The following is a 144179-nucleotide window of genomic DNA, read 5'->3' as shown; positions in this document are numbered from 1 at the left end:
CTGGGACTGTACATGGGGATTCTAACCCTGGGAATGTACATGGGGTTCAAACCCTGGAACGGTACATGGGGATTCCAAACCTGGGACTGTACATGGGTATTCCAACCCTGGGACTGTACTTGGAGATTCCATCCGTGGGACTGTACATGGGGATTCCAACCCTGGGACTCTTCATGGGGATTCCAGCCCTGGGACTGTACATGGGGAATCCCACCCTGGGACTGTACAAGGGGATACCAACCCTGGGACTGTACATGGGGATTCTAACCCTGGGAATATACATGAGGTTCAAACCCTGGGACTGTACATGGGGATTCCAACCCTGCGAATGTACATGGGGATTCTCACCCTGGGACTGTACATGGGGATTCCAAATCTAGGACTGTACCTTGGGATTCTAAGCCTGGGACTGTACATGGGGATTCCAGCCCTGGGACTGTGCATGGGGATTCCAACCCTGGGACTGTACATGGGGATTCCCACCCTGGGACTGTACATGGAGTTTCCATCCCTGGGACTGTACATGGGGATTCCAACCCTGGGAATGTACATGGGGATTCCAGCCCTGGGACTGTACATGGGGATTCTAACCATGGGAATGTACATGGGGTTCAAACCCTGGAACAGTACATGGGGATTCCAACCCTGGGACTGTACATGGGTATTCCAACCCGGGGACTGTACTTGGAGATTCCATCCGTGGGACTGTACATGGGGATTCCAACCCTGGGACTGTTCATGGGTATTCCAGCCCTGGGACTGTACATGGGGAATCCAACCCTGGGACTGTGCATGGGTATTCTAACCCTTGGACTGTGCATTGGGATTCCATCCCTGGGACAGTACATGGGGATTCCAACCCTGGGATTGTGCATGGGGATGCCAAACCTTGTACTGTACATGGGGATACAACTTAATGGACTGTACATTGTGATTCCAACCCTGGGGCTGTACATGGGATTTCTAACCCTGGGATTGTACATGTGGATTCTAAACCTGGGACTGTACAAGGGAATTCCAACCCTGGGACTGTACATGGGGATTCTAGCCCTGGGACTGTGCATGGGGATTCCAACCCTGGGACTGGACATGGGGATTCCCACCCTGGGACTGTACATGGGGTTTCCATCCCTGGGACTGTACATGGGGATTCCAACCCTGGGAATGTACATGGGGATTCCAGCCCTGGGACTGTACATGGGGATTCTAACCATGGGAATGTACATGGGGTTCAAACCCTGGAACAGTACATGGGGATTCCAACCCTGGGACTGTACATGGGTATTCCAACCCGGGGACTGTACTTGGAGATTCCATCCGTGGGACTGTACATGGGGATTCCAACCCTGGGACTGTTCATGGGTATTCCAGCCCTGGGACTGTACATGGGGAATCCAACCCTAGGAATGTACAAGGGGATACCAACCCTGGGACTGTACATGGGGATTCTAACCCTGGGAATATACATGGGGTTCAAACCCTGGGACTGTACATGGGGATTCCAAACCTGGGAATGGACATGGGGATTCTAATCCTGGGACTGTACATGGGGATTCCAAACCTAGGACTGTACCTGGGGATTCTAAACCTGGGACTGTACATTGTGATTTCAGCCCTGGGACTGTGCATGGGGATTCCAACCCTGGGACTGTACATGGGGATTCCCACCCTGGGACTGTACATGGAGATTCCATCCCTGGGACTGTACATGGAGATTCCAACCCTGGGACTATACATGGGGATTCCAGCCCTGGGACTGTTCATGGGGATTCCAACACTGGGACTGTACATGGGGATACAAATTAACAGACTGTACATGGCGATTCCAAACCCAGGGCTGCACATGGGGATTCAAACCCTGGGATTGTACATGCAGATTCCAGCCCTTGGACTGTACATGGGGGTACCAACCCTGGTACTGTACATGGAGATTCCATCCCTGGGACAGTACATGAGGATTCCAACCCTGTGACTGTACATGGGGATTCAAACCCTGGGACTGTACATTGGGTATCTAACCCTGCGACTGTACAGGTGTATTTCAACCCCGGTACTGTACATGGGGTTTACAACCCTTGGACTGTACATGGGAATTACAGACCTGGGACTGTAATTGGGGATTCTAACCCTGGGACTGTACAAGGGGATTCCAAAACTCGGACTGTACATGGGCATTCTAACCCTGGGACTGCACATGGGGATTACAACACTAGACCTGTACATGGGGATTCCAACCCTGGGACTGTACATGGAGATTCCATCCCTGGTACTGTACATGGGGATTCCAACCTTGGGACTGTACAAAGGGATTCCAGCCCTGGAACTGTAAATGGAGATTCCATCCCTGGGACTGTATATAGGGATTCCAGCCCTGGAAATGTACATGGAGATTGCATCCCTGGGACTGTACATGGGGATTCCAAACCTGGGACTGTACATGGGGATTCCAACCCTGGGACTGTACATGGGGATTCCAGCCCTGGGACTGTGCATGGGTATTCCAACCCTGGGACAGTACATGGGGATTCCAGCCCTGGGACTGTGCATTGGGATTCCGTCCCTGGGACAGTACATGGGGATTCCAAACCTGTGACTGTGCATGGGGATTCCAAACATGGTACTGTACATGGGGATACAACTTAATGGACTGTACATTGTGATTCCAACCCTGGGGCTGCACCTGGGATTTCTAACCCTGGGACTGTACATGGGGATTCCAAACCTAGGACTGTGCCTGGGGATTCTATGCCTGGGACTGTACATGGGGATTCCAGCCCCGGGACTGTGCATGGGGATTCCAACCCTGGGACTGTACATGGGGATTCCCACCCTGGGACTGTACATGGGGATTCCAAACCAAGGACTGTGCCTGGGGATTCTAAGCCTGGGACTGTACATGGGGATTCCAGCACTGGGACTGTGCATGGGGATTCCAACCCTGGGACTGTACATGGGGATTCCCACCCTGGGACTGCACATGGAGTTTCCATCCCTGGGACTGTACATGGGGATTCGAACCCTGGGACTGTACATGGCGATTCCAAACCTGGGGCTGCACATGGGGATTCTAATCCTGGGATTGTACATGGGTTTTCCAGCCCCTGGAATGTACATGCCGATTCCATTCCTAGGAGTGTACATGGGGATTCCAACCCTGGGACTGTACATGCAGATTCCAGTCCTTGGACTGTACATGGGGATACCAACCCTGGTACAGGACATGGAGATTCCATCCCTGGGACAGTACATGAGGATTCCAACCCTGGGACTGTGCATGGGGATTCCAACCATGGGACAGTACATAGATATTCCATTCCTGGGATAGTACATGGGGATTCCCACCCTGGGATTGTGCATGAGGATTCCAAACTTGGGACTGTACATGTGGATATAAATTAATGGACTCTACATTGTGATTCCAACCCTGTGACTATACATGGGGATTCCAACCCTGGGACTGTACATGGGGATTCAAACCCTGGGACTGTACATTGGGACTCTAACCCTGCGACTGTACAGGGGGATTTCAAACCTGGTACTGTACGTGGGGTTTACAACCCTGGGACTGTACATGGGAATTACAGACCTGGGACTTTAATTGGGGATTCTAACCCTGGGACTGTACATGGGGATTACAACACTTGCCCTGTACATGGGGATTCCAACCCTGGGACTGTACATGGAGATTCCATCCCTGGGACTGTACATGGAGATTTTATCCCTGGGACTGTACATTGGGATTCAAAACCTGGGGCTGTACATAGGTATTCCAACCATGGGAATGAACATAGGGATTTCAACCCTGGGACTGTACATGGTGATCACAACCCTGGAGCTGTTCATAGGGATTCCAGCCCTGGGACAGTACATGGGGATTCCAACCCTGGGACTGTACATGGGGATTCCAACCCTGGGACTGTACATGGGGATTCCAGCCCTGGGACTGTGCATGGGGATTCCAACCCTGGGACTGTACATGGAGATGCCATCCCTGGGACAGTACATGGGGATTCCAACCCTGGAACTGTACATGGGGATTCCAACTCTGGAACTGTACATGGGGAGTCCAACCCTGGGACAGTACATGGGGATTCCAACCCTGGGACTGTACATTGTGATTCCAAACCTGGGGCTGCACATGGGGATTCAAACCCTGGGATTGTACATGGCGCTCCAACCCTGGGACTGTACATGGAGATTCCATCCCTGGGACTGTCCATGGGGATTCCAACCCTGGGACTGTACATGGAGATTCCAACCCTGCGACTGTACATGGGGATTCTAACCCTGAGAATGTACATAGGGTTGAAACACTTGGAATGTATATGGGGATTGCAACCCTGGGACTGTACATGGGGATTCCAACCCTGGGACTGTACATGGAGATTCCATCACTGGGACTGTTCATGTGGATTTCAACCCTGGGACTGTACATGGGGATTCCAACCCTGTGACTGTACATGGGGATAAAAATTAAAGGACTGTACATGGCGATTCCAACATTGGGACTGTACATGGGGATTCCAGTACTGGGACTGTGCATGGGGATTCCAACCCTTGGACTGTGCATTGGGATTCCATCCCTGGGACAGTACATGGGGATTCCAAACCTGGGACTGTGCATGGGGATTCCAACCCTGGGACTGTACATGGAGATTTCATCCCTGGGTCAGTACATGGGGATTCTAACCGTGGGATTGTACATGGGGATTCTAAATCTGGGACTGTACAAGGGGATTCCAACCCTGGGAGTGTACATGGGGATTCCAAACCTTGGATTGTACATGGGGATACAACTTAATGGGCTGTACATTGTGATTCCAACCCTGGGGCTCTACATGGGGATTCTAAACCTGGGATTGTACATGGGGATTCTAAACCTAGGACTGCACAAGGGGATTTCAAGCCTGGGACTGTACATGGGAATTCTAACCCTGGCAATGTACATGGAGATTCCAACCCTGGGACTGGACATGAGGATTCTAACCCTGGGAATATACATGGTGTTCAAACCCTGGGACTGTACATGGGGATTCCAACCCTGGGACTTTACATGGCGATTCCAACCCTGGGACTGGACATGGGGAATCCAACCCTGGGGCTGTACAAGGGGATACCAACACTGGGAATGTACATGGTGATTCTAACCCTGGGAATATACATGGGGATTCCAACCCTGGGAATGTACATGGGGATTCTAACCCTGGGACTGTACGTGGGGATTCCAAACCTAGGACTGTACCTGGGAATTCTTAGGCTGGGACTGTACATGGGGATTCCAGCCCTGGGACTGTGCATGGGGATTCCAACCCTGGGACTGTACATGGGGATTCCCACCCTGGGACTGTACATGGAGATTCCATCCCTGGGACTGTACATGGGGATTGCAACCCTGGGAATGTACATGGGGATTCCAACACTGGGACTGTACATGGGGATTCCAACACTGGGACTGTACATGGGGATACAAATTAACAGACTGTACATGGCGATTCTAAACCTAGGGCTGCACATGGGGATTCTAAACCTGGGATTGTACATTGGTGTTCCAGCCCTTGGAATATACATGCCTATTCCAGTCCGAGGAGTGTACATGGGGATTCCAACCCTGGGACTGTACATTAGGTATCTAACCCTGCAACTGTACAGGGGGATTTCAACCCTGGTACTGTACATGGGGTTTACAACCCTGGGACTGTACATGGGAATTACAGACCTGCGACTGTACTTGGGGATTCTAACCCTGGGACTGTACACGGGGATTCCAAAACTCGGACTGTACATGGGGATTCTAACCCTGGGACTGTACATGGGGATTACAACACTAGACCTGTACATTGGGATTCCAACCGTGGGACTGTACATGGGGATTCCATCCCTGGGACTGTACATGGGGATTCCAAACCGGGGACTGTACAAAGGGATTCCAGCCCTGGAACTGTAAATGGAGATTCCATCCCTGTGACTGTACATTAGGATTCAAAACATGGGGCTGCACATAGGGATTCCAACCCTGGGAATGTACATAGGGATTTCAACCCTGGGACTGTAGGGGATTACAACCCTGGAGCTGTACATGGGTATTCCAGCCCTGGTACAGGACATGGTGATTCCAGCCCTGGGACTGGGCATGGGGATTCCAACCCTAGGACTGTGCATTGGGATTCCATCCCTGGAAAAGTACATGAGGATTCCAACACTGGGGCTGTGCATGGGGATTCCAACCCTGGAACTGTACATGGGGATTCCAAACCTGGGACTGTACATGGGGATACAACTTAACGGACTGTACATTGTGATTCCAAACCTGGGGCTCTACATGGGGATTCTAACCCTGGGATTGTACATGGAGATTCCAAACCTGGGACTGTACATGGGGATTCTAACCCTGGGAATATACATGGTGTTCAAAACCTGGGACTTTACATGGGGATTCCAACCCTGGGACTTTACATGGCGATTCCAACCCTGGGACTCTACATGGAGAGTCCATCCCTGGGACTGTAGATAGGGATCCCAACCCTGGGATGTACACGGGGATTCAAGCCCTGGGAATGTAAATGTGGATTCCATCCCTGGGACTGCACTAGTAGATACCAACACTGGGAGTGTACATGGGGATTTAACCCTGGGGCTGTACATGGGGATTCCTACCCTGGGACTGTACATGGGGATTCCAGCCCTGGAAATGTACATGGAGATTCCATCCCTGGGACTGCACATGAGATTCCAAACCTGGGACTGTACATGGAGATTCCATCCCTGGGGCTGTACATGGAGATTCCAACCTTTGAATGTACATGAGGATTCTAACCCTGAGAACGTACATGGGGTTGAAACCCTTGGAATGTACATGGGGATTCCAACCCTGGGACTGTACATGGGGATTCAAACACTGGGATTGTACATGGCGTTCCAACCCTGGGACTGTACATGGAGATTCCATCCCTGGGACTGTACATGGAGATTCCAAACCTGCGACTGTACATAGGGATTCTAACCCTGAGAATGTACATGGGGATTCCAACCCTGGGACTGTGCATGGGGATTCCAACCATGGGACTGTACATAGAGATTCCATCCCTGGGACAGTACATGGGAATTCCAACCCTGGGATTGTGCATGGGGATTCCAACCCTGGGACTGTACAGGTGGACACAAATTAATGGACTGTACATTGTTATTCCTACCCTGGGACTGTACATTGGGATTCCAACGCTGGGACTGTACATGGGGATTGCAACCCTGGGGCTGTACATTGGGTATCTAATCCTGCGACTGTACAAGGGGATTTCAACCCTGGTACTGTACATGGTGTTTCCAGCCCTGGGATGGTACATGGGAAGTACAGACCTGGGAATGTACTTGGGGATTCTAACCCTACGACTGTATTTGGGGATTCTAACCCTGGGATTGTACAAGGGGATTCCAACACTGGGAATGTGCATGGGGATTCTATGCCTGGGACTGTACATGGGGACTACAACACTAGACCTGTACATGGGGATTCCAACCCTGGGACAGTACATGGAGATTCCATCCCTGGGACTGTACATGGGGATTCCAACACTGGGACTGTACAATGGGATTCCAGCCCTGGAACTGTACATGGAGATTCCATCCCTGGGACTGCACATTGGGATTCAAAGCCAGGGGTTGCACATAGGGATTCCAACCCTGGGAATGTACATAGGGATTTCAACCCTGGGACTGTACAGGGGGGTTACAACCCTGGAGCTGTACATGTGGATTCCAGCCCTGGGACTTAACATGGAGATTCCATCCCTGGAACTGTACATGGGGATTCCAACCCAGGGACTGTACATGGGGATTCCAACCTGGGACAGTACATGGGGATTCCAAACCTGGGACTGTACATTGTGATTCCAAACCTGGGGCTGCACATGGGGATTCGAACCCTGGGATTGTATATGGCGTTCCAACCCTGGGACTACGTGGAGATTCCATCCCTGGGACTGTACATGGGGATTCCAACCCTGGGACTGTACATGGAGATTCCAACCCTGCGACTGTACATGGGGATTCTAACCCTGAGAATGTACATGGGTTGAAACCCTGGGAATGCACCTGGGGATTCCAACCCTGGGACTGTACATGGAGATTCCAAACCTGGGACTGTATATGGGGATTCCAACCCTGGGAATGTACATGGGGATAAAAATTAAGGGACTGTCGGTGGCGATTCCAAACCTGCGGCTGTACATGTGGATTCTAGCCCTGGGACTGTACATGCTAATTCCAACATTGGTACTGTACATGGGAAGTACAGACCTGGGACTGTACTTGGGGATTCTAACCCTGCGACTGTATTTGTGGATTCTAACCCTGGGACTGTACAAGGAGATTCCAACACTGGGAATGTACATTGGGATTCTAACCCTGGGACTGTACATGGGGATTACAACACTAGACCTGTACATGGGGATTCCAACCCTGGGACTGTACATGGAGATTCCATCCCTGGGACTGCACATGGGGATTCCAACACTGGGACTGCACAAAGGGATTCCAGCCCTGGAACTGTACATGGAGATTCCATCCCTGGAACTGTACATGGGGATTCCAACCCTGGGACTGTACATGGGGATTCCAACCTGGGACTGTACATGGGGATTCCTGCCCTGGGACTGTTCATGTGGATTCCAAACCTGGGACTGTACATGGGGATTCCAACCCTGGGACTGTACATGGGGATAAAAATTAATGGACTGTACATGGCGATGCCAAACCTAGGGCTGTACATGGGAATTCCAACCCTGGGATTGTACATGGGGATTCCAACACTGGGACAGTACTTGGGGATTCCAGCCTTGGGACTGGGCATGGGGATTCCAACCCTAGGACTGTGCATTGGGATTCCATCCCTGGGACAGTACATGGGGATTCCAACACTGGGCCTGTGCATGGGGATTCCAACCCTGGGACTAAACATGGAGATTCCATCCCTGGTCCAGTACATGGGGATTCCAACCCTGGAACTGTACATGGGGATTCCAAACCTGGGGCTGTACATGGGGATACAACTTACGGACTGTACATTGTGATTCCAAACCTGGGGCTCTAAATGGGGTTTCTAACCCTGGGAATGCACATGGAGATTCCAACCCTGGGACTGTACATGGGGATTCTAACCCTGGGAATATACATGGAGATTCCAACCCTGGGACTGTACATGAGGATTCTAACCCTGGGAACATACATGGTGTTCAAAACCAGCGACTGTACATGGGGATTCCAACCCTGGGAATTTTCATGGCGATTCCAACCCTGGGACTGTACATGGAGAGTCCATCCCTGGGACTGTAAATAGGGATCCCAACCCTGGGATGTACGTGGGGATTCCAGCCCTGGGAATGTAAATGTGGATTCTATCCCTGGGACTGCACTAGTAGATACCAACACTGGGAGTGTACATGGGGATTTCAACCCTGGGGCTGTACATGGGGATTCCAACCCTGGGACTGTACATGGGGATTCCAACCTTAGGACTGTACATGGGGATTCTAACCCTGGGACTGTACATGGGGATTCCAACCCTGGGCCTGCACATAGCGATTCCAGCCCTGGAAATGTACATGGAGATTCCATCCCTGCGACTGCACATGGGATTCCAAACCTGGGACTGTACATGGAGATTCCATCCCTGGGGCTGTACATGGAGATTCCAACCCTGGGAATGTACATGGGGTTTCCAGCCCTGGGACTGTACATGGGGAATCCAACCCTGGGACTGTACATGGGGATTCCCACCCTGCGACTGCACATGGAGATTCCATCCCTGGGACTGTACATGGGGATTCCAACCCTGGAAATGTACATGGGGATTCCAGCCCTGGGAATGTACCTGGGGATTCCAGCCCTGGGACTGTACATGGGGATTCCAACCCTAGGACTGAACATGGGGATACAAATTAACAGACTGTGCATGGCAATTCCAAACCTGGGGCTCTACATGGGGATTCTAACCCTGGGATTGTACATGGGTGTTCCAGCCCTGGGAATGTACATGCCGATTCCAGTCCTAGGAGTTTACATGGGGATTCCAACCCTGGGACTGTACATGCAGATTCCAGCCCTTGGAATGTGCATGGGGATTCCAACCCTGCGACTGTGCATGGGGATTCCAACCATGGGACTGTACATAGAGATTCCATCCCTGGGACAGTACATCGGAATTCCAACCCTGGGATTGTGCATGGGGATTCCAACCCTGGGACTGTACAGGTGGACACAAATTAATGGACTGTACATTGTTATTCCAACCCTGGGACTGTACATGGGGATTCCAACGCTGGGACTGTACATGGGGATAGCAACCCTGGGGCTGTACATTGGGTATCTAACCCTGCGACTGTACAGGGGGATTTCAACCCCGGTACTGTACATGGTGTTTCCAGCTCTGGGACTGTACATGGGATGTACAGACCTGGGACTGTACTTGGGGATTCTAACCCTGCGACTGTATTTGGGGATTCTAACCCTGGGACTGTACAAGGGGATTCCAACACTGGGAATGTACATGGGGAATCTAACCCTGGGACTGTACATGGGGATTACAACCCTGGGACTGGACATGGAGATTCCATCCCTGGGACTGTACATAGGTATTCCAACACTGGGAATGTACAAAGGGATTCCATCCCTGGGACTGCACATTGGGATTCAAAACCTGGGGCTGCACATAGGGATTCCAACCCTGGGAATGTACATAGGGATTACAACCCTGGGACTGTACATGGGGATTACAACCCTGGAGCTGTACATGGGGATTCCAGCCCTGGGACTGTACATGGAGATTCCATCCCTGGAACTGTACATGGAGATTCCAACCCTGGGACTGTACATGGGGATTCCAACCTGTGACAGTACATGGGGATTTCAACCTTGGGACTGTACATGGGGATTACAACCCTGGAGCTGTACATGGGGATTCCAGCCCTGGGACTGTACATGGAGATTCCATCCCTGGAACTGTGCAAGGGAATTCCAACCCTGGGACTGTACATGGAGATGCCATCCCTGGGACAGTACATGGGGATGCCAACCCTGGAACTGTACATGTGGATTCCAACCCAGGGACTGTACATGGGGATGCACCTTAACGGACTGTACATTGTAATTCCAACCTTGGGGTTGCACATGTGGATTCGAAACATGGGATTGTACATGGGGTTCAAACCCTGGGAATGTACATGGGGATTCCAACCCTGGGACTGTACATGGATATTCCAACCCTGGGACTGTACATGGAGATTCCATCCCTGAGACTGTACATGGGGATTCCAACCCTGGGACTGTATATGGGGATTCCAGCCCTGTGACTGTTCATAGGGATTCCAACCCTGGGCCTGTACATGGGGATTCAAACTCTGGGACTGTACACGGGGATACAAATTAACGGACTGTACATGGCGATTCCAAACCTGGGGCTGTACATTTGGATTCTAACCCTGGGACTGTACATGGTGATTCCAACATTGGGACTGTACATGGTGATTCCAACATTGGGACTGTACTTGGGGATTCTAACCCTGCAACTGTATTTGGGGATTCTAACCCTGGGAATGTACAAGGAGATTCCAACACTGGGAATGTACATTGGGATTCTAACCCTGGGACTGTACATGGGGATTACAACACTAGACCTGTACATGGGGATTCCAACCCTGGGACTGTACTTGGAGATTCCATCCCTGGGACTGTACATGCGGATTCCAACACTGGGACTGCGCAAAGGGATTCCAGCCCTGGAACTGTACATGGAGATTCCATCCCTGGGACTGTACATGGGGATTCCAACATTGAGACTGCACAAAGGGATTCCAGCCCTGGAATTGTACATGGAGATTCCATCCCTGGGACTGCACATTGGGATTCAAAGCCTGGGGCTGCACATAGGTATTCCAACACTGGGAATGCACATAGGGATTTCAACCCTGGGACTGTACATGGGGATTACAACCCTGAAGCTGTACATGGGGATTCCAACCCTGGGACTGTACATGGGGATTCCAACCTGGGACTGTACATGGGGATTCCCGCCCTGGGACTGTACATGGGGATTCCAAACCTGGGACTGTACATGGGGATTCCAACACTGGGACTGTACATGGGGATAAAAATTAATGGACTGTACATGGCGATTCCAAACCTGGGGCTGTACATGGGGATTCTAACCCTGGGACTGTACATGGTGATTCCAAAATTGGGACTGTACATGGGGATTCCAGTACTGGGACTGTGCATGGGGATTCCAACCCTTGGACTGTGCATTGGGATTCCATCCCTGGGACAGTACATGGTGATTCCAAACCTGGGACTGTGCATGGGGATTCCAACCCTGGGACTGTACATGGAGATTTCATCCCTGGGTCAGTACATGGGGATTCCAACCCTGGAACTGTAAATGGGGATTCCAAACCTGGGACTTTGCACGGGGATTCCAACCCTGGGACTGTACATGGAGATTTCATCCCTGGGTCAGTACATGGGGATTCCAACCCTGGAACTGTAAATGGGGATTCCAAACCTGGGACTGTGCATGGGGATTCCAACCCTGGGACTGTACATGGAGATTTCATCCCTGGGGCTCCACATGGGAATTCTAACCCTGGGATTGTACATGGGGATTCTAAATCTGGGACTGTACAAGGGGATTCCAACCCTGGGACTGTACATGGGGATTCTAACCATGGGATTGTACATGGGGTTCAAACCCTGGGACTGTATATGGGGATTCCAACCCTGGGATTGTACATGGGGATTCCAACACTGGGACAGTACATGGGGATTCCAGCCCTGGGATTGGGCATGGGGATTCCAACCCTAGGACTGTGCATTGGGATTCCATCCCTGGGACAGTACATGGGGATTCCAACACTGGGCCTGTACATGGGGATTCCAAACCTGGGAATATACATGCTGTTCAAACCCTGGGACTGTACATGGGGATTCTAACCCTGGGAATGTACATGGAGATTCCAACCCTGGGACTGTACATGGGGATTCTTACCCTCGGAATATACATGGTGTTCAAAACCAGGGACTGTACATGGGGATTCCAACCCTGGGACTTTACATGGCGATTCCAACCCTGGGACTGTACATGGAGAGTCCATCCCTGGGACTGTAAATAGCGATCCCAACCCTGGTATGTACATGGGGATTCCAGCCCTGGGAATGTAAATGTGGATTCTATCCCTGGGACTGCACTAGTAGATACCAACACTGGGAGTGTACATGGGGATTTCATCCCTGGGGCTGTGCATGGGGATTCCTACCCTGGGACTGTACATGGGGATTCCAACCTTAGGACTGTACCTGGGGATTCTAACCCTGGGACTGTCCATGGGGATTCCAACCCTGGGCCTGTACATAGCGATTCCAGCCCTGGAAATGTACATGGAGATTCCATCCCTGCGACTGCACATGGGATTCCAAACCTGGGACTGTACATGGAGATTCCATCCCTGGGGCTGTACATGGAGATTCCAACCCTGGAAATGTACATGAGGTTTCCAGCCCTGGGAATGTACATAGGGAATCCAACCCTGGGACTGTACATGGGGATTCCCACCCTGCGACTGCACATGGAGATTCCATCCCTGGGACTGTACATGGGGATTCCAACCCTGGATATGTAAATGGGGATTGCAGCCCTGGGACTGTACATGGCGATTCCAGCCCTGGGACTGTACATAGGGATTCTACCCTGGGGCTCAACATGGGGATTCTAACCCTGGGATTGTACATGGGTGTTCCAGCCCTGGGAATGTACATGCCGATTCCAGTCCTAGGAGTTTACATGGGGATTCCAACCCTGGGACTGTACATGCAGATTCCAGCCCTTGGAATGTACATGGGGATTCCCAACCCTGGGACTGTGCATGGGGATTCCAACCCTGGGACTGTACAGGTAGACACAAATTAACGGACTGTACATTGTTATTCCATCCCTGGGACTGTACATGGGGATTCCAACGCTGGGACTGCACATGGGGATAGCAACCCTGGGGCTGTACATTGGGTATCTAACCCTGCGACTGTACAGGGGGATTTCAACCCCGGTCCTGTACATGGTCTTTCCAGCTCTGGGACTGTACATGGGAAGTACAGACCTGGGACTGTACTTGGGGATTCTAACCCTGCGACTGTATTTGGGGATCCTAACCCTGGGACTGTACAAGGGGATTCCAACACTGGGAATGTACATGGGGAATCTAACCTTGGGACTGTACATGGGGATTACAACACTAGACCTGTACATGGGGGTTCCAACCCTGGGACTGGACATGGAGATTCCATCCCTGTGACTGTACAAGGGTATTCCAACACTGGGACTGTACAAAGGGATTCCAGCCCTGGAACTGTACATGGAGATTCCATCCCTGGGACTGCACATTGGGATTCAAAACCTGGGGCTGCACATAGGGATTCCAACCCTGGGAATGTACATAGGGATTACAACCCTGGGACTGTTCATGGGGATTACAACCCTGGGACTGTACATGGGGATTCCAACCTGTGAAAGTACATGGGGATTTCAACCCTGAGACTGTCCATGGGGATTACAACCCTGGAGCTGTACATGGGGATTCCAGCCCTGGGACTGTACATGGAGATTCCATCCCTGGAACTGTGCAAGGGAATTCCAACCCTGGGACTGTACATGGAGATGCCATCCCTGGGACAGTACATGGGGATTCCAACCCTGGAACTGTACATGGGGATTCCAACCCAGGGACTGTACATGGGGATACACCTTAACGGACTGTACATTGTAATTCCAACCTTGGGGTTGCACATGTGGATTCGAAACCTGGGATTGTACATGGGGTTCAATCCCTGGGAATGTACATGGGGATTCCAACCCTGGGACTGTACATGGGTATTCCAACCCTGGCACTGTACATAGAGATTCCATCCCTGAGACTGTACATGGGGATTCCAACCCTGGGACTGTATATGGGGATTCCAGCCCTGGGACTGTTCATAGGCATTCCAACCCTGGGTCTGTACATGGGGATTCAAACTCTGGGACTGTACATGGTGATACAAATTAACGGACTGTACATGGTGATTCCAAACCTGTGGCTGTACATGGGGATTCCAAAACTGGCACTGTACATAAGGATTCTACCCTGGGACTGAACATGGAAATTCCAACCCTCGCACTGTACATGGGGATTCCAAAACAGGCACTGTACATAGGGATTCTAACCCTGGGAATGTACATGGGGATTGCAACCCTGGACTGCAAAATGGGTTCCAAAACCTGAGAATGTAGAAGGGGATTCCAGCCCTCGGACTACATTGGGATTTCAACCCTGGGAGTGTACAAGGGGATTCTAATCCTGGGACTGTACATGGAGATTCCATCCCTGGGACTATACATGGGGATTTCAAAACTGGGAGTGTACATGGGGATTCTAACCCTGGGACTGTAAAAGGGGATTCTAACCCTGGGACTGTACATGGGGAGTCCAACCCTGGGACTGCAAATTGGGTTGCAAACCCTGAGACTGTACATGGGGATTCCAACCCTGGGATGGTAAAGGGGAATTCTAACCCTGCGAATGTACATGGAGATTCCAACCCTGGGAATGTACATGGGGATGCGAACCCTGGGACTTTACATGGATATTCCAACCCGGGACTGTACATGCGGATTCCATCGCTGGGACTCTACAGGGGTATTCTAAACCTGGGACTGTACATGGGGATTACACCCCTTGGGCTGTACACGGGGATTCCAACCCTGGGACTGTACATGGGGATTCCAACACTGGGACCATACATGGGGATTCCAACCCTGGGACTGTACATAGGGATTTCAACCCTGGGACTGTACATGGGGATTCCAACTCTGGGACTGTACATTGGGATTCCAGCCATGGAAATGTACATGGAGGTTCCATCCCTGGGACTGTACATGGGCATTCCAAACCTGGGCCTGTACATGGAGATTCCATCCCTGGGACTGTACATGGGGATTCCAACCCAGAGACTGTACATGTGGATTCCAACCCTGAGACTGTACATGTGGATTCCAGCCCTGGGACTGTGCAGGGGATTCCGTCCCTGGGACAGTCCATGGGGATTCCAACCCTGGAACTGTACATGGGGATTCCAACCGTGGGACTGTACATGGAGATTCAATCCCTTCGACTGTATATGGGGATTCCAACCCTGGGACTGTACATGGGGATTCCAGCCCTGGGAATGTACATGCGGAGGCCAAACCTGGGACTGTACAAAGGGGTTCCAAACCTGGGACTGTAGATGGGGATTCTAACCCTGGGAATGCACATGGGTTTCAAACCGTGGGAATGTACATGGGGATTCCAACCCTGGGACTGTACATGGGGATTCCAAACCTGGGACTGAAAATTGAGATTCCATCCCTGGGTCTGTACATGGGGATTCCAACCCTGCGACTGTACATGGGGATTCCAACCCTGGGACTGTACATGGGGTTACAAATTAATGGACTGTACATGGCGACTCCAAACCTGAGGCTGTACATGGGGATTCTAACCCTGGGATTGTACATGGGTATTCCAGCCCTGGGAATGTATATGGGGATTCTAACCTGGGACTGAACATGGAAATTCCAATCCTGGCACTGTACATGAGGATTCAAATCCTGGGAATGTACATGGGAATTCCAAACCTGGAACTGTACATGGGGATACCAAAACTGAGACTGTACATGGGTATTTCAACCCTAGGACTGTACATTGGTATTCTGACCCTGGGATGATAAATGGAGATTCCAACCCTGGGAATGCACATGGAGTTTCCAACCCTGAGACTGAACATGGGGATTTCAACCCTGGGAGTGAACATGGGGATTCCGACCCTGGGACTGTACATGGGGTTGCCAACCCTGGGACTGTACATGGGGACTCCAACACTGGGACTGCAAATGGGGTTGCAAACTCTGGGACTGTACATGGAAATTCTAACCCAGGGACTGTGCATGGATATTCCAACCCGGGACTGTACATGCAGATTCCATTGCTGGGACTGTACAGGGGTATTCTAACCCTGCGACTGTACATGGTGATTCCTACCTTGGGACAGTCAATGGGGATTCAAACCCTGGGAATGGACATGGAGGTTCCATCCCATGGAATGTACTTGTGGATTCCACCCTGGGAATATACATGGGGATTCTAACCCTGGGACTGTACATGGAGATTCCATCCCTGGGACTGTACATGGGGATTCCAACACTGGGACCATACATGGGGATTCCAACCCTGGGACTGTACATAGGGTTTTCAACCCTGGGACTGTACATGGGGATTCCAACCCTGGGACTGTACATTGGGATTCCAGCCATGGAAATGTACATGGAGGTTCCATCCCTGGGACTGTACATGGGCATTCCAAACCTGGGCCTGTACATGGAGATTCCATCCCTGGGACTGTACATGGGGAATCCAACCCTGAGACTGTACATGTGGACTCCAGCCCTGGGACTGTGCAGGGGATTCCATCCCTGGGACAGTCCATGGGGATTCCAACCGTGGGACTGTACATGGGGATACAACTTAATGGGCTGTACATTGTGATTCCAACCCTGGGACTGTACATGGGGATTCTAACCCTGGGATTGTACATGAGGATTCTAACCCTGAGAATGTACATGGGGATTCCAAACCTGGGACTGTACATGGGGATTCCAGCCCTGGGAATGTACATGGGGAGGCCAAACCTGGGACTGTACAAAGGGATTCCAAACCTGGGAATGTAGATGGGGATTCTAACCCTGGGAATTCACATGGGGTTCAAACCGTGGGATTGTACATGGGGATTCCAACCCTGGGACTGTACATGGGGATTCCAAACCTGGGACTGAATATTGAGATTCCATCCCTGGGTCTGTACATGGGGATTCCAACCCTGCGACTGTACATGGGGATTCCAACCCTGGGACTGTACATGGGGTTACAAATTATCGGACTGTACATGGCGACTCCAAACCTGGGGCTGTACATGGGGCTTCTAACCCTGGGATTGTACATGGGTATTCCAGCCCTGGGAATGTATATGGGGATTCTAACCTGGGACTGAACATGGAAATTCCAATCCTGGCACTGTACATGGGGATTCAAATCCTGGGAATGTACATGGGAATTCCAAACCTGGGACTGTACATGGGTATTTCAACCCTGGGACTGTACATTGGTATTCTGACCCTGGGATGGTAAATGGAGATTCCAACCCTGGGACTGTACATGGAGTTTCCAACCCTGAGACTGAACATGGGGATTTCAACCCTGGGAGTGAACATGGGGATTCCGACCCTGGGACTGTACATGGGGTTGCCAACCCTGGGACTGTACATGGGGATTCCAACACTGGGACTGCAAATGTGGTTGCAAACTGTGGGACTGTACATGGGAATTCTAACCCAGGGACTGTACATGGATATTCCAACCCGGGACTGCACATGCAGATTCCATTGCTGGGACTGTACAGGGGTATTCTAACCCTGCGACTGTACATGGTGATTCCTGCCCTGGGACAGTCAATGGGGATTCAATCCCTGGGAATGGACATGGAGGTTCCATCCCATGGAATGTACTTGTGGATTCCACCCTGGGAATACACATGGGGATTCTAACCCTGGGACTGTACATGGAGATTCCATCCCTGGGACTGTACATGGGGATTCCAACCCTGGGACTGAACATTGGGATTTCAACCCTGGGAGTGTACATGGGGATTCAAATCCTGGGACTGTACATGCAGATTCCAACCCTGGGACTATACATGGGCATTTCAACCCTGGGAGTATACATGGGGATTCTAATCCTGGCACTGTACATCGGGATTCTAACCCTGGGAATGTACATGGGGATTCCAACACTGGGACTATACATGGAGATTCCAACCCGGGACTGTACATGCGGATTCCCTCGCTGGGATGTACAGGGGTATTCTAACCCTGGGACTGTACATGGTGATTCCAGCCCTGGGACTGTCAATGGGGATTCTAACACTGGGACTGTATATGGGGATTCCAACCCTGGGACTGTACATGGGGATACAAATCAACGGACTGTACATTGTTATTCCAAACCTGGGGCTGTACATGGGGATTCTAACCCTGGTATTGTACATGGGGTTTCTAACCCTGGGACTGTAAAAGGGTATTCCAACCCTGGGACTGAATATGGGGATTCTAACCCTGGGAATGTACATGGGGTTCAAACCCTGGGACTGTACATGGGGATTACAACCCTGGGACTGCACACGGGGATTCCAACCCTGGGACTGTACATGGGGATTCCAACACTGGGACTATACATGGGGATTCCAACTCTGGGACTGTACATAGGGATTTCAACCCTGGGACTGTACATGGGGCTTACAACCACTGGAGCTGTACTTGGGGATTCCAGCCCTGGGAATGTACATGGAGATTCCATCCCTGGGACTGTACATGGGGATTCCATCCCTGGTACTGTACATGGAGATTCCATCCCTGGGACTGTACATGGGGATTCTAACCCTTGGACTGGACATGGAGATTCCATCCCATGGCCTGTACTTGTGGATTCCACCCTGGGAATGTACATGGGGATTCTAAACCTGGGACTGTACATGGGGATTCCAACCCTGAGAATGTACATGGGGATTCCAACCCTGGGACTGCACATGGAGATTCAATCCCTGCCTCTGTATATGGGGATTCCAGCCCTGGGACTGTACATGGGGAGGCCAAACCAGGGACTGTACAAGGGGATTCCAACCTGGGACTGTAGATGGGGATTCTAACCCTGGTACTGTACATGGGGATTCCAACCCTGGGACTGCAAATGCGGTTGCAAACCCTGGGACTGTACATAGGGCTTCCAACCCTGGGAATGTACATGGAGATTCCAACCCTGGGAATGTACATGGGGATTCCAACCCTGGGACTACACATGGAGATTCCAAACCGGGACTGTACATGTGGATTCCATCGCTGGGAATGTACAGGTGTATTCTAACCCTGGGACTGTACATGGTGATTCCAGCCCTGGGACTGTCAATGGGGATTCTAACACTGGGACTCTACATGGGGATTCCAACCCTGGGACTGTACATGGGGATACAAATCAACGGACTGTACATTGTGATTCCAAACCTGGGGCTGTACATGTGGATTCTAACCCTGGGATTGTACATGAGGATTCTAACCCTGGGACTGTACAAGGTTATTCCAACCCTGGGACTGTACATGGGGATTCCAAAACTGGCACTGTACATGGGGATTCTACCCTGGGACTGAACATGGAATTTCCAATCATGGCACTGCACATGGGGATTCAAATCCTGGGACTGTACATGGGAATTCCAAACCTGGGACTGTACATGGGGATTCCAACCGTGGGATTGTACATTGGTATTCTGGCCTGGGACGAAAAATGGAGATTGCAACCCTGGGACTGTACAAGGAGTTTCCAACCCTGAGACTGAACATGGAGATTTCAACCCTGGGAGTGTACATGGGGATTCCAACCCTGGGACTGTACATGGGGATGCTAACCCTGGGACGGTACATGGGGATTCCGAAACAGGGACTGGGCATTGGGATTTCAACCCTGGGGCTGTACATGGGGATTCTAATCATGGGCTGTACATGGACATTCCAACTGTCGAAGTCTCGACTTCCGAGTAAGACTCTTTAGACACAAATTATCGTCAAAGGAAGACTTTATTATTTCTTGTATACAAGGGAAGCGGACATGTAGACAATGGCTACGCTGACCACTTCTAAGATCACAGGCAAAAGGTAACATATTTATAGTTAAAGCAAGCCTTCAGAATCATATGATCGAAGTCTGAGATCATAAATAGTAACAAGAAAAATATAGTGTTAGTCAAACAGTAATGAAGGATAAAAAAGGACTGGAACAAAAGGAATGCCTACAGATGGGGTTATCCAATCTATAAGTTCTGTTATTCTCTGACTCCCCATCCTGGTTTATACATGACTCAAGGACTCTCTTCATCTAGCTATGAGAAAGAGATAAGGAGGCTAGCAGTATGTACCTTTGAAGGTCTTTGTTCTAATTAACAGTTGAGGTCATATTGTTAATTCGAGAGTTCTGCTTTTTCAGCAGAACTAGCAATTACTAATCTATGGAAGCCATTTTGTGTTTTCTATTCTGTACTTTGTGAAGCCATTTTGTAATATAAAAGTACACTTCCTCCCAGCCCTGGGACTATACATGGGGATTTCAACCCTGGGCGTGTACATGGGGATTCTAATCCTGGGACTGTACAAGGGAATACTAACCCTGGGACTGTACATGGGGATTTTAATCCTGGGACTGTACAAGGGGATACTAACCCTGGGACTGTACATGGGGATTCTAACCCTGGGACTGCAAATGGGGTTGCAAACTCTGGGACTGTACATGGGAATTCTAACCCTGGGACTGTACATGTGGATTCCATCGTTGGGACTGTACCGGGGTATTCTAACCCTGGGACTGTACATGGTGATTCCAGCCCTGGGACTTTCAATAGGGATTCTAACCCTGGGACTGGACATGGAGGTTCCATCCCATGGACTGTACTTGTGGATTCCACCCTGGGAATGTACATGGGGATTCTAACCCTGGGACTGTACATGGGGATTCTAAACCTGGGACTGTACATGGGGATTCCACCCCTGGGACTGTACATGGGGACACAAAATAACGGACTGTACATTGTGATTCCAACCCTGCGGCTGTACATGGGGATTCTAACCCTGGGTTTGTACATGGGGATTCTAACCCTGGGACTGTACAAGGGGATTCCAACCCTGGGACCATATATGGGGATTCCAACCCTGGGAATGTACCTGGGGTTCAAACACTGGGAATGTACATGGGGATTCCAACCCTGGGACTGTACATGGGGATTCCAACCCTGGGACTGTACATGGGGATTCCAACCCTGGGACTGTACATGGAGATTCCATCCCTGGGACTGTACATGGGGATTCCAACCCTGAGAGTGTACATGGGGATTCCAACCCTGTGACTGAACATGGGGATTCCAACCCTGGGACTGTACATGGGGATTCCAACCCTCGGACTGTACATTGGGGTTTCAAATTCTGGGACTGTACATGGGGATTGCAAACCTGGGACTGGACATGGGTATTTCAACCCTGAGACTGTACATTGGTATTCTGACCCTGGGATAATAAATGGAGATTACAAACCTGGGACTCTACATGGAGTTTCCAACCCTGGGACTGAACATGGGGATTTGAACCCTGGGAGTGTACATGGGGATTCCAACCCAGGGACTATACATGGGGATTTCAACAGTGGGAGAATACATTGGTATTCTAATCCTGGGGCTGTACATGGGGATTCTAACCCTGGGACTGTACAAGGGGATAATAACCCTGGGAATGTACATGGGGATTTCAACCCTGGGACTGTACAAGATGATTCTAGCCCTCGGACTGTAAATGGGGATTCTAACCCTGGGACTGTGCATGGGGATTCCAACCCTGGGACTGCACATGGGCATTCCAACCCTGGGACTGGACATTGGGATTTCAACCCTGGGAGTGTACATGGGGATTCTAATCCTGACACTGTACATGGGGATTCTAACCCTGGGACTGTACAAGGGGATTCTAACCCTGGGACTGTACATGGGGAGTCCAACCCTGGGACTGCAAATGGGGTTGCAAACCCTGGGACTGTACATGGGGATTCCAACCCTGGGAAAGTACATGGAGATTCCAACCCGGGACTGTACATGCGGATTCCATCGCTGGGAATTTACAGGGGTATTCTAATCCTGGGACTGTACATTGTGATTCCAAACCTGGGGCTGTACATGGGGATTCTAACCCTGGGATTGTACATGGGGATTCTAACCCTGGGACTGTACAAGGGGATTCTAACCCTTGGACTGTACATGGTTAGTCCAACCCTTTGACTGCAAATGGGGTTGCAAACCCTGGGACTGTACATGGGCATTCCAACCCTGGGAATGTACATGGAGATTCCAAACCTGGGAATGTACATGGGGATTCCAACCCTGGAACTACACATGGGGATTCCAAACCTGGGACTGTACATAGGGATTTCAACCCTGGGACTGTACATGGGGCTTACAACCCTAGAGCTGTACATGGGGATTCCAGCCCTGGGACTGTACGTGGAAATTCCATCTCTGGGACTGTACATGGGGATTCCAAGCCTGGTACTGTACATGGAGATCCCATCCCTGGCGCTGTAGATGGGGATTCCAAACCTGGGACTCTACATGTGGATTCAAGCCCTGGGACTGTGCATGGGGATTCCAACCATGAGACTGTACATGTAGATTCCATCCCTGGGACAATACATGGGGATTCCAACCTTGGAACTGTACATGGGGATTCCAACCCTGGGACTGTACATGGGGATACAACTTAACGGTCTGCACATTGTGATTCGAACCCTTAGAATGTATATGGGGATTCCAACCCCGGGACTGTACAAGGAGTTTGCAACCCTGAGACTGAATATGGGGATTTCAACCCTGGGACTGTACATGGCGATGCCAAAACTGGGACGGAACATGGGGATTCCAACACAGGGACTGGGCATTGGGATTCCAACCCTGTGAGTTTACATGGTAATTCTAATTATGGGGCTTTACATGGAGATTCCAACCCTGGGACTATACATGGGGATTTCAACCCTGGGAGTGTACATGGGGATTCTAATCGTGGGACTGTACATGGGGATTCTAACCCTGGGACTGTACATGGTGATTCCAACCCTGGGACTGCAAATGGGGTTGCAATCTCTGGGACTGTACATGGGAATTCTAACCCTGGGACTGTACATGGTGATTCCAGTCCTGGGACAGTCAATGGGGATTCTAACCCTTGGACTGGACATGGAGATTCCATCCCATGGCCTGTACTTGTGGATTCCACCCTGGGAATGTACATGGGGATTCTAAACCTGGGACTGTACATGGGGATTCTTAACCTGGGACTGTACATGGGGATTCAAAACCCGGGGCTGCACATAGGGATTCCAACCCTGGGAATGTACATAGGGATTTCAACCCTGGGACTGTAAATGGGGATTACAACCCTGGAGCTGTACATGGGGATTCCAGCCCTGGGACTGTACATGGAGATTGCATCCCTGGAACTGTACATGGGGATTCCAAACCTGGAACTGTACATGGGGATTCCAACCTGGGACAGTACATGGGGATTCGAAACCTGGGACTGTACATTGTGATTACAACCCTGGGGCTGCACATGGGGATTCGAACCCTGGGATTGTACATGGCGTTCCAAACCTGGGACTGTACATGGAGATTCCTTCCCTGGGACTGTACATGGGGATTCCAAAGCTGGGACTGTACATGGAGATTCCAACCCTGCGACTGTACATGGGGATTCTAACCCTGAGAATGTACATGGGGTTGAAACCCTGGGAATGTACATGGGGTTTCCAACCCTGGGACTGTACATGGGGATTCCAACCCTGGGACTGTACCTGGAGATTCCATCACTGGGACTGTACATGGGGATTCCAACCCTGGGATTGTACATGGGGATTCCCGCCCTGGGACTGTTCATGTGGATTCCAAACCTGAGACTGTACATGGGGATTCCAACCCTGGGAATGTACATGGGGATAAAAATTAATGGACTGTACATGGCGATTCCAAACCTGGGGCTGTACATGGGGATTCTTACCCTGGGACTGTACATGGTGATTCCAACATTGGGAGTGTACACGAGGATTCCAGTACTGGGACTGTGCATGGGGATTCCAACCCTTGGACTGTGCATTGGGATTCCATCCCTCGAACAGTACATGGGGATTCCAACCCTGGGACTGTGCATGGGGATTCCAACCCTGGGACTGTACATGGAGATTTCATCCCTGGGTCAGTACATGGGGATTCCAACCCTGGAACTGTACATGGGGATTCCAAACCAGGGACTGTACATTGGGATACAACTTAACAGACTGTACATTGTGATTCCAACCCTGGGGCTCTACATGGGTATTCTAAACCTGGGATTGTACATGGGGATTCTAAATCTGGGACTGTACAAGGGGATTCCAAACCTGGGACTGTACATGGGGATTCTAACCATGGGATTGTACATGGGGTTCAAACCCTGCGACTGTACATGGGGATTCCAACCCTGGGACTATACATGGGGATTCCAACCCTGGGACTGTACTTGGGGATTCCAGCCCTGGGGCTGGGCATGGGGATTCCAACCCTAGGACTGTGCATTGGGATTCCATCCCTGGGACTGCACATGGGGATTCCAACACTGGGCCTGTACATGGGGATTCCAACCCTGGGACTGTATATAGGTATTCCATCCCTGGGCCAGTACATGGGGATTCCAACCCTGGAACTGTACATGGGGATTCCAAACCTGGGACTGTACATGGGGATACAACTTAACGGACTGTACATTGTGATTCCAACCCTGGGACTGTACATGGGGATTCTAACCCTGGGAATATATATGGTGTTCAAACCCTGGGACTGTACATGGGGATTCTAACCCTGGGAATGTACATGGAGAGCCCAACCCTGGGACTGTACATGGGGATTCTAACCCTGGGAATATACATTGTGTTCAAAACCTGGGACTGAACATGGGGATTCCAACCCTGGGACTTTACATGGCGATTCCAACCCTGGGACTCTACATGGAGCGTACATCCCTGGGACTGTAAATAGGGATCCCAACCCTGGGATGTACATGGGGATTCCAACCCTGGGAATGTTAATTTGGATTCTATCCCTGGGACTGCACTAGTAGATACCAACACTGGGAGTGTACATGGGGATTCTAATCCTGGGACTGTACAAGGGGATTCTAACCCTGGGACTGTACATGGGGAGTCCTACCCTGAGACTGCAAATGGGGTTGCAAAACTTGGGACTGTACATGGGGATTCCAACCCTGGGAATGTACATGGAGATTCCAACCCTGGGAATGTACATGGGGATTCCAACACTGGGACTATACATGGAGATTCCAACCCGGGACTGTACATGTGGATTCCCTCGCTGGGATGTACAGGGGTATTCTAACCCTGGGACTGTACATGGTGATTCCAGCCCTGGGACTTTCAATGGGGATTCTAACACTGGTACTGTACATGGGGATTCCAACCCTGGGACTGTACATGGAGATTCCATCCCTGGGACTCTACATGGGTAGTCCAACACTGGGACTGCAAATGCGGTTGGAAACCCTGGGACTGTACATAGGGATTCCAACCCTGGGAATGTACATGGAGATTCCAACCCTGGGAATGTGCATGGGGATTCCAACCCTGGGACTACACATGGAGATTCCAATCCGGGACTGTACATGTGGATTCCATCGCTGGGAATATACAGGTGTATTCCAACCCTGGGACTGGACATGGTGATTCCAGCCCTGGGACTGTCAATGGGGATTCTAACACTGGGACTCTACATGGGGATTCCAACCCTGGGACTGCACATGGGGATACAAATCAACGGACTGTACATTGTGATTCCAAACCTGGGGCTGTACATGGGGATTCTAACCCTGGGATTGTGCATGGGGATTCTACCCCTGGGACTGTACAAGGTTATTCCAACCCTGGGACTGTACATGGGGATTCCAAAACTGGCACTGTACATGGGGATTCTACCCTGGGACTGAACATGGAAATTCCAATCATGGCACTGCACATTGGGATTCAAATCCTGGGACTGTACATGGGAATTCCAACCCTGGGACTGTACATGGGGATTACAACCCTGGGATTGTACATGAGGATTCTAACACTGAGAATGTACATGGGAATTCCAACCCTGGGACTGCACATGGAGATTCAATCCCTGTGACTGTACATGGGGATTCCAGCCCTGGGACTGTACGTGGGGAGGCCAAACCAGGGACTGTACAAGGGGATTCCAACCTGGGACTGTAGATGGGGATTCTAACCCTGGGACTGTACATGGGGATTCCAACCCTGGGACTGTACATGGAGATTCCATCCATGGGACTATACATGGGGAGTCCAACCCTGGGACTGCAAATTGGGTTGCAAACCCTGGGGCTGTACATAGGGATTCCAACCCTGGGAATGTACATGGAGATTCCAACCCTGGGAATGTATATGGGGATTCCAACCCTGGGACTACACATGGAGATTCCAACCCGGGACTGTACATGTGGATTCCATCGCTGGGAATGTACAGGTGTATTCTAACCCTGGGACTGTACATGGTGATTCCATCCCTGGGACTGTCAATGGGGATTCCAGCACTGGGACTCTACATGGGGATTCCAACCCTGGGACTGAACATGGAAATTCCAATCCTGGCACTGCACATGGGGATTCAAATCCTGGGACTGTACATGGGAATTCCAAACCTGGGACTGTAATTGGGGATTCCAACCCTGAGACTTTAAATGATTATTTCAACCGTGGGACTGTACATTGGTATTCTGACCTGGGACAAAAAATGGAAATTTCCAACCCTGGGACTGTACAAGGAGTTTCCAAACCTGAGACTGAACATGGAGATTTCAACCCTGGGAGTGTACATGGGGATTCCAACCCTGGGACTGTACATGGGGATGCCAACCCTGGGACGGTACATGGGGATTCCAAAACAGGGACTGGGCATTGGGATTTCAACCCTGGGGCTGTACATGGGGATTTTAATTATGGGCTGTACATGGACATTCCAACTGTCGAAGTCTTGACTTCCGAGTAAGACTCTTTAAACACAAAGTATCGTCAAAGGAAGACTTTATTATTTCTTGTATACAAGGGAAGCGGACATGTAGACAATGGCTACGCTGACCACTTCTAAGATCACAGGCAAAAGGTGACATATTTATAGTTAAAGCAAGCCTTCAGAATCACATGATCGAAGTCTGAGATCATAATTAGTAACAAGCAAAGTATAGTGTTAGTCAAACAGTAATCAAGGATAAAAAAGGACTGGAACAAAAGGAATGCCTACAGATGGGGTTATCCAATCTATAAGTTCTGTTATTCTCTGACTCCCCATCCTTGTTTATACATGACTCAAGGACTCTCTTCATCTAGCTATGAGAAAGAGATAGGGAGGCTAGCAGTATGTACCTTTGAAGGTCTTTGTTCTAATTAACAGTTGAGGTCATAATGTTAATTCGAGAGTTCTGCTTTTTCAGCAGAACTAGCAATTACTAATCTATGGAAGCCATTTTGTGATTTATATTCTGTATTTTGTGAAGCCATTTTGTAATATAAAAGTACACTTCCTCACAGCCCTGGGACTATACATGGGGATTTCAACCCTGGGCGTGTACATGGGGATTCTAATCCTGGGACTGTACAAGGGGATACTAACCCTGGGACTGTACATGGGGATTCTAACCCTGGGACTGCAAATGGTGTTGCAAACGCTGGGACTGTTCATGGGAATTCTAACCCTGGGACTGTACATGTGGATTCCATCGTTGGGACTGTACCGGGGTATTCTAACCCTGGGACTGTACATGGTGATTCCAGCCCTGGGACTTGCAATAGGGATTCTAACCCTGGGACTGGACATGGAGGTTCCATCCCATGGACTGTACTTGTGGATTCCACCCTGGGAATGTACATGGGTATTCTAACCCTGGGACTGTACATGGGGATTCTAAACCTGGGACTGTACATGGGGATTCCACCCCTGGGACTGTACATGGGGACACAAAATAACGGACTGTACATTGTGATTCCAACCCTGCGGCTGTACATGGGGATTCTAACCCTGGGTTTGTACATGGGGATTCTAACCCTGGGACTGTACAAGGGGATTCCAACCCTGGGACCGTATATGGGGATTCCAACCCTGGGAATGTACCTGGGGTTCAAACACTGGGAATGTACATGGGAATTCCAACCCTGGGACTGTACATGGGGATTCCAACCCTGGGACTGTACATGGGGATTCCAACCCTGGGACTGTACATGGAGATTCCATCCCTGGGACTGTACATGGGGATTCCAACCCTGAGAGTGTACATGGGGATTCCAACCCTGCGACTGAACATGGGGATTCCAACCCTGGGACTGTACATGGGGATTCCAACCCTCGGACTGTACATGGGGATTCAAATCCTGGGACTGTACATGGGGATTGCAAACCTGGGATTGGACATGGGTATTTCAACCCTGAGACTGTACATTGGTATTCTGACCCTGGGATAATAAATGGAGATTACAATCCTGGGACTCTACATGGAGTTTCCAACCCTGGGACTGTACATGGGGATTTGAACCCTGGGAGTGTACATGGGGAATCCAACCCGGGGACTATACATGGGGATTTCAACACTGGGAGTGTACATTGGGATTCTAATCCTGGGGCTGTACATGGGGATTCTAACCCTGGGACTGTAAAAGGGGATAATAACCCTGGGAATGTACATGGGGATTCCAACCCTGGGACTGCAAATGGGGTTCCAAACCCTGGGACTGTACAAGATGATTCCAGCCCTCGGACTGTAAATGGGGATTCTAACCCTGGGACTGTGCATGGGGATTCCAACCCTGGGACTGCACATGGGGTTTCCAACCCTGGAACTGGACATTGGGATTTCAACCCTGGGAGTGTACATGGGGATTCAAATCCTGGGACTGTACATGGAGATTCCAACCCTGGGACTGTACATGGGGATTTCAACCCTGGGAGTGTACATGGGGATTCTAATCCTGGCACTGTACATGGGGATTCTAACCCTGGGACTGTACAAGGGGATTCTAACCCTGGGACTGTACATGGGGAGTCCAACCCTGGGACTGCAAATGGGGTTGCAAACCCTGGGACTGTACATGGGGATTCCAACCCTGGGAAAGTACATGGAGATTCCAACCCGGGACTGTACATGCGGATTGCATCGCTGGGAATTTACAGGGGTATTCTAATCCTGGGACTGTACATTGTGATTCCAAACCTGGGGCTGTACATGGGGATTCTAACCCTGGGATTGTACATGGGGATTCTAACCCTGGGACTGTACAAGGGGATTCTAACCCTTGAACTGTACATGGGGAGTCCAACCCTTTGACTGCAAATGGGGTTGCAAACCCTGGTACTGTACATGGGCATTCCAACCCTGGGAATGTACATGGAGATTCCAACCCTGGGAATGTACATGGGCTTCCAATCCTGGAACTACACATGGGGATTCCAAACCTGGGACTGTACATAGGGATTTCAACCCTGGGACTGTACATGGGGCTTACAACTCTAGAGCTGTACATGGGGATTCCAGCCCTGGGACTGTAAAGGAAATTCCATCTCTGGGACTGTACATGGGGATTCCAAACCTGGTACTGTACATGGAGATCCCATCCCTGGCGCTGTAGATGGGGATTCCAAACCTGGGACTCTACATGTTGATTCCAGCCCTGGGACTGTGCATGGGGATTCCAACCCTGAGACTGTACATGGAGATTCCATCCCTGTGACAGTACATGGGGATTCCAACCTTGGAACTGTACATGGGGATTCCAACCCTGGGACTGTACATGGGGATACAACTTAACGGCCTGCACATTGTGATTCGAACCCTGGGACTGTACATGGGGATTCCAGCCCTGAGAATGTATATGGGGATTCCAACCCTGGGACTGTACAAGGAGTTTGCAACCCTGAGACTGAATATGGGGTTTTCAACCCTGGGAGTGTACATGGCGATGCCAACCCTGGGAAGGTACATGGGGATTCCAACACAGGGACTGGGCATTGGGATTCCAACCCTGTGAGTTTACATGGGGATTCTAATTATGGGGCTTTACATGGAGATTCCAACCCTGGGACTATACATGGGGATTTCAACCCTGGGAGTGTACATGGGGATTCTAATCCTGGGACTGTACATGGGGTAGCAAACTCTGGGACTGTACATGGGAATTCTAACCCTGGGACTGTACATGCGGATTCCATCGCTGGGACTGTACCGGGGTATTCTAACCCTGGGACTGTACATGGTGATTCCAGCCCTGGGACAGTCAATGGGGATTCTAACCCTTGGACTGGACATGGAGATTCCATCCCATGGCCTGTACTTGTGGATTCCACCCTGGGAATGTACATGGGGATTCTAAACCTGGGACTGTACATGGGGATTCTTAACCTGGGACCGTACATGGGGATTCAAAATCTGGGGCTGCACATAGGGATTCCAACACTGGGAATGTACATAGGGATTTCAACCCTGGGACTGTAAATGGGGATTACAACCCTGAAGCTGTACATGGGGATTCCAGCCCTGGGACTGTACATGGAGATTGCTTCCCTGGAACTGTACATGGGGATTCCAACCCTGGGACTGTACATGGGGATTCCAACCTGGGACAGTACATGGGGATTCCAAACCTGGGACTGTACATTGTGATTACAACCCTGGGGCTGCACATGGGGATTCAAACCCTGGGATTGTACATGGCGTTCCAAACCTGGGACTGTACATGGTGATTCCAACCCTGCGACTGTACATGGGGATTCTAACCCTGAGAATGTACATGGGGTTGAAACTCTGGGAATGTACATGGGGTTTCCAACCCTGGGACTGTACATGGGGATTCCAACCCTGGGACTGTACTTGGAGATTCCATCACTGGGACTGGACATGGGGATTCCAACCCTGGGACTGTACATGGGGATTCCCGCCCTGGGACTGTTCATGTGGATTCCAAACCTGGGACTGTACATGGGGATTCCAACCCTGGGAATGTACATGGGGATAAAAATTAATGGACTGTACATGGCGATTCCAAACCTGGGGCTGTACATGGGGATTGTAACCCTGGGACTGTACATGGTGGTTCCAACATTGGGACTGTACACGAGGATTCCAGTCCTGGGACTGTGCATGGGGATTCCAACCATTGGACTGTGCATTGGGATTCCATCCCTGGGACACTACATGGGGTTTCCAACCCTGGGACTGTGCATGGGGATTCCAACCCTGGGCCTGTACATGGAGATTTCATCCCTGGGTCAGTACATGGGGATTCCAACCCTGGAACTGTACATGGGGATTCCAAACCAGGGACTGTACATGGGGATACAACTTAACAGACTGTACATTGTGATTCCAACCCTGGGGGTCTACATGGGAATTCTAACCCTGGAATTGTACATGGGGATTCTAAATCTGGGACTGTACAAGGGGATTCCAACCCTGGAACTCCATATGGGGATTCTAACCCTGGGAATGTCCATATGGTTCAAACCCTGTGACTGTACATGGGGATTCCAACCCTGGGACCGTACATGGGGATTCCAACACTGGGACTATACATGGGGATTCCAACCCTGGGACTGTACATAGGGATTTCAACCCTGGGAATGTACATGGGGATTCCAACCCTGGGACTGTACATTGCTATTCCAGCCATGGAAATGTACATGGAGGTTCCATCCCTGGGACTGTAAATGGGGATTCCAAACCTGGGCCTGTACATGGAGATTCCAACCCTGGGACTGTACATGGGGTTTCCAACCCTAAGACTGTACATGTGGATTCCAGCCCTGGGACTGTGCATGGGGATTCCATCCCTGGGACAGTCCATGGGGATTCCAACCCTGGGACTGTTCATGTGGATTCCAAACCTGGGACTGTACATGGGGATTCTAACCCTGGGATTGTACATGAGGATTCTAACCCTGAGAATGTACATGGGAATTCCCGCCCTGGGACTGTTCATGTGGATTCCAAACCTGGGACTGTACATGGGGATTCCAACCCTGGGAATGTACATGGGGATAAAAGTTAATGGACAGTACATGGTGATTCCAAACCTGGGGCAGTACATGGGGATTCTAACCCTGGGACTGTACATGGTGATTCCAACATTGGGACTGTACACGAGGATTCCAACCCTTGGACTGTGCATTGGGATTCCATCCCTGGGACAGTGCATGGGGATTCCAACCCTGGGACTGTGCATGGGTATTCCAACCCTGGGACTGTACATGGAGATTCCATCCCTGAGACTGTACATGGGGATTGCAACCCTGGGACTGTATATGGGGATTCCAGCCCTGGGACTGTTCATGGGGATTCCAACCCTGGGTCTGTACATGGGGATTCAAACTCTGGGACTGTACATGGGAATACAAATTAACGGACTGTACATGGCGATTCCAAACCTGGGGCTGTACATGGGGATTCTAACCCTCGGATTGTACATGGGTATTCCAGCACTGGGAATGTATAAGGGGATTCCAGCCCTGGGACTGTACATGGGGATTCCAAACCTGGGACTGTACATGTGGATTCCAAAACAGGCACTGTACATAGGGATTCTAACCCTGGGAATGTACATGGGGATTGCAACCCTGGGACTACATTGGGATTTCAACCCTGGGAGTGTACATGGGGATTCTAATCCTGGGAATGTACATGCAGATTCCATCACTGGGACTGTACAGGGGTATTCTAACCCTAGGACTGTACATGGTGATTCCAGCCCTGGGACTGTCAATGGGGATTCTAACCCTGGGACTGTACAAGGGGATTCCAACCCTGGAACTGTATATGGGGATTCTAACCCTGGGAATGTCCATATGGTTCAAACCCTGTGACTGTACATGGGGATTCCAACCCTGGGACTGTACATGGGGATTCCAACACTGGGACTATACATGGGGATTCCAACCCTGGGACTGTACATAGGGATTTCAACCCTGGGACTGTACATGGGGATTCCATCCCTGGGACTGTACATTGTGATTCCAACCCTGGGACTGTACATTGGTATTCCAGCCATGGAAATGTACATGGAGGTTCCATCCCTGGGACTGTAAATGGGGATTCCAAACCTGGGCCTGTACATGGAGATTCCAACCCTGGGACTGTACATGGGGTTTCCAACCCTGAGACTGTGCATGTGGATTCCAGCCCTGGGACTGTACATGGGGATTCAAACCCTGGGACTGTTCATGTGGATTCCAAACCTGGGACTGTACATGGGGATACAACTTAACGGGCTGTACATTGTGATTCCAACCCTGGGACTGTACATGTGGATTCTAACCCTGGGATTGTACATGGAGATTCAATCCCTTCAACTGTACATGGGGATTCTAACCCTGAGAATGTACATGGGGTTGAAACCCTGGGAATGTACATGGGGTTTCCAACCCTGGGACTGTAAATGGGGATTCCAACCCTGGGACTGTACATGGGAATTCCCACCCTGGGACTGTTCATGTGGATTCCAAACCTTGGACTGTACATGGGGATTCCAACCCTGGGAATGTACATGGGGATAAAAGTTAATGGACTGTACATCGCGATTCCAAACCTGGGGCTGTACATGGGGATTCTAACCCTGGGACTGTACATGGTGATTCCAACATTGGGACTGTACACGAGGATTCCAGTACTGGGACTGTGCATGGGGATTCCAACCCTTGGACTGTGCATTGGGATTCCATCCCTGGGACAGTACATGGGGATTCCAACCCTGGGACTGTGCATGGGGATTCCAACCCTGGGACTGTACATGGAGATTTCATCCCTGGGTCAGTACATATAGGTTCCAACCCTGGAACTGTACATGGGGATTCCAAACCAGGGACTGTACATGGGGATACAACTTAACAGACTGTACATTGTGATTCCAACCCTGGGGCTCTACATGGGAATTCTAACCCTGGGATTGTACATGGGGATTCTAAATCTGGGACTGTACATGGGGTCTCCAACCCTGGGAATGTACATGGGGATTCTAACCATGGGATTGTACATGGGGTTCAAACCCTGGGACTGTACATGGGGATTCCAAACCTGGGACTGTACATGGGGATTCCAACACTGGGCCTGTACATGGGGATTCCAACCCTGGGACTGTACATGGGGATTCCAACCCTGGGAATGTACATGGGGATTCCATCCCTGGGCCAATACATGGGGATTCCAAACCTGGAACTGTACATGGGATTTCCAACCCTGGGACTGTACATGGGGATTCTAACCCTGGGAATATACATGGTGTTCAAACCCTGGGACTGTACATGGGGATTCTAGCCCTGGGAATGTACATGGAGATTCCAACCCTGGGACTGTACATGGGGATTCTAACCCTGGGAATATACATGGTGTTCAAAACCTGGGACTGTACATGGGGATTCCAACCCTGGGACTGTACATGAGGATTCTAACCCAGGGACTGTACCTCGGGATTGCAGCCCTGGGACTGTACATGGGGATTCCAACCCTGGGACTGTACATGCGGATTCCCACCCTGGGACTGCACATGGGGATTCTAATGCTCGGACTGTTCATGGGGATTCTAAACCTGGGACTGTACATGGATTTGTTAAATGTAAATCATGTTTAACTAACTTTATCTACTTTTTGATGATGTAACAGAGGGGGTTGATGAGGACAATGCGGTTGACGTAGACTTGCCAGCAAAGTTGAAGCCCATGGATTAAAAGAGACAGCGGCACCATGAATTCAAAATTGGCTTAAAGGCAGGAAACAGAGTAGTGGTGAACGGTTGTTTTTTGGACTGGAGGAAGGTTTAGAGTGGTGTACCCAAGGGATCGGTTCTAGGACTGCTGCTTTTCTTGATATATATGAATGACTTGGACATGGGTGTACAAGGCACAATTTCAAAATTTGCAGATGACACAGAACTTGGAAGTATAGTGAACAGTGAGGAGAGTGATAGACTTCAGGAGGACAGACACAGGCTGGTGAAATGGGCAGACTCGTGGCAGATGAAATTTAATGTAGAAAAGTGAAAAGTAATACATTTAGGTAGAAAGAATAAAGAGAGGAAATATAAACTAAATAGTACAATTCTAAAAGGGTGCATGAACAGACACCTTGGGGTATGTGTGCACAAATTGTTGAAGGTGGCAGGGCAGGTTGTGAAAGCAGTTAAAAAAGCTTACGAGATCCTGGGCTTTATGGATCGAGGTATAGAGTACAAAAGTGTAGAAATTATGATGAACCTGTATAAAACTTTGAAGTATTGTGTCCAATTCTGGGCACTGCACTTTAGGAAGGGTGAAGGCCTTAGGGAGGGTGCAGAAAAGATTTACGAGAATGGTTCCAGGGATGAGGTACTTCAGTTACGTGGATAGTCTGGAGAAGCTGGGGTTGTTCTCCTTAGAGCAGAGAAGAATGAGAGGAGATTTGATAGAGGTGTTCAAAATCATGAGGGGTCTGGACAGAGGTAAAAGGGCAGGTGTTGCAACTCCTGCGCTTGCACGGGAAGATGCCATGGAAAGGGGAGGGGGTGTTGGGGGAGATTGAATAATGGACCAGGGTTTCGCGGAGCAGTCCCTTTGGAATGCTGGAAGGGGAGGGGAAGATGTGTTTGGTGGTGGGATCATGCTGGAGGTGGCGGAGGATGATCCATTGGCTGTGGAGGCTGGTGGGGTGAAAGGCGAGGACAAGGGGAACACTATCGTGGTTCTGGGAGGAAGAGGAAGGGGTGAGAGCAGAATTGCAGGAGATGGAATGGACACGGCCGAGAGCCCTGTCAACCACAGTAGAGGGGAATCCTCGGTTGAGGTAAAAGGAAGACATATCGGAAGCACTAGTATGGAAATTCCCTTCTGTTCTTTGCTCCCCTCCCCCCTTTCCCTACCTCTGCACCTGCTTAAAATCTGTTATATCTCTAACATTTCCCAGTTCTGACGAAAGGTCACCGAGCTGAAATGTTAACTCTGTTTCTCTCTCCACACATGCTGCCTGACCTGCTGAGTATTTCCAGCATTTTCTGTTTTTATTTATTATGAGTGCAACCTCCTGCATGTTGCATTAGGGTTTTACCAGTTTGACTTCTTCACATCAGCGACACATAATCACCCTGTGACATCATCACCAAGACAATGCAGCGTCGTCAGTGTCACTCGGTGGCCATGGCAACATCAGTGTGACCTCTGACCCTCAGCCACTCGGAGTGCTCGATGTGACCTCATCAGAATGTCCTGACATTGGACCTGGTGTTGGGGGCCGGGGACGCTGCACAGGCGGTGTGGCATCGCCCGCCCGTTATACACCCTGCCCGATATTCCACTCCATGGACTTTCACACAACTGAATACTGGGCGTGTCGGATAACGGGTGGAGAACGTGATTCTGCCTGTTTTACCCCCCCCCCCCCCCCCCAATGTCCAATTTCATATCATTAATGGAAGGAAATCCCGTTATTGCGATAAACACTCTGCTCAATCCCTGTAGTGCTGGAGTAAAAAACACATCACCACGTTTAAAGAGTAAAGGCCCTGAATATGGGGGAATCAGCAGGTCCTGGTAGTATGTGTCCAAAAATACTGGAACAGGTTGGAGAGGAAACAGTGAAGGTAATAGTCAAGAAATAGAAGATTGTGGAAACAGAAATAGTGCGAAATTTACTGGAGAGCAGCAAGTGTTTCATTCCTTTCCAAACAAGGGAAATAATAAGTCAGAGAAATTACAGATTTATTAACCTCACGTCAGGTCCAGGTACAGTTTCATTTTTAACATCACTTGTACCAATCATCACACACTGGAGGTTTATATCAGGAGCTTGTGTGTGATGGTGAGGTGATCACTGGACAATAAAGTGCAGAGACTGGTGGGTGGCTGCTCATTATCCTCGGTGTGATTTAATCCCCTTTCCCACTGAATACTGTGGACAGACAGGCTCACCTTGGTAACGGGATGGTCAGTGTGACATCACTTTCTAAACAACAGCCCACAAGACAATGGGTTATCAATAAATGTTAAAGGGATTCAACGCTCGGAAGTTACACTGTGAATAAAGGAAATAAAATGCTGATCAATAATGACTGAAGATAATGATTTCTCTGAGTGGAATGTGCTTGCATACATTAAGAATGATGAGCTTTGTACACACACAGCAAACACTTTGTGGGGCTCTTTTCAGTAGTTGCTCTGAACCCGCTGAGAGCTGGTGCACCCGGTGGGCATTAGGACCCTGCGGCCGCCCATCCGGCGGTACTGTGAGGTCACGGTTCCAGGCTCTGTCTCATCCAATCAGTGGGTTCCGCCAAAGCTCAATAGAAAATACTGCCGCAAAAACAATCCTGACCATTCACAAACTGGGAGCAATCGGCACAGCACAACACAAGTGTGAATGAGTAAACTTTAACACACAGAGTTTGTCACTAATTAGTGCAAAGTGCAGGGCACTATTGCTCACCTTCAGTCCTGTCCCTCAATCCCAGCTCATCTCTGGGGGATTGTTACAAGGTTCACCCCGTCCTTTCAACACAGATGTTACCCACATAATCCCACATCAATTAGACATTGCACATAGCTTCTGATAGTTATCAACAAGACTATTATTAACAGGGGCTTTAATCTACATATAGACTGGGCAAACCAAATTTGCAGTGATCGTGTGGAGGACGAATTCATGGAATGTATGCAAGATAGTTTTCTTGATCAGTAGGTTAAAGGAACCAACTAGGGAACAGGCTAGTTTAGATCTAGTATTGTGCAATGAGAAAGGGTTAATTAATAACCTTGTAGTAAAGAAGCCTATCTAATATGATAGAATTTTATATTGAGTTTGAAAGTCAGTGATCGAGTTAAATCCGAAACTAGGGTCTTAAATCTAAACAAAGCAAACAGTGTAGGTATAAGGGGCGAGTTGGCTACGGTAGATTGGGAAACTACATTAAAAGGTATGATGGTAGACAAGCAATGGCTAGCATTTAAAGAATTAATACACAATTTACAACAAATATACATTCCATTAAGGCACAAAAACCCCACAGGAAAAGTGGTCCAACCGTGGCTAACAATCGAAGTTAAAGGTAGTATTATTCATGGAAGAAGATGTAAAAAGCTTCCCGGAAATAGTGGAGAACCAAGGCTCTAGCGAAAATGAGGAACTGAAAGAAATTAGTATGAGTAAAAAAAAAGTACTGGAGAAATTAATGGGACTGAAAGCAGATAAATCCCCATGACCTGTTGGCTTACATCCTAGGGTTTTGAAAGAGGTGGCTATAGAGATAGTGGATGCATTGGTTGTCATTTTCCAAAATTCCATACATTCTGGAATGGCTCCCGCGGATTGGAAAGTAGCAAATGTAACCTCAATGTTTAAGAAAGGAGGGAGAAAACGGGGAACGACAGACCAGTTAGCCTGACATCAGTCGTAGGGAAAATGCTAGAATCTATTATTAAGGACGTGCTAACACAGCACTTAGGAAATAATAATAGGATTGGGCAGAGTCAACATGGATTTATGAAAGGGAAATCGTGTTTGACAAATCTGTTGAGTTTTTTGAGGTTGTAACTAGCAGAATAGATAAGGGGAAACCAGTGGATATGATGTATTTGGATATTCAGAAGGCATTCGATAAGGTGCCACACAAGAGGTTATTAACAAAATGAGGGCTCACGGGATTGGGGTAATATAGTAGCATGGATTGAGGATTGGTTAACGGACAGAAAACAGAGTGTAGGAATAAACGGGTCATTTTTGGGTTGGCAGGCTGTAACTAGTGGGGTACCACAAGGATCAGTGCTTGGGCCTCAGCTATTCACAATCTATATCAATGATTTGGATGAGGGGACCAAATGTAATATATCCAAGTTTGCTGATGATACAAAGCTGGGTGGGAATGTAAGTTGTGAGGAGAATGCAAGGAGGCTTCAAGGGGATATAGACAGGCTAAGTGAGTGGGCAAGGACATGGCAAATGGAATATAATGTGGAGAACTGTGTTCAGGGGGACCTGGGTGTTGTACACGAATCACAAAGTTAATATGCAGGTACAGCAAGCAATTCGGAAAGGAAATTGTATGTTGACCTTTATTACAACAGGATTTATGTATAAGAGTAAAGACGTCTTACTGCAATTATATAGGGCCCCGGTGAGGCCACACCTGGTCTCTTTACCTAAGGAAGAATATACTTGCCATAGAGGGAGTGCAACGAAGGTTCACCAGACTGTTTCCTGGGATGGGGAGATTGTCCTATGAAGAGAGATCGAGTAGACTCGGCCTATATTCTCTAGAGTTTAGAAGAATGAGGGGTGATCTCATAAAAAATCTTACAGGCTTGACAGGGTAGATGTTGGAAGGATGTTTCCCCTGGCTGGGGAGTCCAGAACCAGGGGTCAGTCTCAGAATAAGGGGTCGGCCATTTAGGTCTGAGATGAGGAGAAATTTCTTCACTCAGAGGGTGGTGAATCTTTGGAATTCTCTACCCCAGAGGGCTGTGGAGGCTCAGTTGTTGAGTATATTCAAGACAGAGATCGATAGATTTTTGAATATTAAGGGAATCAAGGGATATGGTGATAGTACAGGAAAGTGGAGTTGAGGTAGAAGATCAGCCATGATCTTATTGAATGGTGGAGCAGGCTCGAGGATCCAAATGGCCTACTCCTGCTCATGTTATCATGCAAGACTAAACGTATGCTTCCAAACAAAAATGATTGCTTCCTCCCACCCATGCAATTATATATCTTTATTTACATGAATATCAATTTTTCTAAAGATCTAACAAAGACAGAATCTAGGGCAGTAATAACCGAGTCAGGGCCAAGTGTAATATAAACAGAGACAGGGTCCAGTGTAATATAAACAGAGGCAGGATCTAGTGTAATATAAACAGAGACAGGGTCTAGTGTAATATAAACAGAGACAGGGTCCAGTGTAATATAAACAGAGACAGGGTCCAGTGTAATATAAACAGAGACAGGGTCTAGTGTAATATAAACAGAGACAGGGTCTAGTGTAATATAAACAGAGACAGGGTCTAGTGTAATATAAACAGAGACAGGGTCCAGTGTAATATAAACAGAGACAGGGTCTAGTGTAATATAAACAGAGACAGGGTCTAGTGTAATATAAACAGAGACAGGGTCTAGTGTAATATAAACAGAGACAGGGTCTAGTGTAATATAAACAGAGACAGGGTCTAGTGTAATATAAACAGAGACAGGGTCTAGTGTAATATAAACAGGGACAGGGTCGAGTGTAATATAAACAGAGACAGGGTCCAGTGTAATATAAACAGAGACAGGGTCTAGTGTAATATAAACAGAGACAGGGTCTAGTGTAATATAAACAGAGAGATGTTCTAGTGTAATATAAACAGAGACAGGGCCTAGTGTAATATAAACAGAGACAGGGTCTAGGGTAATATAAACAGAGACAGGGTCTAGTGTAATATAACTGGTTCAGGAATAAAAACAGAAAATGCTGGAGATACTCAGCAGGTCAGGCAGCCTCTGAAGGGAGAGAAACAGAGTTAACGTTTCAGGTCGATGACCTTTCGCCAGAACTGGAAAAAGTTAGAGATGTAACAGATTTTAAGCAAGTGCAGGGGCAGAGAAAGGGGGGAGGGGAGGAAAGAACAAAAGGGAAGGTCTGTGATAGGGTGGAAGGCAGGCGAGATTAAATAACAAAAGGGAGGATGGTGCAAGGCAAAAGGAGATGGTAATGGGACAAGTAAAGAAACAAAAGATGAGTCTAGAAGAGGTTTAAATGGGAATGGCAGAATCACCAGCAGCTGCGGTCTGGAAAAAATAGGGACCGAGGTTACAGTCTGAAATTGTTGAACTCGATGTTGAGCCCAGAAGGCTGTAAAGTCTCTAATTGAAAGATGAGGAACTGTTCCACAAGCTTACGCTGAGCTTCTCTGGAACAGTGGAGGAGGCGGAGGACAGAGAGATCAGTGTGGGAGTGGAGCGGAGAATTAAACTGACAGGCGACCAGAAGCTCAGGGTCACGCTTACGGCATGAATGGAGGTGTTCCGCAAAGCGGTCATCCAATCTGCGTTTGGTCGCCCCAATGTAGAGGAGACCGCATCGTGAGCAGTGAATACAGTATACTAGATTGCAAGAAGTACAAGTAAATCGCTGTTTCACCTGGAAGTGTTTGGGGCCCTGGACAGTGGGAAGGGAGGAGGTAAAAGGGCAGGTGTTGCATCTCCTGCGCTTGCACAGGAAGGTGTCTTGGGAAGGGGATGGGGTGCTGGGGTTGATGAGGAGTGGACCAGGGTGTTGTGGAGGGAGTGATCCCTTCGTAGTGCTGAAATGGGAGGGGAAGGGAAGATGTGTTTGGTGGTGGATCATACTGGAGGTGGCGGAGGAAGATCCGTTGAATGTGGAGGCTGGTGAGGTGAAAGATGAGGACAAGGGGAACCCTATCGTGGTTCTGGGAGGGAGAGGGGAAGGGGTGAGAGCAGAAGTGTGGGAAATTGAACAGACACGGTCAAGGACTCCTCTCCAACCCCCTTCACCCCAACTCCTCTTTCACCCCTACTCTCCAACCCCCCTCACCCCAACACCTCTTTCACCCCTACTCTCCAACCCCCCTCACCTCAGCTCCTCTTTCACCCCTACTCTTCAATCCCTCTCGAAGGTACGAGAACTGAAATAATCTCGAGTTAGAAAGGAGAAAAGGCCCAAAAATGGAGCAGTCGGTAACAGGACATCAATTAGTCTCCTCTTATCTTGGAGACATCAAATATCGACACACTGTGTTATTTGAAATATCACAATATTAATAACCCCTATAACTGGCTGGAGTTTAACATCAGCAGAAACAAACCCCAACTTTCAGAATGAACATGGTTCAGTCCTGGATACAGCAATAACAGCAGAATCCAACCCCTGCCGTCATGCTCGCTGGTGTCTCAGCAGGTGGGATGACTGAGTGAATCCCTTCCCACACTCAGCAGGTGAATGGTCTCTCCCCAGTGTGAACCCGCTGGTGAGTTAGAAGGTTGGACGAATGAGAGAATCCCTTTCCACACTCAGAGCAGGTGAATGGTCTCTCCCCAGTGTGAACTCGCTGGTGTGTCAGAAGGCTGGATGACTGAGTAAATCCCTTCCCACACTCGGAGCAGGTGAACGGCCTCTCCCCAGTGTGAACTCGATGGTGTGTCAGCAGGTGGGATGAACGCTTGAACCTCATCCCACAGTGAGAGCAGGTGAATGGCCTCTCCCCAGTGTGAACTCGCTGGTGTCTCACCAGGTCTGATGACTGAGTGAATCCCTTCCCACACTCAGAACAGGTGAATGGTCTCTCCCCAGTGTGAACTCGCTGGTGTGTCAGAAGGTTGGATGAACACTTGAACCTCATCCCGCAGTGAGAGCAGGTGAACGGCCAATCCCCAGTGTGAAATTGCTGGTGTTTCACCAGGTCGGATGACTGAGTGAATCCCTTCCCACACTCAGAGCAGGTGAATGGTCTCTCCCCAGTGTGAACTCGCTGGTGTCTCACCAGGTCGGATGAATGAGTGAATCCCTTCCCACACTCAGAGCAGGTGAATGGTCTCTCCCCAGTGTGAACTCGTTGGTGTGTCAGAAGGTTCGATGACCGAGTAAATAACTTCCCACACTCAGAGCAGGTGAACGGCCTCTCCCCAGTGTGAACTCGCTGGTGTGTCAGCAGGTGGGATGAACACTTGAACCTCATCCCGCAGTGAGAGCAGGTGAACGGCCTCTCCCCGGTGTGACTGCGTCGATGAATTTCCAGCTGGGATGGGTAATTGAATCCCTTCCCACAGTCCCCACATTTCCACGGTTTCTCCATGGGAGCCCTTGTGTCTCTCCAGGTTGGACGATCTGTTGAAGCCTCATCCACACACAGAACACTTGTACGGTTTCTCCCCACTGTGAATGGTGCAATGTTTTTTCAGGCTTTGTAACTGGTTAAACTCTTTCCACAGTAAGTGCACTGGAACACTCTCACTCGGGTGTGTGTGTCTCGGTGCTTTTCCAGTCACACTGATGTTTGAAATCTTTTCCCACAGACAGAACAGACAAACATTTCTCCTTCCACATTCAAAGGCTGATGATGTTCAGGTCCTGAGGGATCGAGTGACTCTGTCAGATCTTGATGTAATGTTTGGTTTGAGTTTCCGGTCTGGAAATCCTCCCCTTCTAATACCCTGTAACAGGAGTTTACATAACTCGTCACTAAGTACTGGATAGAAATTCAGAACAAACAATTCTAGTTTCTATGGAACATTCTTTCCTCTCTTTTGCCTCCAAATCCCCATCCCACACATTGTCCCTCCTCCCTGTGCTAAAATCCAAACACATCACACGTCTCAAGATAGTTTCTCCTCCGCTCCCAATTCTCACCACCAACTCTGGCTGGGTTCAGTTCTACACTCACTGATTCCCCTCCCTCTCCTCCCCCGAAGGTGCTGACTCTGGCTGTGTTCAGTTCTACACTCACTGGTTCCCCTCCCTCTCCACCACTGAAGGTGCTGACTCTGGCTGTGTTCAGTTCTACACTCACTGGTTCCCCTCCCTCTCCACCACTGAAGGTGCTGACTCTGGCTGGGTTCAGTTCTACACTCACTGGTTCCCCTCCCTCTCCAACCCTGAAGGTGCCGACTCTGGCTGGGTTCAGTTCTACACTCACTGGTTCCCCTCCCTCTCCTCCCCTGAAGGTGCTGACTCTGGCTGGGTTCAGTTCTACACTCACTGGTTCCCCTCCCTCTCCTCCCCTGAAGGTGCTGACTCTGGCTGGGTTCAGTTCTACACTCACTGGTTCCCCTCCCTCTCCTCCCCTGAAGGTGCTGACTCTGGCTGTGTTCAGTTCTACACTCACTGGTTCCCCTCCCTCTCCACCACTGAAGGTGCTGACTCTGGCTGGGTTCAGTTCTACACGCACTGGTTCCCTTCCCTCTCCAACCCTGAAGGTGCCGACTCTGGCTGGGTTCAGTTCTACACTCACTGGTTCCCTTCCCTCTCCTCCCCTGAAGGTGCTGACTCTGGCTGGGTTCAGTTCTACACTCACTGGTTCCCCTCCCTCTCTTCCCCTGAAGGTGCTGACTCTGGCTGGGTTCAGTTCTACACTCACTGGATCCCCTCCCTCTCTTCCCCTGAAGGTGCTGACTCTGGCTGGGTTCAGTTCTACAGTCACTGGATCCTCTCCTTCTCCTCCCCTGAAGATGCTGACTCTGGCTGGGTTCAGTTCTACCCTCACTGGTTCCCCTCGCTCTCCTCCCCTGAAGGTGTTGACTCAGGCTGGGTTCAGTTCCACAATCACTGGTTCCCATCCCTCTCCTCCCCTGAAGGTGCTGACTCTGGCTGGGTTCCGTTCTACACTCACTGGTTCCCCTCCCGCTCCTCCCCTGAAGGTGCTGACTCTGGCTGGGTTCAGTTCTACAGTCACTGGTTCCGCTCCCTCTCCTCCCCTGAAGGTGCTAACTCTGGCTGGGTTCAGTTCGACACGCACAGGTTCCCTTCCTCTCCTCCACTGAAAGTGCTGACTCTGGCTGGGTTCAGTTCTACACGCACTGGTTCCCTTCCCTCTCCTCCCCTGAAGGTGCTGACTCTGGCTGGGTTCAGTTCTACACTCACTGGTTCCCCTCCCTCCCCTCCCTTGAACGTGCTGACTCTGGATGGGTTCAGTTCTACACTCACTGGATCCCCTCCCTATCCTCCCCTGAAGGTGCTGACTCTGGCTGGGTTCACTTCTACACTCACTGGTTCCCCTCCCTCTCCTCCCCTGAAGGTGCTGACGATGACTGGGTTCAGTTCCACACTCACTGGTTCCCCTCCCTCCCCTCCCGTGAAGGTGCTGACTCTGGCCGGGTTCAGTTCTACAGTCACTGGTTCCCCTCCCTCCCCTCCCCTGAAGGTGCTGACTCTGGCTGGTTCAGCTCTACACTCACTGGTTCCTCTTCCTCTCCTCCCCTGAAGGTGCTGACTCTGGGTGGGTTCAGTTCTACAATCACTGGTTCCCCTCCCTCTCCTCTTCTAAACGTGCTGACTGTGGCTGGGTTCAGTTCTACAATCACTGGTTCCCCTCCCTCTCCTCCACAGAAGGTGCTGACTCTGACTGGGTTCAGTTCTACAGTCACTGGTTCCCCTCCCTCTCTTCCCCTGAAGATGCTGACTCTGGCTGGGTTCCGTTCTACACTCACTGGATCCCCTCCCTCTCTTCCCCTGAAGGTGCTGACTCTGGCTGGGTTCAGTTCTACACGCACTGGTTCCCCTGCCGCTCCTCCCCTGAAGGTGCTGACTCTGGCTGGGTTCAGTTCTACAGTCACTGGTTCTGCTCCCTCTCCTCCCCTGAAGGTGCTGACTCTGGCTGGGTTCAGTTCTATACTCACTGGTTCCCCTCGCTCTCCTCCCCTGAAGGTGCTGACTCAGGCTGGGTTCAGTTCCACACTCACTGGTTCCCTTCCCTCTCCTCCCCTGAAGGTGCTGACTCTGGCTGGGTTCAGTTCTACACTCACTGGATCCCCTCCCTCTCCTCCCCTGAAGATGCTGACTCTGGCTGGGTTCAGTTCTACACTCACTGGATCCCCTCCCTCTCTTCCCCTGAGGTGCTGACTCTGGCTGGGTTCAGTTCTACACTCACTGGATCCCCTCCCTCGCCTACCCTGAAGGTGCTGACTCTGGCTGGGTTCAGTTCTACACTCACTGGATCCCCTCCCTCTCCTCGCCTGAAGGTGCTGACTCTGGCTGGGTTCAGTTCTACAGTCACTGGTTCCCCTCTCTCTGCTTCCCTGAAGGTGCTGACTCTGGCTGGGTTCAGTTCTACACTCACTGGTTCCCCTCCCTCTCCTCCCCTGAAGGTGCTGACTCTGGCTGGGTTCAGTTCTACACTCAGTGGATCCCCTCCCTCTCCTCCCCTGAAGGTGCTGACTCTGGCTGGGTTCAGTTATACACTCACTGGATCCCCTCCCTCTCCTCCCCTGAAGGTGCTGACTCTGGCTGGGTTCAGTTCTACACGCACTGGTTCACTTCCCTCTCCTTCCCTGAAGGTGCTGACTCTGGCCGGGTTCAGTTCTGCACTCACTGGTTCCCCTCCCTCTCCTCCCCTGAAGGTGCTGACTCTGGCTGGGTTTAGTTCTACACGCACTGGTTCCCCTCCCTCTCTTCCCCTGAAGGTGCTGACTCTGGCTGAGTTCAGTTCTACACTCACTGGTTCTGCACTCTCTCCTCCCCTGAAGATGCTGACTCAGGCTGGGTTGAGTTCTACACTCACTGGTTCCCCTACCTCTCCTCCCCTGAAGGTGCTGACTCTGGCTGGGTTCAGGTCTACACTCACTGGTCCCCCTCCGTCTCCTCCCCTGAAGGTGCTGACTCTGGCTGGGTTCAGTTCTACACTCACTGGATCCCCTCCCTCTCCTCCCCTGAAGGTGCTGACTCTGGCTGGGTTCAGTTCTACACTCACTGGATCCCCTCCCTCTCCTCCCCTGAAGGTGCTGACTCTGGCTGGGTTCAGTTCTACAATGACTGGTTCCCCTCCCTGTCTTCCCCTGAAGGTGCTGACTCTGGACGGGTTCAGTTCTGCACTCACTGGTTCCCCTCCCTCTCCTCCCCTGAAGGTGCTGACTCTGGCTGGGTTCAGTTCTACACTCACTGGTTCCCCTCCCTCTCCTCCCCTGAAGGTGCTGACTCTGGCTGGGATCAGTTCTACACTCACTGGTTGGTTTCCCTCTCCTCCCCTGAAGGTGCTGACTCTGGCTGGGTTCAGTTCTACACTCACTGGTTCCTCTCCCTCTCCTCCCCTGAAGGAGCTGACTCTGGCTGGGTTCACTTCTACACTCACTGGTTCCCCTCCCTCTGCTCCCCTGAAGGTGCTGACTCTGGATGGGTTCAGTTCTACACACACTGGATCCCCTCCCTCTCCTCCCCTGAAGGTGTTCACTCTGGCTGGGTTCAGTTCTACACTCACTGGTTCCCCTCCCTCCCCTCCCCTGAAGGTGTTGACTCTGGCTGGGTTCAGTTCTACACGCACTGGTTCACCTCCCGCTCCTCCCCTGAAGGTGCTGACTCTGGCTGGGTTCAGTTCTACAGTCACTGGTTCCGCTCCCTCTCCTCCCCTGAAGGTGCTGACTCTGGCTGGGTTCAGTTCTACACTCACTGGTTCCCCTCCCTCTCCTCCCCTGAATGTGCTGACTGTGGCTGGGTTCAGTTCTACACTCACTGGTTCCCCTCCCTCTCCTCCCCTGAAGGTGCTGACTCTGGCTCGGTTCACTTCTACACTCACTGGTTCCCCTCCCTCTGCTCCCCTGAAGGTGCTGACTATGACTGGGTTCAGTTCCACACACACTGGTTCCCCTCCCTCCCCTCCCCTGAAGGTGCTGACTCTGGATGGGTTCAGTTCTACACATACTGGATCCCCTCCCTCGCCTCCCCTGAAGGTGTTCACTCTGGCTGGGTTCAGTTCTAAACTCACTGGTTCCCCTCCCTCTCCTCCCTTGAATCTGCTGACTGTGGCTGGGTTCAGTTCTACACGCACTGGTTCACCTCCCGCTCCTCCCCTGAAGGTGCTGACTCTGGATGGGTTCAGTTCTACAGTCACTGGTTCCGCTCCCTCTCCTCCCCTGAAGCTGCTGACTCTGGCTGGGTTCAGTTCTACACTCACTGGTTCCCCTCCCTCTCCTCCCCTGAATGTGCTGACTGTGGCTGGGTTCAGTTCTACACGCACTGGTTCCCCTCCCGCTCCTCCCCTGAAGGTGCTGACTCTGGCTGGGTTCAGTTCCACAGTCACTGGTTCCGCTCCCTCTCCTCCCCTGAAGGTGCTGACTCTGGCTGGGTTGAGTTCTACACTCACTGCTTCCCCTCCCTCTCCTCCCCTGAAGGTGCTGACTCTGGCTGGGTTCAGTTCCACAGTCACTGGTTCCGCTCCCTCTCCTCCCCTGAAGGTGCTGACTCTGGCTGGGTTGAGTTCTACACTCACTGCTTCCCCTCCCTCTCCTCCCCTGAAGGTGCTGACTCTGGCTGGGTTCAGTTCGACACTCACTGGTTCCCCTCCCTCTCCTCCCCTGAAGCTGCTGACTCTGGCTGGGTTCAGTTCTACACTCACTGGTTCCCCTCCCTCTCCTCCCCTGAAGGTGCTGACTCTGGCTGGGATCAGTTCTACACTCACTGGTTGGTTTCCCTCTCCTCCCCTGAAGGTGCTGACTCTGGCTGGGTTCAGTTCTACACTCACTGGTTCCCCTCCCTCTCCTCCCCTGAAGGTGCTGACTCTGGCTGGGTTCAGTTCTACACTCACTGCTTCCCCTCCCTCTCCTCCCCTGAAGGTGCTGACTCTGGCTGGGTTCAGTTCTACACTCACTGGTTCCCCTCCCTCTCCTCCCCTGAAGCTGCTGACTCTGGCTGGGTTCAGTTCTACACTCACTGGTTCCCCTCCCTCTCCTCCCCTGAAGCTGCTGACTCTGGCTGGGATCAGTTCGACACTCACTGGTTGGTTTCCCTCTCCTCCCCTGAAGGAGCTGACTCTGGCCGGGTTCAGTTCCACACTCACTGGATCCCCTCCCTCTCCTCCACTGAAGGTGCTGACTCTGGCCGGGTTCAGTTCTACACTCTCTGGATCCCCTCCCTCTCCTCCCCTGAAGGTGCTGACTCTGGCTGGGTTCAGTTCTACACTCATTGGATCCCCTCCCTCTCCTCCACTGAAGGTGCGAACTCTGGCTGGGTTCAGTTCTACACTCACTGGATCCCTTCCCTCTCTTCCCCTGAAGGTGCTGACTCTGGCTGAGTTCAGTTCTACACTCACTGGTTGCGCACTCTCTCCTCCCCTGAAGATGCTGACTCAGGCTGGGTTGAGTTCTACACTCACTGGATTCCCTCCCTCTCCTGCCCTGAAGGTGCTGACTCTGGATGGGTTCAGTTCTACACTCACTGGATCCCCTCCCTCGCCTACCCTGAAGGTGCTGACTCTGGCTGGGTTCAGTTCTACACTCACTGGTTCCTCTCCCTCTCCTCCCCTGAAGGAGCTGACTCTGGCCGGGTTCAGTTCTACACTCACTGGATCCCCTCCCTCTCCTCCCCTGAAGGTGCTGACTCTGGCTGGGTTCAGTTGTACACTCACTGGATCCCCTCCCTCTCCTCCCCTGAAGGTGCTGACTCTGGCTGGGTTCAGTTCTGCACGCACTGGTTCCCTTCCGACTCCTCCCCTGAAGGTGCCGACTCTGGCTGGGTTCAGTTCTACACTCACTGGTTCCCTTCCCACTCCTCCCCTGAAGGTGCCGACTCTGGCTGGGTTCAGTTCTACACTCACTGGTTCACTTCCCTCTCCTCCCCTGAAGGTGCTGACTCTGGCCGGGTTCAGTTCTACACTCACTGGTTCCCCTCCCTCTCCTCCCCTGAAGGTGCTGACTCTGGCCGGGTTCAGTTCTACACTCACTGGATCCCCTCGCTCTCCTCCCATGAAGGTGCTGACTCAGGCTGGGTTCAGTTCCACACTCACTGGTTCCGCACTCTCTCCTCCCCTGAAGATGCTGACTCAGGCTGGGTTGAGTTCCACACTCACTGGTTCCCCTCCCTCTCCTCCCCTGAAGGTGCTGACTCTGGATGGGTTCAGTTCTACACTCACTGGATCCCCTCCCTCGCCTACCCTGAAGGTGCTGACTCTGGCTGGGTTCAGTTCTACACTCACTGGATCCCCTCCCTCTCCTCCCCTGAAGGTGCTGACTCTGGCTGGGTTCAGTTCTTCAATCACTGGTTCCCCTCCCTCTCCTCCCCTGAAGGTAATGACTCTGGCTGGGTTCAGTTCTACACTCACTGGATCCCCTCCCTCTCCTCCCCTGAAGGTGCTGACTCTGGCTGGGTTCAGTTCTTCAATCACTGGTTCCCCTCCCTCTCCTCCCCTGAAGGTGCTGATTCTGGCTGGGTTCAGTTCTACACTTACTGGTTCCCCTCCCTCTCTTCCACTGAAGGTGCTGACTCTGGCTGGGTTCAGTTCTACACTCACTGGTTCCCTTCCCTCTCCTCCCGTGAAGGTGCTGACTCTGACTGGGTTCAGTTCTACACTCACTGGTTCCCCTCCCTCTCTTCCCCTGAAGGTGCTGACTGTGGCTGGGTTCAGTTCTACACTCACTGGCTCCCCTCCCTCCCTCCCCTGAAGGCGCTGACTCTGGCAGGGTTCAGTTCTACACTCACTGGTTCCCCTCCCTCCCCTGAAGGTGCTGACTCTGGCTGGGTTCAGTTCTACACTCACTGGTTCCCCTCCCTCCCCTCCTCTGAAGCTGCTGACTGTGGCCGGGTTCAGATCTACACTCACTGGTTCCCCTCCCTCTCCTCCCCTGAAGGTGCTGACTCTGGCTGGGTTCAGTTTTAAACTCACTGGATCCCCTGCCTCTCTTCCCCTGAAGGTGCTGACTCTGGCTGGGTTCAGTTCTACACTCACTGGTTCCCCTCCCTCCCCTGAAGGTGCTGACTCTGGCTGGGTTCAGTTCTACACTCACTGGTTCCCCTCCCTCTCCTCCCCTGAAGATGCTGTCTGTGGCCGGGTTCAGTTCTACACTCACTGGTTCCCCTCCCTCTCCTCCCCTGAAGGTGCTGACTGTGGCTGGTTTCAGTTCCACACTCACTGGTTCCCTTCCCTCTCCTCCCCTGAAGGTGCTGACTCTGGCTGGGTTCAGTTCTAACCTCACTGGTTCCCCTCCCTCCCCCTCCCCTGAAGGTGCTGACTCTGGCTGGTTTCAGTTCTACACTCACTGGTTCCCCTCCCTCCCCCTCCCCTGAAGGTGCTGACTCTGGCTGGGTTCAGTTCTACACGCACTGGTTAGCTTCCCTCTCCTCCACTGAAGGTGCTGTCTGTGGCTGGGTTCAGTTCTACACTCACTGGATCTCCTCCCTCTCCTCCCCTGAAGGTGCTGACTCGGACTGGGTTCAGTTCTGCACTCACTGGTTCCCCTCCCCTGAAGGTGCTGACTCTGGCTGGGTTCAGTTCTACACTCACTGGTTCCCCTCCCTCTCTTCCCCTGAAGGTGCTGACTCTGGCTGGGTTCAGTTCTGCACTCACTGGTTCCCCTCCCTCTCTTCCCCTGAAGGTGCTGACTGTGGCTGGGTTCAGTTCTACACTCACTGGCTCCCCTCCCTCTGCTCCCCTGAAGGTGCTGACTCTGGCTGGGTTCAGTTCTACACTCACTGGATCCCCTCCCTCTCCTCCCCTGAAGCTGCTGACTCAGGCTGGGTTCAGTTCTACACTCACTGGTTCCCCTCCCTCTCCTCCCCTGAAGGTGCTGACTCTGAATGGGTTCAGTTCTACACTCACTGGATCCCCTCCCTCTCCTCCCCTGAAGGTGTTGACTCTGGCTGGGTTCAGTTCTACACTCACTGGTTCTCTTCCTCTCCTCCCCTGAAGGTGCTGACTCTGGCTGGGTTCAGTTCTGCACTCACTGGTTCCCCTCCCTCTCCTCCCATGAAGGTGTTGACTCTGGGTGGGTTCAGTTCTACACTCACTGGTTCTCTTCCTCTCCTCCCCTGAAGGTGCTGTCTGTGGCCGGGTTCAGTTCCACACTCACTGAATCCCCTCCTTCTCCTCCCCTGAAGGTGCTGACTCTGGCTGGGTTCAGTTCTACACTCATTGGATCCCCTCCCTCTCCTCCCCTGAAGGTGCTGACTCTGGCTCGGTTCACTTCTACACTCACTGGTTCCCCTCCCTCTGCTCCCCTGAAGGTGCTGACTGTGGCTGGGTTCAGTTCTACACTCACTGGTTCCCCTCCCTCTCCTCCCCTGAAGGTGCTGACTCTGGCTCGGTTCACTTCTACACTCACTGGTTCCCCTCCCTCTGCTCCCCTGAAGGTGCTGACTATGACTGGGTTCAGTTCCACACACACTGGTTCCCCTCCCTCTCCTCCCCTGAAGGTGCTGACTCTGGCAGGGTTCAGTTCTACACTCACTGGTTCCCCTCCCTCCCCTGAAGGTGCTGACTCTGGCTGGGTTCAGTTCTACACTCACTGGTTCCCCTCCCTCTCTTCCCCTGAAGGTGCTGACTGTGGCTGGGTTCAGTTCTACACTCACTGGTTCCCCTCCCTCTCTTCCCCTGAAGGTGCTGACTGTGGCTGGGTTCAGTTCTACACTCACTGGTTCCCCTCCCTCTCTTCCCCTGAAGGTGCTGACTGTGGCTGGGTTCAGTTCTACACTCACTGGCTCCCCTCCCTCTGCTCCCCTGAAGGTGCTGACTCTGGCAGGGTTCAGTTCTACACTCACTGGTTCCCCTCCCTCCCCTGAAGGTGCTGACTCTGGCTGGGTTCAGTTCTACACTCACTGGTTCCCTTCCCTCTCCTCCCGTGAAGGTGCTGACTCTGACTGGGTTCAGTTCTACACTCACTGGTTCCCCTCCCTCTCCTCCCGTGAAGGTGCTGACTCTGGCTGGGTTCAGTTCTACACTCACTGGTTCCCCTCCCTCTCTTCCCCTGAAGGTGCTGACTGTGGCTGGGTTCAGTTCTACACTCACTGGCTCCCCTCCCTCTCTTCCCCTGAAGGTGCTGACTGTGGCTGGGTTCAGTTCTACACTCACTGGCTCTCCTCCCTCTCCTCCCCTGAAGGTGCTGACTCGGACTGGGTTCAGTTCTGCACTCACTGGTTCCCCTCCCCTGAAGGTGCTGACTCTGGCTGGGTTCAGTTCTACACTCACTGGTTCCCCTCCCTCTCTTCCCCTGAAGGTGCTGACTCTGGCTGGGTTCAGTTCTGCACTCACTGGTTCCCCTCCCTCTCTTCCCCTGAAGGTGCTGACTGTGGCTGGGTTCAGTTCTACACTCACTGGCTCCCCTCCCTCTGCTCCCCTGAAGGTGCTGACTCTGGCTGGGTTCAGTTCTACACTCACTGGATCCCCTCCCTCTCCTCCCCTGAAGCTGCTGACTCTGGCTGGGTTCAGTTCTACACTCACTGGTTCCCCTCCCTCTCCTCCCCTGAAGGTGCTGACTCTGAATGGGTTCAGTTCTACACTCACTGGTTCCCCTCCCTCTCTTCCCCTGAAGGTGCTGACTCTGGCTGGGTTCAGTTCTACACTCACTGGTTCCCTTCCCTCTCCTCCCCTGAAGGTGCTGACTCTGACTGGGTTCAGTTCTAACTCACTGGTTCCCCTCCCTCTCTTCCCCTGAAGGTGCTGACTCTGGCTGGGTTCAGTTCTACACTCACTGGTTCCCCTCCCTCTCCTCCCCTGAAGGTGCTGACTCTGGCTGGGTTCAGTTCCACACTCACTGGTTCCCTTCCCTCTCCTCCCCTGAAGGTGCTGACTCTGGCTGGGTTCAGTTCGATACTCACTGGATCCCCACCCTCTCCTCCCCTGAAGGTGCTGACTCTGGCTGGGTTCAGTTCTACACTCACTGGATCCCCTCCCTCTCTTCCCCTGAAGGTGCTGACTCTGGTTGGGTTCAGTTCTACACTCCCTGGTTCCCCTCCCTCTCCTCCCCTGAAGGTGCTGACTCTGGCTGGGTTCAGTTCTAACTCACTGGTTCCCCACCCTCTCCTCCCCTAAAGGTGCTGACTCTGGCTGGGTTCAGTTCTAACCTCACTGGTTCCCCTCCCTCCCCTCCCCTGAAGGTGCTGTCTGTGGCCGGGTTCAGTTCTATACTCACTGATTCCCCTCCCCCTCCTCCCCTGAAGGTGCTGACTCTGGCTGGGTTCAGTTCTACACTCACTGATTCCCCTCCCCCTCCTCCCCTGAAGGTGCTGACTCTGGCTGGGTTCAGTTCTACACTCACTGGTTCCCCTCCCTCCCCTGAAGGTGCTGACTCTGGCTGGGTTCAGTTCGACACTCACTGGTTACCTTCCCTCTCCTCCCCTGAAGGTGCTGTCTGTGGCCGGGTTCAGTTCTACACTCACTGGTTCGCTTCCCTCTCCTCCCCTGAAGGTGCTGTCTGTGGCCGGGTTCAGTTCTACACTCACTGAATCCCCTCCCTCCCCTCCCCTGAAGGTGCTGATTCTGGCTGGGTTCAGTTTTAAACTCACTGGATCCCCTGCCTCTCCTCCCCTGAAGGTGCTGACTCTGGCTGGGTTCAGTTCTACACTCACTGGTTCCCCTCCCTCTCCTCCCCTGAAGATGCTGTCTGTGGCCGGGTTCAGTTCTACACTCACTGGTTCCCCTCCCTCTCCTCCCCTGAAGGTGCTGACTCTGACTGGTTTCAGTTCTACACTTACTGGTTCCCTTCCCTCTCCTCCCCTGAAGGTGCTGACTCTGGCTGGGTTCAGTTCGACACTCACTGGTTCCCTTCCCTCTCCTCCCCTGAAGGTGCTGACTCTGGCTGGGTTCAGTTCGACACTCACTGGTTCCCTTCCCTCTCCTCCCCTGAAGGTGTTGACTCTGGCTGGGTTCAGTTCTACACTCCCTGGTTCCCCTCCCTCTCCTCCCCTGAAGGTGCTGACTCTGGCTGGGTTCAGTTCTAACTCACTGGTTCCCCTCCCTCTCCTCCCCTAAAGGTGCTGACTCTGGCTGGGTTCAGTTCTACACTCACTGGTTCCCTTCCCTCTCTTCCCCTGAAGGTGCTGACTCTGGCTGGGTTCAGTTCTAACCTCACTCGTTCCCCTCCCTCCCCTCCCCTGAAGGTGCTGACTCTGGCTGTGTTCAGTTCCGCACTCACTGGATCCCCTCCCTCTCCTCCCCTGAAGGTGCTGACTCTGGCTGGGTTCAGTTCTACACGCACTGGTTCCCTTCCCTCTCCTCCCCTGAAGGTGCTGACTCTGGCTGGTTTCAGTTCTGCACTCACTGGTTCCCTTCCCTCTCCTCCCCTGAAGGTGCTGTCTGTGGCTGGGTTCAGTTCTACACGCACTGGTTCCCTTCCCTCTCCTCCCCTGAAGGTGCTGACTCTGGCTGGGTTCAGTTCTACACGCACTGGTTCCCTTCCCTCTCCTCCCCTGAAGGTGCTGACTCTGGCTGGGTTCAGTTCTACACTCACTGGTTCCCTTCCCTCTCTTCCCCTGAAGGTGCTGACTCTGACTGGGTTCAGTTCCACACTCACTGGTTCCCCTCCCTCCCCTCCCCTGAAGGTGCTGACTCTGGCTGGGTTCAGTTCTACACTCACTGGTTCCCCTCCCTCCCCTCCCCGAAGGTGCTGACTCTGGCTGGGTTCAGTTCTACACTCACTGTTTCCCTTCCCTCTCCTCCCCTGAAGGTGCTGACTCTGGCTGGGTTCAGTTCTACACGCACTGGTTCCCTTCCCTCTCCTCCCCTGAAGGTGCTGTCTGTGGCCGGGTTCAGTTCTACACTCACTGGATCTCCTCCCTCTCCTCCCCTGAAGGTGCTGACTCTGACTGGGTTCAGTTCTACACTCACTGGATCTCCTCCCTCTCCTCCCCTGAAGGTGCTGACTCGGACTGGGTTCAGTTCTACACTCACTGGTTCCCCTCCCTCTCTTCCCCTGAAGGTGCTGACTCTGACTGGGTTCAGTTCTACACTCACTGGTTCCCCTCTCTCTCCTCCCCTGAAGATGCTGTCTGTGGCCGGGTTCAGTTCTACACTCACTGGTTCCCCTCCCTCTCCTCCCCTGAAGGTGCTGACTCTGACTGGTTTCAGTTCTACACTCACTGGTTCCCCTCCCTCTCCTCCCCTGAAGGTGCTGACTCTGGGTGGTTTCAGTTCTACACTTACTGGATCCCCTCCCTCTCCTCCCCTGAAGGTGCTGACTCTGGCTGGGTTCAGTTCTACACTCACTGGTTCCCCTCCCTCTCCTCCCCTGAAGGTGCTGACTCTGGGTGGTTTCAGTTCTACACTTACTGGATCCCCTCCCTCTCCTCCCCTGAAGGTGCTGACTCTGGCTGGGTTCAGTTCTACACTCACTGGTTCCCCCCCCTCTCCTCCCCTGAAGGTGCTGACTCTGGCTCGGTTCAGTTCTAACTCACTGGTTCCCCACCCTCTCCTCCCCTAAAAGGTGCTGACTCTGGCTGGGTTCAGTTCTAACCTCACTGGTTCCCCTCCCTCCCCTCCCCTGAAGGTGCTGACTCTGGCTGTGTTCAGTTCCGCACTCACTGGATCCCCTCCCTCTCCTCCCCTGAAGGTGCTGATCTGGCTGGGTTCAGTTCTACACTCACTGGATCCCCTCCCTCGCCTACCCTGAAGGTGCTGACTCTGGCTGGGTTCAGTTCTACACTCACTGGATCCCCTCCCTCTCCTCCCCTGAAGGTGCTGACTCTGGCTGGGTTCAGTTCTTCAATCACTGGTTCCCCTCCCTCTCCTCCCCTGAAGGTAATGACTCTGGCTGGGTTCAGTTCTACACTCACTGCATCCCCTCCCTCTCCTCCCCTGAAGGTGCTGATTCTGGCTGGGTTCAGTTCTACACTCACTGGTTCCCCTCCCTCTCTTCCACTGAAGGTGCTGACTCTGGCTGGGTTCAGTTCTGCACTCACTGGTTCCCTTCCCTCTCCTCCCGTGAAGGTGCTGACTCTGACTGGGTTCAGTTCTACACTCACTGGTTCCCCTCCCTCCCTCCCCTGAAGGCGCTGACTCTGGCAGGGTTCAGTTCTACACTCACTGGTTCCCCTCCCGCCCCTGAAGGTGCTGACTCTGGCTGGGTTCAGTTCTACACTGACTGGATCCCCTCCCTCTCCTCCCCTGAAGCTGCTGACTCTGGCTGGGTTCAGTTCTTCACTCACTGGTTCCCCTCCCTCTCCTCCCCTGAAGGTGCTGACTCTGAATGGGTTCAGTTCTACACTCACTGGTTCCCCTCCCTCCCCTCCCCTGAAGGTGCTGACTCTGGCTGGGTTCAGTTCTACACTCATTGGATCCCCTGCCTCTCCTCCCCTGAAGGTGCTGACTCTGGCTGGGTTCAGTTCTACACTCACTGGTTCCCCTCCCTCCCCTGAAGGTGCTGTCTGTGGACGGGTTCAGTTCTACACTCACTGGTTCCCCTCCCTCTCCTCCCCTGAAGGTGCTGACTCTGACTGGTTTCAGTTCTACACTCACTGGTTCCCTTCCCTCTCCTCCCCTGAAGGTGCTGACTCTGGCTGGGTTCAGTTCTACACTTACTGGATCCCCTCCCTCTCTTCCCCTGAAGGTGCTGGCTCCGGCTGGGTTCAGTTCTACACTCACTGGATCCCCACCCTCTCCTCCCCTGAAGGTGCTGACTCTGGCTGGGTTCAGTTCTACACTCACTGGATCCCCTCCCTCTCTTCCCCTGAAGGTGCTGACTCTGGTTGAGTTCAGTTCTACACTCCCTGGTTCCCCTCCCTCTCCTCCCCTGAAGGTGCTGACTCTGGCTGGGTTCAGTTCTAACCTCACTGGTTCCCCTCCCTCCCCTCCCCTGAAGGTGCTGTCTGTGGCCGGGTTCAGTTCTATACTCACTGATTCCCCTCCCCCTCCTCCCCTGAAGGTGCTGACTCTGGCTGGGTTCAGTTCTACACTCACTGGTTCCCCTCCCTCCCCTGAAGGTGCTGACTCTGGCTGGGTTCAGTTCTACACTCACTGGATCCCCTCCCTCTCTCCTCCCTGAAGGTGTTGACTCTGGCTGGGTTCAGTTCTACACTCCCTGGTTCCCCTCCCTCTCTTCCCCTGAAGGTGCTGACTCTGGTTGGGTTCAGTTCGACACTCCCTGGTTCCCCTCCCTCTCCTCCCCTGAAGGTGCTGACTCTGGCTCGGTTCAGTTCTAACTCACTGGTTCCCCACCCTCTCCTCCCCTAAAAGGTGCTGACTCTGGCTGGGTTCAGTTCTAACCTCACTGGTTCCCCTCCCTCCCCTCCCCTGAAGGTGCTGACTCTGGCTGTGTTCAGTTCCGCACTCACTGGATCCCCTCCCTCTCCTCCCCTGAAGGTGCTGATCTGGCTGGGTTCAGTTCTACACTCACTGGATCCCCTCCCTCGCCTACCCTGAAGGTGCTGACTCTGGCTGGGTTCAGTTCTACACTCACTGGATCCCCTCCCTCTCCTCCCCTGAAGGTGCTGACTCTGGCTGGGTTCAGTTCTTCAATCACTGGTTCCCCTCCCTCTCCTCCCCTGAAGGTAATGACTCTGGCTGGGTTCAGTTCTACACTCACTGCATCCCCTCCCTCTCCTCCCCTGAAGGTGCTGATTCTGGCTGGGTTCAGTTCTACACTCACTGGTTCCCCTCCCTCTCTTCCACTGAAGGTGCTGACTCTGGCTGGGTTCAGTTCTGCACTCACTGGTTCCCTTCCCTCTCCTCCCGTGAAGGTGCTGACTCTGACTGGGTTCAGTTCTACACTCACTGGTTCCCCTCCCTCCCTCCCCTGAAGGCGCTGACTCTGGCAGGGTTCAGTTCTACACTCACTGGTTCCCCTCCCGCCCCTGAAGGTGCTGACTCTGGCTGGGTTCAGTTCTACACTGACTGGATCCCCTCCCTCTCCTCCCCTGAAGCTGCTGACTCTGGCTGGGTTCAGTTCTTCACTCACTGGTTCCCCTCCCTCTCCTCCCCTGAAGGTGCTGACTCTGAATGGGTTCAGTTCTACACTCACTGGTTCCCCTCCCTCCCCTCCCCTGAAGGTGCTGACTCTGGCTGGGTTCAGTTCTACACTCATTGGATCCCCTGCCTCTCCTCCCCTGAAGGTGCTGACTCTGGCTGGGTTCAGTTCTACACTCACTGGTTCCCCTCCCTCCCCTGAAGGTGCTGTCTGTGGACGGGTTCAGTTCTACACTCACTGGTTCCCCTCCCTCTCCTCCCCTGAAGGTGCTGACTCTGACTGGTTTCAGTTCTACACTCACTGGTTCCCTTCCCTCTCCTCCCCTGAAGGTGCTGACTCTGGCTGGGTTCAGTTCTACACTTACTGGATCCCCTCCCTCTCTTCCCCTGAAGGTGCTGGCTCCGGCTGGGTTCAGTTCTACACTCACTGGATCCCCACCCTCTCCTCCCCTGAAGGTGCTGACTCTGGCTGGGTTCAGTTCTACACTCCCTGGTTCCCCTCCCTCTCCTCCCCTGAAGGTGCTGACTCTGGCTGGGTTCAGTTCTAACCTCACTGGTTCCCCTCCCTCCCCTCCCCTGAAGGTGCTGTCTGTGGCCGGGTTCAGTTCTATACTCACTGATTCCCCTCCCCCTCCTCCCCTGAAGGTGCTGACTCTGGCTGGGTTCAGTTCTACACTCACTGGTTCCCCTCCCTCCCCTGAAGGTGCTGACTCTGGCTGGGTTCAGTTCTACACTCACTGGATCCCCTCCCTCTCTCCTCCCTGAAGGTGTTGACTCTGGCTGGGTTCAGTTCTACACTCCCTGGTTCCCCTCCCTCTCTTCCCCTGAAGGTGCTGACTCTGGTTGGGTTCAGTTCGACACTCCCTGGTTCCCCTCCCTCTCCTCCCCTGAAGGTGCTGACTCTGGCTCGGTTCAGTTCTAACTCACTGGTTCCCCACCCTCTCCTCCCCTAAAAGGTGCTGACTCTGGCTGGGTTCAGTTCTAACCTCACTGGTTCCCCTCCCTCCCCTCCCCTGAAGGTGCTGACTCTGGCTGTGTTCAGTTCCGCACTCACTGGATCCCCTCCCTCTCCTCCCCTGAAGGTGCTGATCTGGCTGGGTTCAGTTCTACACTCACTGGATCCCCTCCCTCGCCTACCCTGAAGGTGCTGACTCTGGCTGGGTTCAGTTCTACACTCACTGGATCCCCTCCCTCTCCTCCCCTGAAGGTGCTGACTCTGGCTGGGTTCAGTTCTTCAATCACTGGTTCCCCTCCCTCTCCTCCCCTGAAGGTAATGACTCTGGCTGGGTTCAGTTCTACACTCACTGCATCCCCTCCCTCTCCTCCCCTGAAGGTGCTGATTCTGGCTGGGTTCAGTTCTACACTCACTGGTTCCCCTCCCTCTCTTCCACTGAAGGTGCTGACTCTGGCTGGGTTCAGTTCTGCACTCACTGGTTCCCTTCCCTCTCCTCCCGTGAAGGTGCTGACTCTGACTGGGTTCAGTTCTACACTCACTGGTTCCCCTCCCTCCCTCCCCTGAAGGCGCTGACTCTGGCAGGGTTCAGTTCTACACTCACTGGTTCCCCTCCCGCCCCTGAAGGTGCTGACTCTGGCTGGGTTCAGTTCTACACTCACTGGATCCCCTCCCTCTCCTCCCCTGAAGCTGCTGACTCTGGCTGGGTTCAGTTCTTCACTCACTGGTTCCCCTCCCTCTCCTCCCCTGAAGGTGCTGACTCTGAATGGGTTCAGTTCTACACTCACTGGTTCCCCTCCCTCCCCTCCCCTGAAGGTGCTGACTCTGGCTGGGTTCAGTTCTACACTCATTGGATCCCCTGCCTCTCCTCCCCTGAAGGTGCTGACTCTGGCTGGGTTCAGTTCGACACTCACTGGATCCCCTGCCTCTCCTCCCCTGAAGGTGCTGACTCTGGCTGGGTTCAGTTCTACACTCACTGGTTCCCCTCCCTCCCCTCCCCTGAAGGTGCTGACTCTGGCTGGGTTCAGTTCTACACTCATTGGATCCCTTCCCTCTCCTCCCCTGAAGGTGCTGACTCTGGCTGGGTTCAGTTCTACACTCACTGGTTCCCCTCCCTCCCCTGAAGGTGCTGTCTGTGGACGGGTTCAGTTCTACACTCACTGGTTCCCCTCCCTCTCCTCCCCTGAAGGTGCTGACTCTGGCTGGGTTCAGTTCTACACTCACTGTTTCCCTTCCCTCTCCTCCCCTGAAGGTGCTGACTCTGGCTGGGTTCAGTTCTACACGCACTGGTTCCCTTCCCTCTCCTCCCCTGAAGGTGCTGTCTGTGGCCGGGTTCAGTTCTACACTCACTGGATCTCCTCCCTCTCCTCCCCTGAAGGTGCTGACTCGGACTGGGTTCAGTTCTACACTCACTGGTTCCCCTCCCTCCCCTCCCCTGAAGGTGCTGACTCTGGCTGGGTTCAGTTCTACACTCACTGGTTCCCCTCCCTCTCTTCCCCTGAAGGTGCTGACTCTGGCTGGGTTCAGTTCTACACTCACTGGTTCCCCTCCCTCTCCTCCCCTGAAGGTGCTGACTCGGACTGGGTTCAGTTCTACACTCACTGGTTCCCCTCCCTCCCCTCCCCTGAAGGTGCTGACTCTGGCTGGGTTCAGTTCTACACTCACTGGTTCCCCTCCCTCTCCTCCCCTGAAGGTGCTGTCTGTGGCCGGGTTCAGTTCTACACTCACTGGTTCCCCTCCCTCTCCTCCCCTGAAGGTGCTGACTCTGACTGGGTTCAGTTCTACACTCACTGGTTCCCCTCCCTCTCCTCCCCTGAAGATGCTGTCTGTGGCCGGGTTCAGTTCTACACTCACTGGTTCCCCTCCCTCTCCTCCCCTGAAGGTGCTGACTCTGACTGGTTTCAGTTCTACACTCACTGGTTCCCCTCCCTCTCCTCCCCTGAAGGTGCTGACTCTGGGTGGTTTCAGTTCTACACTTACTGGATCCCCTCCCTCTCCTCCCCTGAAGGTGCTGACTCTGGCTGGGTTCAGTTCTACACTCACTGGATCCCCTCCCTCTCCTCCCTGAAGGTGTTGACTCTGGCTGGGTTCAGTTCTACACTCCCTGGTTCCCCTCCCTCTCTTCCCCTGAAGGTGCTGACTCTGGTTGGGTTCAGTTCGACACTCCCTGGTTCCCCTCCCTCTCCTCCCCTGAAGGTGCTGACTCTGGCTCGGTTCAGTTCTAACTCACTGGTTCCCCACCCTCTCCTCCCCTAAAAGGTGCTGACTCTGGCTGGGTTCAGTTCTAACCTCACTGGTTCCCCTCCCTCCCCTCCCCTGAAGGTGCTGACTCTGGCTGTGTTCAGTTCTACACTCACTGGTTCCCCTCCCTCTCCTCCCCTGAAGGTGCTGATCTGGCTGGGTTCAGTTCTACACTCACTGGATCCCCTCCCTCGCCTACCCTGAAGGTGCTGACTCTGGCTGGGTTCAGTTCTACACTCACTGGATCCCCTCCCTCTCCTCCCCTGAAGGTGCTGACTCTGGCTGGGTTCAGTTCTTCAATCACTGGTTCCCCTCCCTCTCCTCCCCTGAAGGTAATGACTCTGGCTGGGTTCAGTTCTACACTCACTGCATCCCCTCCCTCTCCTCCCCTGAAGGTGCTGATTCTGGCTGGGTTCAGTTCTACACTCACTGGTTCCCCTCCCTCTCTTCCACTGAAGGTGCTGACTCTGGCTGGGTTCAGTTCTGCACTCACTGGTTCCCTTCCCTCTCCTCCCGTGAAGGTGCTGACTCTGACTGGGTTCAGTTCTACACTCACTGGTTCCCCTCCCTCCCTCCCCTGAAGGCGCTGACTCTGGCAGGGTTCAGTTCTACACTCACTGGTTCCCCTCCCGCCCCTGAAGGTGCTGACTCTGGCTGGGTTCAGTTCTACACTCACTGGATCCCCTCCCTCTCCTCCCCTGAAGGTGCTGACTCTGAATGGGTTCAGTTCTACACTCACTGGTTCCCCTCCCTCCCCTCCCCTGAAGGTGCTGACTCTGGCTGGGTTCAGTTCTACACTCATTGGATCCCCTGCCTCTCCTCCCCTGAAGGTGCTGACTCTGGCTGGGTTCAGTTCTACACTCATTGGATCCCCTGCCTCTCCTCCCCTGAAGGTGCTGACTCTGGCTGGGTTCAGTTCTACACTCACTGGTTCCCCTCCCTCCCCTGAAGGTGCTGTCTGTGGACGGGTTCAGTTCTACACTCACTGGTTCCCCTCCCTCTCCTCCCCTGAAGGTGCTGACTCTGGCTGGGTTCAGTTCTACACTTACTGGATCCCCTCCCTCTCTTCCCCTGAAGGTGCTGGCTCCGGCTGGGTTCAGTTCTACACTCACTGGATCCCCACCCTCTCCTCCCCTGAAGGTGCTGACTCTGGCTGGGTTCAGTTCTACACTCACTGGATCCCCTCCCTCTCTTCCCCTGAAGGTGCTGACTCTGGTTGAGTTCAGTTCTACACTCCCTGGTTCCCCTCCCTCTCCTCCCCTGAAGGTGCTGACTCTGGCTGGGTTCAGTTCTAACCTCACTGGTTCCCCTCCCTCCCCTCCCCTGAAGGTGCTGTCTGTGGCCGGGTTCAGTTCTATACTCACTGATTCCCCTCCCCCTCCTCCCCTGAAGGTGCTGACTCTGGCTGGGTTCAGTTCTACACTCACTGGTTCCCCTCCCTCCCCTGAAGGTGCTGACTCTGGCTGGGTTCAGTTCTACACTCACTGGATCCCCTCCCTCTCTCCTCCCTGAAGGTGTTGACTCTGGCTGGGTTCAGTTCTACACTCCCTGGTTCCCCTCCCTCTCTTCCCCTGAAGGTGCTGACTCTGGTTGGGTTCAGTTCGACACTCCCTGGTTCCCCTCCCTCTCCTCCCCTGAAGGTGCTGACTCTGGCTCGGTTCAGTTCTAACTCACTGGTTCCCCACCCTCTCCTCCCCTAAAAGGTGCTGACTCTGGCTGGGTTCAGTTCTAACCTCACTGGTTCCCCTCCCTCCCCTCCCCTGAAGGTGCTGACTCTGGCTGTGTTCAGTTCCGCACTCACTGGATCCCCTCCCTCTCCTCCCCTGAAGGTGCTGATCTGGCTGGGTTCAGTTCTACACTCACTGGATCCCCTCCCTCGCCTACCCTGAAGGTGCTGACTCTGGCTGGGTTCAGTTCTACACTCACTGGATCCCCTCCCTCTCCTCCCCTGAAGGTGCTGACTCTGGCTGGGTTCAGTTCTTCAATCACTGGTTCCCCTCCCTCTCCTCCCCTGAAGGTAATGACTCTGGCTGGGTTCAGTTCTACACTCACTGGTTCCCCTCCCTCTCTTCCACTGAAGGTGCTGACTCTGGCTGGGTTCAGTTCTGCACTCACTGGTTCCCTTCCCTCTCCTCCCGTGAAGGTGCTGACTCTGACTGGGTTCAGTTCTACACTCACTGGTTCCCCTCCCTCCCTCCCCTGAAGGCGCTGACTCTGGCAGGGTTCAGTTCTACACTCACTGGTTCCCCTCCCGCCCCTGAAGGTGCTGACTCTGGCTGGGTTCAGTTCTACACTCACTGGATCCCCTCCCTCTCCTCCCCTGAAGCTGCTGACTCTGGCTGGGTTCAGTTCTTCACTCACTGGTTCCCCTCCCTCTCCTCCCCTGAAGGTGCTGACTCTGAATGGGTTCAGTTCTACACTCACTGGTTCCCCTCCCTCCCCTCCCCTGAAGGTGCTGACTCTGGCTGGGTTCAGTTCTACACTCACTGGTTCCCCTCCCTCTCCTCCCCTGAAGGTGCTGACTCTGACTGGGTTCAGATCTACACTCACTGGTTCCCCTCCCTCTCCTCCCCTGAAGGTGCTGACTCTGGCTGGGTTCAGTTCTACACTCACTGGTTCCCCTCCCTCTCCTCCCCTGAAGGTGCTGACTCTGACTGGGTTCAGTTCTACACTCACTGGTTCCCCTCCCTCCCCTCCCCTGAAGGTGCTGACTCTGGCTGGGTTCAGTTCTACACTCATTGGATCCCCTGCCTCTCCTCCCCTGAAGGTGCTGACTCTGGCTGGGTTCAGTTCTACACTCACTGGTTCCCCTCCCTCCCCTGAAGGTGCTGTCTGTGGACGGGTTCAGTTCTACACTCACTGGTTCCCCTCCCTCTCCTCCCCTGAAGGTGCTGACTCTGGCTGGGTTCAGTTCTACACTTACTGGATCCCCTCCCTCTCTTCCCCTGAAGGTGCTGACTCTGGCTGGGTTCAGTTCTACACTCACTGGATCCCCTCCCTCTCTTCCCCTGAAGGTGCTGACTCTGGTTGGGTTCAGTTCTACACTCCCTGGTTCCCCTCCCTCTCCTCCCCTGAAGGTGCTGACTCTGGCTGGGTTCAGTTCTAACCTCACTGGTTCCCCTCCCTCCCCTCCCCTGAAGGTGCTGTCTGTGGCCGGGTTCAGTTCTATACTCACTGATTCCCCTCCCCCTCCTCCCCTGAAGGTGCTGACTCTGGCTGGGTTCAGTTCTACACTCACTGGTTCCCCTCCCTCCCCTGAAGGTGCTGACTCTGGCTGGGTTCAGTTCTACACTCACTGGATCCCCTCCCTCTCCTCCCCTGAAGCTGCTGACTCTGGCTGGGTTCAGTTCTGCACTCACTGGTTCTCTTCCTCTCCTCCCCTGAAGGTGCTGACTCTGGCTGGGTTCAGTTTTAAACTCACTGGATCCCCTCCCTCTCCTCCCCTGAAGGTGCTGTCTGTGGCTGGGTTCAGTTCTACACTCACTGGTTCCCTTCTCTCTCCTCCCCTGAAGGTGTTGACTCAGACTGGGTTCAGTTCTACACTCACTGGTTCCCCTCCCTCTCCTCCCCTGAAGATGCTGTCTGTGGCCGGGTTCAGTTCTACACTCACTGGTTCCCTTCCCTCTCCTCCCCTGAAGGTGCTGATTCTGGCTGGGTTCAGTTTTAAACTCACTGGATCCCCTCCCTCTGCTCCCCTGAAGGTGCTGTCTGTGGCTGGGTTCAGTTCTACACTCACTGGTTCCCTTCTCTCTCCTCCCCTGAAGATGCTGTCTGTGGCCGGGTTCAGTTCTACACTCACTGGTTCCCTTCCCTCTCCTCCCCTGAAGGTGCTGACTCTGGCTGGGTTCAGTTCTACACTCACTGGTTCCCTTCCCTCTCTTCCCCTGAAGGTGCTGACTCTGACTGGGTTCAGTTCCACACTCACTGGTTCCCCTCCCTCCCCTCCTCTGAAGGTGCTGACTGTGGCTGGGTTCAGTTCCACACTCACTGGTTCGCTTCCCTCTCCTCCCCTGAAGGTGCTGTCTGTGGCCGGGTTCAGTTCTACACTCACTGAATCCCCTCCTTCTCCTCCCCTGAAGGTGCTGACTCTGACTGGGTTCAGATCGACACTCACTGGTTCCCCTCCCTCTCCTCCCCTGAAGGTGCTGACTCCGACTGGGTTCAGTTCCACACTCACTGGTTCCCCTCCCTCCCCTGAAGGTGCTGACTCTGGCTGGGTTCAGTTCTACACTCACTGGTTCCCCTCCCTCTCTTCCCCTGAAGGTGCTGACTCCGACTGGGTTCAGTTCCACACTCACTGGTTCCCCTCCCTCCCCTGAAGGTGCTGACTCTGGCTGGGTTCAGTTCTACACTCACTGGTTCCCCTCCCTCTCCTCCCCTGAAGGTGCTGACTCTGGCTGGGTTCAGTTCTACACTTACTGGATCCCCTCCCTCTCTTCCCCTGAAGGTGCTGACTCTGGCTGGGTTCAGTTCTACACTCACTGGATCCCCGCCCTCTCCTCCCCTGAAGGTGCTGACTCTGGCTGGGTTCAGTTCTACACTCACTGGATCCCCTCCCTCTCCTCCCTGAAGGTGTGGACTCTGGCTGGGTTCAGTTCTACACTCCCTGGTTCCCCTCCCTCTCTTCCCCTGAAGGTGCTGACTCTGGTTGGGTTCAGTTCTACACTCCCTGGTTCCCCTCCCTCTCCTCCCCTGAAGGTGCTAACTCTGGCTGGGTTCAGTTCTAACTCACTGGTTCCCCACCCTCTCCTCCCCTAAAGGTGCTGACTCTGGCTGGGTTCAGTTCTAACCTCACTGGATCCCCTCCCTCCACTCCCCTGAAGGTGCTGACTCTGGATGTGTTCAGTTCCGCACTCACTGGATCCCCTCCCTCTCCTCCCCAGAAGGTGCTGACTCTGGCTGTGTTCAGTTCCGCACTCAGTGGATCCCCTCCCTCTCCTCCCCTGAAGGTGCTAACTCTGGCTGGGTTCAGTTCTACACGCACTGGTTCCCTTCCCTCTCCTCCCCTGAAGGTGCTGTCTGTGGCCGGGTTCAGTTCTACACTCACTGATTCCCCTCCCCCTCCTCCCCTGAAGGTGCTGACTCTGGCTGGGTTCAGTTCTACACTCACTGATTCCCCTCCCCCTCCTCCCCTGAAGGTGCTGACTCTGGCTGGGTTCAGTTCTACACTCACTGGTTCCCCTCCCTCCCGTGAAGGTGCTGACTCTGGCTGGGTTCAGTTCTACACTCACTGGATCCCCTCCCTCTCCTCCCCTGAAGCTGCTGACTCTGGCTGGGTTCAGTTCTACACTCACTGGTTCTCTTCCTCTCCTCCACTGAAGGTGCTGACTCTGGCTGGGTTCAGTTCCACACGCACTGGTTCCCTTCCCTCTCCTCCCCTGAAGGTGCTGACTCTGGCTGGTTTCAGTTCTACACTCACTGGTTACCTTCCCTCGCCTCCCCTGAAGGTGCTGTCTGTGGCCGGGTTCAGTTCTACACTCACTGGTTCCCCTCCCTCCCCTCCCCTGAAGGTGCTGACTGTGGCTGGGTTCAGTTCTACACTCACTGGCTCCCCTCCCTCTGCTCCCCTGAAGGTGCTGACTGTGGCTGGGTTCAGTTCTACACTCACTGGTTCCGCTCTCTCTCCTCCCCTGAAGGTGCTGACTCTGGCTGGGTTCAGTTCTACACTCACTGGTTCGCTTCCCTCTCCTCCCCTGAAGGTGCTGTCTGTGGCCGGGTTCAGTTCGACACTCACTGGTTCCCCTCCCTCTCCTCCCCTGAAGGTGCTGACTCTGACTGGTTTCAGTTCTGCACTTACTGGTTCCCTTCCCTCTCCTCCCCTGAAGGTGCTGACTCTGGCTGGGTTCAGTTCTACACTCACTGGTTCCCTTCCCTCTCCTCCCCTGAAGGTGCTGACTCTGGCTGGGTTCAGTTCTCCACTCACTGGATCCCCTCCCTCTCCTCCCTGAAGGTGTTGACTCTGGCTGGGTTCAGTTCTACACTCACTGGTTCCCTTCCCTCTCCTCCCCTGAAGGTGCTGACTCTGGCTGGGTTCAGTTCTACACTCCCTGGTTCCCCTCCCTCTCCTCCCCTGAAGGTGCTGACTCTGGTTGGGTTCAGTTCTACACTCACTGGTTCCCCTCCCTCTCCTCCCCTGAAGGTGCTGACTCTGGCTGGGTTCAGTTCTAACTCACTGGTTCCCCTCCCTCTCCTCCCCTAAAGGTGCTGACTCTGGCTGGGTTCAGTTCTACACTCACTGATTCCCCTCCCCCTCCTCCCCTGAAGGTGCTGACTCTGGCTGGGTTCAGTTCTACACTCACTGGTTCCCCTCCCTCTCCTCCCCTGAAGGTGCTGACTCTGACTGGTTTCAGTTCTACACTTACTGGTTCCCCTCCCTCTCCTCCACTGAAGGTGCTGACTCTGGCTGGGTTCAGTTCTACACGCACTGGTTCCCTTCCCTCTCCTCCCCTGAAGGTGCTGACTCTGGCTGGTTTCAGTTCTACACTCACTGGTTACCTTCCCTCTCCTCCCCTGAAGGTGCTGACTCTGGCTGGGTTCAGTTCTACACTCACTGGATCCCCTCCCTCTCCTCCCCTGAAGGTGCTGACTCTGACTGGGTTCAGTTCTACACTCACTGGCTCCCCTCCCTCCCCTGAAGGTGCTGACTCTGGCTGGGTTCAGTTCTACACTCACTGGTTCCCCTCCCTCTCTTCCCCTGAAGCTGCTGACTCTGGCTGGGTTCAGTTCTACACTCACTGGATCCCATCCCTCTCTTCCCCTGAAGGTGCTGACTCTGGCTGGGTTCAGTTCTGCACTCACTGGATCCCCTCCCTCTCCTCCCCTGAAGGTGCTGACTCTGAATGGGTTCAGTTCTACACTCACTGGTTCCCCTCCCTCCCCTCCCCTGAAGGTGCTGACTCTGGCTGGGTTCAGTTCTACACGCACTGGTTCCCCTCCCTCTCCTCCCCTGAAGGTGCTGACTCTGGCTGGGTTCAGTTCTACACTCACTGGTTCCCCTCCCTCTCTTCCACTGAAGGTGCTGACTCTGGCTGGGTTCAGTTCTACACTCACTGGTTCCCTTCCCTCTCCTCCCGTGAAGGTGCTGACTCTGACTGGGTTCAGTTCTACACTCACTGGTTCCCCTCCCTCTCTTCCCCTGAAGGTGCTGACTCTGGCTGGGTTCAGTTCTACACTCACTGGATCCCCTCCCTCTCCTCCCCTGAAGGTGCTAACTCTGGCTGGGTTCAGTTCTACACTCACTGGATCCCCTCCCTCTCCTCCCCTGAAGGTGCTGACTCTGGCTGGGTTCAGTTCTACACTCACTGGATTCCCTCCCTCTCCTCCCCTGAAGGTGCTGACTCTGGCTGGGTTCAGTTCTACACGCACTGGTTCCCTTCCCTCTCCTCCCCTGAAGGTGCTGACTCTGGCTGGTTTCAGTTCTACACTCACTGGTTCCCCTCCCTCTGCTCCCCTGAAGGTGCTGACTGTGGCTGGGTTCAGTTCTACACTCACTGGTTACCTTCCCTCTCCTCCCCTGAAGGTGCTGTCTGTGGCCGGGTTCAGTTCTACACTCACTGGCTCCCCTCCCTCTGCTCCCCTGAAGGTGCTGACTGTGGCTGGGTTCAGTTCTACACTCACTGGTTCTCTTCCTCTCTTCCCCTGAAGGTGCTGACTCTGGCTGGTTTCAGTTCTCCACTCACTGGTTCGCTTCCCTCTCCTCCCCTGAAGGTGCTGTCTGTGGCCGGGTTCAGTTCTACACTCACTGGTTCCCCTCCCTCTCCTCCCCTGAAGGTGCTGACTCTGACTGGTTTCAGTTCTACACTTACTGGTTCCCCTCCCTCTCCTCCCCTGAAGGTGCTGACTCTGACTGGTTTCAGTTCTGCACTTACTGGTTCCCTTCCCTCTCCTCCCCTGAAGGTGCTGACTCTGGCTGGGTTCAGTTCTACACTCACTGGTTCCCTTCCCTCTCCTCCCCTGAAGGTGCTGACTCTGGCTGGGTTCAGTTCTACACTCACTGGATCCCCTCCCTCTCCTCCCTGAAGGTGTTGACTCTGGCTGGGTTCAGTTCTACACTCCCTGGTTCCCCTGCCTCTCCTCCCCTGAAGGTGCTGACTCTGGTTGGGTTCAGTTCTACACTCACTGGTTCCCCTCCCTCTCCTCCCCTGAAGGTGCTGACTCTGGCTGGGTTCAGTTCTAACTCGCTGGTTCCCCTCCCTCTCCTCCCCTGAAGGTGCTGACTCTGGCTGTGTTCAGTTCCGCACTCACTGGATCCCCTCCCTCTCCTCCCCTGAAGGTGCTGACTCTGGCTGGGTTCAGATCTACACTCACTGTTTCCCTTCCCTCTCCTCCCCTGAAGGTGTTGACTCTGGCTGGGTTCAGTTCTACACTCCCTGGTTCCCCTCCCTCTCCTCCCCTGAAGGTGCTGACTCTGGCTGGGTTCAGTTCTACACTCACTGGTTCCCCTCCCTCTCCTCCCCTGAAGGTGCTGACTCTGGCTGGGTTCAGTTCTACACTCACTGGATCCCCTCCCTCTCCTCCCCTGAAGCTGCTGACTCTGGCTGGGTTCAGTTCTACACTCACTGGTTCTCTTCCTCTCCTCCACTGAAGGTGCTGACTCTGGCTGGGTTCAGTTCTACACGCACTGGTTCCCTTCCCTCTCCTCCCCTGAAGGTGCTGACTCTGGCTGGTTTCAGTTCTACACTCACTGGTTCCCCTCCCTCTCCTCCCCTGAAGGTGCTGTCTGTGGCCGGGTTCAGTTCTACACTCACTGGTTCCCCTCCCTCCCCTCCCCTGAAGGTGCTGACTCTGGCTGGGTTCAGTTCTACACTCACTGGTTCCGCTCTCTCTCCTCCCCTGAAGGTGCTGACTCTGACTGGGTTCAGTTCTACACTCACTGGTTCCCTTCTCTCTCCTCCCCTGAAGGTGTTGACTCAGACTGGGTTCAGTTCTACACTCACTGGTTCCCCTCCGTCTCCTCCCCTGAAGGTGCTGACTCTGGCTGGGTTCAGTTCTACACTCACTGGATCCCCTCCCTCTCCTCCCCTGAAGGTGCTGACTCTGGCTGGGTTCAGTTCTACACTCACTGGTTCCCCTCCCTCTCCTCCCTTGAAGGTGCTGACTCTGGCTGGGTTCAGTTCTACACTCACTGGATCACCTCCTTCTCCTCCCTTGAAGGTGCTGACTCTGGCTGGGTTCAGTTCTACACTCACTGGTTCCCCTCCCTCTCCTCCCCTCCCCTGAAGGTGCTGACTCTGGCTGGGTTCAGTTCTACACTCACTGGATCACCTCCTTCTCCTCCCTTGAAGGTGCTGACTCTGGCAGGGTTCAGTTCTACACTCACTGGATCCCCTCCCTCCCTTCCCCTGAAGGTGCTGACTCTGACTGGGTTCAGTTCTACACTCACTGGCTCCCCTCCCTCCCCTGAAGGTGCTGACTCTGGCAGGGTTCAGTTCTACTCTCACTGGTTCCCCTCCCTCCCCTGAAGGTGCTGACTCTGGCTGGGTTCAGTTCTGCACTCACTGGTTCCCCTCCCTCTCTTCCCCTGAAGCTGCTGACTCTGGCTGGGTTCAGTTCTACACTCACTGGTACCCTTCCCTCTCCTCCCCTGAAGGTGCTGTCTGTGGCCGGGTTCAGTTCTACACTCACTGGATCTCCTCCCTCTCCTCCCCTGAAGGTGCTGACTCGGACTGGGTTCAGTTCTAAACTCACTGGTTCCCCTCCCTCCCCTCCCCTGAAGGTGCTGACTCTGGCTGGGTTCAGTTCTACACTCACTGGATCTCCTCCCTCTCCTCCCCTGAAGGTGCTGACTCGGACTGGGTTCAGTTCTAAACTCACTGGTTCTCCTCCCTCTCCTCCCCTGAAGGTGCTGACTCTGGCTGGGTTCAGTTCTACACTCACTGGTTCCCCTCCCTCTCTTCCACTGAAGGTGCTGACTCTGGCTGGGTTCAGTTCTACACTCACTGGTTCCCTTCCCTCTCCTCCCGTGAAGGTGCTGACTCTGACTGGGTTCAGTTCTACACTCACTGGTTCCCCTCCCTCTCTTCCCCTGAAGGTGCTGACTCTGGCTGGGTTCAGTTGTACACTCAATGGATCCCCTCCCTCCCTTCCCCTGAAGGTGCTGACTCTGGCTGGGTTCAGTTCTACACTCACTGGATCCCCTCCCTCTCCTCCCCTGAAGGTGCTGACTCTGGCTGGGTTCAGTTCTACACTCACTGATTCCCCTCCCCCTCCTCCCCTGAAGGTGCTGACTCTGGCTGGGTTCAGTTCTACACTCACTGGTTCCCCTCCCTCCCCTGAAGGTGCTGACTCTGGCTGGGTTCAGTTCGACACTCACTGGATCCCCTCCCTCTCCTCCCCTGAAGCTGCTGACTCTGGCTGGGTTCAGTTCTACACTCACTGGTTACCTTCCCTCTCCTCCCCTGAAGGTGCTGTCTGTGGCCGGGTTCAGTTCTACACTCACTGAATCCCCTCCCTCCCCTCCCCTGAAGGTGCTGATTCTGGCTGGGTTCAGTTTTAAACTCACTGGATCCCCTGCCTCTCCTCCCCTGAAGGTGCTGACTCTGGCTGGGTTCAGTTCTACACTCACTGGTTCCCCTCCCTCTCCTCCCCTGAAGATGCTGTCTGTGGCCGGGTTCAGTTCTACACTCACTGGTTCCCTTCCCTCTCCTCCCCTGAAGGTGTTGACTCTGGCTGGGTTCAGTTCTACACTCCCTGGTTCCCCTCCCTCTCCTCCTCTGAAGGTGCTGACTCTGGCTGGGTTCAGTTCTACACTCACTGGTTCCCCTCCCTCTCCTCCCCTGAAGGTGCTGACTCTGGCTGGTTTCAGTTCTACACTCACTGGTTCCCTTCCCTCTCCTCCCCTGAAGGTGCTGACTCTGGCCGGGTTCAGTTCTACACTCACTGGTTCCCTTCCCTCTCCTCCCCTGAAGGTGCTGACTCTGGCTGGGTTCAGTTCTACACTCACTGGTTCCCTTCCCTCTCTTCCCCTGAAGGTGCTGACTCTGACTGGGTTCAGTTCCACACGCACTGGTTCCCCTCCCTCCCCTCCCCGAAGGTGCTGACTCTGGCTGGGTTCAGTTCTACACTCACTGTTTCCCTTCCCTCTCCTCCCCTGAAGGTGCTGACTCTGGCTGGGTTCAGTTCTACGCGCACTGGTTCCCTTCCCTCTCCTCCCCTGAAGGTGCTGTCTGTGGCCGGGTTCAGTTCTACACTCACTGGATCTCCTCCCTCTCCTCCCCTGAAGGTGCTGACTCGGACTGGGTTCAGTTCTACACTCACTGGTTCCCCTCCCTCCCCTCCCCTGAAGGTGCTGACTCTGGCTGGGTTCAGTTCTACACTCACTGGTACCCCTCCCTCTCTTCCCCTGAAGGTGCTGACTCTGACTGGGTTCAGTTCTACACTCACTGGTTCCCCTCCCTCTCCTCCCCTGAAGATGCTGTCTGTGGCCGGGTTCAGTTCTACACTCACTGGTTCCCTTCCCTCTCCTCCCCTGAAGGTGCTGACTCTGGCTGGGTTCAGTTCTACACTCACTGGTTCCCTTCCCTCTCCTCCCCTGAAGGTGCTGACTCCGGCTGGGTTCAGTTCTACACTCACTGGATCCCCACCCTCTCCTCCCCTGAAGGTGCTGACTCTGGCTGGGTTCAGTTCTACACTCACTGGATCCCCTCCCTCTCTTCCCCTGAAGGTGCTGACTCTGGTTGGGTTCAGTTCTACACTCCCTGGTTCCCCTCCCTCTCCTCCCCTGAAGGTGCTGACTCTGGCTGGGTTCAGTTCTAACCTCACTGGTTCCCCTCCCTCCCCTCCCCTGAAGGTGCTGTCTGTGGCCGGGTTCAGTTCTATACTCACTGATTCCCCTCCCCCTCCTCCCCTGAAGGTGCTGACTCTGGCTGGGTTCAGTTCTACACTCACTGGTTCCCCTCCCTCCCCTCCCCTGAAGGTGCTGCCTTTGGCTGGGTTCAGTTCTACACTCACTGGTTCCCCTCCCCCTCCTCCCCTGAAGCTGCTGACTCTGGCTGGGTTCAGTTCTGCACTCACTGGTTCTCTTCCTCTCCTCCACTGAAGGTGCTGACTCTGGCTGGGTTCAGTTCTACACGCACTGGTTCCCTTCCCTCTCCTCCCCTGAAGGTGCTGACTCTGGCTGGTTTCAGTTCTACACTCACTGGTTACCTTCCCTCTCCTCCCCTGAAGGTGCTGTCTGTGGCCGGGTTCAGTTCTACAGTCACTGGTTCCCCTCCCTCTCCTCCCCTGAAGGTGCTGACTCTGGCTGGTTTCAGTTCTACACTCACTGGTTCCCTTCCCTCTCCTCCCCTGAAGGAGCTGACTCTGGCTGGGTTCAGTTCTACACTCACTGGATCCCCTCCCTCTCCTTCCTGAAGGTGTTGACTCTGGCTGGGTTCAGTTCTACACTCCCTGGTTCCCCTCCCTCTCTTCCCCTGAAGGCGCTGACTCTGGTTGGGTTCAGTTCTACACTCACTGGTTCCCCTCCCTCTCCTCCCCCGAAGGTGCTGACTCTGGCTGGGTTCAGTTCTAACTCACTGGTTCCGCTCCCTCTCCTCCCCTAAAGGTGCTGACTCTGGCTGGGTTCAGTTTTAAACTCACTGGATCCCCTCCCTCTCCTCCCCTGAAGGTGCTGTCTGTGGCTGGGTTCAGTTCTACACTCACTGGTTCCCCTCCCTCTCCTCCCCTGAAGATGCTGTCTGTGGCCGGGTTCAGTTCTAACTCACTGGTTCCGCTCCCTCTCCTCCCCTAAAGGTGCTGACTCTGGCTGGGTTCAGTTTTAAACTCACTGGATCCCCTCCCTCTCCTCCCCTGAAGGTGCTGTCTGTGGCTGGGTTCAGTTCTACACTCACTGGTTCCCCTCCCTCTCCTCCCCTGAAGATGCTGTCTGTGGCCGGGTTCAGTTCTAACTCACTGGTTCCGCTCCCTCTCCTCCCCTAAAGGTGCTGACTCTGGCTGGGTTCAGTTTTAAACTCACTGGATCCCCTCCCTCTCCTCCCCTGAAGGTGCTGTCTGTGGCTGGTTTCAGTTCTACACTCACTGGTTCCCTTCCCTCTCCTCCCCTGAAGGTGCTGACTCTGGCTGGGTTCAGTTCTACACTCACTGGTTCCCTTCCCTCTCTTCCCCTGAAGGTGCTGACTCTGACTGGGTTCAGTTCCACACTCACTGGTTCCCCTCCCTCCCCTCCTCTGAAGGTGCTGACTGTGGCTGGGTTCAGTTCCACACTCACTGGTTCGCTTCCCTCTCCTCCCCTGAAGGTGCTGTCTGTGGCCGGGTTCAGTTCTACACTCACTGAATCCCCTCCTTCTCCTCCCCTGAAGGTGCTGACTCTGACTGGGTTCAGATCGACACTCACTGGTTCCCCTCCCTCTCCTCCCCTGAAGGTGCTGACTCTGGCTGGGTTCAGTTTTAAACTCACTGGATCCCCTGCCTCTCCTCCCCTGAAGGTGCTGACTCTGGTTGGGTTCAGTTCTACACTCACTGGTTCCCCTCCCTCTCTTCCCCTGAAGGTGCTGACTCCGACTGGGTTCAGTTCCACACTCACTGGTTCCCCTCCTTCCCCTGAAGGTGCTGACTCTGGCTGGGTTCAGTTCTACACTCACTGGTTCGCCTCCCTCTCCTCCCCTGAAGATGCTGTCTGTGGCCGGGTTCAGTTCTACACTCACTGGTTCCCCTCCCTCTCCTCCCCTGAAGGTGCTGACTGTGGCTGGTTTCAGTTCTACACTCACTGGTTACCTTCCCTCTCCTCCCCTGAAGGTGCTGTCTGTGGCCGGGTTCAGTTCTACACTCACTGGTTCGCTTCCCTCTCCTCCCCTGAAGGTGCTGATTCTGGCTGGGTTCAGTTTTAAACTCACTGGATCCCCTGCCTCTCCTCCCCTGAAGGTGCTGACTCTGGCTGGGTTCAGTTCTACACTCACTGGTTCCCCTCCCTCTCCTCCCCTGAAGATGCTGTCTGTGGCCGGGTTCAGTTCTACACTCACTGGTTCCCCTCCCTCTCCTCCCCTGAAGGTGCTGACTCTGACTGGTTTCAGTTCTACACTAACTGGTTCCCTTCCCTCTCCTCCCCTGAAGGTGCTGACTCTGGCTGGGTTCAGTTCGACACTCACTGGTTCCCTTCCCTCTCCTCCCCTGAAGGTGTTGACTCTGGCTGGGTTCAGTTCTACACTCACTGGATCCCCTCCCTCTCCTCCCCTGAAGGTGCTGACTCTGGCTGCGTTCAGTTCTACACTCACTGTTTCCCTTCCCTCTCCTCCCCTGAAGGTGCTGACTCTGGCTGGGTTCAGTTCTACACGCACTGGTTCCCTTCCCTCTCCTCCCCTGAAGGTGCTGATTCTGGCTGGGTTCAGTTTTAAACTCACTGGATCCCCTGCCTCTCCTCCCCTGAAGATGCTGTCTGTGGCCGGGTTCAGTTCTACACTCACTGGTTCCCCTCCCTCTCCTCCCCTGAAGGTGCTGACTCTGGCTGGTTTCAGTTCTGCACTCACTGGTTCCCTTCCCTCTCCTCCCCTGAAGGTGCTGACTCTGGCTGGGTTCAGTTCTACACTCACTGGTTCCCTTCCCTCTCTTCCCCTGAAGGTGCTGACTCTGAATGGGTTCAGTTCTACACTCATTGGTTCCCCTCACTCTCCTCCCCTGAAGGTGCTGACTCTGACTGGGTTCAGTTCCACACTCACTGGTTCCCCTCCCTCCCCTCCCCTGAAGGTGCTGACTCTGGCTGGGTTCAGTTCTACACTCACTGGTTCCCCTCCCTCCCCTCCCCGAAGGTGCTGACTCTGGCTGGGTTCAGTTCTACACTCACTGTTTCCCTTCCCTCTCCTCCCCTGAAGGTGCTGACTCTGGCTGGGTTCAGTTCTACGCGCACTGGTTCCCTTCCCTCTCCTCCCCTGAAGGTGCTGTCTGTGGCCGGGTTCAGTTCTACACTCACTGGATCTCCTCCCTCTCCTCCCCTGAAGGTGCTGACTCGGACTGGGTTCAGTTCTACACTCACTGGTACCCCTCCCTCTCTTCCCCTGAAGGTGCTGACTCTGACTGGGTTCAGTTCTACACTCACTGGTTCCCCTCCCTCTCCTCCCCTGAAGATGCTGTCTGTGGCCGGGTTCAGTTCTACACTCACTGGTTCCCCTCCCTCTCCTCCCCTGAAGGTGCTGACTCTGACTGGTTTCAGTTCTACACTCACTGGTTCCCCTCCCTCTCCTCCCCTGAAGGTGCTGACACTGGCTGGGTTCAGTTCTACACTCACTGGTTCCCTTCCCCCTCCTCCCCTGAAGGTGCTGACTCTGGCTGGGTTCAGTTCTACACTCACTGGATCCCCGCCCTCTCCTCCCCTGAAGGTGCTGACTCTGGCTGGGTTCAGTTCTACACTCACTGGATCCCCTCCCTCTCCTCCCTGAAGGTGTTGACTCTGGCTGGGTTCAGTTCTACACTCCCTGGTTCCCCTCCCTCTCTTCCCCTGAAGGTGCTGACTCTGGTTGGGTTCAGTTCGACACTCCCTGGTTCCCCTCCCTCTCCTCCCCTGAAGGTGCTGACTCTGGCTCGGTTCAGTTCTAACTCACAGGTTCCCCACCCTCTCCTCCCCTAAAAGGTGCTGACTCTGGCTGGGTTCAGTTCTAACCTCACTGGTTCCCCTCCCTCCCCTCCCCTGAAGGTGCTGACTCTGGCTGGGTTCAGTTCCGCACTCACTGGATCCCCTCCCTCTCCTCCCCTGAAGGTGCTGATCTGGCTGGGTTCAGTTCTACACTCACTGGATCCCCTCCCTCGCCTACCCTGAAGGTGCTGACTCTGGCTGGGTTCAGTTCTACACTCACTGGATCCCCTCCCTCTCCTCCCCTGAAGGTGCTGACTCTGGCTGGGTTCAGTTCTTCAATCACTGGTTCCCCTCCCTCTCCTCCCCTGAAGGTAATGACTCTGGCTGGGTTCAGTTCTACACTCACTGCATCCCCTCCCTCTCCTCCCCTGAAGGTGCTGATTCTGGCTGGGTTCAGTTCTACACTCACTGGTTCCCCTCCCTCTCTTCCACTGAAGGTGCTGACTCTGGCTGGGTTCAGTTCTGCACTCACTGGTTCCCTTCCCTCTCCTCCCGTGAAGGTGCTGACTCTGACTGGGTTCAGTTCTACACTCACTGGTTCCCCTCCCTCCCTCCCCTGAAGGCGCTGACTCTGGCAGGGTTCAGTTCTACACTCACTGGTTCCCCTCCCGCCCCTGAAGGTGCTGACTCTGGCTGGGTTCAGTTCTACACTCACTGGATCCCCTCCCTCTCCTCCCCTGAAGCTGCTGACTCTGGCTGGGTTCAGTTCTTCACTCACTGGTTCCCCTCCCTCTCCTCCCCTGAAGGTGCTGACTCTGAATGGGTTCAGTTCTACACTCACTGGTTCCCCTCCCTCCCCTCCCCTGAAGGTGCTGACTCTGACTGGGTTCAGATCTACACTCACTGGTTCCCCTCCCTCCCCTCCCCTGAAGGTGCTGACTCTGGCTGGGTTCAGTTCTACACTCATTGGATCCCCTGCCTCTCCTCCCCTGAAGGTGCTGACTCTGGCTGGGTTCAGTTCTACACTCACTGGTTCCCCTCCCTCCCCTGAAGGTGCTGTCTGTGGACGGGTTCAGTTCTACACTCACTGGTTCCCCTCCCTCTCCTCCCCTGAAGGTGCTGACTCTGACTGGTTTCAGTTCTACACTCACTGGTTCCCTTCCCTCTCCTCCCCTGAAGGTGCTGACTCTGGCTGGGTTCAGTTCTACACTTACTGGATCCCCTCCCTCTCTTCCCCTGAAGGTGCTGACTCCGGCTGGGTTCAGTTCTACACTCACTGGATCCCCACCCTCTCCTCCCCTGAAGGTGCTGACTCTGGCTGGGTTCAGTTCTACACTCACTGGATCCCCTCCCTCTCTTCCCCTGAAGGTGCTGACTCTGGTTGGGTTCAGTTCTACACTCCCTGGTTCCCCTCCCTCTCCTCCCCTGAAGGTGCTGACTCTGGCTGGGTTCAGTTCTAACCTCACTGGTTCCCCTCCCTCCCCTCCCCTGAAGGTGCTGTCTGTGGCCGGGTTCAGTTCTATACTCACTGATTCCCCTCCCCCTCCTCCCCTGAAGGTGCTGACTCTGGCTGGGTTCAGTTCTACACTCACTGGTTCCCCTCCCTCCCCTGAAGGTGCTGACTCTGGCTGGGTTCAGTTCTACACTCACTGGTTCCCCTCTCCTCCCCTGAAGCTGCTGACTCTGGCTGGGTTCAGTTCTGCACTCACTGGTTCTCTTCCTCTCCTCCACTGAAGGTGCTGACTCTGGCTGGGTTCAGTTCTACACGCACTGGTTCCCTTCCCTCTCCTCCCCTGAAGGTGCTGACTCTGGCTGGTTTCAGTTCTACACTCACTGGTTACCTTCCCTCTCCTCCCCTGAAGGTGCTGTCTGTGGCCGGGTTCAGTTCTACAGTCACTGGTTCCCCTCCCTCTCCTCCCCTGAAGGTGCTGATTCTGGCTGGGTTCAGTTTTAAACTCACTGGATCCCCTGCCTCTCCTCCCCTGAAGGTGCTGACTCTGGCTGGGTTCAGTTCTACACTCACTGGATCCCCTGCCTCTCCTCCCCTGAAGGTGCTGACTCTGGCTGGGTTCAGTTCTACACTCACTGGTTCCCCTCCCTCTCCTCCCCTGAAGGTGCTGACTCTGACTGGTTTCAGTTCTACACTTACTGGTTCCCTTCCCTCTCCTCCCCTGAAGGTGCTGACTCTGGCTGGGTTCAGTTCTACACTCACTGGATCCCCTCCCTCTCCTCCCTGAAGGTGTTGACTCTGGCTGGGTTCAGTTCTACACTCCCTGGTTCCCCTCCCTCTCTTCCCCTGAAGGTGCTGACTCTGGTTGGGTTCAGTTCTACACTCACTGGTTCCCCTCCCTCTCCTCCCCCGAAGGTGCTGACTCTGGCTGGGTTCAGTTCTAACTCACTGGTTCCGCTCCCTCTCCTCCCCTAAAGGTGCTGACTCTGGCTGGGTTCAGTTCTAACCTCACTCGTTCCCCTCCCTCCCCTCCCCTGAAGGTGCTGACTCTGGCTGGGTTCAGTTCTAACTCACTGGTTCCGCTCCCTCTCCTCCCCTAAAGGTGCTGACTCTGGCTGGGTTCAGTTTTAAACTCACTGGATCCCCTCCCTCTCCTCCCCTGAAGGTGCTGTCTGTGGCTGGGTTCAGTTCTACACTCACTGGTTCCCCTCCCTCTCCTCCCCTGAAGATGCTGTCTGTGGCCGGGTTCAGTTCTACACTCACTGGTTCCCCTCCCTCTCCTCCCCTGAAGGTGCTGACTCTGGCTGGTTTCAGTTCTACACTCACTGGTTCCCTTCCCTCTCCTCCCCTGAAGGTGCTGACTCTGGCTGGGTTCAGTTCTACACTCACTGGTTCCCTTCCCTCTCTTCCCCTGAAGGTGCTGACTCTGACTGGGTTCAGTTCCACACTCACTGGTTCCCCTCCCTCCCCTCCTCTGAAGGTGCTGACTGTGGCTGGGTTCAGTTCCACACTCACTGGTTCGCTTCCCTCTCCTCCCCTGAAGGTGCTGTCTGTGGCCGGGTTCAGTTCTACACTCACTGAATCCCCTCCTTCTCCTCCCCTGAAGGTGCTGACTCTGACTGGGTTCAGATCGACACTCACTGGTTCCCCTCCCTCTCCTCCCCTGAAGGTGCTGACTCTGGCTGGGTTCAGTTTTAAACTCACTGGATCCCCTGCCTCTCCTCCCCTGAAGGTGCTGACTCTGGCTGGGTTCAGTTCTACACTCACTGGTTCCCCTCCCTCTCTTCCCCTGAAGGTGCTGACTCTGGCTGGGTTCAGTTTTAAACTCACTGGATCCCCTGCCTCTCCTCCCCTGAAGGTGCTGACTCTGGCTGGGTTCAGTTCTACACTCACTGGTTCCCCTCCCTCTCCTCCCCTGAAGGTGCTGACTCCGACTGGGTTCAGTTCCACACTCACTGGTTCCCCTCCCTCCCCTGAAGGTGCTGAGTCTGGCTGGGTTCAGTTCTACACTCACTGGTTCCCCTCCCTCTCCTCCCCTGAAGGTGCTGACTGTGGCTGGTTTCAGTTCTACACTCACTGGTTCCCTTCCCCCTCCTCCCCTGAAGGTGCTGACTCTGGCTGGGTTCAGTTCTACACTTACTGGATCCCCTCCCTCTCTTCCCCTGAAGGTGCTGACTCTGGCTGGGTTCAGTTCTACACTCACTGGATCCCCGCCCTCTCCTCCCCTGAAGGTGCTGACTCTGGCTGGGTTCAGTTCTACACTCACTGGATCCCCTCCCTCTCCTCCCTGAAGGTGTTGACTCTGGCTGGGTTCAGTTCTACACTCCCTGGTTCCCCTCCCTCTCTTCCCCTGAAGGTGCTGACTCTGGTTGGGTTCAGTTCTACACTCCCTGGTTCCCCTCCCTCTCCTCCCCTGAAGGTGCTAACTCTGGCTGGGTTCAGTTCTAACTCACTGGTTCCCCACCCTCTCCTCCCCTAAAGGTGCTGACTCTGGCTGGGTTCAGTTCTAACCTCACTGGTTCCCCTCCCTCCCCTCCCCTGAAGGTGCTGACTCTGGATGTGTTCAGTTCCGCACTCACTGGATCCCCTCCCTCTCCTCCCCAGAAGGTGCTGACTCTGGCTGTGTTCAGTTCCGCACTCAGTGGATCCCTTCCCTCTCCTCCCCTGAAGGTGCTAACTCTGGCTGGGTTCAGTTCTACACGCACTGGTTCCCTTCCCTCTCCTCCCCTGAAGGTGCTGTCTGTGGCCGGGTTCAGTTCTACACTCACTGATTCCCCTCCCCCTCCTCCCCTGAAGGTGCTGACTCTGGCTGGGTTCAGTTCTACACTCACTGGTTCCCCTCCCTCCCGTGAAGGTGCTGACTCTGGCTGGGTTCAGTTCTACACTCACTGGATCCCCTCCCTCTCCTCCCCTGAAGCTGCTGACTCTGGCTGGGTTCAGTTCTACACTCACTGGTTCTCTTCCTCTCCTCCACTGAAGGTGCTGACTCTGGCTGGGTTCAGTTCCACACGCACTGGTTCCCTTCCCTCTCCTCCCCTGAAGGTGCTGACTCTGGCTGGTTTCAGTTCTACACTCACTGGTTACCTTCCCTCGCCTCCCCTGAAGGTGCTGTCTGTGGCCGGGTTCAGTTCTACACTCACTGGTTACCCTCCCTCCCCTCCCCTGAAGGTGCTGACTGTGGCTGGGTTCAGTTCTACTCTCACTGGCTCCCCTCCCTCTGCTCCCCTGAAGGTGCTGACTGTGGCTGGGTTCAGTTCTACACTCACTGGTTCCGCTCTCTCTCCTCCCCTGAAGGTACTGACTCTGGCTGGGTTCAGTTCTACACTCACTGGTTCGGTTCCCTCTCCTCCCCTGAAGGTGCTGTCTGTGGCCGGGTTCAGTTCGACACTCACTGGTTCCCCTCCCTCTCCTCCCCTGAAGGTGCTGACTCTGACTGGTTTCAGTTCTACACTTACTGGTTCCCCTCCCTCTCCTCCCCTGAAGGTGCTGACTCTGGTTGGGTTCAGTTCTACACTCACTGGTTCCCCTCCCTCTCCTCCCCTGAAGGTGCTGACTCTGGCTGGGTTCAGTTCTAACTCACTGGTTCCCCTCCCTCTCCTCCCCTAAAGGTGCTGACTCTGGCTGGGTTCAGTTCTACACTCACCGATTCCCCTCCCCCTCCTCCCCTGAAGGTGCTGACTCTGGCTGGGTTCAGTTCTACACTCACTGGTTCCCCTCCCTCTCCTCCCCTGAAGGTGCTGACTCTGACTGGTTTCAGTTCTACACTTACTGGTTCCCCTCCCTCTCCTCCACTGAAGGTGCTGACTCTGGCTGGGTTCAGTTCTACACGCACTGGTTCCCTTCCCTCTCCTCCCCTGAAGGTGCTGACTCTGGCTGGTTTCAGTTCTACACTCACTGGTTACCTTCCCTCTCCTCCCCTGAAGGTGCTGTCTGTGGCCGGGTTCAGTTCTACACTCACTGGTTCCCCTCCCTCCCCTCCCCTGAAGGTGCTGACTGTGGCTGGGTTCAGTTCTACACTCACTGGTTCTGCTCTCTCTCCTCCCCTGAAGGTGCTGACTCTGGCTGGGTTCAGTTCTACACTCACTGGTTCTCTTCCTCTCCTCCCCTGAAGGTGCTGACTCTGGCTGGTTTCAATTCTCCACTCACTGGTTCGCTTCCCTCTCCTCCCCTGAAGGTGCTGTCTGTGGCCGGGTTCAGTTCCACACTCACTGAATCCCCTCCCTCCCCTGAAGGTGCTGATTCTGGCTGGGTTCAGTTCTACACTCACTGGTTCCCCTCCCTCTCCTCCCCTGAAGGTGCTGACTCTGACTGGTTTCAGTTCAACACTTACTGGTTCCCCTCTCTCTCCTCCCCTGAAGGTGCCGACTCTGGCTGGGTTCAGTTCTACACTCACTGGTTCCCTTCCCTCTCCTCCCCTGAAGGTGCTGACTCTGGCTGGGTTCAGTTCTACACTCACTGGATCCCCTCCCTCTCCTCCCCTGAAGGTGCTGACTCTGGCTGTGTTCAGTTCCGCACTCACTGGATCCCCTCCCTCTCCTCCCCTGAAGGTGCTGACTCTGGCTGGGTTCAGTTCTACACTCACTGTTTCCCTTCCCTCTCCTCCACTGAAGGTGCTGACTCTGGCTGGGTTCAGTTCTACACGCACTGGTTCCCTTCCCTCTCCTCCCCTGAAGGTGCTGATTCTGGCTGGGTTCAGTTTTAAACTCACTGGATCCCCTGCCTCTCCTCCCCTGAAGGTGCTGTCTGTGGCCGGGTTCAGTTCGACACTCACTGGTTCCCCTCCCTCTCTTCACCTGAAGGTGCTGACTCTGACTGGGTTCAGTTCTACACTCACTGGTTCCCTTCTCTCTCCTCCCCTGAAGGTGTTGACTCAGACTGGGTTCAGTTCTACACTCACTGGTTCCCCTCCCTCTCCTCCCCTGAAGGTGCTGACTCTGGCTGGTTTCAGTTCTACACTCACTGGTTCCCTTCCCTCTCCTCCCCTGAAGGTGCTGACTCTGGCTGGGTTCAGTTCTACACTCACTGGATCCCCTCCCTCTCCTCCCCTGAAGGTGCTGACTCTGGCTGGGTTCAGTTCCACACTCACTGGTTCCCCTCCCTCTCCTCCCTTGAAGGTGCTGACTCTGGCTGGGTTCAGTTCTACACTCACTGGATCACCTCCTTCTCCTCCCTTGAAGGTGCTGACTCTGGCTGGGTTCAGTTCTACACTCACTGGATCCCCTCCCTCTCCTCCCCTGAAGGTGCTGACTCTGACTGGGTTCAGTTCTACACTCACTGGCTCCCCTCCCTCCCCTGAAGGTGCTGACTCTGGCTGGGTTCAGTTCTACACTCACTGGTTCCCCTCCCTCTCTTCCCCTGAAGCTGCTGACTCTGGCTGGGTTCAGTTCTACACTCACTGGATCCCCTCCCTCTCTTCCCCTGAAGGTGCTGACTCTGGCTGGGTTCAGTTCTGCACTCACTGGATCCCCTCCCTCTCCTCCCCTGAAGGTGCTGACTCTGAATGGGTTCAGTTCTACACTCACTGGTTCCCCTCCCTCCCCTCCCCTGAAGGTGCTGACTCTGGCTGGGTTCAGTTCTACACGCACTGGTTCCCCTCCCTCTCCTCCCCTGAAGGTGCTGACTCTGGCTGGGTTCAGTTCTACACTCACTGGTTCCCCTCCCTCTCTTCCACTGAAGGTGCTGACTCTGGCTGGGTTCAGTTCTACACTCACTGGTTCCCTTCCCTCTCCTCCCGTGAAGGTGCTGACTCTGACTGGGTTCAGTTCTACACTCACTGGTTCCCCTCCCTCTCTTCCCCTGAAGGTGCTGACTCTGGCTGGGTTCAGTTCTACACTCAATGGATCCCCTCCCTCCCTTCCCCTGAAAGTGCTGACTCTGGCTGGGTTCAGTTCTACACTCACTGGATCCCCTCCCTCTCCTCCCCTGAAGGTGCTGACTCTGGCTGGGTTCAGTTCTACACTCACTGGATCCCCTCCCTCTCCTCCCCTGAAGGTGCTGACTCTGGCTGGGTTCAGTTCTACACTCACTGGATTCCCTCCCTCTCCTCCCCTGAAGGTGCTGACTCTGGCTGGGTTCAGTTCTGCACTCACTGGTTCTCTTCCTCTCCTCCACTGAAGGTGCTGACTCTGGCTGGGTTCAGTTCTACACGCACTGGTTCCCTTCCCTCTCCTCCCCTGAAGGTGCTGACTCTGGCTGGTTTCAGTTCTACACTCACTGGTTACCTTCCCTCTCCTCCCCTGAAGGTGCTGTCTGTGGCCGGGTTCAGTTCTACACTCACTGGCTCCCCTCCCTCTGCTCCCCTGAAGGTGCTGACTGTGGCTGGGTTCAGTTCTACACTCACTGGTTCCGCTCTCTCTCCTCCCCTGAAGGTGCTGACTCTGGCTGGGTTCAGTTCTACACTCACTGGTTCTCTTCCTCTCCTCCCCTGAAGGTGCTGACTCTGACTGGTTTCAGTTCTGCACTTACTGGTTCCCTTCCCTCTCCTCCCCTGAAGGTGCTGACTCTGGCTGGGTTCAGTTCTACACTCACTGGTTCCCTTCCCTCTCCTCCCCTGAAGGTGCTGACTCTGGCTGGGTTCAGTTCTACACTCACTGGATCCCCTCCCTCTCCTCCCTGAAGGTGTTGACTCTGGCTGGGTTCAGTTCTACACTCCCTGGTTCCCCTCCCTCTCTTCCCCTGAAGGTGCTGACTCTGGTTGGGTTCAGTTCTACACTCCCTGGTTCCCCTCCCTCTCCTCCCCTGAAGGTGCTAACTCTGGCTGGGTTCAGTTCTAACTCACTGGTTCCCCACCCTCTCCTCCCCTAAAGGTGCTGACTCTGGCTGGGTTCAGTTCTAACCTCACTGGTTCCCCTCCCTCCCCTCCCCTGAAGGTGCTGACTCTGGATGTGTTCAGTTCCGCACTCACTGGATCCCCTCCCTCTCCTCCCCAGAAGGTGCTGACTCTGGCTGTGTTCAGTTCCGCACTCAGTGGATCCCTTCCCTCTCCTCCCCTGAAGGTGCTAACTCTGGCTGGGTTCAGTTCTACACGCACTGGTTCCCTTCCCTCTCCTCCCCTGAAGGTGCTGTCTGTGGCCGGGTTCAGTTCTACACTCACTGATTCCCCTCCCCCTCCTCCCCTGAAGGTGCTGACTCTGGCTGGGTTCAGTTCTACACTCACTGGTTCCCCTCCCTCCCGTGAAGGTGCTGACTCTGGCTGGGTTCAGTTCTACACTCACTGGATCCCCTCCCTCTCCTCCCCTGAAGCTGCTGACTCTGGCTGGGTTCAGTTCTACACTCACTGGTTCTCTTCCTCTCCTCCACTGAAGGTGCTGACTCTGGCTGGGTTCAGTTCCACACGCACTGGTTCCCTTCCCTCTCCTCCCCTGAAGGTGCTGACTCTGGCTGGTTTCAGTTCTACACTCACTGGTTACCTTCCCTCGCCTCCCCTGAAGGTGCTGTCTGTGGCCGGGTTCAGTTCTACACTCACTGGTTACCCTCCCTCCCCTCCCCTGAAGGTGCTGACTGTGGCTGGGTTCAGTTCTACTCTCACTGGCTCCCCTCCCTCTGCTCCCCTGAAGGTGCTGACTGTGGCTGGGTTCAGTTCTACACTCACTGGTTCCGCTCTCTCTCCTCCCCTGAAGGTACTGACTCTGGCTGGGTTCAGTTCTACACTCACTGGTTCGGTTCCCTCTCCTCCCCTGAAGGTGCTGTCTGTGGCCGGGTTCAGTTCGACACTCACTGGTTCCCCTCCCTCTCCTCCCCTGAAGGTGCTGACTCTGACTGGTTTCAGTTCTACACTTACTGGTTCCCCTCCCTCTCCTCCCCTGAAGGTGCTGACTCTGGTTGGGTTCAGTTCTACACTCACTGGTTCCCCTCCCTCTCCTCCCCTGAAGGTGCTGACTCTGGCTGGGTTCAGTTCTAACTCACTGGTTCCCCTCCCTCTCCTCCCCTAAAGGTGCTGACTCTGGCTGGGTTCAGTTCTACACTCACCGATTCCCCTCCCCCTCCTCCCCTGAAGGTGCTGACTCTGGCTGGGTTCAGTTCTACACTCACTGGTTCCCCTCCCTCTCCTCCCCTGAAGGTGCTGACTCTGACTGGTTTCAGTTCTACACTTACTGGTTCCCCTCCCTCTCCTCCACTGAAGGTGCTGACTCTGGCTGGGTTCAGTTCTACACGCACTGGTTCCCTTCCCTCTCCTCCCCTGAAGGTGCTGACTCTGGCTGGTTTCAGTTCTACACTCACTGGTTACCTTCCCTCTCCTCCCCTGAAGGTGCTGTCTGTGGCCGGGTTCAGTTCTACACTCACTGGTTCCCCTCCCTCCCCTCCCCTGAAGGTGCTGACTGTGGCTGGGTTCAGTTCTGCACTCACTGGTTCCGCTCTCTCTCCTCCCCTGAAGGTGCTGACTCTGGCTGGGTTCAGTTCTACACTCACTGGTTCTCTTCCTCTCCTCCCCTGAAGGTGCTGACTCTGGCTGGTTTCAATTCTCCACTCACTGGTTCGCTTCCCTCTCCTCCCCTGAAGGTGCTGTCTGTGGCCGGGTTCAGTTCCACACTCACTGAATCCCCTCCCTCCCCTGAAGGTGCTGATTCTGGCTGGGTTCAGTTCTACACTCACTGGTTCCCCTCCCTCTCCTCCCCTGAAGGTGCTGACTCTGACTGGTTTCAGTTCAACACTTACTGGTTCCCCTCTCTCTCCTCCCCTGAAGGTGCCGACTCTGGCTGGGTTCAGTTCTACACTCACTGGTTCCCTTCCCTCTCCTCCCCTGAAGGTGCTGACTCTGGCTGGGTTCAGTTCTACACTCACTGGATCCCCTCCCTCTCCTCCCTGAAGGTGTTGACTCTGGCTGGGTTCAGTTCTACACTCCCTGGTTCCCCCCCCTCTCTTCCCCTGAAGGTGCTGACTCTGGCTGGGTTCAGTTCTAACTCACTGGTTCCCCTCCCTCTCCTCCCCTAAAGGTGCTGACTCTGGCTGGGTTCAGTTCTAACCTCACTCGTTCCCCTCCCTCCCCTCCCCTGAAGGTGCTGACTCTGGCTGTGTTCAGTTCCGCACTCACTGGATCCCCTCCCTCTCCTCCCCTGAAGGTGCTGACTCTGGCTGGGTTCAGTTCTACACTCACTGTTTCCCTTCCCTCTCCTCCACTGAAGGTGCTGACTCTGGCTGGGTTCAGTTCTACACGCACTGGTTCCCTTCCCTCTCCTCCCCTGAAGGTGCTGATTCTGGCTGGGTTCAGTTTTAAACTCACTGGATCCCCTGCCTCTCCTCCCCTGAAGGTGCTGTCTGTGGCCGGGTTCAGTTCGACACTCACTGGTTCCCCTCCCTCTCTTCCCCTGAAGGTGCTGACTCTGACTGGGTTCAGTTCTACACTCACTGGTTCCCTTCTCTCTCCTCCCCTGAAGGTGTTGACTCAGACTGGGTTCAGTTCTACACTCACTGGTTCCCCTCCCTCTCCTCCCCTGAAGGTGCTGACTCTGGCTGGTTTCAGTTCTACACTCACTGGTTCCCTTCCCTCTCCTCCCCTGAAGGTGCTGACTCTGGCTGGGTTCAGTTCTACACTCACTGGATCCCCTCCCTCTCCTCCCCTGAAGGTGCTGACTCTGGCTGGGTTCAGTTCCACACTCACTGGTTCCCCTCCCTCTCCTCCCTTGAAGGTGCTGACTCTGGCTGGGTTCAGTTCTACACTCACTGGATCACCTCCTTCTCCTCCCTTGAAGGTGCTGACTCTGGCTGGGTTCAGTTCTACACTCACTGGATCCCCTCCCTCTCCTCCCCTGAAGGTGCTGACTCTGGCTGGGTTCAGTTCTACACTCACTGGTTCCCCTCCCTCTCTTCCCCTGAAGCTGCTGACTCTGGCTGGGTTCAGTTCTACACTCACTGGATCCCCTCCCTCTCTTCCCCTGAAGGTGCTGACTCTGGCTGGGTTCAGTTCTGCACTCACTGGATCCCCTCCCTCTCCTCCCCTGAAGGTGCTGACTCTGAATGGGTTCAGTTCTACACTCACTGGTTCCCCTCCCTCCCCTCCCCTGAAGGTGCTGACTCTGGCTGGGTTCAGTTCTACACTCACTGGTTCCCCTCCCTCTCTTCCACTGAAGGTGCTGACTCTGGCTGGGTTCAGTTCTACACTCACTGGTTCCCTTCCCTCTCCTCCCGTGAAGGTGCTGACTCTGACTGGGTTCAGTTCTACACTCACTGGTTCCCCTCCCTCTCTTCCCCTGAAGGTGCTGACTCTGGCTGGGTTCAGTTCTACACTCAATGGATCCCCTCCCTCCCTTCCCCTGAAGGTGCTGACTCTGGCTGGGTTCAGTTCTACACTCACTGGATCCCCTCCCTCTCCTCCCCTGAAGGTGCTGACTCTGGCTGGGTTCAGATCTACACTCACTGTTTCCCCTCCCTCTCCTCCCCTGAAGGTGCTGACTCTGGCTGGGTTCAGTTCTACACTCCCTGGTTCCCCTCCCTCTCCTCCCCTGAAGGTGCTGACTCTGGCTGGGTTCAGTTCTACACTCACTGGTTCCCTTCTCTCTCCTCCCCTGAAGGTGTTGACTCAGACTGGGTTCAGTTCTACACTCACTGGTTCCCCTCCCTCTCCTCCCCTGAAGGTGCTGACTCTGGCTGGGTTCAGTTCTACACTCACTGGTTCCCTTCTCTCTCCTCCCCTGAAGGTGTTGACTCAGACTGGGTTCAGTTCTACACTCACTGGATCCCCTCCCTCTCCTCCCCTGAAGGTGCTGACTCTGGCTGGGTTCAGTTCTACACTCACTGGTTCCCCTCCCTCTCCTCCCCTCCCCTGAAGGTGCTGACTCTGGCAGGGTTCAGTTCTACACTCACTGGATCCCCTCCCTCCCTTCCCCTGAAGGTGCTGACTCTGGCTGGGTTCAGTTCTACACTCACTGGCTCCCCTCCCTCCCCTGAAGGTGCTGACTCTGACTGGGTTCAGTTCTACACTCACTGGCTCCCCTCCCTCCCCTGAAGGTGCTGACTCTGACTGGGTTCAGTTCTACACTCACTGGTTCCCCTCCCTCCCCTCCCCTGAAGGTGCTGACTCTGGCTGGGTTCAGTTCTACACTCACTGGTTCCCCTCCCTCTCTTCCCCTGAAGCTGCTGACTCTGGCTGGGTTCAGTTCTACACTCACTGGTACCCTTCCCTCTCCTCCCCTGAAGGTGCTGTCTGTGGCCGGGTTCAGTTCTACACTCACTGGATCTCCTCCCTCTCCTCCCCTGAAGGTGCTGACTCTGGCTGGGTTCAGTTCTACACTCACTGGTTCCCCTCCCTCTCTTCCACTGAAGGTGCTGACTCTGGCTGGGTTCAGTTCTACACTCACTGGTTCCCTTCCCTCTCCTCCCGTGAAGGTGCTGACTCTGGCTGGGTTCAGTTCTACACTCAATGGATCCCCTCCCTCCCTTCCCCTGAAGGTGCTGACTCTGGCTGGGTTCAGTTCTACACTCACTGGATCCCCTCCCTCTCCTCCTCTGAAGGTGCTGACTCTGGCTGGGTTCAGTTCTACACTCACTGGTTCCCCTCCCTCTCCTCCCCTCCCCTGAAGGTGCTGACTCTGACTGGGTTCAGTTCTACACTCACTGGTTCCCCTCCCTCTCTTCCACTGAAGGTGCTGACTCTGGCTGGGTTCAGTTCTACACTCACTGATTCCCCTCCCCCTACTCCCCTGAAGGTGCTGACTCTGGCTGGGTTCAGTTCTACACTCACTGGTTCCCCTCCCTCTCCTCCCCTGAAGGTGCTGACTCTGACTGGTTTCAGTTCTACACTTACTGGTTACCTTCCCTCTCCTCCCCTGAAGGTGCTGACTCTGGCTGGGTTCAGTTCTACACTCACTGGTTACCTTCCCTCTCCTCCACTGAAGGTGCTGACTCTGGCTGGGTTCAGTTCTACACGCACTGGTTCCCTTCCCTCTCCTCCCCTGAAGGTGCTGACTCTGGCTGGTTTCAGTTCTACACTCACTGGTTACCTTCCCTCTCCTCCCCTGAAGGTGCTGTCTGTGGCCGGGTTCAGTTCTACACTCACTGGTTCCCCTCCCTCCCCTCCCCTGAAGGTGCTGACTGTGGCTGGGTTCAGTTCTACACTCACTGGTTCCGCTCTCTCTCCTCCCCTGAAGGTGCTGACTCTGGCTGGTTTCAGTTCTACACTCACTGGTTCGCTTCCCTCTCCTCCCCTGAAGGTGCTGTCTGTGGCCGGGTTCAGTTCCACACTCACTGAATCCCCTCCCTCCCCTGAAGGTGCTGATTCTGGCTGGGTTCAGTTCTACACTCACTGGTTCCCCTCCCTCTCCTCCCCTGAAGGTGCTGATTCTGACTGGTTTCAGTTCTACACTTACTGGTTCCCTTCCCTCTCCTCTCCTGAAGGTGCTGACTCTGGCTGGGTTCAGTTCTACACTCACTGGTTCCCTTCCCTCTCCTCCCCTGAAGGTGCTGACTCTGGCTGGGTTCAGTTCTACACTCACTGGTTCCCTTCCCTCTCCTCCCCTGAAGGTGCTGACTCTGGCTGGGTTCAGTTCTACACTCACTGGATCCCCTCCCTCTCCTCCCTGAAGGTGTTGACTCTGGCTGGGTTCAGTTCTACACTCACTGGTTCCCCTCCCTCTCCTCCCCTGAAGGTGCTGACTCTGGCTGGGTTCAGTTCTAACTCACTGGTTCCCCTCCCTCTCCTCCCCTAAAGGTGCTGACTCTGGCTGGGTTCAGTTCTAACTCACTGGTTCCCCTCCCTCTCCTCCCCTGAAGGTGCTGACTCTGGCTGGGTTCAGTTCTAACTCACTGGTTCCCCTCCCTCTCCTCCCCTGAAGGTGCTGACTCTGGCTGGGTTCAGTTCTAACTCACTGGTTCCCCTCCCTCTCCTCCCCTAAAGGTGCTGACTCTGGCTGGGTTCAGTTCTAACTCACTGGTTCCCCTCCCTCTCCTCCCCTAAAGGTGCTGACTCTGGCTGGGTTCAGTTCTAACCTCACTCGTTCCCCTCCCTCCCCTCCCCTGAAGGTGCTGACTCTGGCTGTGTTCAGTTCCGCACTCACTGGATCCCCTCCCTCTCCTCCCCTGAAGGTGCTGACTCTGGCTGGGTTCAGTTCTACACGCACTGGTTCCCTTCCCTCTCCTCCCCTGAAGGTGCTGATTCTGGCTGGGTTCAGTTTTAAACTCACTGGATCCCCTGCCTCTCCTCCCCTGAAGGTGCTGTCTGTGGCCGGGTTCAGTTCGACACTCACTGGTTCCCCTCCCTCTCTTCCCCTGAAGGTGCTGACTCTGACTGGGTTCAGTTCTACACTCACTGGTTCCCTTCTCTCTCCTCCCCTGAAGGTGTTGACTCAGACTGGGTTCAGTTCTACACTCACTGGTTCCCCTCCCTCTCCTCCCCTGAAGGTGCTGACTCTGGCTGGTTTCAGTTCTACACTCACTGGTTCCCTTCCCTCTCCTCCCCTGAAGGTGCTGACTCTGGCTGGGTTCAGTTCTACACTCACTGGATCCCCTCCCTCTCCTCCCCTGAAGGTGCTGACTCTGGCTGGGTTCAGTTCCACACTCACTGGTTCCCCTCCCTCTCCTCCCTTGAAGGTGCTGACTCTGGCTGGGTTCAGTTCTACACTCACTGGATCACCTCCTTCTCCTCCCTTGAAGGTGCTGACTCTGGCTGGGTTCAGTTCTACACTCACTGGATCCCCTCCCTCTCCTCCCCTGAAGGTGCTGACTCTGGCTGGGTTCAGTTCTACACTCACTGGCTCCCCTCCCTCCCCTGAAGGTGCCGACTCTGGCTGGGTTCAGTTCTACACTCACTGGATCCCCTCCCTCTCCTCCCCTGAAGCTGCTGACTCTGGCTGGGTTCAGTTCTACACTCACTGGTTCTCTTCCTCTCCTCCCCTGAAGGTGCTGACTCTGGCTGGGTTCAGTTCTACACTCACTGGATCCCCTCCCTCTCCTCCCCTGAAGGTGCTGACTCTGGCTGGGTTCAGTTCTACACGCACTGGTTCCCTTCCCTCTCCTCCCCTGAAGGTGCTGACTCTGGCTGGGTTCAGTTCTACACGCACTGGTACCCTTCCCTCTCCTCCCCTGAAGGTGCTGTCTGTGGCCGGGTTCAGTTCTACACTCACTGGATCTCCTCCCTCTCCTCCCCTGAAGGTGCTGACTCGGACTGGGTTCAGTTCTAAACTCACTGGTTCCCCTCCCTCCCCTCCCCTGAAGGTGCTGACTCTGGCTGGGTTCAGTTCTACTCTCACTGGTTCCCCTCCCTCCCCTGAAGGTGCTGACTCTGGCTGGGTTCAGTTCTACACTCACTGGTTCCCCTCCCTCTCTTCCCCTGAAGCTGCTGACTCTGGCTGGGTTCAGTTCTACACTCACTGGATCCCCTCCCTCTCTTCCCCTGAAGGTGCTGACTCTGGCTGGGTTCAGTTCTACACTCACTGGATCCCCTCCCTCTCCTCCCCTGAAGGTGCTGACTCTGAATGGGTTCAGTTCTACACTCACTGGTTCCCCTCCCTCCCCTCCCCTGTAGGTGCTGACTCTGGCTGGGTTCAGTTCTACACGCACTGGTTCTCCTCCCTCTCCTCCCCTGAAGGTGCTGACTCGGACTGGGTTCAGTTCTAAACTCACTGGTTCCCCTCCCTCCCCTCCCCTGAAGGTGCTGACTCTGGCTGGGTTCAGTTCTACACTCACTGGTTCCCCTCCCTCTCCTCCCCTGAAGGTGCTGACTCTGGCTGGGTTCAGTTCTACACTCACTGGTTCCCCTCCCTCTCCTCCCCTGAAGGTGCTGACTCTGGCTGGGTTCAGTTCTACACTCACTGGTTCCCCTCCCTCTCTTCCACTGAAGGTGCTGACTCTGGCTGGGTTCAGTTCTACACTCACTGGTTCCCTTCCCTCTCCTCCCGTGAAGGTGCTGACTCTGACTGGGTTCAGTTCTACACTCACTGGTTCCCCTCCCTCTCTTCCCCTGAAGGTGCTGACTCTGGCTGGGTTCAGTTCTACACTCACTGGTTCCCCTCCCTCTCTTCCACTGAAGGTGCTGACTCTGGCTGGGTTCAGTTCTACACTCACTGGTTCCCCTCCCTCCCCTCCCCTGAAGGTGCTGACTCTGGCTGGGTTCAGTTCTACACTCACTGGTTCCCCTCCCTCTCCTCCCCTGAAGGTGCTGACTCTGGCTGGGTTCAGTTCTACACTCACTGGATCCCCTCCCTCTCCTCCCCTGAAGGTGCTGACTCTGGCTGGGTTCAGTTCCACACTCACTGGTTCCCCTCCCTCTCCTCCCTTGAAGGTGCTGACTCTGGCTGGGTTCAGTTCTACACTCACTGGATCACCTCCTTCTCCTCCCTTGAAGGTGCTGACTCTGGCTGGGTTCAGTTCTACACTCACTGGATCCCCTCCCTCTCCTCCCCTGAAGGTGCTGACTCTGACTGGGTTCAGTTCTACACTCACTGGCTCCCCTCCCTCCCCTGAAGGTGCTGACTCTGGCTGGGTTCAGTTCTACACTCACTGGATCCCCTCCCTCTCCTCCCCTGAAGCTGCTGACTCTGGCTGGGTTCAGTTCTACACTCACTGGTTCTCTTCCTCTCCTCCACTGAAGGTGCTGACTCTGGCTGGGTTCAGTTCTACACGCACTGGTTCCCTTCCCTCTCCTCCCCTGAAGGTGCTGACTCTGGCTGGGTTCAGTTCTACACGCACTGGTACCCTTCCCTCTCCTCCCCTGAAGGTGCTGTCTGTGGCCGGGTTCAGTTCTACACTCACTGGTTCCCTTCCCTCTCCTCCCCTGAAGGTGCTGACTCTGGCTGGGTTCAGTTCTACACGCACTGGTACCCTTCCCTCTCCTCCCCTGAAGGTGCTGACTCTGGCTGGGTTCAGTTCTACACTCACTGGTTCCCCTCCCTCTCCTCCCCTGAAGGTGCTGACTCGGACTGGGTTCAGTTCTAAACTCACTGGTTCCCCTCCCTCTCTTCCCCTGAAGGTGCTGACTCTGGCTGTGTTCAGTTCTACACTCAATGGATCCCCTCCCTCCCTTCCCCTGAAGGTGCTGACTCTGGCTGGGTTCAGTTCTACACTCACTGGATCCCCTCCCTCTCCTCCCCTGAAGGTGCTGACTCTGGCTGGGTTCAGTTCTACACTCACTGGATCCCCTCCCTCTCCTCCCCTGAAGGTGCTGACTCTGGCTGGGTTCAGTTCTACACTCCCTGGTTCCCCTCCCTCTCCTCCCCTGAAGGTGCTGACTCTGGCTGGGTTCAGTTCTACACTCACTGGTTCCCCTCCCTCTCTTCCACTGAAGGTGCTGACTCTGGCTGGGTTCAGTTCTACACTCACTGGTTCCCTTCCCTCTCCTCCCGTGAAGGTGCTGACTCTGACTGGGTTCAGTTCTACACTCACTGGTTCTCTTCCTCTCCTCCACTGAAGGTGCTGACTCTGGCTGGGTTCAGTTCTACACTCACTGGATCCCCTCCCTCTCCTCCCCTGAAGCTGCTGACTCTGGCTGGGTTCAGTTCTACACTCACTGGTTCTCTTCCTCTCCTCCACTGAAGGTGCTGACTCTGGCTGGGTTCAGTTCTACACGCACTGGTTCCCTTCCCTCTCCTCCCCTGAAGGTGCTGACTCTGGCTGGGTTCAGTTCTACACGCACTGGTACCCTTCCCTCTCCTCCCCTGAAGGTGCTGTCTGTGGCCGGGTTCAGTTCTACACTCACTGGATCTCCTCCCTCTCCTCCCCTGAAGGTGCTGACTTGGACTGGGTTCAGTTCTAAACTCACTGGTTCCCCTCCCTCCCCTGAAGGTGCTGACTCTGGCTGGGTTCAGTTCTACTCTCACTGGTTCCCCTCCCTCCCCTGAAGGTGCTGACTCTGGCTGGGTTCAGTTCTACTCTCACTGGTTCCCCTCCCTCTCCTCCCCTGAAGGTGCTGACTCGGACTGGGTTCAGTTCTAAACTCACTGGTTCCCCTCCCTCCCCTCCCCTGAAGGTGCTGACTCTGGCTGGGTTCAGTTCTACACTCACTGGTTCCCCTCCCTCTCCTCCCCTGAAGGTGCTGACTCTGGCTGGGTTCAGTTCTACACTCACTGGTTCCCCTCCCTCTCCTCCCCTGAAGGTGCTGACTCTGGCTGGGTTCAGTTCTACACTCACTGGTTCCCTTCCCTCTCCTCCCGTGAAGGTGCTGACTCTGACTGGGTTCAGTTCTACACTCACTGGTTCCCCTCCCTCTCTTCCCCTGAAGGTGCTGACTCTGGCTGGGTTCAGTTCTACACTCAATGGATCCCCTCCCTCCCTTCCCCTTAAGGTGCTGACTCTGGCTGGGTTCAGTTCTACACTCACTGGATCCCCTCCCTCTCCTCCCCTGAAGGTGCTGACTCTGGCTGGGTTCAGTTCTACACTCACTGGTTCCCCTCCCTCTCCTCCCCTGAAGGTGCTGACTCTGGCTGGGTTCAGTTCTACACTCACTGGTTCCCCTCCCTCTCCTCCCCTGAAGGTGCTGACTCTGGCTGGGTTCAGTTCTACACTCACTGGTTCCCTTCCCTCTCCTCCCGTGAAGGTGCTGACTCTGACTGGGTTCAGTTCTACACTCACTGGTTCCCCTCCCTCTCTTCCCCTGAAGGTGCTGACTCTGGCTGGGTTCAGTTCTACACTCAATGGATCCCCTCCCTCCCTTCCCCTGAAGGTGCTGACTCTGGCTGGGTTCAGTTCTACACTCACTGGATCCCCTCCCTCTCCTCCCCTGAAGGTGCTGACTCTGGCTGGGTTCAGTTCTACACTCACTGGATCCCCTCCCTCTCCTCCCCTGAAGGTGCTGACTCTGGCTGGGTTCAGTTCTACACTCACTGAATTCCCTCCCTCTCCTCCCCTGAAGGTGCTGACTCTGGCTGGGTTCAGTTCTACACTCCCTGGATCCCCTCCCTCTCCTCCCCTGAAGGTGCTGTCTCTGGCTGGGTTCAGTTCTACAGTCACTGGTTCCCCTCTCTCTCCTCTCCCCTGAAGGTGCTGACTCTGGCTGGATTCAGTTCTACACTCACGGGATCTCCTCCCTCTCTTCCCCTGAAGGTGCTGGCTGTGGCTGGGTTCAGTTCTACACTCACTGGTTCCCCTCCCTCCCCTCCCCTGAAGGTGCTGACTCTGGCTGGGTTCAGTTCTACACTCACTGGTTCCCCTCCCTCTCCTCCCCTGAAGGTGTTGACTCTGGCTGGGTTCAGTTCTACACTCACTGGTTCCCCTCCCTCTCCTCCCCTGAAGGTGCTGACTCTGGCTGGGTTCAGTTCTACACTCACTGGTTCCCCTCCCTCTCTTCCACTGAAGGTGCTGACTCTGGCTGGGTTCAGTTCTACACTCACTGGTTCCCTTCCCTCTCCTCCCGTGAAGGTGCTGACTCTGACTGGGTTCAGTTCTACACTCACTGGCTCCCCTCCCTCCCCTGAAGGTGCTGACTCTGGCTGGGTTCAGTTCTACACTCACTGGATCCCCTCCCTCTCCTCCCCTGAAGCTGCTGACTCTGGCTGGGTTCAGTTCTACACTCACTGGTTCTCTTCCTCTCCTCCACTGAAGGTGCTGACTCTGGCTGGGTTCAGTTCTACACGCACTGGTTCCATTCCCTCTCCTCCCCTGAAGGTGCTGACTCTGGCTGGGTTCAGTTCTACACGCACTGGTACCCTTCCCTCTCCTCCCCTGAAGGTGCTGTCTGTGGCCGGGTTCAGTTCTACACTCACTGGATCTCCTCCCTCTCCTCCCCTGAAGGTGCTGACTCTGACTGGGTTCAGTTCTACTCTCACTGGTTCCCCTCCCTCCCCTGAAGGTGCTGACTCTGGCTGGGTTCAGTTCTACTCTCACTGGTTCCCCTCCCTCCCCTGAAGGTGCTGACTCTGGCTGGGTTCAGTTCTACTCTCACTGGTTCCCCTCCCTCTCCTCCCCTGAAGGTGCTGACTCGGACTGGGTTCAGTTCTAAACTCACTGGTTCCCCTCCCTCCCCTCCCCTGAAGGTGCTGACTGTGGCTGGGTTCAGTTCTACACTCACTGGTTCCCCTCCCTCTCCTCCCCTGAAGGTGCTGACTCTGGCTGGGTTCAGTTCTACACTCACTGGTTCCCCTCCCTCTCCTCCCCTGAAGGTGCTGACTCTGGCTGGGTTCAGTTCTACACTCACTGGTTCCCCTCCCTCTCCTCCCCTGAAGGTGCTGACTCTGGCTGGGTTCAGTTCTACACTCACTGGTTCCCTTCCCTCTCCTCCCGTGAAGGTGCTGACTCTGACTGGGTTCAGTTCTACACTCACTGGTTCCCCTCCCTCTCTTCCCCTGAAGGTGCTGACTCTGGCTGGGTTCAGTTCTACACTCAATGGATCCCCTCCCTCCCTTCCCCTGAAGGTGCTGACTCTGGCTGGGTTCAGTTCTACACTCACTGGATCCCCTCCCTCTCCTCCCCTGAAGGTGCTGACTCTGGCTGGGTTCAGTTCTACACTCACTGGATCCCCTCCCTCTCCTCCCCTGAAGGTGCTGACTCTGGCTGGGTTCAGTTCTACACTCACTGAATTCCCTCCCTCTCCTCCCCTGAAGGTGCTGACTCTGGCTGGGTTCAGTTCTACACTCCCTGGATCCCCTCCCTCTCCTCCCCTGAAGGTGCTGACTCTGGCTGGATTCAGTTCTACACTCACGGGATCTCCTCCCTCTCTTCCCCTGAAGGTGCTGGCTGTGGCTGGGTTCAGTTCTACACTCACTGGTTCCCCTCCCTCTCCTCCCCTGAACGTGCTGACTCTGTCTGGGTTCAGTTCTACACTCACTGGTTCCCCTCCCTCTCTTCCCCTGAAGCTGCTGACTCTGGCTGGGTTCAGTTCTACACTCACTGGATCCCCTCCCTCTCTTCCCCTGAAGGTGCTGACTCTGGCTGGGTTCAGTTCGACACTCACTGGATCCCCTCCCTCTCCTCCCCTGAAGGTGCTGACTCTGGCTGGGTTCAGTTCTACACTCACTGGTTCCCCTCCCTCTCCTCACCTGAAGGTGCTGACTCTGAATGGGTTCAGTTCTACACTCACTGGTTCCCCCCCCTCTCCTCCCCTGAAGGTGCTGACTCTGGATGGGTTCAGTTCTACACGCACTGGTTCCCTTCCCTCTCCTCCCCTGAAGGTGCTGTCTGTGGCCGGGTTCAGTTCTACACTCACTGAATCCCCTCCTTCTCCTCCCCTGAAGGTGCTGATGCTGGCTGGGTTCAGTTCTACACTCACTGGATCCCCTCCCTCCCCTTCCCTGAAGGTGCTGACTCTGGCTGGGTTCAGTTCTACACTCACTGCTTCCACTCCCTCCCGTGAAGGTGCTGACTCTGGCTGGGTTCAGTTCTGCACTCACTGGTTCCCTTCTCTCTCCTCCCCTGAAGGTGCTGACTCTGGCTGGGTTCAGTTCTACACTCACTGGTTCCCCTTCCTGTCCTCCCCTGAAGGTGCTGACTCTGGCCGGGTTCAGTTCTACACTCATTGGTTCCCCTCCCTCTCCTCCCCAGAAGATGCTGTCTGTGGCCGGGTTCAGTTCTACACTCACTGACTCCCCTCCCTCTCATCCTCTGAAGGTGCTGACTCTGGCTGGGTTCAGTTCGACACTCACTGGTTCCCCTCCCTCTCCTCCCTTGAAGGTGCTGACTCTGGCTGGGTTCAGTTCTACACTCACTGGATCCCCTCCCTCTCCTCCCCTGAAGGTGCTGACTCTGAATGGGTTCAGTTCTACACTCACTGGTTCCCCTCCCTCTCCTCCCCTGAAGGTGCTGACTCTGAATGGGTTCAGTTCTACACTCACTGGATCCCCTCCCTCCCCTCCCCTGAAGGTGCTGACTCTGGCTGGGTTCAGTTCTACACGCACTGGTACCCTTCCCTCTCCTCCCCTGAAGGTGCTGTCTGTGGCCGGGTTCAGTTCTACAGTCACTGGTTCCCCTCACTCTCCTCCCCTGAAGGTGCTGACTCGGACTGGGTTCAGTTCTAAACTCACTGGTTCCCCTCCCTCCCCTCCCCTGAAGGTGCTGACTCTGGCTGGGTTCAGTTCTACACTCACTGGTTCCCCTCCCTCTCCTCCCCTGAAGGTGCTGACTCTGGCTGGGTTCAGTTCTACACTCACTGGTTCCCCTCCCTCTCTTCCACTGAAGGTGCTGACTCTGGCTGGGTTCAGTTCTACACTCACTGGTTCCCTTCCCTCTCCTCCCGTGAAGGTGCTGACTCTGACTGGGTTCAGTTCTACACTCACTGGTTCCCCTCCCTCTCTTCCCCTGAAGGTGCTGACTCTGGCTGGGTTCAGTTCTACACTCAATGGATCCCCTCCCTCCCTTCCCCTGAAGGTGCTGACTCTGGCTGGGTTCAGTTCTACACTCACTGGATCCCCTCCCTCTCCTCCCCTGAAGGTGCTGACTCTGGCTGGGTTCAGTTCTACACTCACTGGATCCCCTCCCCTCTCCTCCCCTGAAGGTGCTGACTCTGGCTGGGTTCAGTTCTACACTCACTGAATTCCCTCCCTCTCCTCCCCTGAAGGTGCTGACTCTGGCTGGGTTCAGTTCTACACTCCCTGGATCCCCTCCCTCTCCTCCCCTGAAGGTGCTGTCTCTGGCTGGGTTCAGTTCTACAGTCACTGGTTCCCCTCTCTCTCCCCTCCCCTGAAGGTGCTGACTCTGGCTGGATTCAGTTCTACACTCACGGGATCTCCTCCCTCTCTTCCCCTGAAGGTGCTGGCTGTGGCTGGTTCAGTTCTACACTCACTGTTCCCCTCCCTCTCCTCCCCTGAACGTGCTGACTCTGGCTGGGTTCAGTTCTACACTCACTGGTTCCCCTCCCTCTCTTCCCCTGAAGCTGCTGACTCTGGCTGGGTTCAGTTCTACACTCACTGGATCCCCTCCCTCTCTTCCCCTGAAGGTGCTGACTCTGGCTGGGTTCAGTTCGACACTCACTGGATCCCCTCCCTCTCCTCCCCTGAAGGTGCTGACTCTGGCTGGGTTCAGTTCTACACTCACTGGTTCCCCTCCCTCTCCTCACCTGAAGGTGCTGACTCTGAATGGGTTCAGTTCTACACTCACTGGTTCCCCCCCCCTCTCCTCCCCTGAAGGTGCTGACTCTGGATGGGTTCAGTTCTACACGCACTGGTTCCCTTCCCTCTCCTCCCCTGAAGGTGCTGTCTGTGGCCGGGTTCAGTTCTACACTCACTGAATCCCCTCCTTCTCCTCCCCTGAAGGTGCTGACTCTGGCTGGGTTCAGTTCTACACTCACTGGATCCCCTCCCTCCCCTTCCCTGAAGGTGCTGACTCTGACTGGGTTCAGATCTACACTCACTGGTTCCCCTCCCTCCCCTCCCCTGAAGGTGCTGACTCTGGCTGGGTTCAGTTCTACACTCACTGGATCCCCTCCCTCCCCTTCCCTGAAGGTGCTGACTCTGGCTGGGTTCAGTTCTACACTCACTGGTTCCCTTCTCTCTCCTCCCCTGAAGGTGCTGACTCTGGCCGGGTTCAGTTCTACACTCATTGGTTCCCCTCCCTCTCCTCCCCAGAAGATGCTGTCTGTGGCCGGGTTCAGTTCTACACTCACTGACTCCCCTCCCTCTCATCCTCTGAAGGTGCTGACTCTGGCTGGGTTCAGTTCGACACTCACTGGTTCCCCTCCCTCTCCTCCCTTGAAGGTGCTGACTCTGGCTGGGTTCAGTTCTACACTCACTGGATCCCCTCCCTCTCCTCCCCTGAAGGTGCTGACTCTGACTGGGTTCAGTTCGACACTCACTGGTTCCCCTCCCTCTCTTCCCCTGAAGGTGCTGACTGTGGCTGGGTTCAGTTCTACACTCACTGGTTCCGCTCCCTCTCTTCCCCTGAAGGTGCTGACTCTGGCTGGGTTCAGTTCTACACTCACTGGATCCCCTCCTTCTCCTCCCTTGAAGGTGCTGACTCTGGCTGGGTTCAGTTCTACACTCACAGGTTCCCCTCCCTCTCTTCCCCTGAAGGTGCTGACTCTGGCTGGGTTCAGTTCTACACTCACTGGATCCCCTCCCTCTCCTCCCCTGAAGGTGCTGACTCTGGCAGGGTTCAGTTCTACACTCACTGGATCCCCTCCCTCTCCTCCCCTGAAGGTGCCGACTCTGGCTGGGTTCAGTTCTACACTCACTTGTTCCCTCCCTCTCCTCCCCTGAAGGTGCTGACTCTGACTGGGTTCAGTTCTACACTCACTGGCTCCCCTCCCTCCCCTGAAGGTGCTGACTCTGGCTGGGTTCAGTTCTGCACTCACTGGTTCCCCTCCCTCCCCTGAAGGTGCTGACTCTGGCTGGGTTCAGTTCTACACTCACTTGTTCCCCTCCCTCTGCTCCCCTGAAGGTGCTGACTCTGGCAGGGTTCAGTTCTGCACTCACTGGTTCCCCTCCCTCTCTTCCCCTGAAGCTGCTGACTCTGGCTGGGTTCAGTTCTACACTCACTGGATCCCCTCCCTCTCTTCCCCTGAAGTTGCTGACTCTGGCTGGGTTCAGTTCTACACTCACTGGTTCCCCTCCCTCCCCTGAAGGTGCTGACTCTGGAGAACTGAACCCAGCCAGAGTCAGCACATTCAGGGGAGGAGAGGGAGGGGAACCAGTGAGTGTAGAACTGAACCCAGCTAGAGTCAGCACCTTCAAGGGAGGACAGGGAGGGGAACCAGTGAGTGTAGAACTGAACCCAGCCAGAGTCAGCACCTTCAGAGGATGAGAGAGAAGGGAACCAGTGAGTGTAGAACTGAACCCAGCCAGAGTCAGCACCTTCAGGGGAGGGAGGGGAACCAGTGAGTGTAGAACTGAACCCAGTCAGAGTCAGCACCTTCAGGGGAGGAGAGGGAGGGGATCCAGTGAGTGTAGAACTGAACCCAGCCAGAGTCAGCACCTTCAGGGGAAGAGAGGGAGGGGAACCAGTGAGTGGCTGGGTTCAGTTCTACACTCACTGGTTCCGCTCCCTCTCTTCCCCTGAAGGTGCTGACTGTGGCTGGGTTCAGTTCTACACTCACTGGTTCCGCTCCCTCTCCTCCCCTGAAGGTGCTGACTCTGACTGGGTTCAGTTCTGCACTCACTGGTTCTGCGCTCTCTCCTCCCCTGAAGGTGCTGACTCTGACTGGGTTCAGTTCTGCACTCACTGGTTCCCCTCCCTCTCTTCCCCTGAAGGTGCTGACTGTGGCTGGGTTCAGTTCTACACTCACTGGTTCCGCTCCCTACCCTCCCCTGAAGGTGCTGACTCTGGCTAGGTTCAGTTCTACACTCACTGGTTCCCCTCCCTCTCTTCCCCTGAAGGTGCTGACTCTGGCTGGGTTCAGTTCTACACTCACTGGATCCCCTCCCTCCCTTCCCCTGAAGGTGCTGACTCTGGCTGGGTTCAGTTCTACTCTCACTGGATCCCCTCCCTCTCCTCCCCTGAAGGTGTTGCCTCTGGCTGGGTTCAGTTCGACACTCACTGGATCCCCTCCTTCTCCTCCCTTGAAGGTGCTGACTCTGGCTGGGTTCAGTTCTACACTCACTGGTTCCCCCCCCTCTCTTCCCCTGAAGGTGCTGACTCTGGCTGGGTTCAGTTCTAAACTCACTGGTTCCCCTCCCTCCCCTGAAGGTGCTGACTGTGGCTGGGTTCAGTTCTACACTCACTGGTTCCCCTCCCTCTCCTCCCCTGAAGGTGCTGACTCTGAATGGGTTCAGCTCCACACTCACTGGTTCCCCTCCCTCTCCTCCCCTGAAGGTGCTGACTCTGGCTGGGTTCAGTTCTACACGCACTGGTTCCCTTCCCTCTCCTCCCCTGAAGGTGCTGTCTCTGGCCGGGTTCAGTTCTACACTCACTGAATCCCCTCCCTCTCCTCCCCTGAAGGTGCTGACTCTGGCTGGGTTCAGATCTACACTCACTGGTTCCCCTCCCTCCCCCCCCCTGAAGGTGCTGACTCTGGCTGGGTTCAGTTCTACACTCACTGGATCCCCTCCCTCCCCTCCCCTGAAGGTGCTGATTCTGGCTGGGTTCAGTTTTAAACTCACTGGATCCCCTCCCTCTCCTCCCCTGAAGGTGCTGACTCTGGCTGGGTTCAGTTCTACACTCACTGGTTCCTGTCCCTCTCTTCCCCTGAAGGTGCTGACTCTGACTGGGTTCAGTTCTGCACTCACTGGTTCCCCTCCCTCCCCTGAAGGTGCTGACTCTGGCTGGGTTCAGTTCAACACTCACTGGTTCCCCTTCCTGTCCTCCCCTAAAGGTGCTGACTCTGGCTGGGTTCAGTTCGCCATTCACTGGATCCCCTCCCTCTCCTCCCCTGAAGGTGCTGACTCTGGCTGGGTTCAGTTCTACACTCACTGGTTCCCCTCCCTCTCCTCCCTTGAAGGTGCTGACTCTGGCTGGGTTCAGTTCTACACTCACTGGACCCCCTCCCTCTCCTCCCCTGAAGGTGCTGACTCTGACTGGGTTCAGTTCTACACTCACTGGTTCTGCGCTCTCTCCTCCCCTGAAGGTGCTGACTCTGACTGGGTTCAGTTCTACACTCACTGGTTCCCCTCCCTCTCTTCCCCTGAAGGTGCTGCCTGTGGCTGGGTTCAGTTCTACACTCACTGGTTCCGCTCCCTCTCTTCCCCTGAAGGTGCTGACTGTGGCTGGGTTCAGTTCTACACTCACTGGTTCCGCTCCCTCTCCTCCCCTGAAGGTGCTGACTCTGACTGGGTTCAGTTCTGCACTCACTGGTTCTGCGCTCTCTCCTCCCCTGAAGGTGCTGACTCTGACTGGGTTCAGTTCTACACTCACTGGATCCCCTCCCTCTCCTCCCCTGAAGGTGCTGACTCTGGCTGGGTTCAGTTCTACACTCACTGGTTCCCCTCCCTCTCTTCCCCTGAAGGTGCTGACTGTGGCTGGGTTCAGTTCCACACTCACTGGATCCCCTCCTTCTCCTCCCTTGAAGGTGCTGACTCTGGCTGGGTTCAGTTCTACACTCACTGGTTCCCCCCCCTCTCTTCCCCTGAAGGTGCTGACTCTGGCTGGGTTCAGTTCTACACTCACTGGCTCCCCTCCCTCCCCTGAAGGTGCTGACTCTGGCTGGGTTCAGTTCTACACTCACTGGTTCCCCTCCCTCTCCTCCCCTGAAGGTGCTGACTCTGAATGGGTTCAGCTCTACACTCACTGGTTCCCCTCCCTCTCCTCCCCTGAAGGTGCTGACTCTGGCTGGGTTCAGTTCTACACGCACTGGTTCCCTTCCCTCTCCTCCCCTGAAGGTGCTGTCTCTGGCCGGGTTCAGTTCTACACTCACTGAATCCCCTCCTTCTCCTCCCCTGAAGGTGCTGACTCTGACTGGGTTCAGATCTACTCTCACTGGTTCCCCTCCCTCCCCCCCCCTGAAGGTGCTGACTCTGGCTGGGTTCAGTTCTACACTCACTGGTTCCCCCCCCTCTCCTCCCCTGAAGGTGCTGATTCTGGCTGGGTTCAGTTTTAAACTCACTGGATCCCCTCCCTCTCCTCCCCTGAAGGTGCTGACTCTGGCTGGGTTCAGTTCTACACTCACTGGTTCCCTTCTCTCTCCTCCCCTGAAGGTGCTGACTCTGGCTGGGTTCAGTTCAACACTCACTGGTTCCCCTCCCTCCCCTGAAGGTGCTGACTCTGGCTGGGTTCAGTTCTACACTCACTGGTTCCCCTCCCTCCCCTGAAGGTGCTGACTCTGGCTGGGTTCAGTTCTACACTCACTGGTTCCCTTCTCTCCCCTCCACTAAAGGTGCTGACTCTGGCCGGGTTCAGTTCTGCACTCACTGGTTCCCCTCCCTCTCCTCCCCTGAAGATGCTGTCTGTGGCCGGGTTCAGTTCCACACTCACTGAATCCCCTCCCTCTCCTCCTCTGAAGGTGCTGACTCTGGCTGGGTTCAGTTCTACATTCACTGGTTCCCCTCCCTCTCCTCCCCTGAAGGTGCTGACTCAGGCTGGGTTCAATTCTACACTCACTGGTTCCCCTCCCTCTCCTCCCCTGAAGGTGCTGACTCTGGCTGGGTTCAGTTCGACACTCACTGGTTCCCCTCCCTCTCCTCCCCTGAAGGTGCTGACTCTGGCTGGGTTCAGTTCTGCACTCACTGGTACCCCTCCCTCTCCTCCCCTGAAGGTGCTGACTCTGGCTGGGTTCAGTTCTACACTCACTGGATCCCCTCCCTCTCCTCCCCTGAAGGTGCTGACTCTGACTGGGTTCAGTTCGACACTCACTGGTTCTGCGCTCTCTCCTCCCCTGAAGGTGCTGACTCTGGCTGGGTTCAGTTCCGCACTCACTGGATCCCCTCCCTCCCTTCCCCTGAAGGTGCTGACTCTGGCTGGGTTCAGTTCTACACTCACTGGATCCCCTCCCTCTCCTCCCCTCCCCTGAAGGTGCTGACTCTGGCTGGGTTCAGTTCGACACTCACTGGATCCCCTCCCTCCCTTCCCCTGAAGGTGTTGACTCTGGCTGGGTTCAGTTCTACACTCACTGGATCCCCTCCCTCTCCTCCCCTGAAGGTGCTGACTCTGGCTGGGTTCAGTTCTACACTCACTGGTTCCCCCCCCTCTCTTCCCCTGAAGGTGCTGACTCTGGCTGGGTTCAGTTCTACACTCACTGGATCCCCTCCCTCTGCTCCCCTGAAGGTGCTGACTCTGACTGGGTTCAGTTCTACACTCACTGGATCCCCTCCCTCTCCTCCCCTGAAGGTGCTGACTCTGGCTGGGTTCAGTTCTACACTCACTGGATCCCCTCCCTCTCCTCCCCTGAAGGTGCTGACTCTGCCTGGGTTCAGTTCTACACTCACTGGTTCCCCTCCCTCTCCTAACCTGAACGTGCTGACTCTGGCTGGGTTCAGTTCTACACTCACTGGCTCCCCTCCCTCTCCTCCCCTGAAGGTGCTGACTCTGGCTGGGTTCAGTTCTACACTCACTGGATCCCCTCCCTCTCCTCCCCTGAAGGTGCTGACTCTGGCAGGGTTCAGTTCTACACTCACTGGTTCCCCTCCCTCCCCTGAAGGTGCTGACTCTGGCTGGGTTCAGTTCTACACTCACTGGTTCCCCTCCCTCTCTTCCCCTGAAGCTGCTGACTCTGGCTGGGTTCAGTTCTACACTCACTGGATCCCCTCCCTCTCTTCCCCTGAAGGTGCTGACTCTGGCTGGGTTCAGTTCTGCACTCACTGGATCCCCTCCCTCTCCTCCCCTGAAGGTGCTGACTCTGGCTGGGTTCAGTTCTGCAGTCACTGGATCCCCTCCCTCTCCTCCCCTGAAGCTGCTGACTCTGGCTGGGTTCAGTTCTACACTCACTGGTTCCCCTCCCTCTCTTCCCCTGAAGGTGCTGACTCTGGCTGGATTCAGTTCTACACTCACTGTTTCCCCTCCCTCTCTTCCCCTGAAGGTGCTGACTGTGGCTGGGTTCAGTTCTACACTCACTGGTTCCCCTCCCTCTCTTCCCCTGAAGGTGCTGACTGTGGCTGGGTTCAGTTCTACACTCACTGGTTCCGCTCCCTCCCCTCCCCTGAAGGTGCTGACTCTGGCTGGGTTCAGTTCTGCACTCACTGGATCCCCTCCCTCCCTTCCCCTGAAGGTGCTGACTCTGGCTGGGTTCAGTTCTACAACCACTGGATCCCCTCCCTCCCCTCCCCTGAAGGTGTTGACTCTGGCTGGGTTCAGTTCTACACTCACTGGATCCCCTCCTTCTCCTCCCTTGAAGGTGCTGATTCTGGCTGGGTTCAGTTCTACACGCACTGGTTCCCCTCCCTCTCCTCCCCTGAAGGTGCTGACTCTAACTGGGTTCAGTTCTACACTCACTGGATCCCCTCCCTCTCCTCCCCTGAAGGTGTTGACTCTGGATGGGTTCAGTTCTACACTCATTGGATCCCTTCCTTCTCCTCCCCTGAAGGTGCTGACTCTGGCTGGGTTCAGTTCTACACTCACTGGATCCCCTCCCTCTCCTCCCCTGAAGGTGCTGACTCTGGATGGGTTCAGTTCTACACTCATTGGATCCCCTCCCTCTCCTCCCCTGAAGGTGCTGACTCTGGCTGGGCTCAGTTCTACACTCACTGGTTCCGCGCTCTCTCCTCCCTTGAAGGTGCTGACTCTGGCTGGGTTCAGTTCTACACTCACTGGATCCCCCCTCTCTCCTCCCGTGAAGGTGCTGACTCTGGCTGGGTTCAGTTCGACATGCACTGGTTCCCTTACTCTCCTCCACTGAAGGTGCTGACTCTGGCTGGGTTCAGTTCGACATGCACTGGTTCCCTTACTCTCCTCCACTGAAGGTGCTGACTCTGGCTGGGTTCAGTTCTACACTCACTGGATCCCCCCTCTCTCCTCCCCTGAAGGTGCTGACACTGGCTGGGTTCAGTTCTACACGCACTGGTTCCCCTCCCTCTCCTCCCCTGAAGGTGCTGACTCTGGCCGGGTTCAGTTCTACATTCACTGGTTCCCCTCCCTCTCCTCCCCTGAAGGTGCTGACTCTGGCCGGGTTCAGTTCTACACTCACTGGATCCCCTCCCTCTCCTCCCCTAAAGGTGCTGACTCTGGCTGGGTTCAGTTCTGCACTCACTGGATCCCCTCCCTCTCCTCCCCTGAAGGTGCTGACTCTGGCTGGTTTCAGTTCTACACTCACTGGATCCCCTCCCTCTCCTCCCCTGAAGGTGCTGACTGTGGATGGGTTCAGTTCTACACTCATTGGATCCCTTCCCTCTCCTCCCCTGAAGGTGCTGACTCTGGCTGGGTTCAGTTCTACACTCACTGGTTCCACTCCCTCTCCTCCCCTGAAGGTGCTGACTCCAGCTGGGTTCAGTTCTGCACTCACTGTTTCCCCTCCCTCCCCTCCCCTGAAGGTGCTGACTCTGGCTGGGTTCAGTTCTACACTCACTGGTTCCACTCCCTCTCCTCCCCTGAAGGTGCTGACTCTGGCTGGGTTCAGTTCTACACACACTGGATCCCCTCCCTCTCCTCCCCTGATGGTGCTGACTCTGGATGGGTTCAGTTCTACACTCATTGGATCCCCTCCCTCTCCTCCCCTGAAGGTGCTGATTCTGGCTGGGTTCAGTTCTACACTCACTGGTTCCCCTCCCTCTCCTCCCCTGATGGTGCTGACTCTGGATGGGTTCAGTTCTACACTCATTGGATCCCCTCCCTCTCCTCCCCTGAAGGTGCTGATTCTGGCTGGGTTCAGTTCTACACACACTGGATCCCCTCCCTCTCCTCCCCTGATGGTGCTGACTCTGGATGGGTTCAGTTCTACACTCATTGGATCCCCTCCCTCTCCTCCCCTGAAGGTGCTGACTCTGGCTGGGTTCAGTTCTATACTCACTGGATCCCCCCCTCTCCTCCCCTGAAGGTGCTGACTCTGGCTGGGTTCAGTTCTACACGCACTGGTTCCCTTCCCTCTCCTCCCCTGAAGGTGCTGACTCTGGCTAGGTTCAATTCTACACTCACTGGTTCCCCTCCCTCTCCTCTCCTGAAGGTGCGGACTCTGGCTGGGTTCAGTTCTACACTTGTATAAAAGTAAAATACTGCGACTGCTGGTAAACTGCATCTGTGGAGAGAGAAATAGAGTGAACGTTTCAGGTCGCTTTATTTCATCAAAACTCCTTCTGCACTCCACATTGAACAAAGATTTGTCTCAGGGTTCAGTTCTGAGTTCAAGGGGCAAATCTGGGGCCCGTCTGTTACAAATGTGTGGGCTGTAAACCGTAACCCTGGCACTTCCCAGCGCCTTCAGGAGAGATGGTGAGAAAGCCCCTGTCAGATGCGGGGAGGGATCTACAAGAAAGGAAACCAGCCTAAATATAAACAAAACAGGAAAGGCGAGCACAGGAAAGAGTAACGTTTGGGAGAACATTGATCGTCAAGGAATAAATAGAGTTATAGAACAGGTGTTTAAAAATATGATTAAAAATAAAGTGAGAGGAACTGCTATTTAAAATGAGTGAAACTGTCTGTGCAGCAATGCACACAGTGTCTGTAATAAAACAGGGGAGCTGGAGGCAATCATGGGCTGAGAGGAACCAGACATGGTAGGGATTACTGAGACATGGCTACAGAAAAATTAGGACTGGGAATTAAACATTGCAGGGTGTAACATATTTAGAAATGATAGAGAGGGAAAAAGGGGAGGTGGAGTAGCTGTACTTATTAGAGATTACATAATGGCAGTAGAAAAAAGTGACGCAGCTATCAGCAATTCAGAAATAGAATCCTTGTGGATAGAGATAAAAGATAATAAAGGATCAATCACACTAATAGGGATAGACGACAGACCACCTAATAGTGGAAAGGAGGTGGAGAAAGAAATATGCAGACAAATTAGGGAAATGAGTAAAAAAACTTGGAATAATAATCATGGGGGATTTCAACTACGAGATATGAATTGGACAGAAGAGCTAGGTAAAGGGGATAAGGGAATGGAGTTTCTACAATGTGTACAGGACTCCTTTCTAACCCAATGTGTACAAAGCTCAACAAGGGGGGATTCACTATTGGATCTAGTAATGGGGAATGAACCAGAGCAAATAAGAGAAGTAAAAGTAGGGGAACATGTAGGCAATAGTGACCATAATATAAGACGCTTTCAGATGATAATTGAGAAAGATATAAGTATGACAAAGACCAGAGTGGAGAAAAGCTGATTTTCAGGGGCTCAGAATAGAACTTGGGAAAATAAAATGGACAACAATATTGACAAACAATGACGTAGAACAGCAATGGGAAACATTTAAAACAGTGTTTAACAGAATCCAGGAAAAGTATATTCCGCTAAAAAACAAGAACAAGCTCAACACTAATGAGACACCGTGGATGAATAAAGCCATAAGGGAAAAATTGAGGATAACGAAAGAGGCATACATGAAGTACATGGACAGCAGGGGAGAGCATGATAAGGGAGTGGCAAAAACAGGAAGGCAGATTATTATTTGAATGGCAATAGATTGGGAGAAGGGGAAGTGCAAAGAGACCTGGGTGTTCTTGTGCACCAGTCGCTGAAGGTAAGCATGCAGGTGCAGCAGGCGGTTAAGAAGGCAAATGGTATGTTGGCCTTCGTAGCGAGAGGGTTTGAGTACAAGAACAAGGATGTCTTGCTACAGTTGTACAGGGCCTTGGTGAGACCGCACCTTGAGTATTGTGTGCAGTTTTGGTCGCCTTACCTGAGGAAGGACGTTCTTGCCATGGAAGGAGTGCAGCGAAGATTCACCAGGCTGATACCTGGGATGGCAGGAATGACGTATGAGGAGAGATTGTGTCGATTGGGCTTATACTCACTGGAGTTTAGAAGATTGAGAGGGGATCTCATCGAAACCTATAAAATTCTGTCAGGCCTGGACAGACTAGATGCAGGAAGGATGTTTCTGATGGCCGGGGAGTCCAGAACCAGGGGTCATAGTCTAAGGATAAGGGGTAAGCCATTTAGGACTGAAATGAGGAGGAATTTCCTCACCCAGAGAGTGGTGAACCTGTGGAATTCTCTGCCACAGAGGGTGGTGGAGGCCAGTTCATTAAATATATTCAAGAAAGAGTTGGATATATTTCTTAAGGCTAAAGGGATTAAGGGATATGGGGAGAAGGCAGGGACAGGGTACTGAATTTGGATGATCAGCCATGATCTCATTGAATGGCCGAGCAGGCTCGAAGGGCCGAATGGCCTACTCCTGCTCCTATCTTCTATGTTTCTATGTTTCTATGAATACGACGGGGGATTAGGAGAGAAGTAAAAAAAAATTAGGAAAGCAAAGAGGAACCACGAAATTAAATTATCAAGGAACATAAAACAAAATAGTAAAAAGAGGCACATAAATTTAAAAAAGGAAGTTCGGAATGAGAATAGGGCCACTAAGGAATGGATAGTATAATACCACAGGCAGCAATAGAGAGATGGCGGAGATACTAAATAATTACTTTGCTTCAGTATTTACCAGGGAGATAGAACAAGTTTAGATGACAGCGGATGATGAGATTAGTAATGAGTTAACTGCATTTATAATAAAAAGGAGATAAACTCAATAACCTAATGAAACTCAAAGAGGATAAACCCACTGGTCCGGACGGATTACATCCGCGCATCTTAAAAGAATCTAGGGAAGAAATAGCAGAGGCATTACTACACATATTAAGTAATTCATTAGAAAAAAGTGTAGTGCCAGAGGACTGGCGGATAGCTAACGTAACATCTATATTTAAAAAGGGAGATAGAGCATGTCCAGGAAACTACAGATCCGTCAGCTTAACATCGGTGGTAGGAAAAATAATGGAATCCCTGCTAAAGGAGAAAATGGAGGAACATCTAGAAACAAAAAATTTCATAATAGTCAGCATGCATTTCAAAAGGGAAAGTCTTGATTGACCAACGTAATTAAATTTTTTGAAAAGGTAATAGACAGAGTAGACAAGGATAATGCAGTAGATGTAATATATCTAGATTTCCAAAAGGCTTTTGATAAAGTACCACGTAATAGACGAATGAATAAGGTCAGGGAATGCGGAGTTAGGGGACAAGTAGCAGAATGGATAGCTAGCTGACTTCAAGACAGAAAGCAGAGAGTAGGGGTAAAAGGTAGCTATTCACAGTGGCAGAAGATGAGAAGTGGTGTTCCACAAGGATCAGTGCTGGGACCACTGTTGTTCACAATTTATATTAACGATTTAGACTCTGGAATCAAAAACACAATTCCTAAATTTGCAGACAACACCAAATTGTGTGGGGGGGGGGGGGGGGTGGGAGGGGAGATAGTCAAAAATTTGGAAGAGGACATTAAGGAACCTGCAGAATGGGCATATCATTGGCAAATTAAATTCAACACCGATAAATGTGAGGTATTACATTTTGGTAAGAAAAATAGGGAGGACACATGTTACTTGGAAAATAAGAGTCTAAATGAGGCAGAGGAGCAAAGGGATCTCGGAGTACAAATACACAAATCTGTAAAAGTATTGACACAGGTTAACAAGGCCATAAAAAAGCAAACCAAGCACTAGGATTTATTTCTAGAGGGACAGAAATGAAAAGTAGTGAGGTTATGCTATATTTGTATGGATCCTTGGTTAGACCACACTTGGAGTACTGAATACAATTCTGGTGACTATATTAAAGAAAGGATATAGAGGCACTGGAGAGGATGCAGAGAAGATTTACATGGGTGATACCTGAAATGAGAGGGTATACCTATCAGGAAAGGACGGACAGGCTGGGTCTCTTTTCTCTTGAAAAGAGAAAGCGGAGTGGTGACCAAATAGAGGTCTTTAAGATCATGAAAGAGACATAGTGTTTCCACTTGTGGGGAAGAGCATAACTAGAGGCCATCAATATAAGATAGTCACCAAGAAATCCAATAGGGAATTCAGGAGAAACTTCTTTACCAGAGAGTGGGGAGAATGTGGAACTCGCTACCACAGGGAGTGGTTGAAGCAAATAGTATAGATGCATTTAAGGGGAGGCTAGACAAGCATAAGAACATAAGAAATAGGAGCAGGAGTAGGCCAATTGCCCCTCGAGCCTGCTCCACCATTCAATAAGATCATGGCTGATCTGATCCTAACCGCCAATCCACTATGACAGGACTATCTCCTGAATCTAACAGAATTAGACACACGAAACAGGAGCAGGATCAGGCTACACGGCCCCTGGGCCCGCTCCGCTACCCACAGGGCCATGACCTATCCGAACCTAGACTCATGTCCAAATTCCTGCCCGCTCCCCGTAACCCTTAATTCCCTTTTCTTCTAGGAAACTGTCTATTTCTGTTTTAAATTTATGTAATGATGTAGCTTCGACAGCTTTTTGGGGCAGCATATTCCATGGACCTACCACCCTCTGAGTGAAGTAGTTCCTCCTCATCTCAGTTTTGAAAGAGCAGCCCCTTATTCTAAGACTATGCCCCCTAGTTCTAGTTTCACCCATCATCTGGAACATCCTCCCTGCATCCACCCGATCCAACCCCTTCATAATCTTATATGTTTCAATAAGATCGCCTCTCATTCTTCTGAACTCCAATGAGTAGAGTCCCAATCTACTCAACCTCTCCTCATATGTCCATCCCCTCATCCCCAGGATTAATCGAGTGAACCTTCTTTGTACTGACTCGAGAGCAAGTATGTCCTTTCTTAAGTATGGACACCAAAACTGTATGCAGTATTCCAGGTGCGGTCTCACCAATACCTTGTACAACTGAAGCAATACCTCCCTATTTTAATATTCTATCCCCCTAGCAATGAAAGCCAACATTCCATTGGCCTTCTTAATCACTTGCTGCACCTGCATACTAACCTTTTGAGTTTCGTGCAGCAGGACCCCCCAGATCCCTTTGTACTTCAGTACTTTCAAGTTTCTTGCCATCAAGATAATAACTTGCTCTACGATTTTTCCTGCCAAAGTGCATAACCTCACACTTTCCAGTATTGTATTCCATCTGCCAAATCTCTGCCCACTTACTTAGCCTGTCTATGTCCTCCTCACTCACTACTTTCCCTCCCATCTTAGTATCAGGGAGAAGGGAATAGAGGGTTGTGCTGATAGAGTTAGATGAGGAAAGACAGGAGGAGGCTCGAGTGGAGCATGAACGCCAGCATAGACTTGTTGGGCCGAATGGCCTGTTACTGTGCTGTACATTCTATGTAATCCCTGTGTGCAGAGTGAGACTAAAATCAATGAGTCACTGGAAGCCTGAAGCCCCGCCCACTTTTCGTTCCTTTACAAAGATGGCCACGCATGCGCTCTACCAGTCGCTGAAGCAAGATGGCGACACATTGACCCTTCCACTTTCCTTTGCAAAGATGGCGGCAGTTAACCTGGGCCTATTACCGGGAAAAAGCCCCGGAGCTGCAAACGCAGAACCTGTAGGTTCTCATTCGGGGCTTGCGGCCTACACCAAGTGTTTACGAAGCTCACCCACGGTGTGAGTTACCTCCCTACGCCCCGCTGATTCGTCATCGGCAACAAACCACAGCTCCCGCTTCGGTCCCCTTCCCACACTCGCTTGACTCCGATCACAGTGACACTGCGCATGCTCCGAATATAGGCGGGCACTGCGCATGCGCACTGGGCTCCGCCACTGTGAATAGGGCACTTTCTGCCCCGCGGGGCATGCTGGGGAACATTGCAAGCCTCAATTAGTGAATGAAGAATGAGGTTCTGTGATCCCATTGAGAGAAAGTTCATCAATAATTCACACAGAAATCCAAGTGCACGGGCACTCTGCCATGGTTCAGTCCTGGATGTGATTAATAACAGAATCCAGACCCCTGCAGTGACATGTGAACTCACTGGAGTCTCAGCAGATGGAGTGAATTTCTTCCCACACACAGGATATTGAAACAGCCTCTCTCCAGTATCAATGTGCCGATCATGCATCAGTTGCTTTGAACTTTGAAAGCTTTTCTCACAGTCAGAGTGTTTACAGCAACAGTTCTCAATGTGGACACTCTGGAGTGTCAACTCGTGAAGTATCTGAACGGTCTCTCTCCAGTGTGACTGTGCTGGCGTGTCACTAAATGGGAAGATCGATTAAATATCTTTCCACATACAGTGCAGTGAACGGATTCTCCCCATTACGAACATGTTAGTGTGTTAATAGATGAGATGACTTAATGGCTCTCTTGCCACACTCAGCTGGTGAACGGTCTCTCCCCGGTGTGATTGTATCGATGAGTTTCCACCTCAGATGGGCAACTGAATGCATTCCCACAGTCCCCACATGTACACTGTTGATTCAGGTGGGTGCACGAGTCTCACAGGCTAGACGATTTGTTAAATGTGGATCCACACACATAACACGTGTGCTGTTTCTCCCCGCTGCGATTAGTGTTTTTTCCTTCTATATCCAAAGGCCGATGATATTCAGGTCCTGATGAATCCAGTGAATCTGTCAGATCATGATGCAATGTTTGGTTTGAGTTTCCCAGCTACAGATCCTCCCCTTCTAATACCCTGCAAATGGTGTTTAAAACAGGATAGAAATTCAAAATAGACAAATCTATTTTCTATAGACAATTTCTTCGCTCCAGTCCCTCCTAAGCTGTAAATTCTCCATTATACACACTCTCCTTCCATTCTTACTGTCTAAAAACAACATTCATTACACCATCTGTGATTTTGTTTCTCCCCTTCTCTCCAGAAGGTTATGAATCTGGCTGGGTGCAACAACAACAACAACAACAACAACTTGTATTTATACAGCACCTTTAACATAGTAAAACGTCCCAAGGTGCTGCACAGGAATATTATAAGACAAGAAATTTGATACCGAACCAGATAAGGAGAAATTAGGGCAGAGGACCAAAAGATTGGTCAAAGAGGTAAGTTTTACGGTGCGTCTTAAAGGAGAGGTAGCGAGGTGGAGAGGTTTAGGCAGGGAATTCCAGAGCTTAGGGCCAAGGCAACAGAAGGCACGGCCACCAATGGTTGAGCGATTATAATCAGGGATGCTCAAGAGGGCAGAATTAGAGGAGTGCAGATACCTTGGGGGGGTTGTGGGGCTGGAGGAGATTACAGAGATAGGGAGGGGAGATACCATGAGGGATTTGAAAACAAGGATAAGAATTTTGAAATCAAGGCGCTGCTTAACCAGGAGCCAATGTAGGTCAACAAGCACAGATGTGATGGGCGAACGGGACTTGGTGCAAGTTAGGACATGGTCCGAGTTGAGACATGGGCAGCCGATTTTTGGATCACCTCAAGTTTGCATAGGGTAGAATGTGGGAGGCCAGCCAGGATTGCATTGGAATTGTCAAGTGTAGAGGTAACAAAGGCATGGATGAGGGTTTCAGCAGCGGATGAGCTGAGGCAAGGGTGGAGACGGGCGAGGTTATGGAGGTGGAAGTAGGCGGTCTTTGTTATGCTGTGGATATGTGGTCGGAAGCTCATCTCAGGGTCAAATATGACACCAAGGTTGGTTCAACCTCAGACAGATGTCAGGGAGAGGGATGGAGTCAGAGACTAAGGAACGGAGTTTGTGGTGGGATCGAAAATAATGGCTTCGGTCATCCCAATATTTAATTGGAGAAAATTTCTGCTCATGCAGAACTGTATGTCGGACAAGCAGTCTGGCAATTTAGAGACTGTGGAGGGGTCGAGAGAATAGGTAATGAGGTAGAGCTGGGTGTCATCAGTGTAGATGTGGAAACTGATGCTGTGTTATTGGATGATGTCGCCAAGGGGCAAAATGTAGGTGAGAAATAGGAGGGGCCAAGGTAGATAAGGTGGTTTAGAAGGCAGACGGGATACTTGTCTTATTAGCTGAGGCATAGAATGTAAAAGCAGGGCGGTTATGCATGAACTGTATAAAACACTCATTAGGCCACAGCTAGAGTACTACATGCAGTTCTGGTCACCACATTACAGAAAGGATGTGATTGCACTAGAGAGGGTGCAGAGGAGATTTACGAGGATGTTGCCTGGGCTGGGGAATTTTAGTCATGAGGAAAGAGTGGATAGACTGGGATGTTTTCTTTAGAACAGAGGAGGCTGAGGGGAGACCTGATTGAGGTGTATAAAATTATGAAGGGCCTAGATAGAGTGGCTAGGAAGGACCTATTTCCCTTAGCAGAGGGGTCAATAACCAGTGGACATAGATTTAAAGTAATTGGTCGGAAGTTTAGAGGGCAGTTGAGGAGAATTTTTTTCACCCAGAGGGTGGTAGAGGCAGAAACCCTCATCACATTTAAAAAGTACTTGGATATGCACTGGAAGTGCCATAATCTACAAGGCTATGGACGAAGAGCTGGAAAGTGGGATTACGGTGGATAGCTCTTTGTCGACTTGCATGGACAAGATGGGCCGAATGGCCTCCTTCTGTGCTGTAAGTTTCTATGATTCTAAGCTGGGGTTGTTCTCCTTAGAGCAGAGAAGTTTGAGCGGAGATTTAATAGAGGTGTTCAAAATCATGAGGGGTCTGGACAGAGAAACTGTTCCCATTGACGGAAGGGTCAAGAACCAGAGGACACAGATTTAAGGTGATTGGCAGAAGAATCAAAGGCGACATGAGGAAAAACTTTTTATGATCGGGAATGGACTGCCTGAAAAGATGGTGGAAGCAGATTCAATTGTGACTTTCAAAAGGCAATTGGATAAGGACCTGAAGGGGAAAAAAATGTCAGGGCTCTGGGGAAAGGGCGGGGGAGTGGGACTAGCTGAAGTGCTCTTGCAGAGAGCTGGCACGGCCTCGACAGGCCGAATGGCCTCATTCTGTGCTGTAACCATTCTATGATTCGAAGTATTGATATAGTTAATCTTCATTTATTCCTATTTTAATAACTTTTGCTGAATGTGGCCCTCGCCAAGGGCCAGGATATCGGATTCAGCCCACCATGGAAAATGAGATTGACTCCCCTGAGGTAGGCAATGTCAACCGGATTCCCCTCATCCCCAACCCAGCAACTTCTTCACAAAACTCAAGCAAGTTGGCCTTGTTTTCTGGAAGCCATGTTGAATATCTCTAATGGCTCCTCCCCTTTCCCTGTGATCGAAAACAGCATCTCTTAGGATCCCTTCAGGCACCTTCCCTGTGATCGATATCGTGCTGATGGGCCTCTAGTTCTCTTAGGATCGCTTCAGGCACCTTCCCTGTGATCGATATCACACTGATGGGCCTCTAGTTCTCTTAGGATCCCTTCAGGCACCTTCCCTGTGATCGATATCACACTGATGGGCCTCTAGTTCTCTTAGGATCCCTTCAGGCACCTTCCCTGTGATCGATATCGCGCTGATGGGCCTCTAGCTCTCTTAGGAACCCTTCAGGCACCTTCCCTGTGATTGATATCACACTGATGGGCCTCTAGTTCCCTGGCTCTGATTGGAAAATGGGAACTACGTGAGCTACCTTCCAATCTCAGGGAGCAATCCCTGACTCTACTGAGCAGAAGACATGGGCAAGGTGCTCACAGAGCACCTGCCCGATCTCTTTAAACACCCTTGGGTGGAAATCATCTGGACCTTACAGGCCTCAGGATTTACCCACACAGCGACTTTGGTTTCAGTGAAGAGAGACGAGAAAGACCAAAGTGCCGTTTGCCCCTCTCAGTGTGGCCCTGAAGGACTGTGTCCAGGCTGTAGTTCTGTTCCTGCCGTACGATCCTCCCCCATTGTCCTTTCTGAGCTCCAGAATCCGTTTAAAATCTAAATATCCCAGCTTTAAGCAGGGTTATAAAGAGATACACAAGGCCTACAATTCAGAGCAGCTGAAGGCAGTTAATTAGGGAAACTAGATTAAACTGGTTCTCCTGTAGTAGAACCCAGCAAGCTCCTTTGTTTCAGGGCCTATAAAAGCAGGCTTTGCAGTGCGATTTTGCACTGAGTGAGGTTTAAACAGAGTGCTGCAAGTTGGGTGAGTCAGGTGGGCAGTGGAAGGAGGAGCTCCCTTGCTTTGCCTTTGTTTTTCCTAACTTTTCACCCTGTAGGAATTGGTTCTTACTTTACACCAAGGAAAGAGTTTGAGAGTGGGAGCAGTCAAACAACAACAACTGTGAAACCGCTAAGGTGACATCACAACAAGGGAAGGAGCTAATTGGTAAGTATGACCTGGTGAGTATTTCTACAGTCCAGTCGTTAAAGTCAAAGTAAAGTCTCTAGTTTAGAGTAAGTAGTGTTTAAAGGGAAGTAAGGTCCCTAGTATATTTAATATTCTTTAATTTAAAGGAAGTAAAGGGAGTAAATTAAGAGTAGGACATGGCAGGGCAGCTCGGCTGCATGGAGTGCTCCTCCTGTGCTATGTGGGAAGTCAGGGACACTTTAGGTGTCCAGGGTGAATATATGTGCAGGAAGTGTCTCCAGCTGCAGCTACTCAAAATCTGCATTTCGGAGCTGGAGCTGCGGCTGGACTCACTGTGGAGCATCCTCGAAGCTGAGATCTTCATGGATAGCATGTTTAACGAGGTGGTCACACCGCAGGTAAAGAGTGCACAGGCAGACAGGAAATGGGCAGCCGCCAGACAGAGTAAAAGAACTAGGAAGGTAGTGCAGGAGACCCCTGGGTCCATCTCCCTCTCTAACAGATTTTCCGTTTAGGATCCTGCAGGGGATGATGGTTTCTCAGGGGAATGCAGCAAAAGCCAAGTCCGTGGCACTACGAGTGGTTCAGCTGCACAGGAGGGGAGAAAAGACTGGGAGAGAAACATAGAAGAAAAGAGCAGGAGTAGGCCATTCGGCCCCTCGAATCTGTTCCACCATTTAATGTGATCATGGCTGATCATCCAAATTCAGTACCCTGTCCCTGCTTTCTCCCCATATCCCTTGATCACTTTAGCCTTAAGAAATCCAACTCCTTCTTGAATATATTTAATGAATTGGCCTCAACTGTCTTGTGGTAGAGAATTCCACAGGTTCACCACTCTCTGCGTGAAGAAATTCCTCCTCATCTCAGTCCTAAATGGCTTACCCCTTATCCTTAGACTGTGACCCCTGGTTCTGGACTCCCCCGCCATCAGGAACATCCTTCCTGCATCTAGTCTGTCTGGTCCTGTTAGAATTGTAAAAGTTTCAATGAGATCCCCTCTCATTCTTCTAAACTCTAGTGAATATAAGCCTAATCGACCCAATCTCTCCTCATACATCATTCCTGCAATCCCAGGTATCAGTCTGGTGAATCTTCGCTGCACTCTCTCCATGGCAAGAACAAGAGCAATAGTGATATGGGATTCTATTATAAGGGGAACAGATAGACGTTTCTGTGGCCGCACAGACATGACTCCAGGATGGTATGTTGCCTCCCTGTTGCCAGGGTCAAGGATGTCACTGAATGACTGCAGGGCATTCTGAAGGGGGAGGGCAAATAGTCAGAGGTCGTAGTTCACATTGGTATCAGCGACATGGGTAGAAAGAGGGATGTGGTCCTGCAACAAGAATTTAGGGAGCTAGGTAACAGATTAAAAAGCAGGACCTCAAAGGTTGTAATCTCTGCTAGTGAGTATAGGAATAGGAGGAGAGCACAGATGAATGCATGGCTAAAGAGTTGGCACAGGAGGGAGGGCTTTAGTTTCCTGGATCACTGGGTCTGCTTCTGGGGAAGGTGGGACCTGTACAAGTCAGATGGGTTGCTGGGATAGTCAGAGTGTGAAAGGCTTAGAGGGTGTGGAATTCTTAGTGCATCCAGGAGAGCTTTATGAGCCAGCATGTAGAAAGTCCTACAAGAGAGGCAGTGGTACTGGTCCTAATTCTAGGAATGTAGCCAGGCAAGTGGTAGAAGTGTCAGTAGGAGAGCATTTTGGTGACAGTGACCATAATTCGGTGAGATTTTAGGCAGTCATGGAAAAGGACAAAGATGGAACGGAAATAAAGGTTCTCAATTGGGAGAAGGCCGATTTTAATATGATAAGGCATGATCTGGCCGAAGTGGATTGGGATCAGCTACTTGTAGGAAAATTCACATCAGAGCAATTGGTGTCTTTCAGAAAGGAAATAGTGATCGTACAAGGGTAAAGATCAAGGGTGGGACCAACAAGCCCAGGGAACTCTGGATGTCAAGGGATATACAACAATGGATTAGGAAAAAAAGGGAGGCTTTTGCAGATACAAAGGTCTAAAAACAGTGGAAGCCCTAGAGGGCTATAGAAAGTGCAGTGCAGATCGGACCAGGAGAGCACCGAGGCGGCAGTACAAAAGGAGGAGCGAGGCGAGGCCCGACCAGATCGGACCAGGAGAGCACCGAGGCGGCAATACAAAAGCAGGAGCGAGGCGAGGCCCAACCAGCTCAGCAGCGGGGAGAGAGGTAAAAAGTACTCAGTGTGACATCACCAGGGAGCAGGTAAGTGATTGGTTGGTGAGTATTTCTCTTTTTTAAATGCTAACTCTGTAGTTTATAGTTGCTAAGGTCTTTTCTGGTGTAGCAGGGACTGTTGGTAAACCATACAAGCGCCTTAGAGTTTAGCTTTAATTGGTGATAGTGAATTAATTTAAATTAAAGGGTAAGTCATGCCAGGGGAGCCCAGCCCAGCTCCTCTTGCTCTATGTGGGAATTCAGGGACACTGCCGGTGTCCCTGATGACCACGTGTGCCAGAAATGCATCCAGCTGCGGCTACTAGCAGACCGCATTGCGGCACTGGAGCTGCGGATTGATGGGCTTTGGAGCATTCACGATGTTGAGAGGGTCATGGATAACACATTTAGTGAGTTGGTCACACCACAGGTAAGGGCTGCACAGGCAGAAGGGAAATGGGTGACCATCAGGCAGAGCAGTAGAGGCAGGCAGGTAGTGCAGGGGACCCCTGTGGCCAGCCCCCTCTCAAACAGGTATACCGATTTGGATACTGTTGAGGGGGATGACTTACCAGAGGAAGGCAGCAGCAGCCAACTTCCTGGCACCAGGGGTGCTTCTGCTGCTCAGGAAGGGAGGAAAAAGATTGGGAGAGCAATAGTGGTAGGGGATTCTATCGTAAGGGGTACAGATAGGCATTTCTGTGGCCATAGACGTGACTCCAGGATGGTTTGTTGCCTCCCTGGTGCCAGGGTCAAGGATGTCACTGAACGGCATCAGGGCATTCTGAAGGGGGAGGGTGAACAGTCAGAGGTCGTGGTTCACATTGGGACCAATGACATAGGTAAGAAGAGGGATGAGGTCCTGCAGCAAAAATTTAGGGAGCTAGGTAGCAGATTAAAGAGCAGGACCTCAAAGGTTGTAATCTCTGGATTACTCCCGGTGCCACGTGCTAGTGAGTATAGGAATAGTAGGATAGAGCAGATGAATGTGTGGCTAAAGAATTGGTGCAGGAGGGAGGGCTTTAGTTTCCTGGATCACTGGGCCTGCTTCTGGGAAAGGTGGGACTTGTACAAGTCGGACGGATTGCACCTGAACCAGAGCGGGACAAATATCCTTGTGGGGAGGTTTGCTAGCACTGTTCGGGGGGGGGGTTAAACTAAAATGGCAGGGGGTTGGGAACCTGAGCAGGGAGACAGAGGAAAGGGAAACAGGGATAAAAGCAAAAGATAGGAAGGAGAAAAACAAAAGTGGCAGTCAGAGAAATCAACGGTTTAAATCAAACGTGGCCACAGTAAATAATAATTCTAATAGGTCTAAGTGCGTTAAAAAAACAAGCCTGAAGGCTTTGTGTCTTAATGCGAGGAGCATTTGTAATAAGGTGGATGAATTGGCTGCGCAAATAGAGGTAAACGAATATGATTTGGTTGGGATTACGGAAACGTGGTCAAGGATGGCCAAGACTGGGAACTCAACATCCAGGGGTATTCGATATTCAGGAAAGATAGGCAAAAAGGAAAGGGAGGTGGGGTAGCATTACTGGTTAAAGAAGGGATTAATACAATTGTAAGGAAGGATATTAGCTCTGACGATGTGGAATCTGTATGGGTAGAATTGAGAAATATTAAGGGGAAAAAAACATTAGTGGGAGTGGTATATAGACCTCCCAACAGTAAGGCGGAGGTTGGGGATGGCATTAAAAGGGAAATTAAAGAAGCGTGCAATAAGGGCACAGCAGTCATCATGGGTGGCTTTAATCTACATATAGATTGGGCCAACCAAATTAGTAACAATACTGTGGAGGAGGAATTCCTGGAGTGTTTACGGGAAGGTTTCCTGGACCAATATGTCGAGGAACCAACCAGAGATCAGGCCATCTTAGACTGGGTATTATGTAATGACAAAGGATTAATTAGCAATCTTGTTGTACGAGGCCCCTTGGGTCTGAGTGATCATAATATGATCGAATTCTTCATTAAGATGGAGAATGAAGTAGTTGACTCAGAGACTAGGGTCCTCAATTTAAATAAAGGAAACTACGATGGTCTGAGGAGCGAGTTGGGTAGGATTGATTGGGGAATGGCACTCAAAGGGTTGACGGTGGATAGGCAATGGCAAACATTCAAAGACCAAATGGATGAGCTACAGAATTTGCTCATCCCAGTTTGGCATAAAAATAAAACAAAAAAGGTGACTCAACCGTGGCTTACAAGGGAAATTAGGGATAGCATAAGATCCAAGGAGATGACATATAAATTGGCCAGAAAAAGCAATAATCCTGAGGATTGGGAGCAGTTTAGGATTCAACAAAGGAGGACAAAGGGATTAATTAAGAAAGGGAAAATAGAATATGAGAGTAAGCTAGCGAGGAACATAAAAACTGACTGTAAAAGCTTTTATAGATATGTGAAGAGAAAAAGATTGGTGAAGTCAAGCGTAGGTCCCTTACAGTCAGAATCAGGGGAATTTATAATGGGAAACAAAGAAATGGCAGACCAACTAAATTCATACTTTGGTTCTGTCTTCACAAAGGAGGACACTAATAACCTCCCAGAGATGCCGGGGAACATAGTGCCTGATGAAAGGGTGGAACTGAAAGAAATCAGCATTTGTAGGGAAATGGTGTTAGGAAAATTGATGGGACTAAAGGCCGATAAATCCCCAGGGCCTGATAATCTACATCCCAGGGTACTTAAGGAAGTGGCCCTAGAAATAGTAGATGCATTGCTGGTCATCTTCCAGAACTCGATAGACCCTGGAACATTACCCATGGATTGGAGGGTAGCTAATGTTACCCCACTATTCAAAAAAGGTGGTCAAGAAAAAGCGGGGAATTATAGACCGGTAAGCCTGACATCGGTAGTGGGGAAAATGCTAGAATCTATTATAAAAGATGTAATAGCAGAGCGCTTGGTAAGCAGTGACAGGATCAGACAAAGTCAACATGGATTTACAAAAGGTAAATCATGCTTGACTAATCTACTGGAACTTTTTGAGGATGTAACTGGTAAAATAGATAAGGGAGAACCAGTGGATGTGGTGTATTTGGACTTTCAGAAGGCTTTTGATAAGGTCCCGCATAAGAGATTAGCGTGCAAAATTAAGGCACATGGGATTGGGGGCAAGGTATTGACTTGGATAGAGAACTGGTTGGCGGACAGAAAGCAAAGAGTTGGAATAAACGGGTCGTTTTCCAAGTGGCAGGCAGTGACTAGTGGGGGTACCGCAAGGATCGGTCCAAGGACCCCAGCTGTTCACAATATATATTAATGATCTGGACGAGGGAATTGGATGTAATATCTCCAAATTTGCAGATGACACAAAGCTGGGTGGGAGGGTAAGCTGTGAGGAGGATGTCGTGAAACTCCAGTACGATTTGGACAGATTGGGTGATTGGGCAGAAACATGGCAAATGCACTATAATGTGGATAAATGTGAGGTTATCCACTTTGGTGGCAAAAACAGGAAGGCAGATTATTATTTGAATGGCAATAGATTGGGAGAAGGGGAAGTGCAAGGAGACCTGGGTGTTCTTGTGCACCAGTCGCTGAAGGTAAGCATGCAGGTGCAGTAGGCGGTTAAGAAGGCAAATGGTATGTTGGCCTTCGTAGCAAGAGGGTTCGAGTACAGGAACAAATTTGTCTTGCTACAGTTGTACAGGGCCTTGGTGAGACCGCACCTTGAGTACTGTGTGCAGTTTTGGTCGCCTTACCTGAGGAAGGACGTTCTTGCCATGGAAGGAGTGCAGCGAAGATTCACCAGGCTGATACCTGGGATGGCAGGAATGACGTATGAGGAGAGATTGTGTCGATTGGGCTTATACTCACTGGAGTTTAGAAGATTGAGAGGGGATCTCATCGAAACTTATAAAATTCTGTCAGGCCTGGACAGACTAGATGCAGGAAGGATGTTTATGATGGTCGGGGAGTCCAGAACCAGGGGTCATAGTCTAAGGATAAGGGGTAAGCCATTTAGGACTGAAATGAGGAGGAATTTCTTCAGCCAGGGAGTGGTGAAACTGTGGAATTCTCTGCCACAGAGGGCGGTGGAGGCCAGTTCATTAAATATATTCAAAAAAGAGTTGGATATATTTCTTAAGGCTAAAGGGATCAAGGGATATGGGGAGAAGGCAGGGACAGGGTACTGAGTTTGGATGATCAGCCATGATCTCATTGAATGGCAGAGCAGGCTCGAAGTGCCGAATGGCCTACTCCTGCTCCTATCTTCTATGTTTCTATGTTTCTATGGGTACATAAAAAAGAAATTAGGAGAGCGAAGAGAGGGCATGTAAAAACACTGGCGGGCAAAATTAAGGAAAATCCCAAGGTGTTTTATAAGTATACTAGCTGGGGGTGCCCGGCGGTGCTGAGGCTTTATTGAGGGCATGTTGTTGTTGGAAGAGAGAGAGGGAGTGACTGGGGGGGAAGACAGAGAGCGCGACTGGGGGGAAGAAAGAGCGCGACTGGGGGGAAGAGAGCGCGCGACTGGGGGGAAGAGAGCGCGCGACTGGGGGGAAGAGAGAGCACGACTGGGGGGGAAGGGAGAGCGCGACGGGGGGAAGAGAGAGAGAGCGACTGGGGGGAAAGAGAGCGAGTGACTGGGGGGAAGAGAGAGAGCGACTGGGGGGGGAAGAGAGAGAGCGACTGGGGGGGAAGGGAGAGAGTGACTGGGGGGAAGAGAGAGAGCGACTGGGGGGGAAGAGAGAGAGCGACTGGGGGGAAGAGAGAAAGCGACTGGGGGGAAGAGAGAGAGCGACTGGGGGGGAAGAGAGAGAGCGACTGGGGGGGAAGAGAGAGAGCGACTGGGGGGGAAGAGAGAGAGCGACTGGGGGGGAAGAGAGAGCGACTGGGGGGGATGAGAGAGAGCGACTGGGGGGGAAGAGAGAGAGCGACTTGGGGGGGGAAGAGAGAGAGCGACTGGGGGGGAAGAGAGAGAGCGACTCCAACCATGGGAATTCCAACCGTGGGTCTGTACAGGGGGACTCCAACACTTGGACTTTACATGGGGCTTCTAACCCTGGGACTGAACAAGGTGATTCTAAACCTGGGACTGTACAGGGGGATGCCAACCCTCGGAATATGCATGGGGATATCAACTCTGGCAATGTACATGGAGATTCTAAAGCTGGGACTGTACAGGGGGATTCCAACCATGGGCCAGTACGTCGGTATTCCAAACCTGGGACTGTACAGGGTGATTCCAACCTTGTGACTGTACATGAGGATTCTAACACTGGGATTGAAGATGGGGGTTCCAACCCTAGGAATGTACATGGGGAATCCAACCCCGGGACTGTACATGGGGATTCAAACCCTGGGACTGTACATGGGTATTCCAACCCTGTGACTGTATATGGGGATTCTAACCCTGGGACTATACATGGGTATTCCAACCCCGGGACTGTACATGGGGATTCAAACCCTGGGACTGTACATGGGTATTCCAAACCTGGGACTGTATATGCGGATTCCAACCCCGGGACAGTACATGGGGATTCCAACCCTGGGACTGTACATGGGTATTGCAAACCTGGGACTATACATGGGGATTCCAACCCCGGGACTGTACATGGGGATTCCAACCCTGGGACTGTACATGGGTATTCAATCTCTGGGACTGTACAAGGGGTTTCTAACTCTGCGACTGTACATGGAGATTCCAACACTAGGACTGTACATGGGGATTCTAACCCTGGGACTGCACATGGGGTTTCAAACCCTGCGACTGTACATGGGGATTCTAACCCTGGGACTGTACATGGAGATTCCAACCCTAGGACTATACATGGGGATTCTAACCCTGGGACTGTACATGGGGTTTCAAACCCTGCGACTGTACATGGCGATTCTAACCCTGGGACTGTACATGGAGATTCCAACCCTAGGACTATACATGGGGATTCTAACCCTGGGACTGTACATGGGGATTCTAACCCTGGGACTATACATGGGGATTCCAACCCTGGGATTGTACATGGGGATTCTAACCCTGGGACTGTACATGGGGATTCCAACCCTGGGATTGTACATGGGAATTTCAACCCTGCGACTGGAAATGGAGATTCTAAGGCTGTGACTGTACATGGGGATTCCAAACCTGGGACTGTACCTCAGGATTCTAAACCTGGGACTGCACAGGGGGATTACAACCATGGGACGGTACATGGGGATTCCAACCCTGGGACTGTACAAGGGGATACTAATGCTGGGACTGTACAGGGGGATTCCAACCCTGGGACTGTACAAGGGGATACTAATGCTGGGACTGTACAGGGGGATTCCAACCCTGCGACTTTACATGAGGATTTCAACCCTGGGACTGTATATGGGGATTCTAACCGTGGGAATGTACATGGGGATTCCAACCCTGGGACTATTTAAGGTGATTCCAACCCTGTGACTATACATGGGGTTTCCAAGCCTGGGATTGAACATGGGGATTCCAACCCTGGGAATGTACATGGGGATTCCAACCCTGGGACTGTACATGGGGATTCCAATCCTGGGACTGTACCTGGGGATTCCAACCCCGGGACTGTACATGGGGATTCTAACCCTGGGTTTGTACATGGGGATCCCAACCCTGGAACTGTACATGGGAATTCCAACCGTGGGTCTGCACAGGGGGACTCCAATGCTTGGACTTTACATGGGGCTTCTAACCCTGGGACTGAACAAGATGATTCTAAACCTGGGACTGTACAGGGGGATTCCAACCCTGTGACTGTACATGAGGATTCTAACCCTGGGATTGAAGATGGGGATTCCAACCCTGTGAAAGTACATGGGGAATCCAACCCCGGGACTGTACATGGGGATTCTAACCCTGGGACTGTACATGGGTATGCCAACCCTGGGACTGTATATGGGGATTCTAACCCTGGGACTATACATGGGTATTCCAACCCCGGGACTATACATGGGGATTCCAACCCCGGGACTGTATATGGGGATTCTAACACTGCAGCTATACATGGGTATTCCAACCCCGGGACTGTACATGGGGATTCAAACCCTAGGACTGTACATGGGTATTCTAACCCTGGGACTGTATATGGGGATTCCAACCTCGGGACTGTACATGGGGATTCCAACCCTGGGACTGTACATGGGTATTCAATCTCTGGGACTGTACAAGGGGTTTCCAACCCTGCGACTGTACATGGGGATTCTAACCCTGGGGCTGTACATGGAGATTCCAAACCTAGTACTGTACATGGGGATTCTAACCCTGGGACTGTACGTGGGGTTTCCAACCCTGCGACTGTACATGGGGATTCTAACCTTGGGACTGTACATGGAGATTCAAACCCTAGGACTGTACATGGGGATTCAAACCCTGGGACTGTGCAGGGGGATGCTAACCCCGGGACTGTACATGGGGATTCCAACCCTGGGATTGTACATGGGGATTTCAACCCTGGGACTATACTTTGGGATTCCAACTCTAGGACTGTACATGGGGATTCTAACCCTGGGACTGTACATGGGAATTCCAACCCTGGGACTGTACATGGGGATTCTAATGCTGGGATTGTACATGGTGATTCCAACATTGTAACTGTACATGGGGCTTCCTACCCTGGGAATGTACATGGGGATTCTAAGCCTCGGACTGTACATGGGAATTCCAACCCTGAGACTGTACATGGGAATTCCAATCCTAGGACTGTACATGGAGATTCTAACACTGCGATTGTACATGGTGATTCCAAACTTGCAACTGTATATGGGGATTCCAACCCTGTGACTGTACATGGGGATTCCAACCCTGGGACTGTAAATGGGGATTCCAACCCTGGGACTATACTTGGGGATTCGAACTCTAGGACTGTACGTTGGGAATCTAACCCTGGGACTGTACATGGGAATTGCAACCCTGGGACTGTACATGGGGATTCTAATGCTGGGATTGTACATGCTGATCCCAACATTGTGACTGTACATGGGGCTTCCAACCCTGAGAATGTACATGGGGATTCTAACCGTGGGACTGTACTTGGGGATTCCAAACCTGGGACTGTATATGGGGATTCTAACGCTGTGACTCTACATGTGGATTCTAACCCTGGGACTGTACAGGGGGATTCCAACCCTGGGAATGTACATGGGGATTCAAACCCTAGGTCTCGACATGGGGATCCAAACCCTGCGACTGTACATGGGGAGTCTAATGCTGTGAGTCTACATGGGGATTCCAACCCTGCGACTGTACAGGGGAATCCCAACCCTAGTAATATAGATGGGGATTCCAACCCTGGGACTGTACTTGGAGATTCCAACCCTGGGACTGTACATGGGGATTCTAATGCTATGACTCTACATGTGGATTCTAACCCTGGGACTGTACATGAGGATTCTACATTAGTACTGTACATGGGGATTCCAACATTCGGCCTGTACATGGGGATTCCAACCCTTGGAATATACATGGGGATTCTAACCCTGGGACTGTACAAGGGGATTCCAAACCTGGAACTGTAAAAGGGGATTCTAACCCTGTGACTGTACATGGGGATGCTAACGCTGGGACTGTACATGGGGATTCTAATGCTGGGACTTTACTGGGGGATTCCAAACCTGGAACTGTACAGGGGGATTCTAAACTGGGACAGTACATGGGTATTATAACCCTGGGACTGTACAAGGGGATTCCACAGCTGTAACTGTAAATGGGGATACTAACGCTGGGACTGTACAAGGGAATTCCAAACCTGGAACTGTAAATGGCTTTCCAACCCTGGGACTCTCCATGGGGATTCCAACCCTTGGAATGTACATGCGGATTCTAACCCTGGGACTGTACATGGGAATTCCAAGTCTGGAACTGTAAATGGGGATTCTAACCCTGGGACTGTACATGGGGATTCTAATGCGGGGACTGTACATAGGGATTCTAACGCTGGGACTGTACATGGGGATACAAACCTGGAACTGTACAGGGGGATACCAAACCAGGGACTCTACATGGGGTTCCAGCTCTGGGACTATACATGGGGATTATAACCCTGGGACTGTACATGAGGATTCTAACCCTGGGACAGTACATGGGGATTCCAACCCTGGGACTGTACATAGGGATTCCAGCACTGGGACGATATATCGGGAATCCAGCCCTGGGACTATACATGGGGACTCTAACCCTGGGAATGTATGTGGGGATTCTAACCCTGGGACTGTAAATGGGGATTCCAGCCCTGGGACGATACATGGGGATTCTAACCCTGGGACTGTACATTGGGGTTCTTACCCTGAGACTGTTCATGGGGATTTCAACCCTGGGACTGTACAATGGGATTCCAACCCAGGGACATTACATGGAGATTGTAATGCTGGGCCAGTACAGGTGGATTCCAAACCCTGGGACTGTACATGGGGATTCCAACTCTGGGACTGTATATGGGGATTCTAACCCTGGGACTGCACATGGGGATTCCAACCCTGGGACTCTACATGGGGATTCCAACCCTGGGACTGTACATGGGGATTCTAACGCTGGGATTGTACATGGTGATTCCAAACTTGCAACTGTCCATGGGGATTCCAACCCTGGGACTGTACAGGGGGATTCAATCCCTTGGAATGTACATGGTGATTGTATCCCTGGGACTGTACATTGGGATTCTAACCCTGGGACTGCAGAGGGGGATTCCAATCCTAGGAATCTATATGGGGATTCATACCCTGGGTCTGTACATGGACATTCTAATGCTTGGACTGTACATGGGGATTCCAACACTGCGACTGTACATGGAGATTCTAAAGCTGGGACTGTACATGGAGATTCCAACCCTAGGACTGTACATGGAGATTCTAAAGATGGGACTGTACATGGAGATTCCACACCTGGGACTGTACATGGGGATTCTAAACCTGGGACTGCAGAGGGAGATTCCAATCCTAGGAATCTATATGGGGATTCAAACCCTGGGTCTGTACATGGACATTCTTACACTGGGACTGTACATGGGGATTCCAAACCTGGGACGGTACATGGGGTTTCCGACCCTCGGACAGTACGTCAGCATTCCAAACCTAGGACTGTACATGGTGATTCCAAACATGGGACTTTACATGGGGGTTCTAACCCTGGGACTGTACATGGGGGTTCCAACCCTGGGACTGTACAGGGGGATACCAACCCTGGAGCTGTACATGGGGATTCTAACCCTGGGATTGCACATGGGGATTCCAACCCTGTGACTGTACATGGGAATTCCAACCATGGGACTGGAGAGGGGGATTCCAACACTTGGACTGTACATGGGGATTCTAACCCTGGGACTGTACAAGGGGATTCCATACCTGGGACTGTACAGGGGGATTCCAACCCTTGGACTGTGCATGGGGATTTCAACTCTGGGACTGTACATGGAGATTCTAAAGCTGGGACTGTACAGGGGGTTTCCAACCCTGGGACACTACGTCGGCATTCCAAACCTGGGACTATACATGGGGATTCCAACCATGGGACTTTACAAGGTGATTCCAACTCTGTACTGTACATGAGGATTCTAACCCTGGGATTGAAGTTGGGGATTCCAACCCTGGGAATGTACATGGGGAATCCAAACCTGGGACTGTACATGGAGATTCTAACGCTGGGATTGTACATGGGGATTCCAAACCTGGGACTGTACATGGGGAGTCTAAAGCTGGGATTGTACATGGTGATTCCAAACTTGTGACTGTATATGGGGATTCCAACCCTGTGACTCTACATGGGGATTTCAACCCTGGGACTATACTTGGGGATTCGAACTCTAGGACTGCACTTGGGGATTCTAACCCTGGGAGTGTATATGGGGATTCTAACGCTGTGACTCTACATATGGATTCTAACCCTGGGACTGTACAGGGGGATTCCAACCCTGGGAATGTACATGGGGATTCAAACCCTGTGTCTCGACATGGGGATCCAAACCCTGCGACTGTACATGGGGATTCTAATGCTGTGACTCTACGTGGGGATTCCAACCCTGGGACTGTACAGGGGGATTCCAACCCTGGTAATATAGATGGGGTTCCAACCCTGGGACTGTACTAGGGGATTCCAACCCTGTGACTGTACATGGGAATTCTAATGCTGTGACTCTACATGTGGATTCTAACCCTGGGACTGTACATGGGGATTCCAACCCTGGGACTGTACATGAGGATTCCAACATTAGTACTGTATATGGTGATTCCAACACTGGGCCTGTACATGGGGATTCCAATCCTTGGAATGTACATGGGGATTCTAACCCTGGGACTGTACAAGTGGATTCTAACCCTGGGACAGTACATGGGGATTCCAACCCAGGGACTCTACATGGGTTTCCAGCTCTGGGACTATACATGGGGATTCTAACCCTGGGACTGTACATGGGGATCCCAACCCTGGGACTGTACATGGGGATTATAATCCTGGGACTGTACAAGGGGATTCCAAACCTGGAACTGTAAATGGGGATACTAACACTGGGACTGTACAAGGGGATTCCAAACCTGGAACTGTAAATGGCTTTCCAACCCTGGGACTCTACATGGGGATTCCAACCCTTGGAATGTACATGGGGATTTTAACCCTGGGACTGTACATGGGAATTCCAAGCCTGGAACTGTAAATGGGGATTCTAACCCTGGGACTGTACATGGGGATTCTAATGCTGGGACTGTACATGGGGATTCTAATGCTGGGACTGTACATGGGGATACAAACCTGGAACTGTACAGGGGGACAACAAACCAGGGACTCTACATGGGGTTCCATTTCTGGGACTATACATGGGGATTATAACCCTGGGACTGCACATGAGGTTTCTAACCCTGGGACAATACATGGGGATTCCAACCCTGGGACTGTACATGGGGATTCCAGCACTGGGACTATACATGAGGATTCTCCCCCTGGGACTGTACATTGGGATTCTTACCCTGAGACTGTACATGGGGATTTCAACCCTGGGACTGTACAATGGGATTCCAGCCCAGGGATATTACATGGAGATTGTAATGCTGGGCCAGTACAGGGGGATTCCAAACCCTGGGACTGTACATGGGGATTCCAACTCTGGGACTGTATACGGGGATTCTATCCCTTGGACTGTACATGGGGATTCCAACCCTGGGACTCTACATGAGGATTCCAAACCTGGGACTGTACATGGGGATTCTAACGCTGGGATTGTACATGGTGATTCCAACCTTGCAACTCTCCATGGGGATTCCAAACCTGGGACTGTACAGGGGGATTCTATCCCTGGGAATGTACATGGTGATTGTATCTCTGGGACTGTACATGGGGATTCCAACCCTGGAACTGTACATGGCGATTCCAAACCTGGGACTGTACAGGGGCATTCCAACACTGGGACTGTACATGGGGATTCTAACCCTGGGACTGTACAAGGGGATTCTAACCCTGGGACTGTACAAGGGGATTCTAAACCTGGGACTGTACAGGACTCGGACTGTACATGGGGATTACAACCCTGTGACTGTACATGGGGATTTCAACTCTGGGACTGTACATGGAGATTCTAAAGCTGGAACTGTACAGGCAGATTCCAACCCTGGGACTGTAGGTAGGGATTCCAAATCTGGGACTGCGCATGGGGATTCTAAACTTGGGACGGTACAAAGGGGTTCCAACCCTTGGACTGTACAGGGCATTCCAACCCTGGGACTGTTCATGGGTATTCTAATGCTGGGACTGAATATGGTCATTCTAACCCTGGGACTGTATAGGGGAGTCCAACCCTGTGCCTATACATGGGGATTCTAATGCTGGGACTGAACATGGGTATTCCAACCCTGGGACTGTACATTGTGACACCAACCCTGGGACTGTACATGGAGTTTCCAACCCTGGGACTATACATGGAGATTCCAACCCTCGGACTGAACATGGAGATTCCAACCCTCGGACTGTACATGGAGATTCCAACCCTGGGACTGTACATGGGGATTCTAATGCTGGGACTGTACATGGGGAATTTAACCCTGGGAATGTACATGGAGATTCTAAAGCTGAGATTGTACATGGGAATTTCAACCCAAAAACTGCACAGGGGGATCCCAATCCTGGGACTGTACATGGGAATTGCTATGCTGGAACTGTACATGGGGATTCTAACCCTGGGAATGTACATGGGAATTCCAACCCTGGGACTGTACATGGGGATTCTAACCCTGGGAGTGAACATGGGGATTCTAACCCTGGGACTGTACATGGGGATTCTAACCCTGGGAGTGAACATGGGGATTCTAAACCTGCGACTGAATATGGGGATTCCAACCCTGGGACTGTACATCAGGATTCCAACCCTGGGAATGTACATGGGGATTCAAACCCTGGGACTGTACAAGGTGATCCTAATGTTGTGACTGTACATGGGTATTCTAACCCTGGGACTGTACAGGGGGATGGTAACCCTAGGACTGATCATGGGGATTCCAACCCTGGGACTGTACTTGGGGATTCCAACCCTGGGACTGTACATGGGGATTCCAATCCTGGGACTGTATAAAGGGATTCCAGCCCTTGGAATGTACATGGGGATTTATCCCTGGGACTGTACATGGGGATTCCAAACCTGGGACTGCACATCGGGATTCTATCCCTGGGACTTTACAGGGGGATTCCAAATCTGGGACATTAAATGGGGATTCCAACCTTGGGACTGTACATGGGCTTGTAATGCTGGGACTGTACATGGGGATTCTAAACCTGGGACTTTACAGCGCGATTCCAACCCTGGGACTGTACATGGGGCTTCCAACCCTGGGACTGTACAAGGTGATCCTAACGTTGTGACTGTACATGGGTATTCTAACCCTGCGACTGTACAGGGGGATGGCAACCCTGGGACTGTACATGGGGATTCCAGGCCTGGGACTGTATATAGGGATTCCAGCCCTTGGAATGTACATAGGGATTTATCCCTGGAACTGTACATGGGGATTCCAAACCTGGGACTGCACATCGGGATTCTATCCCTGGGACTTTACATGGGGATTCCAAATCTGGGACAATAAATGGGGATTCCAACCGTGGGACTGTACATGGGGATTGTAATGCTGGGACTGTACATGGGGATTCTAAACCTGGGACTGTACAGGGGCATTCCAAACCTGTGACTGTGCATGGGGATTCTAACCCTGGGAATGTACATGGGGGTTCCAACCGTGGGACTGTACATGGGGATTCCAACCCTGGGACTGTAAATGGGGATTCCAACCCTGGGAATGTACATTGGGATTTCAACCCTTGGTCTGTACATGGGGATTCCAACATTGGGACTGTACATGGGGATTACAACCCTGGGACTGTACAGGGGGATTCCAATCCTGGGACTATACATGGGGATTCCAATCCTGGGACTGTACATGAGGATTTCAGCCCTGGGACTGTACATGGGGATTCCAACCCTTAGAATGTAAATGGGGATTCTAACGCTGGGAGTGTACATGGGGATTCCAATTCTGGGACTGTACATGGGGATTCTAACCCTGGGACTGTACATGGGGATTCTAACGCTGGGATTGTACATGGGGATTATAACCCTGGGACAGTACATGGGGATTCTACTGCTGGGACTGTACATGGTGATTCTAACACTGGGACTGTCTCTTGTGATTCTAACCCTGTGTCTGTACATGGGATTTCTAACGCTGGGGCTGTACATGGGGATTCCATACCTGGGACTGTACATGGGGATTCCATCCTTGGGACTGTACATGGGGATTCTAAACCTGTGACTGGACATGGGGATTCCAACCCTGCGACTCTACATGAGGATTCCAACCCTTGGATTGTACATGGAGATTGTAATGCTGGGACTGTAGAGGGGGATTCCAAACCCTGGGACTGTACAGGTAGATTCCAACTGTGGGACTGTATGGGGATTCTAACCCTGGGACTGCACATGTGGATTCTAACCCTGGGACTGTACATGGAGATTCCAACCCTGGGACTGTACATGGGGATTCTAACACTGGGACTGTACATGGAGATTCCAACACTGGGACTGTACTTGGGTATTCTAACAATGGGACTGTACATGGGGATTCTAACTCTGGGACTGTACATGGGGATTCTAACCCTGGGACAGTACATGGGAATTCCAACCCTGGGACTGTACATGGGGATTTTTACCCTGGGACTGTATATGGGGATTCCAGCACTGGGACTATACATGGGGATTCCAGCCCTGGGACTATACATGGGGACTCTAACCCTGGGAATGTACGTGGGGATTCTAACCCTGGGACTGTAAATGGGGATTCCAGCCCTGGGATGATACTCGGCACTGAATCACCTAGATGGTAAGGACACCTGCATCAGAATGCTGTTCATAGACTACAGCTCAGCATTCAACACTATCGTACCCAACAAGCTGGCCACCAAACTCCAAACTGTTGGCCTGAACACTTCCCTCTGCAACTGGACCCTGGACTTCCTAACAAACAGACCCCAGTCTGTCACATTAGGTAACCACACCTCCCCCCCGACCCTGAACACGGGGTCCCCACAAGGATGTGTGCTGAGCCCCCTCCTGTACTCCCTCTTCACCCACGACTGTGTGGCTGTTAAGGGTTCCAACACCATCATCAAGTTTGCGGACGACACCACGGTAGTAGGCCAGATCACCAACAACGATGAGTCAGCCTACAGGGAGGAGGTCCAGCATCTCGTGAAGTGGTGCGCCGATAACAACCTGGCCCTTAACACCAAGAAAACAAAAGAAATCATTGTGGACTTCAGGAAGTCCAAAGGCGGAAGTTACACCCCCATCCACATCAATGGGGCTGTGGTGGAAAGGGTGGACAGCTTTAAGTTCCTCGTGTAATGATATCAGCAAATAGTGATGGTATTTGCCTGTTTGATTATGATGCCTTGCCAGCATAGTTGCCTGATTGATTACTTATGCCTGACCAGCAGAGGGCATGTGACAGAGACAAGCAGTTTAGTTTTAGTTTCATTTTAGATGGATTTCTAGCATGGTGTCTCCTGTAAGGCTGTTAACCAGAGTTGAACAAACTTTAGATTAAAAGACATTCTCTTTCATAAATGTCTCATCATTGAACCCACAAAGAAATCAATACATGGTGTCAGAAGTGATTGAAAGAGATGAAGAGGAAAAATCTGAAGTTAAATCAGCTCTCCACATATTAGCAAGCCAAAAGAGAACATCGTTACTTACCTTTGGAGAATAGCTAACGAAGTGAAAAAATGGAAGGTTTACACCCACCGGCGAAGCTTCAGTTGACAGGTAATGTGGCTGAAAATTGGAGAAGGTTCAAACAACGTTTGGAGTTGTATTTATCAGCAATCGGAGCTGATGAGAAAAGTGATAAAATGAAAGCGTCAGTGTTCTTACATGTCGTGGGTGATGAAGTGCTGGAGGTGTATAATAACTTCACATTCGCTGCTGATGGAGACAAAATGAAGCTAGATAAAATAATGGAACAGTTTGAGGCCTACTGCATACCTAAACGTAACGTGACGTTTGAGAGGCACAGATTTTTCACATGTGTACTGAAAACGGGAGAGACTATTGATCAGTATGTGACTGAACTGAGAAACCGAAGCAAAACATGTGAATTTGGGGGACTGACAGACTCGCTGATAAAAGACAGACTGGTGTGTGGTATTCCAGATAATGGTCTAAGGGAAAGACTGCTAAGAGAGCAAGATCTAGACCTGGGAAAAGCCATAGCACTGTGTAGGGCTACAGAGACTGTGAAGTCGCAGGCAAAGGAGCTGTTCAGTGACAGTAGCTGCAACGTGGATGCAGTGAGTAAGAACAGACACAAACCGTTTAACAAAAAGAGCGCCAATGTAAAAGAAGAGGCGTGGCCAGCGAACAAAAATGAAAGGGACAATCGAAAGTCATGTAGTCGATGCGGTACACAGCATCCACCAAAAAAGTGTCCAGCATATGGTAAAACATGCAATAGTTGCAACAAAAACAACCATTATGCCCGTTGCTGTAAGAACCAAGCGCAACAAAGCAAGGTCCATACAGTAGATGAAAGCGAGATAGAGGAGTTCAATGTAGATGTTGTGTCTGAAAACAAAAAAGAAAAAAGAGACTGGATGTTGACACTAAAAGTGAATGACATACATATTCCATTTAAATTGGATACTGGAGCACAAGTTAATGTGATATCAGAGGCTGATTTTAAGAAAATTAGACCCAGACCAACGATACATGGAATAAAAGTGAAAGTGACAGGATACTCAGGTACTGATGTACCAGTGAAAGGAAGATGCATTGTCAAAGTGACACACAAGGACAGAGAGCACACACTAGCATTAATCGTGGTGCCAAAGGATGTGCAAGCCATACTAGGTTTAAAAGCCTGTGAGAGACTGAACCTGGTAAAGAGAGTCCTCGTTGTGGAAAGCGAAGGAGAAACAGTCTATGATGAACTCATGAAAGAGTACAACGACCTATTTCAGGGTCTAGGCTGCCTTCCAGGAGAACACACGATCAGGGTAGATAAAAGTATGCCAACGGTCATACATCCATGCAGAAAAGTTCCGTTTGCTCTTCAAAAGCAACTGAAGGCAGAGTTGGACAGGATGGAAAGCCTGAACGTGATTCAGAAGATAGATGAGCCAACTGAGTGGGCGAGTTCCCTCATCGTTGCGGACAAAAAGAATAGAAAGCTCAGAATTTGCCTGGATCCAAGAGATCTAAACAGAGCAATAAAGAGAGAACACTTCAAGCTTCCTACACGTGAGGAAATCATGTCACAGTTTGCAAATGCAAAGTATTTCAGCAAGTTAGATGCATCATCAGGATTTTGGCAGATGAAACTGGACGAAGCAAGTTCAAGACTGTGCACATTCAACAGTCCATTTGGCAGATACAGATTCCTAAGGTTACCATTTGGCATTGCCTCAGCTCCTGAAGTGTATCACAAAACTATCCATATGACCTATGAGCACCTGGAGGGAGTTGATACATCAATGGATGACATCATAGTATGGGGAACCACGAGAACTGAGCATGATGAGAGACTGAAAAAAGTGCTGGAAGCAACAAGGAAAACAAACCTGAAGCTGAATAGAGAGAAATGCCAGCTCGGGGTGACAGAACTGACATTCGTGGGAGATATCCTTAGCAGTGAGGGCATCAGACCAGATCACAGAAAGGTGTCCGCCATTGAGAATATGCCAAAGCCACAATGCAAAAAGGACGTGCAGAGGTTTAAAGGAATGATCAACTACATGGGTAAATTCATATCCAACCTCTCCGAAAAGATGGCGCCACTGAGAAGACTAACTGAAAAGAACATAGAATGGGAATGGAATCATGAGCATGAGAAGTCATGGAGCGATCTAAAGAAACTGCTCACAGAGGAACCAGTTCTGAGGTTTTATGACCCAGCGAGACCCATCAAGATATCAGATGCATCACAGAGTGGGCTCGGTGCCGTTCTTCTGCAAAAATATGACTACTGGCAACCTATTGCATATGCATCGCGCTCAATGACAGACGCGGAGACGCAATATGCTCAAATAGAAAAGGAGCTGCTCAGCATCACATACGCCTGTGAAAGATTTCACCAGTTTGTGGCAGGACAAGCAATCAGTGTAGAGACTGACCATAAGCCCTTGATTGCATTGTTCCAAAAGCCACTAAATAGCTGTCCGCTTAGAATACAAAGAATGATGATCAGGCTGCAACGCTATACACTGAATGTTGCGTACACACCGGGTAAGCTGATGTATACAGCAGACACGTTGTCCAGAGCTGTAGACCCAAGTGAGCCCGCAAACACCAAAATGGATGAAAAAGTGAACGCCTACGTGGACATGATCACAAGTGCACTGCCCATAGCAGATGCAAAAATGGAGCTCATAACGACTGAGACAAACAAAGATGAAACAATGAGACGACTGAGGAAAAGCATCTTGGATGGATGGCCCAACATGAAGCAAGACTGCTCACCTGACATGGCAGGGTACTGGAACTGCAGGGCGGAACTATCAGTGGTCGAAACATCATCTACAAAGGAAGTAAAATACTTATCCCAAAGAGTCTGAGAAAAGAGATGCTAAAAAGGATCCATGGAGGACATCTGGGAATCGAAAAGTGTAAGAAAAGAGCACGAGAGGTGATGTACTGGCCACGAATCAACCAAGATGTGACAAATAAGGTGTCAAACTACACAATATGCCTGAAATATCGAGCACGCAATCCGGTAGAACCACTAAAGCCACACCCAGCACCAGACAGACCTTACCAGAAGGTAGGCGCTGACCTATTTGTATGCCAAGGGAAGGACTATCTTGTAGTCACAGACTATTACTCCCTGTATCCAGAGGTTTGTAGACTGTACACCACCACTGCAGATGCTGTGATAAGATGTATGAAAGCCATATTCTCCAGACATGGCGTGGCAAGCGAGGTCTTCACAGACAACGGACCCCAGTTTTACAATGCAAGTTTCCGACACTTTGCCAAAGAGTGGGACTTTGTCCACACAACGTCAAGTCCTCACTTTCCACAGTCCAATGGACTAGTGGAAAAATCGGTCCAGACAGTGAAAAGACTGATGTACAAGGCAAAAGACAGTGGAACTGACTTCTACCAGAACATGCTTGTATACCGCACAACGCCGCTCGAGTGTGGTATGTCACCAGCCCAACTCCTCATGGGACGTCGGCTAAGGTCAAACCTACCCATCCCAGAGAACCTCCTGAAAAGAAAAGAGGGGGAGAAAGTGAGGAAGTTCAAAGAACAACAGAAAGAAAAGCAAAAGTACTACTATGACAGAGGAACACAAAACCTACCTGAACTCCACACTGGTGACCAAGTAAGGTTCAAAGACAAAACAAACACATGGACTCAGAAGGGAACTGTCCTGAGTGAAGTACAACCAAGATCATACACCATTCAGACAGATGAGGGTGCTGTTCTGAGAAGAAATCGTCGAGATCTTCTCATGGGACCAGCCACAGCAAGTCAAAAGACTGATACTGTTGAACAACCTGATCACACAGCTGACAAATCAACATCTGAGGCAACAACTCAGATTCAAGGACAATCAATCAGAAAATCCTCAAGACACGTGAAGCCTCCTGAGAGACTCATTGAGCAAATTTAAGGACTATTGTTATAGAAGGAAGTAATGTTATCTTATTCTCTCTTCAAGTTCTAGTGTATTTACATATTTCATGTGAACACACAAAACAAGGTTAACTAACTTTGATAATGATAATGATAATGTAAGTTCATTAAGTGTTACAGTTAAAATGCAGATTAATACAAAGAAAACATGTTGTTAGTTAAAAGTAAAATACTTTTGTTTTAAGAAAGGGAGATGTAACGATATCAGCAAATAGTGATGGTATTTGCCTGTTTGATTATGATGCCTTACCAGCATATCACAGAATCACAGAAACCCCACAGTGCAGATAGAGGCCATTTCGGCCCATCGAGCCTGCACCGACACATATCCCACCCGATCCCCGTAACCCCTACACCAACACCAACACATATCCCACCCTATCCCTGTAACCCACGTATTTAATCCCCCTAACACTTAAGGGTCAATTTTTAAATTAAAAAAAAAATCATAGCCAATCAACCTAACCCACACATCTTTGGACTGTGGGAGGAAACCGGAGCACCCGGAGGAAACCCACGCAAACACGGGGAGAATGTACAAACTCCACACAGACAGTCACCCGAGGCCGGATTCGAACCCGGGTCCCTGGCGCTGTGAGGCAACAGTGCTAACCACTATGCCACCGTGCCAGCATAGTTGCCTGATTGATTACTTATGCCTGACCAGCAGAGGGCATGTGACAGAGACAAGCAGTTTAGTTTTAGTTTCGTTTTAGATGGATTTCTAGCATGGTGTCTCCTGTAAGGCTGTTAACCAGAGTTGAACAAACTTTAGATTAAAAGACATTCTCTTTCATAAATGTCTCGTCATTGAACCCACAAAGAAATCAATACACCTCGGAGTCCACATCACGGAAGACCTCTCCTGGTACCTCAACATCTCCTCTCTGGTGAAGAAGGCCCAGCAGCGCCTATATTTCCTAAGGAGGCTGAAGGGATGTAATCTGTCACCCCTGATCCTCTCTAACTTTTACCGCTGCACTATAGAGAGCATCCTGACAAACTGTATCACAGTATGGTATGGCAGCTGTAGCCCTGCAGCGGGTAGTCAAAACTGCCCAATGCATTACCGGCACCCGGCTACCAACCACAGAGCACATATGCCAGAAACGCTGTCTACGGAGGTCACGGTCCATCATCAAAGACCCTACCCACCCCAGCCACAGTCTGTTCGTCCTCCTGCCATCTGGGAGACGCTACAGATGCATTCGCACCCGTACGACCAGATTTAGGAACAGCTTCTTTCCCAGGGCTGTCATCCTACTGAACTCCACAAATAAACTCTAAAGCCTGAACATCTGCCAATGCACTTTATTATGGTTATATTTATGTTAATATACTACAAGCCAAATGTATGTTGAATGTTTAAATGTATTAATCCAAATCTACACTCTCGGGAGCCGCAAGCCTACATTTCGTTGTACTGCACCTGTGCACTAACAATGACAATAAAAGTTGATTTGATTTGATTTGATTTGATTTTGACATGGGGATTCTAACCCTGGGACTGTACATTGGGATTCTTACCTGAGACTGTACATGGGGATTTCAACCCTGGCACTGTACAATGGGATTCCAACCCAGGGACAGTACATGGAGATTGTAATGCTGGGACAGTACAGGGGGATTCCAAACCCTGGGACTGTACATGGGTATTCCAACTCTGGGACTGTATATGGGGATTCTAACCCTGGGACTGTACATGGGGATTCCAACCCTGGGACTCTACATGGGGATTCCGACCCTGGGACTGTACATGGGGATTCTAATGCTGGGATTGTACATGGTGATTCCAACCTTGCAACTGTACATGGGGATTCCAACCCTGGGACTGTACAGGAGGATTCAATCCCTGGGAATGTACATGGGGATTATAACCCCGGAACTCTACATGGGGATTCCAACCCTGGAAATGTACATGGGGTTTCTTACCCTGGGGCTGTACATGGTGATTGTAACCCTGGGACTGTACATGGGGATTCTAAGACTGGGACTGTACAGGGGGATTCCAACCCTGGGACTGTACATGGCCTTTCCAATGCTGGGACTGCACAAGGAGATTCCAAACCTGGGACTGTACTTGGGGATTCCAAACTTGGGACTGTACATGTGTCTTCCAACCCTTGGAATGTTCATGGGGATTCTATCCCTGGTATTGTACCTGGGGATTCTAACGCTGGGACTGTACTTGGGGATTTTAAACCTGGGACTGTACAGGTGAATTCCAACCCCTGGAATATACATGGGGATTTCAACACTGCGACTGTACATGGAGATTTTAAAGCTGGGACTGTAC

General features: G+C 52.6%; 1 protein-coding gene across 2 annotated transcripts; it reads right to left on the bottom strand.

The window, feature by feature from the left end:
- Positions 1 to 37474: 37474 nt before the first annotated feature.
- On the bottom strand, positions 37475 to 115043 carry LOC147119898 (uncharacterized). Of its 2 annotated transcripts, XM_085985300.1 has the most exons (3): positions 114956 to 115037; positions 111222 to 112145; positions 37475 to 43930 (listed from the first exon to the last, which is right to left on the bottom strand). In XM_085985300.1, exon 3 carries the CDS (start codon positions 43570 to 43572, stop codon positions 42709 to 42711), a length of 864 nt encoding a protein of 287 aa, XP_085841426.1. In that variant the 5' UTR covers positions 43573 to 43930; positions 111222 to 112145; positions 114956 to 115037; the 3' UTR covers positions 37475 to 42708. The 2 variants fall into 2 exon arrangements, with proteins under 2 accessions (XP_085841426.1, XP_085841424.1); XM_085985298.1 differs by having other exon boundaries at positions 111222 to 115043.
- Between the last annotated feature and the right edge of the window lie 29136 nt (positions 115044 to 144179).

Source organism: Somniosus microcephalus, chromosome 4, assembly GCF_052327205.1.
Source record: "Somniosus microcephalus isolate GS21.2 chromosome 4, FLI_Smic_1.0, whole genome shotgun sequence".
In the NCBI taxonomy this organism is placed as follows: Eukaryota; Metazoa; Chordata; class Chondrichthyes; order Squaliformes; family Somniosidae; genus Somniosus; species Somniosus microcephalus.
This window is presented reverse-complemented; position numbering and strand designations above follow the sequence as displayed.

Coding starts and splice junctions, on each gene's coding strand:
- LOC147119898 (XM_085985298.1), bottom strand. CDS start 43,572: ATGGAGAAACCGTGGAAATGTGGGGACTGTGGGAAGGGATTCAATTAC.